The sequence below is a fragment of the Microcaecilia unicolor genome, chromosome 8 (genome assembly GCF_901765095.1).
Source record: "Microcaecilia unicolor chromosome 8, aMicUni1.1, whole genome shotgun sequence".
In the NCBI taxonomy this organism is placed as follows: domain Eukaryota; kingdom Metazoa; phylum Chordata; class Amphibia; order Gymnophiona; family Siphonopidae; genus Microcaecilia; species Microcaecilia unicolor.
The window spans coordinates 161,752,550-161,876,379 of NC_044038.1; the positions used below are offsets into that span (position 1 = coordinate 161,752,550).

At 44.0% G+C, this 123,830-nt stretch overlaps 1 protein-coding gene across 1 annotated transcript; it reads right to left on the reverse strand.

Moving 5' to 3' along the window:
- Positions 1 to 2,775: 2,775 nt before the first annotated feature.
- Positions 2,776 to 115,665, reverse strand: ADAM19 (ADAM metallopeptidase domain 19). The gene is made up of 23 exons (XM_030213099.1): positions 115,507 to 115,665; positions 111,972 to 112,066; positions 105,338 to 105,408; positions 74,555 to 74,633; positions 73,759 to 73,835; positions 60,075 to 60,267; positions 54,115 to 54,180; positions 50,472 to 50,543; positions 48,248 to 48,414; positions 45,223 to 45,307; positions 32,545 to 32,684; positions 30,421 to 30,598; positions 24,868 to 24,957; positions 20,826 to 21,021; positions 18,088 to 18,196; positions 17,224 to 17,428; positions 15,014 to 15,091; positions 13,893 to 14,001; positions 13,711 to 13,801; positions 11,493 to 11,577; positions 9,534 to 9,695; positions 5,215 to 5,394; positions 2,776 to 4,724 (listed from the first exon to the last, which is right to left on the reverse strand). Exons 1-23 carry the CDS (start codon positions 115,640 to 115,642, stop codon positions 4,686 to 4,688), a joined length of 2,703 nt encoding a protein of 900 aa, XP_030068959.1. The 5' UTR covers positions 115,643 to 115,665; the 3' UTR covers positions 2,776 to 4,685.
- Positions 115,666 to 123,830: the final 8,165 nt, after the last annotated feature.

The window sequence follows — 123,830 nt, forward strand, 5'->3', positions numbered from 1 at the left end:
GCTGATTTTGGTCGGCCTCAACTGCAGTCCGTCGCGGAGCCGGCCAGACTTCAAGGTGGTGTGTCAGCAGGGTACAGAAGGTGGGACGGGGGCCCGATAATGGAAAAAAGAAAGCCGGCCCTGACGAGCATTTGGCCGACTTTACTTGGTCCCTTTTTTTCAGGTCCAAGTCCCATAAAAGTGCCCGAACTGACCCGATGACCACCGGAGGGAATCGGGGTGACCTCCCCTGACTCCCCCAGTGGTCACTAACCCCCTCCCACCCTCAAAAAAACTTTAAAAACTTTTTTTTGCCAGCCTCTATGCTAGCCTCAAATGTCATACCCAGCTCCATAACAGCAGTAAGCAGGACCCTGGAGCAGTTTTTAGTGGGTGCAGTGCACTTCAGGCAGGTGGACCCAGGCCCATCCCCCCCACCTGTTATGTTTGTGGAGGTAAATGGGAGCCCTCCAACCCCCCCCCCCAACCCACTGTACCCACATGTAGGTGTCCCCCTTCACCCATAAGGGCTATGGTAATGGTGTAGAATTGTGGGGAGTGGGTTTGGGGGGGGGGGATTTGGGGGGCTCAGCACCCAAGGTAAGGGAGCTATGCCCTTGGGAGCTATTTTAATTTTTTTTTTTTTTTTTTTTTTTTTTTAGAAGTGCCCCCTAGGGTGCCCAGTTGGTGTCCTGGCATGTCAGGGGCACCAGTGCACTACAAATGCTGGCTCCTCCCATGACCAAATGCCTTGGATTTGGCCGGGTTTGAGATGGCCGGCCTCGGTTTCCATTATCGGCAAAAACCGAGGCTGGCCATCGCAAACCTGGCCATCTCTGACATTTGGCCGGCCCCAACCGTATTATCGAAACGAAAGATGGCCGGCCATCTCGTTCGAAAATATGGTTGGCCCTGCCCCTTCGTGGCGCCCTTAGAGATAGCCAGCCCCGTTCGAAAATGCCCCTCCATATGTGCATTCTTTTTATAGAGGGAGCACTATTTGCACATAGTGTACACACTTTCCTGATGGTGCCTATATGTGCACACACGTGCAATGGTTCACACAGATACACACTATTCCCCGGATTCTATAAAGGTTACCCAAATTTTGGGCGCAGATCCCAGATGTGTGCAGGAGCTAATTAGTCAATTAGGAGCCAACAATCAATTATTGGAGTTAAATGGTACTAATTATGAGTTACGCACCGCATCTGCCCTATTCTACAACCTGAGCACCTAAATTTCATAGCGTGCAACTCCAAAGGGGGGCATGGCCATGGGTGGGTCAGGGGCAGTGGCATACCTAGATTGCTTGCCACCCGGGGTGGGTTGCTGATGTGTCATACCTCCACTCCACCCCACCCAGAGGTGCATCATACCCCCTCCCCCAAAGTGCATCACCCCAACCATCCTTTCTCCTAGCAAAGTGGTGCATGGAGGAGTTGCATAGCTGTCGGCTCTGCCGGTCCCCTGCCCCCTCTGATGTTACTTACTGTTTCAGGGCAGAGGACCGGCAGAGCCGACAGCTATGCAACACCTCCATGCACCCCTTTGCTGCCTGCACCCTGGGTGGACCGCCCCTACCACCCCACCTTGGTACACTACTAGTCAGGGGTGTTCCCAGAAATTAGGCGCAATGTTACAGAACATTTGAATTTGTGTGCTTAACTACCATCAACTGGGTGTGAGGATTTACACCAGATTTCAGCAGGTGTGCGTCCTCTTGCCCACAGTTGGGTGTGGGAATCCACTCTAAGCGTTATTATATGAAGGCTGCTTAGCGCTAAGTGACATTTATAGAATGAATGTTTAATGCAGATCTTGATGGCCATCTAACCTTGGGCCCAAACAACAGGATGATGCAATGTCCTCACCCAAATCCTGAACATCTGCTAAGTCTTTTCTAGGTCTCAATAACTCTCAGTAATCAGATAGTAATGCACCCTATGCAGCTTCATAGTCTAGTGGTCATGGAGGAAAATGACCTCAGTAGCGGTCTAAGCCCTGACTAGCAGTAACACACCTTACAAGGTTACAATCATTGGTAAAAATAAATAAATAAACCCCTCCTCTTAGCCACTATTCCTTTATTCAATTTACTAGTTTTTATTTCTTTTCTTTTTACTTCTAATATATTAATCCAAAATAAGTGTCCGTGAAATATTTAAACAGAACGGGGCAGAAATTGAAACTGGGAAATTATCTTTTCATAGGCTCTTCAGAGCCTCCCGTTTCACTCATTTGAGCTTCCTCAGGAGCAGGTAGGTTCCTTTCCTCAGCAAATGCTGCACACTTTTCTCGAGTGTTCAAGTAATGAAAACATCTTGCCCTCTAACTTGAGGCACCATTTCTGAATCCAGCCCTATGTGAAAACAGTGTGCACTCTTTAAGGAGACATGTGCACTCTTAATATTTGTTTTAAAACAAAGAAACACACATATAAAGACCACTGCCCATCCCTATTGTAAGACCACTAAACAAGACATTAACCATGTGGAGGGAACATGCATCAACATTTTTGCACTCACCAATCTAGCGGTCATTTGGTGAACTTTGCAGAATGTAAACAGAACTCCTAGGCTCACTTTTGGGTTGGTACCTGTCCTGTAAACTGGAGTTCACTGGGGGCACATTTAGGTAAGGCTGCAGGTGTACGACCCAAACTTGTTGAGTTTTCCACCAGCTTTTGAACTGGGAGGGATAGTCAAAGTACCCAGTTAGTACCAGTTCATGAAGGGCAGATGCACTGATGCTAGTGTCTCAGCTCCTGTTTCATAATTTAATTAGTTTTTTTTTATTGCAATATCTTCAGAATCATGCACAGAGGCCACAGTAGAAAATCCAGGATTGATGCACCTCTCCTTTCTGATCTGAAGCCAGTAACCTCCCTGTAAGCCTGGTCCTAGGGGCTGCAGAAGATCTGAAGGGTCTGTTTCAGTGCCTTCCAGTCATACTTTCAACTCCTGCATTGCCTTGGCTTGGCTGTTCACTTACAGAAATAGGATTATTCAAGTTGTCACATGCGAGATGCATAAGTTCAGGTATTGCTGATGATCAATTCAGATTGTAAACAATTACGGAAGATCTAATGAACCATCAAACACTTTCCACAGATGATGAGCTGCTTGATCAAGGAGCTTCTGTGGGCCGATTGCCCTTCACCATTTGGTCTGAACAGTCTGTTTTTGGTGGGGAGGTATCAAACAATCATTAGGCTTCCCAGCCTTCATTCACTGAAGGAGAGGACACGTCTCTGTACCATCCACTAACCCGCACAGATTACCCCACAGATTATTCACCTTGTGTGGATGCTTCTGACCTCTTTCCTTCCATTCAACCTAGAGCATATGAGGCTATCATCAAAAGGTCACTATTTCTAAGAAAGAAACATGCTACAAAGTAACACAGCAGGACTTCCCACACTTGTCCTGGTGACCCCACAATGAGTCTAATTTTCAGGATCTTCCCAGTTAGGAGTCTGTACAGTTTCTCTCTCATTTTAGAAGGGTTTTTTGTTTCTTTTGTTTTGGTTTATTGCATGCTATTACCAAAAACAAAATAATAATGAATTGTCTAGGGTGTTTTTCATCTTGATATGAAATGAAGCAAGCCTGTTTTTTTATGCATCTTACATTTCACTTCCGAACTAATACTCATCCCTATCCCCACCTACATTATGCATGAGACCTGCAAATATAAACTTTTCACTGTGGCTGACTGCATCTGGCTGTAGGTTCCTGCCAAGTTTTGGAAGCCCTGAGCTAACATCTCTTAAATTAAATAACAAAAAATATGGAACTCTAGCTAGAACATCAACTTCTCCTGAACTAGTTAGTCACCGTCTCTACCTTACAGTGTGATAGATGAGCACCACTGATCAGAAAGGTTTTCAACCGCATGCTACATCCCAAATGTTACAAATGTACAAGAATCTCCATTTGCTAAGAACACCGTGATAAATTCAGACAGTTGCCCTCTGTGATGTCATCCAAATGAACCAGGTAATCCTGCAGCCTATCACTCTACCTGATTGCACTATTTAATCTTGGAATGGTCTGGTGGCCCAATGACATGGACTGAAACCCAAAGTGTTTGCTTTATGTCAACTATGCTGGTGCCACTGTCTTCTCCAGCTGAAAGACCATACCCTTCACTTGGTCTTCCTATCCTCAAGACCCTAGTACTGGTTTGGTTTACCCTTCCTGAAGACCCTTGCACTGGATTATTTTTTTGCCCCACTCTGAAGATCTTCGCTGTGGAGTGGGGTTTTTCTTCTGTTGACACGGTAGTCATCTTGATTTTCCAAATCTAAAGATGTTTATTTTTGTGTGTCTGTCTGCTTCATGCAGTCTCTTTCACACTCATTCTTTCTCCAGCATTATAGATATTGCACATTTTAATGGCTTTTAAAACAAGAAACTCACTTGTCCAAGGAAGAAGAGAACCTTAGGAGTAATTCAGAAATATCTGTGGTGGGTGTGGTAAGGAAGAAATTTAAGACAGCAGTGGCTCAGTGCAAGTTGAAGGATCCAAATTGTAACTTCATAAAAGCAAAGTCTGATAAAAACAATAACAACAACAAAAAACCCACCTTCTAATCTGAAATCCATAATTCATATGAAAAAACATTCACATCCTGGTGAAATAAATCCTTCACAAGTTATCAAGGGCTTAATACAAAAGATCTTCACAAGTGTTCAGAGGTTTCACTTTATCAACTGTGCAGACTCTGCCATTCTGATTTTCTTTCAGTGAAAAAGAAAAGAAAAAAAAAAGAAAAAAAAAAGAAAAAAAGAAAAGAAACATTATTTGTCTGGAAAATTTATTTGTGTTCAAATACAAGTTTCAGTTTTAGTAGCTGCCCTCTGGACCAACTTCATCCTCTTTATATATCGATTTGATGGTGCGTTCTCCAGAATTGCACAAAATATTCTAAATGAGGTCTCACCAGAGTCTTATACAGGGGGCATTATCACCCCCTTTTTCCTACTGGTCTTGTTCCTATAAGACATCATCACTGTTTGCTTTCCTCCTATAAGCTTTAGTGGCTGTTTAGGGGTGGGGTTATGTGAACTATTGCCACTCCCTCCCTTTCCCCAGTACATACCGATTGAGTACATGATTTAATTGTACAGAGTAGGAAAATTTTATGTAGTGTATCTTAAGTGTACTTTCTGTCTTTTGGGATATTGTATCAAGTGTTACATCTTTGTGTACTATGATGTATATGAATACCTTCCTGTTATCTGCTGAGGTTTCCACCTCTTCAAGTATCCTTGCACTTGGCTGCAGCAGTGTTAGGTCTCTTTCACCAGCAGGTGGGAGCAGAGCTCTTCTGAGTGTTCTTGTACCATCAGGACCAGCACCAGGGACCGCTGGTAAAGCTTTCTGAGGAGGTTGAGGTCTGTGCAAATCCTAATAGAAAATAATATATTAATTTTCTTAACTGAATTGTTAGGTTCTATTCCTGTCCCTGCCACTCATGTTCTGTTGTACTGCAGTTTCCTCCTAGTCCTTTACACTTCCAGCTCAACTGGAATAAGGACTTGACCCTTCATTCCCAACTACTAAGGGATTTTTCTCCTGCTTTATTTCCCTGCCCCCCCCCCCAACTTACTTTAGTCCAGTTATTATAGTGACTGCATCTTCTGGACTCCTGCAATTAAGGGCTTTGTGTGATGAACAGATTCCCCCTCCCCTCCAAGGAGTCACCAATCCCCTGATGCAGCCACCATGAGATCCGTGTGGGGAGTTTCCATAATTTAATTTATTTGCAATTTCTTTGTGATTCTATTTCTGAGAACTGAGAATTGGAACCATAGTGTACACATTGTTGAGAATTTGGGGGGGGGGGGGGGGAATCAGTGCCTGTTATTAGATTTGCACTGTCGATAGAACAGTTGTGAAAACAACAAAACCTCTCTTATATGAACCGCAAAGTACTTAATACAATACTACATTCCTGTGAAGTGCAAAAAAAATGATAATGAGAAAGGGAAAAAGCCTCTGTACCCCAACCTCCACCCAATATATGTTTCTTATAGGGTATGGAGGAAATAACATGGGTCAACGTTCTTCATCGTCACAAAAAAACCTTCTCTCTTTCTTCTTCTTGCTAAAAACTTCACAGGAATAACATAAATCTCAGGGATCCAAAATAATTTAAAGTGAAAAAAAAATGTAGCTTTAAGCTTCAAAGTTAGTAGACACGGACGTGCAGGGGAAGTCAGTCACACCGACTGTGGCCAGAGTATCCTCCCCGGAAATGATGTGTGCTTGACCCGGAACTACTGCCAGTAGCTGTGTTGGCCGATGGTAGTCCCACAATAGCGAGCGGTAAGCCCGCATTCGGCTTACCGCCGCTCTGTAAAAGGGCCCCTAGCTAATTATTGTGCAGATCTGCAATTGGCGCCCAAATTTGTGTGACCTAGGGGCGTAGCCAGAAAACAGATTTTGGGTGGGCCTAGGCAAGAACTAGGTGGGCACCAAGTGTTCTCCCCCACCCCCACCACCCAAATAAAATCTCAGCTGGCAGGAAAATGCTTCTTTCCACTATGTGCAGGTACCAGTATTGTGGAGAGTAGCGTTTTTGTTACCATCAGGGGGAAGCCTTTAGCTGGCGGAGCTTGGGATCCCCACCAGCTACCACTAAATATGTGCTACCGTTGGGTGAGCCTGAGCCCTAAGTGGGTGGGCCCTGACCCACCCAGGCCCACTTGTGGCTATGCTACTGGTGTGACCTATATAGAATCGGGGGGGGGGGGGGGGTTAGTGTACATAGCGGGTGATATGACCTGCTACCTCTATTTTTATAGTGTGTGAACTTCCCCCTCCCCCACTCCCAGAAGCTGTAAACACAGCCACTCCAGCATCCACAGACCCAGTTCCACATGTCTGCACACATTGCTTCCACCAGTGTTGCCAGGTGGGCGGTTTTACCGCCCAATTGGGCGGTTTTCCGCGACCCGCCGCGGGAAAATTTTGCCCGCGGCGGGTCGCGGTTTTTTGGGCTTCTTTTTTTTCTTTTCCGCTGTTTTCAGGCGGTTTTTTCGGCCGCGGGGGGCGGGGTTAGTGACGTTTTGGGTGGGGTTAGTGACGTTCTGGGCGGGGCCGATGACGGGGGAGGCGGGGCCGGTGACGGGGAGGTGGGGCCGGTGACGGCGGGGGCGGGGGTGATGACGCGGGGGTGGGGGTGTCAGGGGCGGGGTTTGAGTTTGGGCGGGTTTTGGGCTGTTTTTAGGCTGGATTGGGTGGGAAAAAAATTTTCCACCTGGCAACCCTGGCTTCCACCAAACCTGCCCCTTTACCCTTTATTTATACATTTTCTAGCTACAGATGCAGATTTTCCATCTCAAACAGGTCCAGCAGCTGAGAGTGAGCTAACATTCAAAAAGCCATCAATATCACTTTGACTGTCTTTGTAGCTTATACGTTTGGATAATAAATGTGACGTCAACCTCTCAGTCCAGAAGCAGCTGATTATTGTCTGCCAGTGTGTTTGTCATGGAAGGAGGGAAGTGCCTGGGTGTTCCCGCCTCAAGCAGGCCTCAAGCAGACCGCAAGGTCTGCATATAGCCTGATACTTTGAGGACTGAAGCTGCTGTCCTGCAGGATGTGGTCCCCCCTGTCCCCAACTCAGAAGGAACTGGTGACTCAATTCTGGTTTCCCTATTCCCCATTCATGGCTCTCTGGAAATTTGTTATACTGAAAATCATTTGAGAGGTTGAAAAGCCTAGGACTAGCTAACATGCTCCTTGAGACCTGCAGTCAGGTAGCCTCTACGTAAGTACATAAGTATACTGGGACAGACTGAAGGTCCATCAAACCCAGCCTCCTGTTTCCAACAGTGGCTAGACTAGGTCACAAGTACCTGGCAAGATCCCCAAATAGTACATTTTATGCTGCTTATTCTAGAAATAAGCAGTGGATTTTCCCCAAGTCCATTTTAATAATGGTCTATGGACTTTTCCTTTAGGAAGTCATCCAGATCTTTTTAAAATCCTGCTAAGCTAACCGCTTTTACTACATTCTCTGGCAGCAAATTCCAGAGTTTAATTACACGTTGAGTGAAGAAATATTTTCTCTGATTTGTTTTAAATGTACTACTTTGTAGCTTCATTGCATGCCCCCTAGTCCTAGTATTTTTGGAAAGAATAAACAAGTGATTCACGTCTACCCGTTCCACTCCACTCATTATTTTATAGACCTCTATCATATCTCCCCTCAGCAATCCCATGCCATCCCATTGATCATTTTCATAGTCCTTCTTCGTACCTTTTCTAATTCCACTATATCTTTCCCTGAGCCCACTAGAGGGTGGGGGTGGGAGAGGCCTAAATATTTGCAAGCCTGGACAAATATTCCAACAGAAAGTTTGTCTCTTATTTTCCTCCCCATAGATTAATGTTATGGGCAATCTTGAGTCTTTCCTCAAACTTAAGGACAGACAAAGTCAGCAGAGCACATGTCCAGTGTCAGCAGTTCATTTCTTGTCAACTGACACACTGCAGGTGCTCCTGATACAATAAACTGAGCTAATGTATGCTGGATACATCCCAAATATCCATCCAGTTGGAACATTGATATCCTGGAGTTTTCAGCTGTGGAAGTATAAGGTTTATCCCATGATGATGACCTGTCAGAGAAGATGAATGATTGAGGAGTGGGTGTTGGAAGGCCCCCTAATAAAACAGATGCTGCCTCTGGGGAGAGTGGGTTGCTGTGTGTTTCCAATGTGAAGTTCAAAATAGAGACACCCCCCACCCCACACACACACACACACACACTGTATCCAGACAGCTCTGCGAGTCTAGCAGCCTATAAAAGTTACCACTGCATAGTTAATCCTCAACCTTTAGGTCAGGACACCAAAGACAGACTTTTGACACCTCTTCCAGAAAGAAAGCGGGGACCGTCCCGACACCTTTCTCACTGAGAAATGAATCAACTTCGGTGTATTTCTGAGGGGGAGAGAATAAACTTCTCTTGCAAACTGATCTCACTGTACAACGTCTGGACCAAATCTCAGCAAGGAGACCATTACCATTGAGGAATAAAAGGAAAGAAAAAAATAAAAATGCATACCGGCCACATGTGGACCAGAATAAAACGAAGCCCACCCCTGAGCCTCTGCACTTGGATAGTAATAATAGTGCAAATCCTTCAGGTGAAGATAACACTCCTGGTGCAGTCATAGGTCATAGTGAACCTGGTAATAGACCCACTTCAACAGAAGATATTAAAAAAATTAACTGGACCCCTGAGGATAAAAAGCAGACAGTGTGCTGCTACAAACATTTAAAGCCATAACATGCAAGAATTGGGAAGAATGGGGCATGTAGCCTGTACTTATTTACACCTGTGACTGCCAGAAGAAAGCTCTCTATGGCTTCTAATGAGTATATTTCAGATGCTGAGGTCATACCCAACATACCCAGCTTAAGAGTGGGGTTCATTACAACATAACCTGCAAGAGAAACCCCACATCTTTCCCACTGAAAAATGAGGTGCAGTCCTCACGCCCTTACCCCAGAGACGAGAAGGACACCCCTACCTTGGCTGGATATGCTGGAAGAAGTGGTGCAGGTCTGTTTGGTGGAGGCTGCCTCACGGGGCCTGCCTGATGGTTGGCTCTGCAGGTCAGGGGACCGTGGGCAGCTTGAGGGGTAGACGGGTGTTGTCTATTTATTGCCGTTGGCTCTGAGATTTTCCTGGGCTGAGGTTTAGGCATACAGGGTTGTAGGTTAGTTGTAGATAATGTACAGGACTAAAATCATTCCGTTAACAAATAAAATGAACAGTTTTTATAGGCAATGTTTTTCAGTGTCTTTCCTTATACATTTACCTAAAATGAAAGCATATCCCCCAGGGTTACCAAGCAGTGTGCTTTTATCATATGGTCTGTACATGTTCCTAGCACATGTACCTATTGGTATACTCATACCCAAAGCTCCCACTTGCACCCTGTCATAAACCCATACAAATAGCTAGCGGCTGTGGGTTGTGTCGGCATTAGCACACGCCAGCCACTAGCATGGCTTAGTAAACAGGGGGAGTAAGTGTTTCTCCCTTACATCACACATAAAGGGCAAATCTATGAACTAGACCCTAACATGTGCATGTCTATTTTCACACAGAATGCCAGCATACGTGAGGCCTTAACATGCATGTATGCCAGTATGCCGCCTAAATGCTCTTCTGCAAATACCTGTTTAACTTACATAACGTGTATTTCAAGGGGGTGTACAGCAGGGGTGGGGCATAGGAGGGGCTTCCACTTATACGCATAATTACAGAACACTAAGTTACGCAGATCCCTGCCACACTGAGGTGCCCGCAATTACATCAGTTCTATAGCAGGTGCCTAAATGCTAGGGGTGCTGATACCAGGTTATGCTTATATTCTATAATGGAGCCTAGGCATCAAGGTTCTATTGTAGAACAGGGTCCTATAGCACAGCCTCAGGGCACCCAAATGGAGGCATTGCAGTCATAGAACCACCCATACAGGGCTTAACTGTAGAACATTTTTGCCATAGGTACAGCACAGATCGGTGATAAACACGGAAGATTCCTATATAGTGAAAGGATGGAATCCAATGAAAGTCAGCTTTGACGGCAGCTTCAGAGGTTGGGAAGGAAGACCCATGCTGGGCAGATTTCTACAATCTGGATCTCGTAAATGGCAAAAATAAAAACCCAAACAAACCAGAACAGTATAAAGGCTGGAGAGGGCTTCAATAGCAATTCCAGTAGTTAGGACCACTGCCAGGCAGCAGTGGCATAGCTAGGAGGGGCCACGGGGTCCCCAACCCCCGCCAGCAAAAGCCTTCTTCAGTGCCGGTCTCCGGCACTGCCGTGTTCTCTGCCCTGTGCTCTTTCTTCCTCCTGATGTCCTGCATGCGCCTTTAAGTGCACAGCACGTCAAGAGGAAGAAAGAGCAGGGCAGCGAACGTCGCAGCGCCGGAGACTGCTGCTGAAGAAGGCTTGAGCTAGCGGGGGTTGGGGACCCCTGCCCCCAAAGATATTTGGTGCTGTGGGGTACGAAAAGGCAGCAGGGAGAGTGGCGAGGCAGTGGGGGAAGGGAGGCGAGGCAGCAGACTAAAATGTGCCACCCCATCCTTGGGCTCTGGCCCCTTCCCGCTGCGAGGTCTGGCTACGCCCCTGCAGACAGACTTCTACAGTCTGTGCCCCAATACCAGTGTTTAACCATGAAGACATGGAACCTGTTCAGAGTGCTAGATTTAACTGGGCAGACTGGATGGAACATGCAGGTCTTTATCTGCTGACATTTACTATGCTACTATAGGGAAAAGTTCTTCCTGAATAATCTTTTTTTAATTTCCTGTCATTGCTTCTGTACTACTCATAGCACTTTTCATATTCAGCCCAAACCTCTAAATTCTATCCTTCACCTGGAAATAACACTTCAGTTCGGAATAGCTGACCGACAGAAAAAGAGTATGTGGGTTTCGACTGCCCAGAGTACAAATATAATAAACACAAATCTCACCGTCTTTCCTTTCAGCTGAGTTATGAGTTTGAAGATGATATTGGTTTGACCACCGATGCCATTTGTATCTGGTGTGGAGCGATACCTGTGGAAGAAAAGAAATTGCTGTCTCTGAATTAGCTGCTGTTCTCAGGACATGTCGACATTAGGATTTAGTCTCAGTGTCTCACCTGCTGTCTAAGCAGAAAGTAAAGCATTACTGATGATCCCCTGGCTTAAATGAGTTTCCAGTACTGTAATTCCCAGTGCTCTAATTTAGCAAGCACATTCTTGAAACTGCTAGGGCTGTGAGGCCAGAAAAAGTTCAGTTTGTGCTTGTTTGAAACAAATTTTTCTTGTTTTTCAGACAGTTTTCCATGCATGTGTGCAGTCAATTGTATATATGTAAATTCATGCATATAAGCAATCCGTGTGCACTTTCAATTTTTAGGCACCCATAGAAACCAAGTCTATGCACCCTACAAACTACCTTGTTCTTCTCCTCCCAAGATCAGTGGTGTAGCTACAGGGGACCATAGGGGCCTGGACCCCCCAAATTGGCTCTGTGCCCCTGGTTTGGCTGTCGGGGGTCCCCAAACCCCGCTAGCTGAAGCGTTTGTCCAGCGATGGTCTCCAGCACAGCCGCATTTCCTGCCCTGCTCTCTCTTCCCCTCACATCCAGCACGCTCGTCTTAGTGAAACTGAGCATGCTTGCACACTCAATTTCATTAAAACAAGCATGCTGGACATGAGGGGAAGAGAGGGCAGAGCAGGCAATGTGGCAGCACCAGAGACCAGTGCTGGACAAATGCTTCAGCTGGTGGAGGTTGGGGACCCCCGCCAACCAAGGTATGTGTAGCAGCGGTGGTGGGTGGGGAGTGGCAGGGTGGTGGTGCGGGGGGGGGGGAGGTGTATCAAAATGTCCTCCCCCCCACACTCTGGCCTCTGGCCCCCTCCCACCTCGAGGTCTGGCTACGTGCCTGCTCATGAGTAACATATCCATTGCTTCTCTGCCTGTTTTGCTACGATCTAAGTGTAGGGTCTGAGTTATGAGCCATTCTGCTGACACTGGGTTCTCTTTACAATACCCTGGTACTTGACCTTCTCGGGAACACAATATTACAACCATTACCATAGAAAGAGGATTAAAGCATCTTTATGTCACAAACTCGTCACTGACATCCAAAAGTTTCAGTGCAATGACTTTCTTGAGCACCTGCGCCCCCGCATCTGATACATAGGGGCATATTTTCAGAAGCTTCATCAGGACTCATATATGGAAAGTGAAAATATGGAATGTGGTTGTGTGTACATAAGTGAATTTCCAGCCACCCAAAAATATGTGCATAAGTTCAAAACATGCATAAAAGTTATCCTCATACAGCAGGTATTCCAGGACTGAGGACATTTTGGGAGAAGGGATGTTATGGTTTAACACAAATAACTATGAAGTTACACCCATATATTTAGCTGCATAATAATCTGATAACCAAACCAGTTTATGTATATCTTGTGCTTAAATGTCAGATTTTAGTAATGAGTGAAATTCTGTGCATAACTACTTTGCAAGCAAAGACACTGAAAAATTTTCACCCCTGTGTCCTTCAGATTGACAAATTACAAATTCACCCAAGTTAGACAGTAGAACATGTGATACAGGAATCCCTTGGTTTCAGGTTACTGATACATTCAGTTATCAAAATTTCTGTTATGTGGACTCCAGGTGGCACTGTTGTGTTGTAGGGATTGAATTACTGTGTGTTAGGTTTTGTTAAGTTTCTGTTCTTACCGATCTTTCTTGGAAGAAATTCTGCTCACTCTATCTCAAGATGTAATAAGATGAAAAACTTTAAATACTGAAGACCTATTTCAGATTTCTGCTGTACCTTATTTTCAAGGATGTTATTTATTTATTATTTATGTTAGTGCAAAGCAGCTCGTATTACTAACCACACTGGAGAAATCTGTTTGGTGCCAATAGGATGCATAGCTTTACAGGCAAGGGCCTAATTCACTGAACTTCCCCCCTCCTCCCACCCATAGACACAAAACGGGAGAAAACCTTTAGTGAGTCAGGCCCAGAAAAAGGTAATCAGATATGCTGTTTCTCTTTCATGAACACTACTCTCTCAATCTTGTAAAATGTAAAACAAGTGGAAAATGGGTAAAGGCCTGAAAAATGTCTGAATGCCATGTCCTCATTTGGGAAACCTTGGGGCCTCTCTAGGCCCTATCTTACCTTTTTCTGTAGAAGCAGTAACAAATAACGATTCCAATCCCAAACAAAACCAAAAGGAGAACTGGAATAACTATTCTCACTAGTTTACTGCCTGAAAGGAAGGAATTAGGAACAGTCAGAACTACAGCAAAAGATAAATTGCATTTTTGTCCTCTTTTTAATTCAGCATAAATAACACTCACTTTCTGTAGGCAGTGGTCCACTGTCTATGCTGCCTCCATTTCCTGATGTGTTACAAAACGGCGGATCCCAGCCTTGGAAACAGTGACAGTTATTGTTGTTGTTGCAGATCTGTGGCAGGAAGACATCAAGAGATAGAGGTCGAGGGAGTGAAGGAAAAGGTGGAGGACAAATGTAAATAGAACAGGAAAACTAGAAGTGAACTATTTAATGGTCTTCATAGGACTGGGAAAGTTCTGGAAAGATGCATGTATGATGTACGATATATACATTTAAATTTAGAATATTAGGTATTATTTCTTTATTTGGATTTTGTTTGCATCATGGCATTGATTGCTTGTTTAGTTTCTCTGTTAAAGGGTGGCAGCTATAATTTTGTAAACATATTCAGGGCAATTCTACAAGCTGGTGCCTAGAGGTACGTGCCACTTATGCATGTCAAAGGTGCTATCAATTGACAGGTGCTTATGCGCACTAGGCATTATTCTATAAGGTAGCACCTAACTGCAAGGGGGTGTACATGGGCGTGTCTCCCAGAATACTATAAATTACGCACATCACTTGGCACACCTAGATGTGCCAACTTACTCTTGCCAATGGATGGTATAGGAGGGTGTGCCTAAACACTGATGCACCAATGCCAATTTGCTCTAGATTCTATAATAGAATCTTGACACCAAGAAGCTGTTCTAGAATTAACGCTAAGCACATGGCATTGGGGCATCTAAACTTGGCGTCAATTTATAGAATTGCTCCAATTGTGTTAACTGCTTGTTATTTCCCTTTTATTGCTGCGAGCTGGGTCCAGTCGGTGCCTGCTGAAAAGCCAGGTTATAAGGGCTTTTGAAAATTCAGTTAATTGAGTGTGAAAGATCCAGTTACACAAATGACCCTCTCACACATTATAAAACCAGCTCTGGCAGGCAACTTTAGCATGGCCTGCAGACCAGGTCCTGCTCAAACATCTCAACAGATTCCACAGATCTGTGGACCATCAGGTTTTTGAACGCCTATGCTTCGTCTTATGGCAGCCCCTCGGACAATGTGAAGTGGCGCTGACTCATGAAGAGATGGGAGGGGAAAGGAAACACAGTAAAAGCTGGAAAATGAAACCAACACCTACCCCATGACCGTTACACTTCTTGGTGCATTCTTCAGCCTTGAAAAAGGAGGCGTTTGTGCAGCGCCCCTCAAAACATATCTGTGAGGCCAACAAGAATGAGAATGTTTAAAAGAACAGGACCAGCCAGACCCGTCACAGCAACTGCCTGCTACTTGGCTCCTTGTTCTCTCTGTTCATCCTCGTCATAATTCTTATTTCTTTCTATGCACTGCTGTTTGTCATATCCTGCAGTTTTACATTTTTATGCATATTTTTGAATAGCCACACCCCCTGTCTGGAAGATTCTCTTTCCCCAGGTTCCTTTGAAAGTCTTAGTTCTACGTCTATTAATTACACTTGTGCCTGTGAGGCCTGCCTGGGGCAGTCAAAAAGAAGCAAGGTAGGTGGTCCGCCAAATCCAATATGGAAGATAAAACAACAGCACAATTGTTATTAAAAGATTAAAAAGCGCCCAGAAATTTAACATAAAATGCCAGACATGGCCATGTTTCGCCAGTATAAAATGGCTGCGTCAGGGGAACAGCTTGTCTGGTGTAACTATTAAAACGTATGCAAGCTAGATTCTGGGATCAGTCTCTCATAACAACGCTGCGATTGTAGTGAAAAAAAAAAAGCACAGCGTTGTTATGAGAGACTGATCCCAGAATCTAGCTTGCATATGTTTTAATAGTTACACCAGCCAAGCTCTTTTTGGTGCTGGTGGGGTAGCAGGGGCATTGGGGCTGGACCTCACAAAACGAAAAGGAGCCTCCATTTGAACAAAAGTGTTACTTGCTTAATATATTTTTTAACTGAACATGAAATTAATTTGGCTACTGGAATTTTCTTTAATTATAAACAAGTTTGTACATATTTACGTTTAAAAGTCTGCCTCATCTGTTTCTATATCTGTTATTTTTTAAATTATGAGTTCCAGGATTACTAAAGAGAAACAGACCGATTTAACAGGATTCTGGCATGTGAGGGGGTCAGCTGAGCTCCAGACAGGACAACAGCCCTCTTGATGTTTGCTGTGTACAGTGTTGTACAAGATTTCCTGTGATACTTTTACAATCTCCAGCACTGTTCTCCCATTCTTTGTGCTTTAAATTGTCTCTGTATTTTCCTAAACTTCTTTCTCTGGCTGCCTAAATATATCCCCCTTGACCTGTCAACCCACTATGGGAAGATAGGAACATAGCACCTTTGGGTTTGCTCTCGTGGAGGCTCCTGCTTTTGAAAGCTTAAATAATTTCAGTAATCGCCAAAGAACTCTCCCCAACACCAGTACAGAGTTGCATCAGGGCTGGCCTAACCATCACGCAAGACTAGGCAGCCACCTATGGCAGTAGCTTCTGGGGAGCAGCAGTAGGCAAAGAAAAAACAAACCAACTCAAAGAACCATCAATGCATTCTTTTACCCGCAGGAAGGATGGGTTATTTTCAAATAGCCCCATTTCAGAAGCGTAGCCAGGTTGAAGGCACAGGGGGAGCGGAGAGCGGACCGCTGATGGTGCCGGCACGTGTTTGGAGGAGCGGCTGCTTCCCTGGTGCTCACCCTAGCTACGCCTCTGCCCCATTTACATGGGTAAATGACTTCTGGAAAGTGCCCTCATTTTTTGTGCCTGTGTGATATACACATATGACAGTTTCATATTTAAAAGAATGATATATTGGAGATGGGGGGAAGATTAGAGGCCTGAAAGTTAATGGGGGAAGCAGGGACGTAGCCAGACCTGACGGTGGGAAGGGGCCAGAGCCCAAGGTTGGGGGCACATTTTGAGTGCCACCCCCCACCGCCACGCCTCACCTCGCCCCCCCTACCACCCCGCCCCCACCACCTCGCCCCATCACAAATACATTTGCTGGCGGGGGTCCCCAACCCCTGCCAGCCGAAGCCTTCTTCAGCACGGTCTTTTGCTGATGCTCAGCGTCAGCGTGCACAGGAGGAGCAAGAAGAAAGAAGAGCATGGGGCAGGCAGCGAACAGCTGCGCGGGAGACCACGCTGAAGAAGGCTTCGGCTGGCAGCGGGTTGGGGACCCCTGCCAGCAAAGGTATTTGTGAGGGGGCAAGGCGAGGCAGTGGGGGGCAAAATTTGCGGGGGGCTCAGGCCCCCGTGGCCCCCCAGCAGCTACACCCCTGGGGGGAAGGGGTGTAAGGCTCATTTAAGGCATCCAATACTCTTGCACAACCGCTGGGGCATACAAAGTCCATGACACCCATCACTCACATGATGTGCCTCACATTTGGTTCCGGTCAGCACTAGCCCTGGATCCAGCATGTCCCCTTCTTCCTCGGCCGTTCTGTACACGTGCATTCCACGGCATTTGATTTGTTTCCCTTTCACGGTGATGGTGGTGTCTATGGGAACCGCATTGGACTCCAGCGGTTTGGAAGCAGGGCTCTGACACTGAATCTTCCCACACTTTGAATCTCTAGTTCAAGGCAGAACATGAAGATTTCAATGAGGTTACGTTACAGAGGATTTTTTTTGGCATGGCTGTTTGTTTTATTCCTTTTGGACTTCCAGTTCTATAAGCCTTTATTTACAACTGCTGCTATGTTATTATCCCCTGGCCAACTCCTCCAAACTATCGCAGCAACAGTCATAGGCCACATACTAACGTTCCCCCCCCCCAGAACTCAGCTAGCATGAACCTTAAATCTGGCCACCAAGTGAGTGATGGCTGGGGCTCCCTCCCTTCAAGGCCTGCGAGTGCTACTTTCGCAGCAGACTTAGACTTCAAGGTGCAGAAACCAGAGACCAGGAATTGAACCCACTTTTCCACATGGCAGCTGACAATATTTGCAACTGAGCTACCAGGCTACCTCTGCTTTCCCTTCTCATGAGATGAACATTATTTACACCTTAACTGGATTAACCATTCAAAGCAGTTTGCAGAAAAATTTTAAAACACATAACATAAAAACAAGAAAATGAGTTAACATTAAAAATAGAGCTAGAAAATAAAAACAAAACAAGCAAAAGAAAAGAAAAAAAACAAATATAAAACAATCTAAAAATACCCAGTGTACAAAATATGAAATATGGTTCTTTTGAGTGTTTCCTTCTCTTGCAACCTGTGTGCACTACCTGATGTCACATGCTCTGTATTTGCCATTCAGATCCTTCCCACAGTTGCCATATTTATCCCCAGCAGCATTCACCTTCTCATAACAGAGGGCGGGTGCCGGCTTGGCTCCTGAGGGATGAAAGCAAGAAAAAAGTCAAATGAATGGAAATGCTGACAGATAATCACACAGATATAAAACTACCTTTTATTTGCATTTTCTTTATTGGATAGCAGATCACAGTTCAAGCCAAACCTAGCCTGAGGCTAAACAATGATTTAGCAACACCCAGTCGTTCATACATACATATATACACACGGAGGGAATTCTATAAAATATGTGCTCATAGTTACACACGTGTTTACATGTGTACATGTTTAGAATACTAGCACATACGTGGGTATATACCAGTATTCCGTCTAAGCTCTATTCTGTAAATATGCACATATCTTGCTGTGCGTCTTTGCAAGGTAGGTGTACAAAGAGGTGGAGCCTGGGTGGGGTCACACTTTTTTGCATACATTATACGATATTATAGGTTATGGACTAAATTATGTAAATGGCGCCCAAATAAAGTGTGCGCTAAGTGCTATTCTATAAATGGTGCTCCAAGTTGGACACCATTACAGGCATGGATTCCCCGAATTCTATAACACAGTGCACAAATCCTAGAAATGCCCCTGTCCCTCCCATGCCCCTCCCATGGCCATGCCCCCTTTTTGGATCCACACCGAAAAATTTATGCACGCATCCTCATAGAATAGCGACTATGAAGATGTGCACATAAATTCCAATTATTGCCAATTAGCACCAATAATTGATTGGTGTAAGTGATTGTGCCTAATGAGCATTGTGTGCAAATATTTAAGCGACAATTGAAAACACATCTGTTATGCTTAGTGCACAATGGGATTCTTTTACTAAGCCACAGTAGGGCTAATGCACAGGTAGCAGGTGCCAAATCGACACTACCGCCGGGATAGTGTGGGCACCCTGTGGTACTTTCAAAGTTAATATGTCCTGTTTCCCACGTTAAAAAATAATTTTCAATTTTCTACCACAGGGGCGTTCCTGGTGGTAATCGGAAGCACGCATGCACTGCCTGATTACCACACGAGTAGCATATGAGCCCTTTCCACCAAATTAATAGGTGGCATTAAGGGGCAAGGGGGGAAAGGGAATGGGACTTAATATACCGCCTTTCTGTGGGTTTTCCAACTACGTTCAAAGTGGTTTACATTATATACAGGTACTTATTTGTACCAGTGGCGTAGCCACAGGTGGGCATGGATGGGCCGGGACCCACCCACTTAGGGCTCAGGCCCATCCAACAGTACCACACACTTAGTGGTAGCTGGTGGGGATCCCAAGCTCAGCCAGCTGAAGACTTCCCCCTAATGGTAATGAAAACACTACTTTCCACGATACCAGCGCATGCGGACTGTAGACTGCCATGGTGGAAAGAAGCATTTCCCCGCCAGCTGAGATATCTTTGGTGGTGGTGGTTGGGGGGAGGGGGGTGAAGAGCACTTGGAGCCCACCCACTTCTTGCCTAGGCCCACCCAAAATCTGTAGTCTGGCTACGCCCCTGATTTGTACCTGGGACAATGGAGAATTAAGTGACTTGCCCAGAGTCACAAGGAGCTGCAGTGGGAATTGAACCCAGTTCCCCAGAATCAAAGTCTGCTGCACTAACCACTAGGCTACTCCTCCACTCTCACGCAGTAAATAGCCACACGCTACTTTTCATAATAGCACACAGCCATTTCCTGCCCCATTCAAAAAAGGCCTTTTTCCCAGTTGCAGTAAAATATGGCCAGGCACGTCCCAATTTCATGCATCCAAACTAGCGCAGGCCACTTTTTACCGCAGCTTAGTAAAAGGGCCCCTATGTACCCCACTGGTCTTGATTCTTTGTCCATTTACAGGACTTGGACATTGGTTTTTTTTTTACTCTTTTTAGTTTTCTTTTTTGACTGTGTATTATGAAGAATTTATTGTGATTGTTTTTATGTGATTTTATATATGTATTGTTCGCTGCCCTGGATAAGGACGGGTTATAAGTAATAAATCCAATCCAATATATAGTAGGAATGGGCAACGTGAAAAGTTTTGTTTCGTATCTTTCCCGTACTGTTTCCTGGAATGTTCATTTATTCATTTTCGTTTGCCCATTTTTTCATCACAGGAGCAAAGTCATTGAGTGTGCACACTTTTTAAAGACTGTGCACTATGGGCCCGATTTTATATATGGTGCCTAAAATTAATGCGCTATAGGTAATTACACCTAAGCATATTCTAAATACTGCACATAAAGTGCTTAGGTGTAGTTCATGAAACTAAATCTACATGCGTCCGTTTATGCCAGCGAAAAGCTGCTGTAAATCCCTGCATGAAGATTTACGTGCACTGTCCCATATTTTATAACAACGCACATAGATTTTGGAATGCCCACGAAACGCCCATTTCCACGCCCCCTAAGCATCCCCCTTTTTGCTTGCGGATGTTAGAATTCAGGTGCAGTACATTACAGAATATGCTTAGCAATATACGTGCATAAATTCTAATTTTTGCCAATTGGTGCTCATTATTGCTTGTCAAAACAATTAATCTATGTGCGTAGTTATAGAATATGCCTAGATTTACTTGCAGAACTGTGTGTAACTCTAGGCACACTATATAGAATCCGGGGTAAGCATGCATGCCTGGCAGTTTGCACATGTGCAGTAGGCGTCCTCTTGGCCTCTTGAAAATTCTTACCAGCTCCCCACAGCTGGAAACACTGCTGTTCATAAGTGAGACACATCCCGCTGTAGCAGTACGCCTCCCCATCCTGGCAGGCAGTGCCATCCAGCTTGTAATAGTTGGAGGGGCAGAACGGTGATTTGCCTGTGCAGAACTCTGGGAGGTCACATGGCCTGGACTGCTTCCTGCACAAGACGCCAGGGGGTTTCAGCTGATCGACAGGGAAACAACAAGGTTACATATTTCTGCTCAGTATAAGTAGTCAGGTTTTCAGTGGCAGCATGGTGCATACCCACTGTGATCTTGTAGCCAGATTTTGATGTCAGGGGGAGCAGACCTTTTGTAAAATAGGTGTCAGTGAGAAGCTGAAGGGCTGATCTGCATAGGCGCCATTTTATTTCAAATCAGTTTGGGGGAGTGGCCGCTCCCTTTGCATCCCATCTAGCTACACCTCTGCTGGTAACCCCTCTCCTCTCCTGAGCACACTGGGGAACTGGCGCTGTAACTCTATTGTCCAAACTCTTCACCCTGCCTGCAAGCCCCTCTTGGTATATAAGTTCTCTGCCTCAAATGCAAATGTCCCCTAATTCTATAAACTTGCATGCCCAAATTTATGCTTGGTGTACAAATTTGCACATTTATAGAATAGTGTCAGTTGCATGTATACTATATTGGCTATAATTGATCTTAATTGGCAGTAATTAGCAGTTACAAATATAGCTGCCATTGGTTGCTATTCTATAACTCGCACATTCAAAATCCATCGTGTGGACCTGGGAGAGGTGTGGCCATGGGCAGGTCAGGGGCATGCCCAACACTTAAGCGTGCAGGTTATAGAACACTAGCATTTACGTGCCTAACTGCCTACAGTTAGATGTGCAGCAGACAGAAAAAGAGGTAATGATCCGCAGTCAGGCGTAACTTTCAAGCAGACCAACAGTTCTGAAGTGCTGTATTGTTTATTAAAACAGTAACCTGACATGGCCACGTTTTACCCTTAGGCTGCATCAGGGGGAAGAGCTAATAATACAAACATCTCAATTAAAACCATAGAAATAAAAATAAGAATATAAATATCAAATTATAATAAATAATAATTAAAACAATTTTGTGACACACATGTTAAAACATCAATAGTGTGACATTTAGTACATAACATACTGAGATTTAAAACTGAACAAATACATATATAAAGGTGCCTTTCACTTGCATATTAGAATGGATAAAAGCAAACCATGGATTTACAATAATATGTAAATGCATGGTTTGCTTTTAGAGTTCGCTATGAATGTTTTGTCCTTTTAAGCTTGCACTGTGATTCTTGGATGCATGTTAGAAGTACATTATGGGCCCTGTTTACTAAGCTGTGTTAGCATTTATAGTGCGCTAAATACTAGAGACACCCATATATTCCTATGGGCGTCTCCAGCGTTAACGTGCACTAAAAATGCTAGCGTGCGTATAACATGGCTTAGTAAACAGCACCGTTTGAAATGATACACACACTGTTTTATATCAGCCATTCTAATATGCATGTGAAAGGCACTTTATACATGTATTATTATTTACATGGTTTTAATTGAGATGTTTGCTTTTATTAGTTCTTACCCCTGATGCAGCCTGAGGGCAAAACATCGGGTTGCTGATTTAATAAACAATACAGCACTTCAGAACTGTTTGTTTGACATCTACAGTTAGATGTGGCCATTTACACCAGCCATCGAAACAGAATAAGTGCTGGTACCAAAAGTTAGCTGTGCAAATGAGGACTTTCCCTAGTATTCTATAACGGCGATTGTGCGAACAACTGCCATTATAGAATTCGCAACATCCTGGCACCTAACCTTAAGTGGTCTTTATAGAATTAAACCCATGGTTCTTACCCAATGTAACCTTGTAACCTCCTTCTTCCCCCAAAACCTATTTCCTGAGCATACTGGAGAAATGGCACTGTAACCTCCCTCATATGCATATGGTACATACCCAATGTGATCTCATAACCTCTCTCTTTGCCAAGAAACTATTTTATAAGCACATTGGGAAAATGGTGCTATAACCCTGGTGTCCACCCTGCTCACCATTGCCCTCCTGTACATGAAATCTCTGCCTCAAATGCAACCCAGGAAACTAATTCTCTTCTCTCTTCAAATATGGTTGTATTGCTCCAGATAGGAACTAGCAAAAACTTATACTAACAATAAGTAAATTATCAGTCAGGGTCCTAAGCTGGTATCATCAAAACATAAGGTGTCTTCAATGAACAGCAGATGGTTTTTTGGCACTGGGTAACTGTGTAATCACACTAAGGAATCGGAGTAAGTTGAGCCAGATGGTTCACTGTAACCCCAATGGAAAGAGAAAGATATTGTCTCTTGTTATGAAAACTGTATTAACAACAAGAGAAAATATTCATGTTACAGACACCGAAGTCTCATGGCTTCATTAGACTCTATAGAGTTGGATTCATGAAAGTGGTACTGGTAGTTTTAATCAGTACTGGGTAGAGTGGACCTCTCTGTCAATACCCCTCACTCTGGGCAGAGGACTGACCACTAGTAGAGCTGTGCCAAGCTTTTTACTGAAATAAAGGACAGCTACATTCAATTTTTTGGGAGGGGGCCAGGGGTGGACAGGGGGGCAAGAATTTCCTCTCAGTTCCTCTCCTCCCCCCTCCCAAAGAATCATACTTTTGCCAGCGGGGATATTGAAGCCCCGCCAGTCAAAGAGATGCTTTGCCAGAGCCCCCACTCTGTGCTGCCTGAGCATGCAAGAACTGAGCATGTGCAGAAGTGCCAGAATTGGCAGCCAGAGCACCCCACCAACTTCCTGCTCCTCAAGCAGCTCAGGCAGGGGCTCAGGTGGTGAATCTCTTTGGTTGGCGGGGCTTGAGCAACCCTGCCAGCCATGTATCCAGTGCTGCAGTTTTGGAGGGGGCCTAAATCCAAAAATGGGGGACCCCCTGTGGCTACACCCCTGGGAAGAACTGTTTGGGCAGTTGACAGTGGAGTAGCAGAGGGTGTTTGGACTTGTCTAGACCTGAACCGAGATGCACTGGCAGTGTTTCTTGGGAATCAATACCGGAATAGCTCCTACCTAGACCTGAACTGAGATTCGTGGCAGGGCTGTGTGGTCAGCCAGTACTGGAACAGCAGGGTCCACTACAGACATAGACTGTAAACAGCACAACATGTCAGAGTACATTGACAAAACTGTACTAGGATATATCTGGGGTAAAACACATCAGGGTTGTGGTTCACTGATGGAATTCCAACTACAATACGACACTGCAAGTCACAATTGAGGTTTGTTGGCTGGATCTGTGATACTAATAGTATCATTAAGTGTTCCAGGTTATATAGGACAATGGTGCAGTGGTTCAGATTCCAGTATTCCAATATCAGAGGGAATTACAGGTAAATATCAGCACGGGTTGATGCAGTTATATGCAAAAAAACTGAGCAGTACCTGCCTTCATGGTGTGCCTTGCTCATTATGACACCCAGTCCAGTCTGTTTAGCCCTAATACTATGACTGTGACCAGGACAAGAATGATTGTCATACTTGTCAGTTATATTGGAAATGTTCTCAGTCTCCTGGATTCACTGTTAATTACATTATCACCACTTTATCTGCAGGGTTCTGCTTAATTGTAGTCAAGGGTTGTGCAAACTTTCAGCCTTCTGCACTTCCCTATTCCAATCAACTTTCAGGTCCCTTGGACCCCACCCCCCAACATCATACTCACCCCCAAACCACTCCTCTCATAATAATCTGGTAGATGGGCAGCCCCTGCTGGTAAAAAGTATCCCTTGTTATCTCTTTGAGTGGGTGTCAATACCTATGGTTTACTTTGGCGCCCCCTACCGCCTAGAACCTGCTACTCCAGGTGACTGTTGAGACTTGCCTAACGGTTCAGCCCCTGATTGTAGTCAATCCTCCTAATTTTTTTCATGAACTCCTGTGGTTCATCAGGGCCTCTATCTGCTGCGGACATGTTACCTTCTTCTTTAGTTTTTAGCCAAAGGATAAGATACAGAATAATCAAGGCCAAACCAACCTTGCACTGATGGCAACAGATTCCATGAGCGCAGTCGGCCCCAGGCTTAAGGATACAATTCCTGGCATTACAGCATGGGTTATTACATTCCTGAAGGAAGCACAAGACCCCAGAACATTTAGTTAGGAAAAGAAACAACTCTACAAAAAAAAAAGACACACACATACAGCATTATCATGAGGTTTGTGCCACAAAGTCCACTTGTGATCTGGATTGGCCACTGTTGGAAACAGCTTACTGGGCTATATGGACCATTGGTCTGACCCTGTATGGCTATTCCTTTATTCTTAAGTACATTTATACCTAGTTATGCTAGTACAGTACAGTCTCGATTATCCGACGTAAATGGGACCGACCTGTTGTTCGATAAGAGAAAAGTCAGATAATAAAGAAAACACTGCATAAACACCTCAAACAATGCATAAACAAAGCCATAGCATTCCCAATTTTCAAAAATTGTTCTAAAACAAAGATATTTAATAGAAATAAATGCAATAATATCACCAGGGGGGGTCTGTTGGATATGCTGGATTAGTGAAGGTCGGATAATTGAGACTATACTGTATTCTATAAAGTAAAGTAGGCACCTATCAGGCACCCTCTGGACACCTATATATAGAAGTATACCTTTACAATGTTAAAGCCAAACTTTTACTAATATATTTTTCTGTTGCAGTTTAGATAGACGCAGACCTAATGACCCTGAGGCAGGTAACGAAACGCTGGCCATCGTAGGTCATGGTCGTGTTTGGCGTCATATCAAGAAACAGAAAATCTATACCTCCGGACTACTTTGAAAAAGCTAAGTAAAAAGCTAAGTAGCTTAATAGCTCTCTATGGTCTAAACACAAAGAAATTACTTAATACTCGGGGTGTTTGCCAGTGATGAAATAGCCCAGCCCCCGTGAGCTTGTTTGACACAAAGCCGGGGGTTTTTGAGGCAACACCCTTAGGTCAAAAAAACGCTAGTTGTGTTTTCATATCTTTTCCATGTTTTCATGTTTGTTATATAAACAGTTTCAACAGGAGGAGATCACCTTCTTAATATACTAAAAAAATCACCTATATATAGTCACATGGTTATAGAATTACCCCTAAAGGGTCCTTAGTTGCCGGTGAAGGGGCCATCTGGCAGGCTGCTGGCACAGTAATAATTTGGGGCCAATATTCAAAAGCACGTGTCCAATCCTGCTTACAGCACTATACAGACAGTACTACACTTTTGAGATATCATCCCTTATAATCAAACACGGGTACTGAGGTCATTACAACTCAACCTTCTGTCCATTCCATTGCATAGAGAACTTTATCATGAACATAATATACATACCATGTTCTCATTTCAAGGCCCAAGGCTATGGAACTCCTTACTACCCCTCTACCCCTCTTTAAAGAAGAGCTCAAGACTTTCCTCTTTCAAGATGCTTATACTTAGATTTTTTTCCAGATGGGGTCACTCTTACCTGACTGACAGATTCCCTTACCATATTGTTTTTTCCCTACTCCCCCCTCTTTCCTGATTATATTGTAGTTGTACCCTAGTTCCTTTTGTTTCATGTTAGTAATATATGTCCATTTCTCTTCTATTCTTTAGATTGTACACCGCCCAGATGGTTGTTCTGTTGGGCGGGATAGAATGTCTTTAATAAACTTGAAACTTGACTGGTCTATAGGTAGAGCCTGGGCAGAGCAAGTGGTTATCCGGTTTAATGGCTATATTCAGACTGATAAACAGATAACAAACTGGATAAACTGAGGACAGCAAAAAGGCTCTCCTAGCTTGTTTGCTATCTGATTAGCCACCTGCATGTATCTGCCAACCAGGTAGCATTTCTGGGTTGGCACTGAACATGGATATTCAGTGTTAGCCAGTATCCAGGTACTGATGCTGAATACCCAGTTTCATTTTAGCTACAGCAACTGGTGTTTTACTAAATGGTGGCTGCCATGATTAAATATTGGGCTGTAGAAGGCATACCACAAAGATCAACCAATGTGATTATACACAACTCCTTCACATAAATTCTGAACTGTCTTACAATATCTGCTTGTTATACTACTATTATGTTTCATCATTATCATGTTGCCCAAGATCCTTCTGTAACACTAAATGTCTTACAGTATCTGCTTGTTATTCTACTATTATGTTTCATCATTATCATGTTGCCCAAGATCCTTCTGTAACACTAAATGTCTTACAGTATCTGCTTGTTATTCTACTATTATGTTTCATCATTATTATGTTGCCCAAGATCCTTCTGTAACACTAAATGTCTATTTTCTAATATATTTCCACTATTCATGATGTACTGTAAGCCACATTGAGCCTGCAAAGAGGTGGGAAAATGTGGGATACAAATGCATTAAATAAACAAATAGAAGTCTTGGCGGAACTACAAACGCTCATGTATAGTGATGCCTGGAGATCCTCGTGGAAGCACACGCACTCATGTAGCCAGGTCTGTCTGACAGAATACATGCTCACTGGATTAACTGAATTAGTGTGATGGGCTGCTTGTGGGGGGAAACTATCTAGAAAGACCATCAGGCTTATTTTCGAAAGAGAAGGACGCCCATCTTTCGACACAAATCGGGAGATGGGCGTCCTTCTCTCAGGGTCGCCCAAATTGGCATAATTGAAAGCCGATTTTGGGCATCCCCAACTGCTTCCCATCACAGGAATGACCAAAGTTCCTGGGGGCGTGTTGGAGGTGTAGCGAAGGCAGGACTGGGGTGTGCCTAACAGATGTGCGTCCTCGAGTGATAATGGAAAAAAAGAAGGGCATCCCTGACGAGCACTTGGCCAACTTTACTTGGTCCATTGTTTCTTACGACCAAGCCTAAAAAAGGTGCCTGAACTGACCAGATGACCACCGGAGGGAATCGGAGATGACCTCCCCTGACTTCCCCAGTGGTGACTAACCACCTCCTACCCTGAAAAAACAACCTTAAAAACTTTTTTTGCCAGCCTCAAATATCATACTCAGGTCCATCGCAGCAGTATGCAGGTCCCAGGGGAGGGAGGTGTGTGTGTGTCAGCGGAAGCATAGCGAAGGCATGGACGCCCTTCTTTCAAATATTTTGGACGTCCTGAACTGCCCCTCCCCCCTCCCCCCCCCCCCACACCGAGACAACCAAATATCAAGGGAGTGGAGTGGATTGGAGTGCAGAAGTTGCCTAGTTAACTACTGGTCTTGCAAGCACTGGTCTTGCAATCCAGAGGTGGCCAGTTCAAATCCCACTGCTGCTACTTGTGATCCAAAATCTAAATAAATAAAGAGGGTGTCAGAGGCATAGCAAAGGCCTGGACGTCCTTCTCACAGAAACATCCACATTTTGGACGTCCTCAACTGCCCGTCACAGGAGGCACCTAACACTTGGACATCCTTCATCCATACTCAAAAAAGACGCCTAACACTTGGACATCCTTCACCCATACTCAAAAAAGACATCCCTGATGACTGCTTAGATGTTTTCACCTGGACTTGTGTTTTTTTAAGGTTGTAGACGGCTATTATACACGCAGCTTATCTGCATGTATGAAGCAGTCTTTGGCATGCGCTGAGCAGCCACACATAATGCATGGCTGCTCTGCACTGGCTTCCCCTCCTTAGGAAGGAAATCGTGTGCAAATGAGCTAACAGCGAGCAGCTCATTTGCATGCTATTTCCTTCATGCATGCCTGTTCCTTTCCGAATCGCTAAGGGATCGGTAAGGGAAGGGCCTTTTCCGTTCAGTTAGTGCATCAGTTAGTCCACTGCAGTGCCCCCTAGGGTGCCCGGTTGGTGTCCTGACATGTCAGGGGGACCAGTGCACTATGAATGCTGGCTCCTCCCACAATCAAATTAGTTGGATTTGGTCGTTTTTGGGATGGGCGTCCTTGGTTTCCATTATCGCCAAAAACCAGGGACGACCATCTCTAAGGTCGACCATCTCAACATTTACGTTGACTATCTCTAAAGTCGACCTAAATGTTGAGATTTGGGCGTCCCCAAATGTATTATCGAAAAGAAAGATGGACGCCCATCTTGTTGTGATAATACGGGTTTCCCCGCCCCTTCTCAGGGACGTCCTGTGAGGATGCCCTCAGGAAAATTTGGGCGCCCCGCTCGATTATGCCCCTCCATGAGACCCAAGGAGGCTGAATGTTTGGTTAACACCCATGAATGGGACTCTGTGGCTAGAAACAAGAGAGGAGGGGTTCTGGATGTAAACTGAAAATGGAACTTGCCCAGTTGCCCGGGCTGTTGGCATATGATGAAGAAACACAATGAAAACTGTCCTATATAATGTCAGACTTGTGAATTCTTGTACCAAGTAGAGCGCTGCTGAGCCCGGTACTCAGACCAGGTTCTACTTGGCGGCTGGACAACTCCGGGATTCACCTGTGCTGACCGCCGTTCCACAGAGGTTGAGCCCCTAGGTGCGGGCGGCCTGCTGGATTTATGGGACGGAGCTAGAAATGGGGTGATGAATGTATCAGCCAGGCAGGCAGCAGGTCAAGAGAGTAATCCAGGTACAAGTGGCAGTCAGTAGGCAGGCGGCAGGCAAGAGAGTAATCCAGGTACAGGCAAGTCAGTAGGCAGGCGGCAGGCAAGAGAGTAATCCAGGTACAGGCGAAAGTCAGCAGGCAGGCGGCAGGCAAGAGAGTAATCCAGATGCAGGTGAAAGTCAGTAGGCAGGCGGCAGGCAGAAGGGTAATCCAGGTACAGGCAAAAGTCAGGCGGCAGGCAAGAGAGTAATCAAGATGCAGGTGAAAGTCAGTAGGCAGGCGGCAGACAGAAGGGTAATCCAGGTACAGGCAAAGTCAGCAATGAGGGACCAGTAGATAAGAAGCAAACTACAGAGTTAGAAACACCTACCAAAGTAGAAGCCGAAGCATGGAGTCCAGGGAGAACTCAGCTGATAAAGTGCTGGTGTCTGAGATCAGCAGGGAGAAGGGGCACAGCTATAGGACAAGAGCAGGGGAAGGAGGAACTGGAATACCAATAGGAGAGAAGCAAGGGAAGCCAGGCAGAGGAAGAGCAGACCCAGGTGGGTGGAAGCAAAGCAATCAAGGAGCCTGGAAGCCAGGCAGAGAGAGAGAAGAAACAGGTCATGGAAGCAAAGCAATTAAGGAGCCTGGAACCATCGCTCTCTGAACAAACCCAAAGAGGACTACAAACACATGGCTCAGGCAGTGCTAGTCAAGTGTGCGTGTTGACGGGACCCCGTGCAGCCCGAGGACGCCGCTTGCATTGAGGTAGGGGACATGACATAAGGAATGAGGTTGTTGGCTCCTTGGCAGTGGGAAGAGGAATGATTGGACCAGTTGATCTTTTCTCTAGAGTTGCTAAGTTACCCATTTCCAGGAGAGAGAATTTTTTTGGCCAGTCCTGAATTTAAACTTAATCCCAAAGTAGCCTTTGATTCTACCCATTAAAATCAGTGCTGCAGAGCCCATAATGCAGATTGGGGTGTCAGAAATCCAAGACTAGACCTAAATCTCTCTTCTAGATCTGTATCTGTCATCATCCACTATTGCTACTGTGAATTAACAGAGCTGAGTGTTACCTCCACCTCTCCACAGTCACACTCTTCACCTTCCTCCAGGTACCCGTTGCCACATCTGTGCCCTCCGTACAGGGTCTTGGTATCAGGCATGTTAGATAAGCACATTCCGCCTCCAGTCTGCAAGAAGCGATCCAGTTCCTTCATGTTGCAGGTGTTAAACACTTTGGGGAATGGGTGCCTGCATGAAACAGACTGCCGTCCAATTAGAATCAAGATGTGTCCCCAAATAATACCAGGCTGAGGCTGGAGCACAGAAAATGAGCTCAGCATTTACCCAAAAGCTTGTTCATAGGCAGGACCTGATACCATCTTTTTAATATACATCTCTTTTTACAACAGGAGAACAAAACTGTTGTGTTTCATATGAGGAAAGGCTTGGTTTGGGATTATAAATTATAGCAGCAGTGATGTCCGGTCTCCATATTTGTTTAGGGGCTTTTTAAATCACAGCAGTTTTGACCTGCTCCTTTTTGTACATCTGGCTCAATAACATAGCAATACAATTTCTATTCTGCAGTCAAACTTGCGGTTCCACATGGATAACAAAAACCAAGAGACTGGACAATCACCAGGAAGTACAATTTAACCCCTCCCCCCCCCAAACTAACAGCAACCTTAGCTGGGATGTGGCATTATGGGGGGCAGTTCAATAATTGGGTACCCCCTGCTGGTGATCCAGTGCTACACAAGTACTGCCTATTCTGTAAAGACATCTGGAAACTCAGATTTTGTAATAGAGTACTAGCGTCAACCCACATTGGCATATGTAAATGTAGGCACTCCCATTTCTTCAGGTCAATGGCAACGGGAAGTAGGCGTGTCTAAGTGCAGCTTGCAACGTGTGTAACATACACTGTTTTGTAAGTTTGTGTGTAAGCGGCAGCCCCCCCCCCCATGCCCTTCCCATGGCTCCACTGATGAGGACACCCCTTTGCAGTTATGCACTATCCCCCAAATTCTATAAAAGTCACTACAGATTGCGTACACAATTTGGGTATGTGCCCAATTTGCATGCACAATTTAATTGAATAATAAGCCAATTATCGCTGATAATTGAGATCTTAACAAGCAATTATTGGCTTTAATTGGATTTAATTAAAATTTATGCGCATAAATTTTATACACCTTTTTAAAATTATTCACAGTATTTTGTAACTCCTCTTACTCTTTTACCTATCTTCATCTCTCTGACCTCATGTGCACCTTTCTTTAAATCAGTTACCTTATTCTCTAACTCCTCTTACTCTGTTACCTATCTATATATTTCATCTTTGCTTATACCCTACACCATCAATTAAAATGTTCTATTACATATTGTTATTTGAATATTTTTATTGCTCATTTGATTTATTCTTACTGTACACCACCCTGTTTGAATTCCTTCAAAAAGGTGGTAAATAAATCCTAATAAATAAAATAAATTTTACACACAGGTCCAAAAAGGGGCACAGTCATGAGAGAAGCATGGGTGGATTGGGGGGCATGCCCACAATTTATGCATGTCGTTATAGAATAACAGGAATCCGTGCTTAATTTAGGAGTGCGTATTTACACCAAGGTTTCATTGGTGTAAATGTAGTCATGGTTCCCAGCACTAAGAGCTATTCTATAAAAAGTGTCTAACTTTAAGGTTTTTGCTCAGTTCTGATCTGAAGAAGGGTTACCTCTGAAAGCTAATCACAAAATGTATTAAGTTAATCCAATAAAAAAGGTATCATCTTACTTTCTTGTCTATGTTTTGCTTTATTTGTATTTATTACCTTTAAAAGTGGTCTAACACGGCTACCAAACCACATTTCTTGAATTCCAATTTACTTTTATTGATTTTTCAGATGAGAACAAAGTAAAAAATGAAGGACAAACAATGGCAGAGCAAAACTGTTTATATTTAAAAATGTACCACCTCTCAATGGTGTAATCAAAGTGGTTTTCAAATAATAAACTTAAAAGGAAGAAAAGAATTGCCATTAATAATAATAGTTCAGGATGGGTGGTGAAACTGTCCCATAATCAAATACTTTTGGGATCAGATCCGGAAAGAAATGATGATTTCTGTTCCTATTTATTGGAGAAAACTTCGTTAGACCCTGATCCTGTAGGCGGAAATAATTAGCAGTTTCTCACCCAGTCGCTGCTGCCATGATGCAGCCTCCGTCCTCTGGGCTGGCAGTACAGCACCCCGCTGAGTCATGGCTCATACCAAAGTTATGGCCCATTTCATGAGCCATGGTAGCTGCAATGCCGATAGCATTATTCGAATGATCCTGTTGGGGAAACAGAAAGTTTGGCATTGCACTGGATTGAAGTGTTGTCATTTGTATATCTTTGATGACATTATAAGTCTATTGTTGGTTGTAATTAGTGTTCATGTTCACAAAATTTGCATGTACAGAGGCAGGTATCCACTAGCTGTGCTGTCTCTAAAGAACCAGATCCCTTTTCTTCTAATAGGCATCTAAACAAGGAACCTTTTCCCCTTATTTTCCAGTAGTTCTGCAGCAGGGAAATATGAGCCTAAGCTAGAAAAAAAGAAGAGCTGAGTTAACTGGCCATCTTTGTGTAATAAATCTGCCTTGAGAGAAACTTAATGCTAAGTCTCCTCGGACATTGCTACACTCAGCAGGTTTTTTAGGTTTCAACCTATCAAAGGGTGTTTTGAGCAATAGATGAAGTCAGCGCAGTAGAAAGATCTCGCTTTATATGAATTAGCCTTTCTGTCCACTGAAGGGACAAAGACATTCAGAGGGATAAGGAAAGCAGGGACCCCAGCAGCACCTGTTCTGCATTTTAAACTCTGACTCCTATTGCAGAGACTAGATACACTGTATGTTTTTAAATGCCTAAAAGATGTTTCAGCCCAGCTGTAGACAGCAGACAATCCAATGCAAGAAAGAATTTTAATCCAGCGCAGACGAGTCTCGGAGAAAGGGGTGTATCTTCTCCAACTCCCTAATATAACTGCCATCGGGCTCCCGATTTTCAGGGTCTTGAACTTTCAGAGCAGAGAAAGGTGCTATTAATGAAGTAATAGCATTTCGGCAGTGGCATTCCTTGGTCGGCTGCCTCCCGGGGAGGATCGATGCTGCACCCCCCCTCCCAGGTACAGCATCTGTCCCCCCCTGGGTGCAATGTCCCCCCCCCCCCCACACATATCATTTCCAAGCCCCCCCCCCCCCCCCGGTGCATTCTTCTTACCTGCTGGGGTGCTGGGAGCAGCCGCTCGACTGTCAGCTCCGCTGGTTCCCTGCTTCCTCTGCCCTGGAACAGGAAATAACAGCAGAGGAAGCAGGGAACCAGTGGAGCCGACAGCCGTGTGGATGCTCCATGCACCCCTCCTGCAGCGTGCACCTGGGGCAGACCGCCCCCACAGCCCCACCCTTGGTACGCCACTGCGTTTCAGAAAGCCTGATATAATGACGGTTTTTTTTTCCATTTTGAGCAAATTTCTCTAAAGGGGTGTCTATCTGAAGCCCACTACAAAGGAAAGTAGGTGCCTGCTGTCCCTTACAGCAGGGGTTCTCAACGCAGCCCTTGGGACACACCTAGCCAGTCAGAGGTTTTTGGGATAACCACGATGAATATGCATGAAAGAGATTTGCATACAGTGGAGGTAGTGCATGCAAATTTATCTCCTGCATATTCATTTTAGATATCCTGAAAATCTGACTGTGACCCAAGGACTGGGTTGAGAACCCCTGCTTTATAGAATACTAGTCTAACCAGGTCTATATGCATGTATGTGCTTAGATGCGAGCACTTATGCCAGCCATAGAACTGGTGTAAATGCTCGCACCTACAGTGGGGGAAATAAGTATTTGATCCCTTGCTGATTTTGTAAGTTTGCCCACTGACAAAGACATGAGCAGCCCATAATTGAAGGGTAGGTTATTGGTAACAGTGAGAGATAGCACATCACAAATTAAATCCGGAAAATCACATTGTGGAAAGTATATGAATTTATTTGCATTCTGCAGAGGGAAATAAGTATTTGATCCCTCTGGCAAACAAGACCTAATACTTGGTGGCAAAACCCTTGTTGGCAAGCACAGCGGTCAGACGTCTTCTGTAGTTGATGATGAGGTTTGCACACATGTCAGGAGGAATTTTGGTCCACTCCTCTTTGCAGATCATCTCTAAATCATTAAGAGTTCTGGGCTGTCGCTTGGCAACTCGCAGCTTCAGCTCCCTCCATAAGTTTTCAATGGGATTAAGGTCTGGTGACTGGCTAGGCCACTCCATGACCCTAATGTGCTTCTTCCTGAGCCACTCCTTTGTTGCCTTGGCTGTATGTTTTGGGTCATTGTCGTGCTGGAAGACCCAGCCACGACCCATTTTTAAGGCCCTGGCGGAGGGAAGGAGGTTGTCACTCAGAATTGTACGGTACATGGCCCCATCCATGCTCCCATTGATGCGGTGAAGTAGTCCTGTGCCCTTAGCAGAGAAACACCCCCAAAACATAACATTTCCGCCTCCATGCTTGACAGTGGGGACGGTGTTCTTTGGGTCATAGGCAGCATTTTTCTTCCTCCAAACACGGCGAGTTGAGTTCATGCCAAAGAGCTCAATTTTTGTCTCATCTGACCACAGCACCTTCTCCCAATCACTCTCGGCATCATCCAGGTGTTCACTGGCAAACTTCAGACGGGCCGTCACATGTGCCTTCCGGAGCAGGGGGACCTTGCGGGCACTGCAGGATTGCAATCCGTTATGTCGTAATGTGTTACCAATGGTTTTCGTGGTGACAGTGGTCCCAGCTGCCTTGAGATCATTGACAAGTTCCCCCCTTGTAGTTGTAGGCTGATTTCTAACCTTCCTCATGATCAAGGATACCCCACGAGGTGAGATTTTGCGTGGAGCCCCAGATCTTTGTCGATTGACAGTCATTTTGTACTTCTTCCATTTTCTTACTATGGCACCAACAGTTGTCTCCTTCTCGCCCAGCGTCTTACTGATGGTTTTGTAGCCCATTCCAGCCTTGTGCAGGTGTATGATCTTGTCCCTGACATCCTTAGACAGCTCCTTGCTCTTGGCCATTTTGTAGAGGTTAGAGTCTGACTGATTCACTGAGTCTGTGGACAGGTGTCTTTCATACAGGTGACCATTGCCGACAGCTGTCTGTCATGCAGGTAACGAGTTGATTTGGAGCATCTACCTGGTCTGTAGGGGCCAGATCTCTTACTGGTTGGTGGGGGATCAAATACTTATTTCCCTCTGCAGAATGCAAATAAATTCATATACTTTCCACAATGTGATTTTCCGGATTTAATTTGTGATGTGCTATCTCTCACTGTTACCAATAACCTACCCTTCAATTATGGGCTGCTCATGTCTTTGTCAGTGGGCAAACTTACAAAATCAGCAAGGGATCAAATACTTATTTCCCCCACTGTAGATCTGGGTCATATGTGCAAACTTACAGTATTCTATAATTTACACGCTTAAGTGTGTGCCCTGCTCACATGTTCATCCACCTGAAAGGTGCACTTGATCAAAGATATGTGCATAAAGAATAGTGAGTAGCTGGATTATTGTCACTTGTGGGCATATGTACATATATGCATGTATGAGACAAGAATACTGCCTAACTTAGGTGACTCCTTGTACCATTGCCTATGAGGAAATTGCTTGGCTTAGCACATCAGAGCTGCTGGAAGAAGATTTGGTCTCACAACGGAAGATCCAGATGAAGAAGGGCCTGTTCAATCATCTGTGTGTGTGTGAAGTCTGAAAGGAGGAGGGGATATTTGATAAAATTGAATGAAACAATAAAAGAGTGATTGAGAATAATTTAGTTGGAAAGTTTGAGATATAAGAGGTTTGTACTATATGTTAGGGGTGGTTCTGAGTTACTTTTTGAGAGTGGAAAGCTGAGTTCCCCAGTAATTTGCTCCTTCTGATAGGGTTTAGGGAAAAAAAACCAATTTAATCTTTATCTAAGAAATATTTTATTATAAAAAGGGGCTGGAAAGTATTAAACTTTGTTTTTCCTTCTTTCTCTTGCCTGTTACCTGATTTATTATCCCGCCTTTGGCAATGTATTCTAGGGGGCCGCTTGCGAAGTTTCTTTGAATTAAGCTGGCCGGCATCTGATTCTGATCTTGGTCCCTTCTGAGCTGGTACCAATTGCTTTGATTTTTTTTGTGGGACACGGCTCATGTCTGGATCACGAAACTCAGTTGTTTTTTTCCTCTTCACGGTCCTTTCCATCTTTCTACACCTACCTCCCAACGCTCTTTTCCTTCTGAACCCAATTCCTCCTATGTTTAACTTACTTTCTGTTAACCCCATTAGTTTTGTGTTTACCACAAACTGTATATTCTTCTTACGACTTTGTAATTATTTATACTGTTACTATGTAAGCCGCATTGAGCCTGCCATGTGTGGGAAAGCGCGGGGTACAAATGTAATAAATAAATAATAGTAATAATAATAAACCTCCGAACAAAGAATCCAGTTGCATTTTAAGTCCAGATAGTCCCCTTTCTCCTGGAACATGGTATGAACCGTCCTCTGCAGCATTAACAGAACTCAGCTCTTGCCAGACATTAGAGAATACTGCATTTTTATCTGCATCTGAAGAAATATGACTTCCTTCTGCTAAAGGGGGTTGTGGAAAGTGTTCTCTACTAGGATGACAAAGCACAGAAACTGGTAACTTTTGCAATGAAGGTTGATGTAGTAAGAGCTCTCTGCCTCTAATCTTATCTATGCCTTAAGGTTTATGGTTTATTTACTATACTGCTTCTCCTATTAATATAACAAAGTGTTTTGGTAGCTGCAACGCCCCGAACAGCTGGTGTAGTTTGAAGATTCTTGAAAAGCTGATAAGGAGTAGAGCTGCCAAACTGGCTTCAGAATTTCAGGGCAGGTTGATCCCCCAATTTCATGCAGGGACTTGCAGGTCTAAGAAAAGCGAGACTCTGAGTTTAGCACTGGATCAATCTGCCCTGAAATTCTGGAGCCAGTTGGCAACTTTACTCCCTATCAGCTTTTCAAGAATCTTCAAATTACACCAGCTGTTCGGGAGTGGGAGCTACCAAGATTAGAGGCAGAGAGATCTTACTACATCAACAGTGATTGCTTAAGAGTTCCCAGGTTCCGTGCTTTTCCACCTTAGTACGTGTTGATAACCCTTGCACAACACGTGTACAGGAAATAAGTCATTTTTCATCAGATGCAGATAAAAAGACAGTGTCCTTAACTACTACTACTACTACTACTACACATTTCTAGAGCGCTACTAGGGTTATGCAGCGCTGTACAAATTAACAAAGAAGGACAGTCCCTGCTCAAAGGAGCTTACAATCTAAATAACGAAATGTCAAGTTGGGGCAGTCTAGATTTCCTGAGTAGAGGTTTAGTGGTTAGGTGCCGAAGGCGACATTGAAGAGGTGGGCTTTAAGCAGTGATTTGAAGATGGGCAGGGAGAGGGCCTGGCGTATGGGCTCGGGGAGTTTGTTCCAAGCATGGGGTGAGGCGAGGCAAAAAGGGCGGAGCCTGGAGTTGGCGGTGGTGGAGAAGGGTACTGAAAGGAGGGATTTGTCTTGAGAGCAGAGGTTACGGGTAGGAACGTAAGGGGAGATGAGGGTTGAGAGGTAAGGAAGGGCTGCAGATCGAGTGCATTTGTAGGTTAGTAGCAGAAGCTTGAACTGAATGCGGTACCTGATCGGAAGCCAATGAAGTGACTTGAGGAGAGGGGTGATATGAGTGTATCAGTTCAGGCGGAAGATAAGACGTGCAGCAGAGTTCTGAATGGACTGAAGGGGGGATAGGTGGCTAAGTGGGAGACCAGTGAGGAGTAGGTTGCAGTAGTCAAGGCAAGAGGTAATGAGAGAGTGGATGAGAGTTCGGGTGGTGTGCTCAGAGAGGAAAGGGCGAATTTTGCTAATGTTATAGAGGAAGAAGCGACAGGTCTTGGTTATCTGCTGGATATGCACAGAGAAGGAGAGGGAGGAGTCGAAGATGACACCGAGGTTGCGGGCAGATGAGACGGGGACGATGAGGGTGTTATCAACCGAGATAGAGAGTGGAGGTAGAGGAGAAGTGGGTTTGGGTGGGAAGACAAGAAGTTCAGTCTTGGCCATGTTCAGTTTCAGGTGGCGGTTGGACATCCAGGCAGCAATGTCGGATAAGTAGGCCGATACTTTGGCCTGGGTTTCCGCAGTGATGTCTGGTGTGGAGAGATAAAGCTGGGTGTCGTCAGCATAAAGATGATAGTGGAAGCCATGAGACGAGATCAGGGAGCCCAGTGAAGAGGTGTAGATTGAGAAAAGAAGGGGTCTAAGGACAGAACCCTGAGGGACTCCAACAGAGAGCAGGATAGGGGTGGAGGAAGAACCATGAGAGTGTACTCTGAAGGTACGATGGGAGAGATAAGAGGAGAACCAGGAGAAGACAGAGCCCTGGAACCCAAAAGAGGACAGTGTGTCAAGAAGTAAGTTGTGATTGACAGTGTCAAAAGCGGCGGATAGGTCGAGGAGAATGAGGATGGAGTAATGACCTTTGGATTTGGCGAGGAACAGGTCATTGCAGACTTTGGATAATGCCATTTCTGTCGAGTGTAGTGGGCGAAAGCCAGATTGAAGCGGATCGAGGATGGCATGAGAGGCGAGAAAATCAAGGCAACGGCTATGAACGGCGTGTTCAAGTATTTTGGAGAGGAAGGGTAGGAGGGAAATGGGGCGGTAGTTGGAGGGACAGGTAGGGTCAAGTGAAGGTTTTTTGAGGAGAGGTGTGACTACAGCATGCTTGAAGGTGTCAAGGACAGTTGCAGTGGAGAGAGAGAGGTTGAGGATATGACAGATGGGGGGATGATAGTAGGAGAGATGGTGTTAAGTAAGTTGGTGGGGATGGGGTCTGAGGAACAGGTGGTGCATTTCGAGGAGGAGAGAAGATGGGTGGTTTCCTCTTCGGTGATATCAGGAAAAGAGGAGAAGGAGGCCTGGGTTGGTTGGTTGAGGGAGTGGGTGATAGGATGAAGAGGAGGAGAAGGTTTAGTGGTGAATTCGAGGTTGATCTTCTGGACCTTGTCGCGGAAGTAGTCAGCTAGTGATTGAGGAGAGAGTGAGGGGGGGGTGGGGGGTGGGAGCAGAGGGCACTTTGAGGAGGGAGTTGAGGGTGGCGAAGAGACGACGAGGGTTAGAGCTGAGGGAATTAGTCAATTGGGTGTAATAGTCCTGTTTGGCAAGGAATAGAGGGGACTGGAAGGAGGATAGCATGAATTTGTAGTGAATGAAGTCAGTATGGGTGCGAGATTTCCTCCATAGGCGTTCAGCTGATCGGGTGCAGGAGCGAAGGTAACGGGTGCAAGGGTTAAGCCAGGGCTGGGGATTAGTGCGCCTTGTGGGATGGGAAATGGACGGTGCAAGGGTGTCTAGGGCAGAGGAGAGAGTGGCATTGTAAGTGGAAACAGCCTTGTTGACAGACTCGGAGGACATGATGGACGGGAGGAGATCAGAGATACTAGAGGATAAGGTGGGGGGGGGGGGGTCAACAGCCTGGAGATTCCTGGAGGTAGTGGTTAGTGCTGGGCGGGACTGAGGGGGAGGGTGATGAAGTGTGAATGTGATCAGGTGATGGTCAGAAATGGGAAGAGCAGAGGCGCAGAAATTGGAGGGCAAGCAGATAGAAGAGAGGACGAGATCAAGACAGTGACCAGATTTGTGAGTAGGGGTGGTGGAGCTCAGTTGGAGGTTGAAGGAGGAGGTTAGAGTGAGGAATTGAGAAGCGTATGAGTCGGATGGGTTATCAGTGTGTATGTTGAAGTCACCAAGAATGAGGGATGGGGATGAGGGCTCAAGAAAAACGGAGAGCCAGGCATCAAAATCGGTAAGGAAGGAAGGGAGGGACTTATCAGGGGGGCGGTACATGACTGCAACTCGGAGTGGCAGCGGGTAGAATAGACGGATGAAATGGACTTCAAAGGATGAGAAGCAGTGAGACTGTGGTAGGAGGAGGGGTTGAAAACTGCAGGAGGGCGAAAGTAGTAGGCCAACGCCGCCACCGCGGCTAACTGGGCAGGGCGAATGGGAGAAAAGATAGCCTCCATGGCATAGGGCCGCGACTGAGGCAGAGTCGTTGGGGGTGAGCCAGGTTTCGGTTAGGGCGAGCAGTTGAAGGGAATGGGAGATGAAGAGATCATGGTTGAAGGTAAGTTTGTTGCAGATTGAGCGGGCATTCCACAGGGCACACAAGAAGGGGAGGGAGGAAGGGGGGAGGAGGGGAATGGAGACGAGATTGGAGATATCGCGAGAACGTTTGCATAGATGAGATGAGGACGAGGACATGTGTGGTGGACCTGGATTGGGATTGATGTCTCCCGCGAATAGCAGGAGAAGGAGCAAGAGAGAGCGGAGAAGGGTGGGGGAGGTAGGGCGACGAAGGCGACAAAGACGGGATGCGCTTAGGAGGAATGGGGAAGGGTTCATGGCAGGAAGGAGGTGTTGGAGGTTGAGAGCTAGGAAGGAGGAAGAGGACAGTAGGGATGGTGAGGTGGTGGGGGATAGGGGTAGGTAGGGTATTGCAGTAGTGAGCAGGATGGGGGAGGATGGGTAGTGAGTTCGTGTGGTATACAGCGGTGGGAGGGGGAAAAGATTAGGGAGGGATAAGGCGAGGAATAGAATGTGAATGGGGGCCATAAGTAGTGAGTGAGGTGCCTATGGGGGCAGTGAGGTGTTTATGGGGGCAGGTAGCTGGGTTGGGAGACAGGCAGGTTGAGATGAGCAGCCGTGTAGGAGAGTGATGGGCTGGCAGGACGATGGACTTGGAGGCAGGCAGGTTTCAAGGTGAGTAGCCAGTCAGGAGGGTGAAGGGCTGGGAAGTGGCAGGTTGTTGATGGGCAGACAAGCAGGCAAGTTGAAGGGCTGACAAGTGGCAGGCAGATTGATTGGCCAGCAGGCAGGCTGAATGATTGGTTAGCAGGCAGGCGGGCAGGAACATGTGGTTGGCTAGTAGGCAGGTTGATTGGTTAGCAGGCAGGCGGGCAGGAACAGGTGGTTGGCTAGTAGGCAGGTTGATTGGTTAGCAGGCTGGAGCAGAAGGACTGGAGCAAGCAGGGAGAAGCTGAACAGGCGGGCTGGAACAAGCTGGAGTGAGCAGGGAGAAGCTGAACAGGCGGGCTGGAACAAGCTGGAGCAGAAGGCTGGAACAAGCAGGGACAAGCTGGATCAGGCGGGCTGGAGCAAGCTGATGCAGATGGACTGGAAGCTGGATCAGGCGGGCTGGAGCAAGCTGGTGCAGATGGACTGGAACGAGCAGGGGGAAGCTGGAGAAGCTGGATCAGGCTGACTGGAACAAGCTGGATCAGGCGGGTTGGAACAGCTGGAGCAGAAGGACTGGAGCAAGCAGGGAGAAGCTGCTCAGGTGGGCTGGGACAAGCTGGAGCAGATGGCTGTAATAAGCAGGGAGAAGCTGGATCAGGCGGGCTTGAACAAGCTGGTGCAGATGGACAGGAACAAGCAGGAAGAAGCTGGATCAGGCGGGCTGGGACAAGCTGGATCAAACGGGCTGGAACAGCTGGAGCAGGAGGATTGGAGCAGGCAGGAAGAAGCTGATCAGGCGGGCTGGAACAAGCTGGTGCAGATGGACTGGAACGAGCAGGGAGAAGCTGGATCAGGCGGACTGGAACAAGCTGGTGCAGGTGGACTGGATCGAGCAGGGAGAGCAGAATCAGATGGACTGGAACAAGCTGGACGAGTTGGATCAGGCAGGCTGGAATAAGCTGGAGCAGATGGACTGGAACGAGCAGGGAGAAGCTGGAGAAGCTGGATCAGGCTGACTGGAACAAGCTGGATCAGGCGGGTTGGAACAGCTGGAGCAGAAGGACTGGAGCAAGCAGGGAGAAGCTGCTCAGGTGGGCTGGAACAAGCTTGTGCAGATGGACTGGAACGAGCAGGGAGAAGCTGGATCAGGCGGACTGGAGCAAGCTGGTGCAGGTGGACTGGATCGAGCAGGGAGAGCAGAATCAGAAGGACTGGAACAAGCTGGACGAGCTGGATCAGGCGGGCTGGAATAAGCTGGAGCAGATGGACTGGAACGAGCAAGGAGAAGCTGGATCAGGCGGACTGGAGCAAGCTGGATTAGGCGGGCTGGAACAAGAGCTGGATCAGATGGAATGGAACAAGCTGGACAAGCTGGATTAGGAGGACTGGACCAAGCTGGAGCAGATGGCTGTAACAAGCAGGGAGAGGCTGGAACAGGCGGACTGGAACAGGCAGGAAGAAGCTGGATCATGCGGACTGGATGGAACAGAAGGGAGAAACTGGGTCAAGAATTGGGTCAGGTGGCCTGGAACACGCTGAACAGATGGACCGGATCAGGCAGATGGGCTGGAACAGGTAGATGGATCAGAGCAGGCAGGGAAGAGCTGGGTTTGCAGAGTGGAGCGAGTTGGAGCAGGCAGATGGATCGGAGCAGGCAGGCAGGGAAAAGCTGGGTCTGCAGACTGGGACAAGGTGGGGCCGATATACTCTGCCTCCCCACGGTCTCTGTCACTGCCCCGGTCGGCCCGACGCACAGGACGCTGGATCGGCGGGCTGGAACAAGCCGGGGCTGGTAGACTCTGCCTCCCTCGGTTTCCGTCCCTCCCTGTCGGCCCGGTCGCGCCCCGAAACCACCGCAGGCGTCTCGGTCCCGTGGTCCGCAACTGCAACTCGCGCCCAGGCCGTTCCGGCCGGGGAGTGCGGCGGCAGTGCACAGGACCACGGGGTGCGACCAGTGCAGCAAACTACTGAATACACGAAGGCTTATAGCAAACTGTGGCTCGGGAGCAAAAGGGAAATGATGGAACTGCGGAATTCGCCTGGATCATTTAATAAACTTAAAATTTCACTTGTTCAAAAATCATTGAGATGCGGACTTTTTACATATTTTTCCCTCTTAAAGACGAAGCCTGCGCCCTTCCTCCAGGCAGCTCGCGCACAATTCCAACAAGATGGAAGCCAGCGGTATCACGGTCTCCAAACGCTAAGCTATAAAACGCTGCAAGCAGACGCTTAACAACCCACAGTACGGTTCCTCGTAGTAAACAGCAAGTACTCAGCTCCATTAATGCTGGAACTGCTGTCAGAGCTGCCAAATTACCCAGGTCCAGAAGGACGACTGTAGGCCAGTCCTGCATTTTTGACAGCCCTTTCATGGTGCATTATGGGATCTGCAATACTGATCTTGATGGGTAGAATAAGGGACTACAAATTCCATGCTGCTTTGAGATAGAAGTTCAAAACCAGGATTGGCCAAAACGTTTCCCTCTTGGAACTGGGGAATTGGCAGCTCTGTAAAGTTCCATAACTGATTGGAGAAAAGGTGCCATTTACCCTTAAAATGCAACTGAGTTCCTTGTTTACACGTTTATAGTGACTTATTATTATTTAATTTCTTATATACTGCCTGCAAGCCTGATGTCTAATTCCCTTCCGACAACCCTGACAAAAAGGGACAAATTCTCAAAAAGTCACCAAAATTTAGGTGCTGGGATGATTTTATTTTATTTAACAAATATATGCCCTACCTATCACTAGGCGATTTACATAGGACTATATACATTAAAAAGATACAAAACCACAAACTAACCAAACCCTAAACAACACAGATTACTGCACACAATCGAGCACCATAATATCCAACTCAAACTCCAAAATTGGGGAATGCTTCCAAAGCCTGCGGAATAACAACCATTACTACTTTTACATGCTTTAACTGCCTTTAGGTCTGTTAGATGACTCTCCTCTATTGCTCTTAGTGACCTATAAGATTGCATTCGATCTATGTTCCACCTAAGATGTAAACCGCACTGAACCCGGAAAAGGGGATTTTAGCGGTATACAAGATGTATTTTGATTTGATTTGAAATAAATGTGTCTTAAGCACTTTCTTAAAATGCTATAAAGATGGACAAAAGCGAACATGGCCTGGCAACTCAATAAGCATGAATTTTATAATGGCAGTTGTTGAACATTTACTATTACAGAATACTATTATAAGTCTTCAGTCACATGCCTAACTTTAAGCATCAATATATATGCCAGCATGCATTTCTTTCTATTTCTCAGGTGTTGCATAACATGCAAAGTCAGTATCTCTGCTTTCAGTTTTTGCCTGCATGCTTTTTGCAATTTCCTATTTTGTATCAGGTAAAAGTCATGTTCTGCATCTGCAACTGAGGTGAAGGATTCTGCTGGAATGTGGTGTCTGTGTAGGAATCTGTAACAGTCCATCTTGATCCAATTTCCCAGTAGCAAGTACATTGGTGCTCTAATGCATTTCATAATTAAATGAAATAACTACTTCTAAAGGTTACAGGTATGGGTGGTGATGGAGGAGATTACTTGCGGGGATGGGTGAGGATGGAATGGATCTTAGAGGGGCCGGGTGGGTATTTATTTATTTGTAGCATTTGTATCCCACATTTTCCCACCAATTTGCAGGCTCAATGTGGCTTACATTATGCCATGATGGCGATCGCCATTTACGGGTATAGAATTACAAATGGTATTGCAATAAGGTGCATACATACATGGTAAAGAAGAATACATTATGGTATTGCATAGAGGTTTCTAAGTGATAGAGTGAGTTGTAATGGTGTGCCTTGACAATTTTTGTGCCTTGTAAGTGTGCCATGAGATGAAAAAGGTTGAAAATCACTGTGTTAGGCAATTGGAAGAAGTTTGGATTTGATGGTCCTTTTATCATTTTTCAACCTGCATTAATGCAGGATCCTATCTCTGAAGGCTGAAACAATTTTTTAATAGGACCAAAATGGACCAATTTAGGTCCAAACAAAAGGGCTCACTAGAAGCTACTTACCATGTTAACACCCCCAGACTGGTACACAGAGCACATTGCCATGAGAGGAGCTAATCCAATCGTTGTGCCAAGGAAGGTCTTTCCTCTGAAACAATCAACAAGGAAAGTTTTTACAAGAAGAAACAAAGATTTCTTCTCATCATAATGCTCTGAAAGCCTGTTTATGGGAGGGGAGAGACTCACAGGCATGAGAGAGCCCTACCATAGTAAGAGACCCAGGTAGAAAATGAAGAGGATTATTTTCCGGTAGCAAATATCTGGATATTGATGGAGATACTGAGGACAGAGCATTGTGGAAAGACTCTCTCTTTATCATGACATAGGTAATGGATTTAAAATTTCAGAAGCAAAGCGTTCATGGTTCTACATTTCAGCAGAGTGGTTAATGGAGCCAAATATGCTCCTCCCCCCCCCCCCCAGTCACTCCCATATCAGAAACCACTAATATTTCTTTAATTTAAAAAAAACCCTGCAAAATCTTCTGCTAGTTCTATCAAAAGATTCATAAAAGGAAAGACCCCTAGCTTTACACATCAGTTATCCCCATTTATTACTAAATATGTTGAGCTTGGGCATAGGAGGAATGGAGAAATAGTCTAATGGTTAAAGCAGCAGGCTCAGGCTGATGCTGAGAACCAGCGAAGCCAAGGTTCAGATCCCACTGCTGCTCCCTGTGATCTTGGACCAGTCTCTTAACTCTTGATTGCCTCAGATACAAACAGGAGAAATTCTATAAGCAGGCACCTTCTTTTTGGTGCACCATCAGCATGTCTAAAAGTTACACACCTGAAGTTACGCCAGCTGGACCTCACTCCTGCCACAACCAAGTGCTTCCTCATAATAAACATGACAGTTTTGTTCCCCTCTTTTAAAAGGAATGCATGTAAAAAGATGGCATCAGTTCCTACCTATGAACACACAGCCTTAGCGTAAATGCTGAGCTCAGTTACTGTGCTCTAGCCTCAACCTGGTATAATTTGGGGGCACATCTTGATTCTAATTGGACAACATAATTGTGGGTGCATAAATTGGCCAGGGTATGCATAACTTACAGTAGTCTGTATGTTACGCACCTAAGTGGAAGGCACGCTCGTCCCGCCCATGCTCCACCCACATGTACGCTCCCTTGCAGTTATGCATGCTTATACAGAGGAATGGACAGTGAAATTTATAGATTGGAAAGCTAAGTTCCTGCCCTTTTCTTAAAATGTTTCTGGTGCTTCACAACTAGTATTGACAGTATGAATGGTCTTGAAAGAAAGCAAGACTAAACTGTGGATTTCTGGGAGCAAATTTCTCCTGGTCTTCTCCTTCTAGCTAGAGGGTCTAATAGTGTACTGGCTGGTTTGGAACATCTACATATTTAGAATATTCATACATATAGGAACAATTTTAGGTGAGAAATCACACTACTTATTTAGTTCTTATTTAGACACAAGATTAGGGTGGTTTGAAATAAAGAGAGTATCGAATGATGTATAGAGCTGAAAAGTGAGCCGTTTTTAGCGGCAAGTCTCACTGAAAATATGCTCGGCTGTATATACAGCCTTTACTGAACACTCTTCAAGCAACACATATAATATACAAATAAACATTATACATTTATAATTTATTGATTCATGGTATATTTTTCAGTCAGTTAGTTTTTGGTGGATATATAAGTTCCAACTCATACAATTTTTATGCTTAAAAAGGATTGACTATTTTTGACTTTGCTCTTACAGAATGACACTTGGAGGGGCATTTTCGAATGGGGCCGGCCATCTCTAAGGACACCCATCTCCGAGGACGGCGCCGTGAAGGGGCGGGGCCAACCGTATTTTCGAACAAGATGACCGGCCATCTTTCATTTCAATAATACGATTGGGGCCGGCCAAATTTCAGAGATGGCCGGCCTCGGTTTTTGCCAATAATGGAAACCGAGGCCGGCCATCTCAAACCTGGCCAAATCCAAGGCATTTGGTCATGGGAGGAGCCAGCATTTGTAGTGCACTGGTCCCCCTGACATGCCAGGACACCAACCGGGCACCCTAGGGGGCACTTCTAAAAATAAAAAAAAAAACATTAAAATAGCTCCCAGGTGCATAGCTCCCTTACCTTGGGTGCTGAGCCCCCCAAATCCCCCCCCCCCAAACCAACTCCCCACAACTCTACACCATTACCATAGCCCTTATAGGTGAAGGGGTGCACCTACATGTGGGTACAGTGGGTTTTGGGGGAGTTTGGAGGGCTCACATTTACAAGTGTAACAGGTGTGGGGGGGGGGGGGGATAGGCATGGGTCCACTGGCCTGAAGTGCACTGCACCCACTAAAAACTGCTCCAGGGACCTGCATACTGCTGTCAGGGAGCTGGGTATGTCATTTGAGGCTGGCATAGAGGCTGGCAAAAAAAGTTTTTAAAGTTGTTTTTTTTGAGGGTGGGAGGGGGTTAGTGACCACTGGGGGAGTCAGGGGAGGTGATCCCCGATTCCCTCCGGTGGGCATCTGGTCAGTTCGGGCACTTTTTTGGGACTTGGACCTGAAAAAAAAGGGACCAAGTAAAGTCGGCCAAATGCTCGTCAGGGCCAGCTTTCGTTTTTCCATTATTGGGCGAAGCCGGCCATCTCGTACCACGCCCCCGTCCCGCCTTCTGTACCTGCCGACACGCCCCCTTGAAGTTTGGCCAGCTCCGCGATGGACTGCAGTTCAGGCCGGCCAAAATCGGCTTTTGATTATGCCAATTTCACCAGCCTTGAGAGATGGCCGGCCATCTCCCGATTTGTGTCGGAAGATAGCTGGTCTTCTCTTTCGAAAATAAGCTGGTTGGGGTCTTTGTGTACTTAACAGTCACTTTTCACTGCATTTATGTGTGCAAGTGACACATAAATGCAAGCACGTACTTATAGAATTGCACTTCATGTCTGTAAGCTCTCCATTGACGGGAGAAATAGCTACTGTAGCTGAAAAAGGCGTGACTTAAATTCAAATCCCTTTACTCTTTTTACCCTTATAAAAGAACAAGTGGTGTACACATAAGAGACTTACGTGATCAGTTGAGCATTGTCGTGCTTTCTGTGTGTGAAGAGCTTGCGCTTCCAGGCTAGAAAGGACCAGAGTGTAGAGTAGGGATTTTCAGACACTTCACACTGATCCCCATTGGTCCAGACTTCCAGGCCAACCAAGGCAATGCGGATATTCAGAGATCTGTAGAACTGAAGATTGAAAGGTGGCATGAAAGAAACAATGTAGCCTTTAAACAGTTACAGTTGTCATTTGTATTTATTGTCTTTGATCATTTTCTTGAGTTTCTTGTCATAGTAATTTTTTAAAAAGCAAATAAATTAAAATAAACTACAGTTTTCTTGCTTCTTGCCTTAGCTTGGCCCTTAAATAGAAGGGAATGACTGACTTCATTCCATGATACACTCACTAACTCTGCCACATTCAACCATCCTCAGGGGCTTCCAAAGTCTGCTCACCAGCCAAAGTTCTTCCCTAATATATCATGAGAAATGTTTTAGGATTGAAATAAAGCCCTTATGTGGTTCATGCATGACCTTAGTTCATGGGGAAGAGCTCCAGTTCAAACATGTGGAACGTACAAAGTGACAACTTTTCACCTACTCAAGCTGTTCCATCAAATGACCTCAACTATATGGTCATGTATCAGCCATAAATGAAGTACACGATATCAGGGGCATTTGCGAAAGAGAAGGGCGCCCATCTTCCAACACAAATCGGGAGAGGGTCACCCAAATTGGCATAATCGAAAGCCAATTTTGGGCGTCCTCAACTGCTTTCCGTCGTGGGGATGACCAAAGTTCATGGGGGCGTGTTGGCAGCGTACCGAAGGCAGAACTGGGGCGTGCTTAAGAGATGGGCATCCTCGGCCGATAATGGAAAAACGAAGGGCACCCCTGATGAGCATTTGGCCGACTTTACTTGGTCCATTTTTTTCATGACCAAGTGTCAAAAAGGTGCCCGAACTGACCAGATGACCAGCAGAGGGAATCGGGAATGACCTCCCCTTACTCCCCCAGTGGTGAATAACCCCCTCCCACCCAAAAAAAATTTTAAAAACATTTTTTGCCAGCCTCTATGCCAGCCTCAAATGTCATACCCAGCTCCATCACAGCAGTATGCAGGTCCATGGAGCAGTTTTTAGTGGGTGCAGTGCACTTCAGGCAGGTGGACCAAGGCCCATCCTCCCCTTCCTGTTACACTTGTGGTGGTAAATGTGACCCCTCCAAAACCCACCACAAATCCACTGTACCCACATCTAGGTGCCCCCCTTCATCCCTAAGGGCTATGGTAGTGTTGTACAGTTGTGGGGAGTGGGTTTTGGTGGGGGATTGGGGGGCTCAGCACCCAAGGTAAGGGAGCTATGCACCTGGGAGCAATTTGTGAAGTCCACTGCAGTGCCCCCTAGGGTGCCCGGTTGGTGTCCTGGCATGTCAGGGGGACCAGTGCACTATGAATGCTTGCTCCTCTCATGACCAAATGCCTTGTATTTGGTCGTTTTTGAGATGGGCATCCTCGGTTTCCATTATCGGCGAAAACCGAGGTCGCCCATCTCTAAGGTCGACCACCTCAACATTTAGGTCGACCTGTTCTATTTTCCTTTTTTATTTAGTTCTATAATTCCCACTAATTTCTCCTATTTTTGAATGCCTTGCCTCTCTGTATTATGGACTTTTAAAAATAAGGCTGATGTTTAATGTAATTCACTCTTTTACTATGTGTGAATTAACAGTAGTTAATTTTTTTCAAATAAGTGTTTATTTTCTTGTTCAGCCTTATTATTTCAATCAAGTGTTTCGACTTGTATATTATATTGAAATTTCATAAAAGTAAAATAAAAAAAAAAATAAAAAAATGATGCAAATAAATAAGTATATAATTTACCCAGGATTGAGTATTGGGCATACCTTTTGCTCAGCAGTCCCAAGAGCATATTCAGGTCATAGCAGTTAAATAATATGGATAGATTATGTTCAAACCTATGTGCATTAAGTTCAAGGGAAAAGAGTACTCACGGAAAATGCGGAAGCAGAATCTCTGTGGGTACACTGTCTGAAGGCAATGTTCAAAGGCAAAATGCACGACTACCTTCCTTTTCGGAACTGGTGCAATGTCCATGCATCAAAGGACCCGTGCACTTTGCACTGATTGCTGAAAACTGCCCCGGAACGTTTTCACTTCTGACACATACAATAACAGTGAATCAGCCCCAACAAGATCTTATCCAAAGCCTGCACCCAGCTCTCACCTTGTCAATATAATTGGCCACCTCCACCATTTTATGCTTCATTCTTTCATAGTCATAGTTATGTTTCTGAAACTAAACACAGGGAGAAGACCAATTATTTCAACAGCACACAAAGAGCTCAGGTCCCTTGTTTGATGGTAAAGTGCTGCTTCTCCTTTCAAACAGTAAGATGGGAAGGAGTCACAGGTTCCTCTGAATTTGAACACACTTATGCCCAGATGATCAAAAGCCCTGCGCTGTTCCAAACAGCGCCCTAAAAATAGCGCCGGGACAGCGCAGGGCTTTTCTGCATTGATGATCAAAGATAATGCATGCGAATCTAAGCAGCGCTATTATCTTTGATTATCACGTTTAAAGTGCAGGAGAATTGTGCCGAGCATGCGCTCAGCACAATCCTCCCACACTTGTTTGACAGGTCTGGGCTGTCAAACGCCCAAACCTGTCAAACAGCATGCCGAACGAGGCCGCCACCGCGCAAACCGTCTCCCACGCTCCCGCCCAGCGACAGGGGGGGGGGGGGGCTGGAGGTCCGGTGGGTCTCCAGCATCCCCACCCCCCCCTCCACAATGCAATGGTATGTAGGTTTAAAAACCAAGAATACCCCACAGTTTCCAGGAGAAAGGGAGGGCTCCCCTAACCAGCGAGGTAACAGTAGGAAGAGACCCCTTAAAGAAGGAAACTGGAATTGGTATAATACCCCAGCCCTTTCAGGATTCTGATATCCCAGACTCAACACAAGGTTCTTTCAGGGAATCAAAGACTTCAGCTAGCCCAGCCATTGTTCCATAAGGAGGAATGAAGTAGTAAAAAGTGCCAGACTTCTGCACTTGCTCAGAGGTATGTTCTGGAATGGGGAACGACCACAACCCCTGCTTCGGAAAGAGAAGTTGGAGAAACAGGAGAACAACAGGGGAAACTGGTCTCGAGGAGAAGCAAGAGAGGAGCACAAGAGAAGACAAACTACAGCAGTGACCACATCTGGGTTTAGACTGGCTCTGAAGTACAGGAGGAGTCCATTCTGCATAGCTTTTGAGACAGCAGGGTTTTGATTTTAGGATAAATGCGGATGATGTCTAAGTAGTTGTGCCTCTGTGTAATTCAACTGGGACTGTGCAAAGATCTAATGAGTGTCCTCAGCTTACAGTTCCCAGGTCGTGTACTGTCTTCAGGAATATACAGTCCCCACTAGAAAAATACTATTTATAAGCCAACATTCACAGGTCCATGAGATTGCAGAATTCTGGTAGGAATTATAGTACATGGTCCCTGGCCCAAGACTGTCCCTGCAATGACCACACTAGGTACATCCAAGTGGGGAGGGAGAAGGAAGGATTACAAAAGATGTTAAATATTCCTAGGTAGAAGATACTTTTGGGTTCCTTAAATTATGTTTGTCATCAATAGACTAGTGGATGAAAGGCAGGGCTTTCTTTGAGGGAGTACTGAGTACCGGCACCTTTTCCATTGTCTGCTAAAATTGACCCATAATCCCCAAGTTTTAATGAAAGAGCTCAGGCTCTACCCACCAATTCTGCCTTGTCATAGATTCTGTAACTGATTGCAGGGGGCCAGGCTATTGTGGGGTGGGTCCCTCAGTGATCATCCCATCCCTGAATGGTGGCCCGGCATTTGAGTACCTGCACCTTTTTTTGCTAGAAAAAATGCACTGATGAAAGCTGAATGTTGCTAAGAAACAGATTCTATTGTTTTCTGGATATCTTTATGATGACATTCCTGCTTGTTTTACATTTGGAAGTGATTAAATTATCATCCTATATAATAATTCTCACCTCTAACGTTCTATGCTTGGGACCGTGGCTCCCTGGTTGCAAGTGGTCTGCGAGGCAGACATGCACGGACGTCACTGACGTCAACACAGCTGATTCCAAGGCAAGGGGAGGAGTAGGGAAACACGAGCAGCGTGTTTCCCTACTCCTCCTACTGCCTCGGAATCAGCTGTCACCCCCCCCGCGCTACGGCCCCCTCGAAACCCACCCCCTCCCGCGAACCTGTCAATCCCCCCCCGGAACGCCGAAAACCGCACCCCTTCTCCCGCCGCTGTTGTGCACTACCTTCGGGTGGGTTCCTCAATCATCTTCTCAGAAAGTTTAACTCCTTGCGTCTGACATCAGACGCATGCGTGCGTCTGACGTCAGACGCACGCAGAGGAACTTCCAGACAAGATGATTGAAGAACCTACGGGAAGGGAAGAACAACACGGCGGTGGTGGCGGCAGTTTTCGCTCGCACGGGGGGGAACGACAGGTTCGCAGAAGGGGGGGTTCGAGGGGGCCGTAGCACGGGGGGGGGGGGGGGGGGGGGGGGCGGGAATTGCCTGCCTAAGGCCCGTTTCCTTGCCTACAGAAACGGGCCTTTTTTACTAGTAGTTACTAAAGCCCATAATTTAGGAATCATTTTGGATTCTTCTCTCGCTCTAAAATTTCACGTGCAGAAAATTATTAAGGATGTTTTTCTTTAAACTGCGATTGTTGAGACGCTTAAAAGAGCTACTGAATTACAGTATCAATATCCCTTGTTTTGACTGCTGTAATGGTCTTTTGGCAGGATTATCCAAGAATTTACTAGGAGTGTTACAAGCAGCCAGAGCTTTGGTAGGATGGTCTCAGTACACACATATTTCACCTGTGATGAAACAACTTCACTGGCTTTCTATTGAGCAAAGGAGTAAGTACAAGATAATATCTAGAGGGGGGTCTTTTACTAAGGCACGCTGGTGTTTTTAGCACGCGTTAAAAATAGGTGTGTGCTAAATGCTAAAGATGCCCATAGGGATACATTAGCATCTTTAGCGTTTAGCATGCGCTAAAAACGCCAGTGCACCTTAGTGAAAGACCCTCTTAGTATTTAAAGTATTAAATAATAAAGTGTCTGTGATCATTGGAACAGGGTTACATTTATATCACCCAGTAAGAAGTTTGAGTTCAATGAACAAGACCTTTTGGAGGTTCCATTCTTTTGTTCAGTGCGATTAGAGGAACATCATTCAGTCATATTCACAATAATGGTCCCCAAGTGATACTGGATCCAACCTGGACCCACCATCAAACTTAATATATATTTTTATTAAAACATAAACCTGGTAGGATTAATCTGGGCTGACAGTGTTACATGTGAAATGGCCTCCCAGTGGAGGAGGTGGAGACAAGGACCATACCTGAATTCAATAAAGTATGAAACAAGCTCAAAGGATTTCTAAGGGAGAGGAAGGAATTGTAGTGCTTAGTATATGGCATAGATGGGCCAACCTGATAGGGCATTTGCCACCATTTTTTCTATTTGTGACAGAGTCCAGTTGTTTAATAACAAGGGCATGGGTTACATGAACCATACAACACCATGGCAGTCCTGCTCATCCACACAGCCATAGCTGGGCATCTCACTCACACCAGGGTCTGATTAAGACATAGATAGGCAGAAAACTGAAGCACATCTAACAGGCCCCCCGTAAGCATTTGTGCCCTAGGCATGTGCCTAGTTTGCCCATGCTTTAATCCAGCCGTGTTCCCTTCCCTGCTAATCCACACACATCTCAGATTGACCAGAACTCATAAATTAACAGGCCCATGGCCACATGAAACTCATAAGCAAATAAATAAAAGAAAATTTGTCACTTTTCCATTTACCTCTGTATAATCTGCCACCAAGAAAAGTTCCACATACTTCATACTCTGAAAATCTTCCCTCTTAACCTGCAAGGAAATCAAAGGTTCAAAGGTACATTTATTTGATTAACCGCCTAAGGACATACCATCAAAGAGGTAGATATAAAATCAATATAATCAGATGGTGTGGAACAGCATTTTAGAGAAAAGGATGTTCAAACCAGAATTTAGAAGTTTACGTTGGGACATCTGAAGTTCCGCTAAAATAGAATCTGCTGATGTAGAGCTTGTTCTAAAACATATGGAGAAATGGATGTTTATGTGCTGGAACATAAACGGTTATGTCAACCATTTTAGAAACACGGACGTCTATATCTCCCGCAGCTGTCATGAACCTCGTATCCCTTGCCAGTTTTGCTTTTGTGGTGGGGGACACCAACCACTGGGGGATGAAGGAGATGACCTCCATAGTCCCTCCCATTGAGCACTGCTCAGCAGGATCAATTTTCTGAAACTTGGACATCCCAGGGAGCAGGTCTAACTCCTGACGCACATCTTTTTGGACACAGATGTTCATTTTACTTCTGAAATTTGGAATAAACCTCTATTTTTTCCCGACTACCTCGTTCCACCCATAACATGCACCCTTGCCATCTGGACATTCTTCAGTTTTAGACACCCGTATCCTGGCTTTATATAATTGGAACTTAGACATTTATTCATGATAGACACCTAAGTGCTGGTTTATGGATGTTCGAAAAGCGAATAGTACTTCTAAAATAGCCACCTTAATGGTCTAATGCAGGGGTGAAAAACTGCAATCCTGGAGTGCCACAAACCAGTCAAGTTTTCAGGATATCCATAATGAATGTGTATAGTTTCCACTATCTGAGCTCTCCTTATTTTTAGGGGTTACCCTTATATTCTCATATCTACCATCTACGTAACCACTATAAAAAGATTTTTACATAAACTTCTCTTTATTTACTTTTATATATCCGATAAATTCATATAAATTTGTAGCATATCCTACTTTCCACATCATACCTCATTCATACATACCACACATACCATACTCCTACTTCTACATTACCATAAAACTTCAAGACCGTAGTTCTCACAATCGGATATAATTATATCTGATACAAATCCTTATTATCTCTTTATACGTTGATTATACACTTAGTGTCTGAATTCTTCAGTGCACACTCTTAACCCAGTCTTCCAGTTCCTTCGTTAATGATGTTTAAATCTGGATATCATGTTATAATCCTTTCACTGTATCCAACAATGTCAATTCCTTGTACTCCACACTGATGTTCTATTCCCAGCTCCAGTCTTGAAATATATAAATGTTCTCGTGAGCTATATCCTTATAGACTCACTATGCTACTATTGTAGCTTGATATATATCTAACTTGTTTCCAAGTTACTCCTTTCCAAATCGCTGCTGTTGCACCCTACGCAATCGATGCGTTTCACCTCTCTGGCATCATCAGGGGTTCAACTTTTGGAGTTCAACTCTGAAGAAAACAGAATAGCTATTCTAAAAACTCTATTAACATATCATCTCTTTTATCATATAATCCTATCATCATATATACCTAAACATACCTTCAAATTTATCAGCACATCTCACAGGTTTAGTACTCCACAGGAGTCTGCACAAAAATGGCGCCGTTCATCCAAAGACACCAGCACATGCGCTGTCTATTTATATTCACACTGACCGATAACTCCTCCCCTCACTCATAAGCCTACCCAATCCACTTCTTTGTTAAGTCCCTTAGGGTATACTGTGCACCATTCATAAATAAATCGTTGTTCCGTGCACATCATTCTCTGCATTAAATTCCCTCCATCTTCTACTCTAAACTGCACTAACACCATGAATCTAAATTGTTCTACCGTGTGTGATGCATTCAACCAATGTTCAACCAAAGGCATATCTCGTTTTTGCAGACGAATATTGCTAAGATGTTGCGCCATTCTTAGCTTAACTTTTTTTATTGTTTGCCCTATGTACCACAATTTACATGGGCACTTCACTGCATACACTACCATCTCTGACTCAGTCAGTGTTATCTCGCAGATAATATTTCCTAGATTTTAATTGATTTGGAATCAGGATCCACTCAATCTCTAATGCATATGGACAATACACACATCCTTTACATTTGGAGTGCCTTCCCCTTATATTTCTTCCGTCTCTACCCTTTTTCAATAATTCTCCCATATTTCTATCTCTAGTATAGGCATACCTGGGTTTCTCCTCAAAACCTTCCACTATACCCAACATGGACCAATGTTTATTAATAATATCTCTTACTTTAAAAATTCCCGGTCCATTTGGTAACACGCAAGTGATGCGCTGATCCACCCTCTTATTAGATGTCCCTTCTGAAAATAACCACGTAGATTAATACGTCTTAGGAAGCATTTTGGATGGGAGGGACCAGAAGATAATAGTTTTCCAAAAAATATCATATTCCCTCTACGTGGGTTCCTCTGGGCCCTATAGACCCAATTATTAGCAGTTTTCAGCAATGGGTATTACAAGATGTAAAAGCATTTGAAAATCGTATACAAAAAGAACGTGGGAACATGTCCATAGGAATGTGGAAGGCGTTGAAAGAACTACAAAATGATAGAACAATAGTAATTTCCCATGCAGATAAGGGGGGTGCAGTTGTAGTTCAAGATATTGAACTTTACAATAAGGAAGCAGAACGTCAATTGAACGATAGGGAATTTTATCAGAAATTGGAGGTAGATCCCACGAAAGAATATCAACAAAAAGTACAATATTTGCTGAGGGAAGCTAATAAATCGGGCATTGTTTCAAGTAAGGAGTACAGGTATTTATTTAGACAATATCCCACAGTTCCTAGTATCTACTTTACACCAAAGATTCATAAAAAGGTCATAGAGCCGCCTGGTCGGCCGATAGTAAATGGTAGAGGGTCACTGTGGGAGCCATTGTCGCAATACCTAGATTTTTACTTGAATTCTGAAGTGCAAAAAATTCCATCTTATGTTAAAGATTCTACTGACATAATAAAACAATTAGAAAATTTAGAAATTTTAGAGGGTAGCAATATAACAATGGTTACGTTGGATGTTAATGCTCTTTATACCAATATTCCTCAATGTAGTGCCTTACAAATAATTGACCACACGTTGAATTGTTTGGATGTGTCCATGGAGCGCATTACTCTATTGAACCAACTAGCATCTTTAATTATTCTCAACAATTATTTCTCCTATCAAAAACAATTTTATTTGCAGATAAAGGGTGTTGCCATGGGTGCTACTGTAGCACCCATGGTAGCATGCCTTTATATGGCTAAGTTTGAGGAGTTATATGTCGAGAATAGTATATATAAACCCCACATCATAGCGTGGCGTAGGTATATAGATGATATTCTGTTAATATGGAAAGGAGATTCAACTTTATTACAAGATTTTATCATGTACCTAAATCGAGTAGATGATAATATAACTTTTGCCAGTAATGTGGGAGGAATAGAGGTGTGTTTTTTGGATTTACAAATTAATTATTACCAAGGAAGGTTTGTAACTAAAATTCATCGTAAACCTACAGACCGTAACTCATTACTACATTATGAGAGTTTCCATCCGCGAATATTAAAAAACAGTATCCTGGTGGGTCAGTTTTTGAGAGTTCGGAGGGGGTGCACTGAGCGTGCAGATTTTGAACAACAAGCGCTTGAAATGCAAAATAGGTTCTCCCAAAGAGGCTACCCTAAGAAAGTAATCCGACAAGCGGTTAAAAGGGCTTATAATGTACAACGTGAGTGGTTATTTTCAAAAGGGACATCTAATAAGAGGGTGGATCAGCGCATCACTTGCGTGTTACCAAATGGACCGGGAATTTTTAAAGTAAGAGATATTATTAATAAACATTGGTCCATGTTGGGTATATTGGAAGGTTTTGAGGAGAAACCCAAGTATGCCTATACTAGAGGTAGAAATATGGGAGAATTATTGAAAAAGGGTAGAGACGGAAGAAATATAAGGGGAAGGCACTCCAAATGTAAAGGATGTGTGTATTGTCCATATGCATTAGAGATTGAGTGGATCCTGATTCCAAATCAATTAAAATCTAGGAAATATTATCTGCGAGATAACACTGACTGTGAGTCAGAGATGGTAGTGTATGCAGTGAAGTGCCCGTGTAAATTGTGGTACATAGGGCAAACAATAAAAAAAGTTAAGCTAAGAATGGCGCAACATCTTAGCAATATTCGTCTGCAAAAACGAGATATGCCTTTGGTTGAACATTGGTTGAATGCATCACACACGGTAGAACAATTTAGATTCATGGTGTTAGTGCAGTTTAGAGTAGAAGATGGAGGGAATTTAATGCAGAGAATGATGTGCACGGAACAACGATTTATTTATGAATGGTGCACAGTATACCCTAAGGGACTTAACAAAGAAGTGGATTGGGTAGGCTTATGAGTGAGGGGAGGAGTTATCGGTCAGTGTGAATATAAATAGACAGCGCATGTGCTGGTGTCTTTGGATGAACGGCGCCATTTTTGTGCAGACTCCTGTGGAGTACTAAACCTGTGAGATGTGCTGATAAATTTGAAGGTATGTTTAGGTATATATGATGATAGGATTATATGATAAAAGAGATGATATGTTAATAGAGTTTTTAGAATAGCTATTCTGTTTTCTTCAGAGTTGAACTCCAAAAGTTGAACCCCTGATGATGCCAGAGAGGTGAAACGCATCGATTGCGTAGGGTGCAACAGCAGCGATTTGGAAAGGAGTAACTTGGAAACAAGTTAGATATATATCAAGCTACAATAGTAGCATAGTGAGTCTATAAGGATATAGCTCACGAGAACATTTATATATTTCAAGACTGGAGCTGGGAATGGAACATCAGTGTGGAGTAGAAGGAATTGACATTGTTGGATACAGTGAAAGGATTATAACATGATATCCAGATTTAAACATCATTAACGAAGGAACTGGAAGACTGGGTTAAGAGTGTGCACTGAAGAATTCAGACACTAAGTGTATAATCAACGTATAAAGAGATAATAAGGATTTGTATCAGATATAACTGTATCTGATTGTGAGAACTACGGTCTTGAAGTTTTATGGTAATGTAGAAGTAGGAGTATGGTATGTGTGGTATGTATGAATGAGGTATGATGTGGAAAGTAGGATATGCTACAAATTTATATGAATTTATTGGATATATAAAAGTAAATAAAGAGAAGTTTATGTAAAAATCTTTTTATAGTGGTTACGTAGATGGTAGATAATGAATGTGTATGAGATATACTGAAAAGCAGTTTAAAAAATATATCATAAATTGGTATTCTATTCCTAACTGAGTAAAAAGATAATATGAAAAACCAATAAGATGTACATATTAAACAAAATAATAGCAAAATACAAGAAATCTGAGCTTTAGGTCATGTAGAAGCATAAAACAATTACACACCTGAAAGGACAGACACAAAGCACCGGGGTCCTCTTTCTCAGCCCTTATGCCTAGTGTAGAGTTTCAGGGAAGGTTATTGATTTCCTGTGCTTACAAGGCTCTGGGTCAAGTTGAGAGACATTAACTCCAGGTGACTAAGACTACAGAAGGAATTTGAACCTGAATCCCAAACTCACTGCTATAGCTCTTCACCTACATGACACATTAAAAACCAATTTCTTGGCAGGTAGGGAAGGGAGAGATGACAATTAAAAAAATATACAAATAAAAAATAGTGCTCACAATGTTCCCCTCCCTCTTTTCCCCAAAATAAGACTTCCAAATGATTATTGGAGTGAATCACTCGGGCTGCTAGAAGGCCTCTTGATGTCAATTCATTCAAATTTCTACTGACTTTCTGTCTGCTCCTTCTGGACCATGCTGTCCAAGTTCTCTACATGTTTTCCTGCCTGTCGCTTTTCTCTAGAACTGCATGGACCCCTGTGCTACTCACTCGGTGATGCCCCGAATCCATAGAGGATACAAATGAAGTAGCCCAGTCCGGTGAAGGAGCTTCAGCATGTTCATGCCCACAAGTGCCACCTTGAAGCTTTAGGTGTTTAGTTCTGTAGATCCGGTGCTCCGTTTGGCTCCCAGGAACTGGCTCTATGATGTAGCTAAGGTTCTTGGTCAACAATATCATCCCTCTGACAGCGTATACAAAAGAACAAAGCAGCAGAGGTAGATCAGTAGACAGTGAAGGTTTGTTGTATTTATTTGTTTTATCCAAGCTTGATATACCACTTTTAGGGGCCCTTTTACTAAAGGGGAAAGGGAAATGGGACTTGATATACTGCCTTTCTGAGGTTTTTGCAACTACATTCAAAGCGGTTTACATATATTCAGCTACTTATTTTGTACCAGGGGCAATGGAGGGTTAAGTGACTTGCCCAGAGTCACAAGGAGCTGCATTGGGAATCAAACTTAGTTCCCCAGGATCAAAGTCCACTGCACTAACCACTAGGCTACTCCTCCACTTCACAAGGGCATTAAGGGCCAGATTCTATATAAGGTGCCTAACAAATCTACACGGTAAACATTTCCGCCTAAGTATATTCTATAAGCGGCACCTAGATTTAGGTGTGGTATATAGAATACGCTTAGTTGATATCCCAGCACCTAAAACTATGCACCTCCAATTTATACCAACGAAAATGTGGTGTAAAACCCTACACGTACATTTACATGCACTGGGCCATATTCTATAACTGTGCATGTAAATTTTGGAATGCCTGTGAAACGCCCATTTCCCCACCCACAGCCGTGCCCCTTTTGAACTACATGCATTAGAATTTAGGCACTGTTCATTACAGAATACACTTAGCGAGTTGTGCGTATCAATTCTAATTATTACTAATTAGTGCTTATTATTGCTTAAGTGTTATTAATGCTGATTAGCTTGTTAAGCCAATTAAGTTATGCGTGCTGTTATAGAATGTGCCTGGATTTTCGCACAGATTTCCAGGCGCACTATATAGAATTCGGAGGTAAGCCCTTAATTCGCAATTAATGCACGCAAACAGGCTACCGCAGAAATACATTAAAGCATTTTGCAGTATTCTGCCTGTTTTAGCAAATTAACCCATGCATCACTGATTTTTAAAAACTATTTTTGGGAGGGGATGTGGCATACTACTACCACTAATCATTTCTATAGCTCTACTAGACATACGCAGCACTGTACACATTATATGCAGGTACTTTCTCTGTCCCTAGAGGGTTCACAATCTAAGTTTTTGTACCTGGAGCAATGGAGGGTTAGGTGACTTGCCCAAGGTCACAAGGAGCTGCAGTGGGAATTGAACCCAGGTTGCCAGGATCACAGCCTGTTGCACTGGTGGTGTAGCTACAGGGGGCCACGGGGGCTTGGGCCCCCTCAGACTGACTCCAGGGACCCCAGTTTGGCTGGCAGGGGTCCCCAACCCCCGCCAGCTAAGGCGTCTGTCCCGCTTGTCTTACATTGCTGGTGCCCTGTCCTGCTTTCAGCACCATGCACACTCGTTTTAAATGAAACTGAGCCCAGTTTCATTAAAACGAGCGTGCATGGCGTGCAGGGACTATGACAAAAGCTTTCTGAAAATCTACATATACTACATCGACCAGCTTGCCTTTATCCACATATTTATTAATGACTCCACAAAAATGTAGCAGATTGGTGAGGTAGAGACCGACTGAATTTCAGGTTCAGTTTTGGTTTTGGCACCAAAAGTGACCTGAAATCCAAGTTTGGGTTTCTGCCAAAAATGCAAGTGTATTTTTGACTGAAATGGAAATTTCCCCTCCCCCCCCCCCCCACCAGATCAAGTCCTCCAGTCCCCGGCCCCGCTGCCACTGCCACTATCCACTGCTTCCTCCCTCCCCCCCCCTGCCACAGAGACCTGGCCCCAGTGCTTTTTTTGTAGAAAAAAAGGTGCCGGTACTCATTGTGGCCGGGGTCACCACACATGGCACCGCCCCTATTATAGCCACACCCACATTAGCCACATCCCTTATACCAGCCATAGCGCATATAAACAGACATCATTGAAAATATTATACTAGTATAGGAGAAAAAATAATGTGATTTTTTTTTCATTATAAATAATTTCTGTAAGCTGTTACAGCTCCAGTATACCCAGTGCAAAATAAGACAAATTCCAAATACTAAAATGAAAATAAAATGATTTTTTTCTACCTTTGTTGTCTGGTGACTTTGTTTTTCTATCCATATTGGTCCCAGTCTCTGATTCTGCTGCTCTCTATCTGTTCTCTTAACTCCGTTTCCAGGGCTTCCTTTCCATTTATTTCTTTACTTTCCTCCTTTCTTCTTCTTTTGTTGCCCTGCATCCATAAGTAAAAGCTGGGTCCTCCTCCATGGAATTGACTGGAGGAGGTATAACATGGATCCAGCTTTTGCCTATTTTCTCCATCCATGTGCAGTTTTTCTCCTCTCTTCCCTTTCCCTCATCTCCATCCATGCGCATCTTCTTTTTTCTTTCTCCCCTCCATTCATGTCCAGCACTTCTCCTCTCTCTTTCCCTCCATCCATGTCCAGCATTTCTCATCTCTCTTCCCTCATCTGTATCCATATAAAGCAATAATTCTCTCTCCCCTCTCCTCCATCCAAGTCAGCATTTCTCCTCTCTCCTAGCCAACTCCTCCATCCATCCATGTCCAGCAATTCTCCTCTATCTCCTGCTCTCCTCTCCATCCATTTCTAGCATTTCTCCTCTCTCCCCTCTCATCCATGTCCAGCAATTCTTTCTTCCCTGTCCTCCCCTCCCTGTCCAGCGATTCTCCTCTCTCCCCTCCATGTCCAGCAATTCTCTCTTCCCTGTCCTCCCCTCCCCGTCCAGCGATTCTCCTCTCTCCCCTCCATGTCCAGAAATTCTATCTTCCCTGCCCTCCCCTCCATGTCCAGCAATTATCTCATCCCTGCCCTCCCATCAATGTCCAGCAATTCTCTCTCCCCTGCCCTTCCCTCCCATCCCATGTCCAGCAATTCTCTCCCCTGCCCTTCCCTCCCGTCCCATGTCCAGCAATTCTCTCTCCCCTGCCCTTCCCTCCCATCCCATGTCCAGCAATTCTCTCTCCCTGCCCTTCCCTCCCATCCCATTGATTTCCTGCAATTCTCTTTCCCCTGCCCTTCCCTCCCATCCCGTCCAGCAATTCTCTCTCCCCTGCCCTTCCCATGTCCAGCAATTCTCTCTCCCTTGCCCTTCCCTCCCAGCCCATCCCATGTCCACCAATTCTCTCTCCCCTGCCCTTCCCATGTCCAGCAATTCTCTCTCCTCTGCCCTTCCCTCCCATCCCATGTCCAGCAATTCTCTCTCCCCTGCCCTTCCCTCCCATTCCATTGATTTCCAGCAATTCTCTCTCTCCTGCCCTTCCCTCCCATCCCATTGATTTCCAGCAATTCTCTCTCCCCTGCCCTTCCCTCCCATCCCATTGATTTCCAGCAATTCTCTCTCTCCTGCCCTTCCCTCCCATCCCATTGATTTCCAGCAATTCTCTCTCCCCTGCCCTTCCCTCCCATTCCATGTCCAGCAATTCTCTCTTCCCTGCCCTTCCCATGTCCAGCAATTCTCTCTCCCCTGCCCTTCCCTCCCATCCCATGTCCAGCAATTCTCTCTCCCCTGCCCTTCCCTCCCATCCCATTGATTTCCAGCAATTCTCTCTCCCCTGCCCTTCCCTCCCATCCCATTGATTTCCAGCAATTCTCTCTCTCCTGCCCTTCCCTCCCATCCCATTGATTTCCAGCAATTCTCTCTCCCCTGCCCTTCCCTCCCATTCCATGTCCAGCAATTCTCTCCCCTGCCCTTCCCATGTCCAGCAATTCTCTCTCCCCTGCCCTTCCCTCCCATCCCATGTCCAGCAATTCTCTCTCCCCTGCCCTTCCCTCCCATTCCATGTCCAGCAATTCTCTCTTCCCTGCCCTTCCCATGTCCAGCAATTCTCTCTCCCCTGCCCTTCCCTCCCATCCCATGTCCAGCAATTCTCTCTCCCCTGCCCTTCCCTCCCATCCCATTGATTTCCAGCAATTCTCTCTCCCCTGCCCTCCCCTCCCATTACTTCCAGCGATTCTCTGCCTCTTTCCTGCCCTCCCATCGACGTGCAGTGATTTTTCCGTCCCTCCCCTGCCCTCACCTCTCTCATATCCAGCGATTCTTCGTCCCTCAGCGTCCTCCTTCACTGCCTGCCAGCCAGTCGGACTCAGAAGCGAACGGTGCAGGCAGCGATTGGCTGGCAGCGTCGTAGCTTCCCTCTGCATGTCCCGCCTACAACTTCCTGTTTACGCATAGGCGGGACTTGCAGAGGGAAGCTACGACGCTGCCAGCCAATCGCTGCCTGCACCGTTCGCTTCTGAGTCCGACTGGCTGGCAGGCAGTGAAGGAGGACGCTGAGGGACGAAGAATCGCTGGATATGAGAGAGGTGAGGGCAGGGGAGGGACGGAAAAATCGCTGCACGTCGATGGGAGGGCATGAGAGAGGCGGAGAATCGCTGGAAGTAATGGGAGGTGAGGGGAGGAGGAGAAAAAGGTGCCGGTACGCCGTACCGTTGCGTACCGGCACAAAAAAAGCACTGCCTGGCCCAGACAGTCTGGCCACCCCCCACCCCAAGAGGACAGCGGGTGCTGCCAAGCCAGCCAACCCTGGCCTACCCCCATCAGTCCTCTATCAAAATAGCTGCCAAGAGTTCCCTCAGCAGTCTCACAACACTTCCACAGATCTTGCAAGGTTGCTGTGGGAACTCTCAGCAGCCATCTTGATGGAGGAATCGGAGGGGGCAGGAGAATTGGGATAGCTCCTGTTCTGAAGAGGCCACTAGGCCACCAAAGAAGTTAAAGTAGGCCTGGGGTGGGCAAGGGGCTGGCTTGGCAGCACCCGCTCTCCTCCAGCAGAGAGGGGCAGGTAGCAGGCCCAGCCCAGCCTGTCCAGGACGTCTCTATGGAGGTGGGGCAGTACCAGTAGTACCGGCACCAACCCCTCATGCAGCGGCAGCACCCAGTCTCTGTGGGGGGGTAGTGCTGGTAACCCGGAAAGACCTGCTGTTTGCTGGGGGGGGGGGGGGGGATGAGGTGTCATTTTTGTTTTCGGGTTCGGTTTCAACTGAAACTGACCAGCAAATTTTGGCTGCTGATTTGGTTTCAGTTGAACTGAGAAGCCCGGTTTTGGTTGGCCTCTATGGTGAGGCAAGGTTTCTCTTGACTAAATCCATATTGATTTAGTCCCTTTAAACCACCATTGTCCCATTAAACCATGTCTAAATATGTCCCTGATTCAGCACCCTGCGTCACAAAATACTAACCTTTCATGTGAAATTGGTCAAAAGCAGTCTTAAGACTTTACGAGCTTTTTCTCTAATTTATTTTGCATCTGTTACAACAGCTCACTGAGGCCAGGTATTACTGTAGATTAGAGTGGTTATAGGATAGCCCTCAGTTTAGCCTTCAAGGCACCTGGTGAACAGTACAAATTCAGATACAATAGAAGCTGAAAGTCTACTTCCATATATCAGGCAGGCATGAGAAAGTGCTGACGGGTGGAAAATGGAGCTAAAGGTCTTAAAGGCTCCTGATACTGCTGAAAAAAATAGATCTTAGCCTATCTTGGGTCTTCTAATCATTTGTGATTGGCTTATTGATTAAGTATCATTTTACCTTACTGGGAAACTGGATTATGAAACCCAAACTAAGGTTTATCTGCTCATGGTGTAATTGAACTGGAAATCTTCCAACTGTTTCAGGTACAAGGTGATCAATGAATGCCCACCAGTGCAAAAAATATAAATTTAAAAACTCCAGGAGCCAGACATCTGATTCAACACAAACTGAAGAAATACTGTCATAATACTTTGTGGTTTTATATCATATTGGTGTAAACATTGTTAATAATATCACCCAGCTTTCTCCATTAAGCTGAGGAGTCCAGCAGATGAGCATTGAATGAATAAAGAGCAACCAAGAGGGTGAATATTAAACGAGTAAGCAAATATAACCTGCAGGTTAAAAGTCAGAGGTCACAGAGTCTGTCCATATGTAGGCCACCCAGAGATTTCATTTTACAGAGAATTTTGGCAAGGTTCAAAGACTGAGGTTTTCCTGCATTGAAGCCTGAAAGCATTTCCTACAGGCTTCCTGCAAAGATGTCCCATATGCTCCCGTCTTTACCCCCTCTCCCAGCTGTTAGAGTAAAACTTGGATCTCCCCAGGGTTTTATTCATTTTCATCTATTACTGATTCATCTTAATGATGTTACAGCAAAGCTTTACACAATAAGTTAATACCCGGATTCTATAAAGCACGCATATCCAGTCGTATTCTGGATTTGCGCACAACTTAATTAGTTAACAAGCCAGTCTACACTGATAATATATACCGTGCCTAAATCTTATATAATATGCTTAGGCAAAAATGATTTCCACACAGATTTTCCAGGCGTCATATACAGAATCTCTCCCATAGCGTCTAACTCTACTAGCGAGTAAGTCAAAACGGGTCATGGCCATGGGTGTGTCAGGGGTACACTGAAAGGTTGCGTGCGTATAGAATACTGCCTTAGCACGTCTATCTTGGGTACTGGTTTCAGCAGGTGTAAGTCTGGTGCCTAAAGTTAGATGTGAGAATCGGAATTACGTGCTATTCTATAAAGGAATCACACCCTTTATCGAATAATGCTTAGCGCCTAAACGTTTGGCGCCCATTTTTCAGTACCATTTATGGAAATCTCCCCTTAGTGCACGGTAACAGTTAACATTGTGAGCTCAGTGTTATGTGACTTCCATACTCAATGAAGTTACAAGGAAATACTTTTAAAACAAATAGGAGGAAATATTTTTTCATTCAACGAATAGTGAAGCTCTAGAACTCATTGCCAGAGGATGTGGCAACAGCAGTTAGTGTATCTGGGTTTAAGAAAGGTTTGGCAAGTTCCTGGAGGAAAAGTCCATAGTCCGCTATAGAGACAGACATGAGGAAGCTGCTGTTGCCCTGGGATTGGTAGCATGGAATGTTGCTACTTTTTGGGATTCTGGAATCTTGCTACTCTTTGGGTTTCTATTAGGTACTTGTGATCTGGATTGGTCACTGTAGGAAGCAGGATACTGGGCTAGATGGAGCAGAAATAAGGAAGGGGAGAAGACGATGGGGGGTGGGTGTAGCTGGCAGGATAAAGGACCGACAAGGACATTCTCAGGCAGGAGAGAGGAAGGGAAAAATACAAAGGAAGAAAAAGATAAATGAGGGACAGGGTATATAGAATGAGAAATCTACTGAGAGACTGGAAAAGAACAGAAAAAAGAGAGATTGTTCATGGAAAACTGGGCAGGACATCTAAAGTGAGGAGAAAGAGGGTGAGTCAAGATAAGAAGGAAAGTAACAAACAAACAAACAAACAGATTTTAGGATGAGGAGGAGGCAAAACAAAATAAGAGAAGAGAAAGGGTAGGTGAAATTTCAGTAAATGATGTGTCTGCAATGCATGGAGAAGTGTCTTACTGTCAACTCATCCTTTACAGGAAAAAAACACCATCCTTATCTGACCACCACCAATCTGCATCAGCAACAGAAACAAATCAAGGTGGAAAAGGGAAGCTTTACAATTCATAGCACATTTAGCAGATTTTTGTACAACCTCTGTATACATTTACTGGAATTTGGACAAGTGAAAGAGCTTTGCAAAACTTCTGACACTTATTATCCTGTAATTATTTTGTGGGCAGCTCCATTTGAAAAAAGGACGTAGAAGTCGGAATTGAGATGACCAGGTCAGGGCGTTTCAAGTTTCACAAGTATTTTAGAACAGAATCTGCTGACATAGAGGTTGTTCTAAAATACAGAGGAAATGGACTTTTATGCACCATGTGCATATGGTATAAACATCCATAAGCTTAGCAGAGATTGGGTGGCAGCACTGGTGGTTAGGAGGCGGGGCTAGTGGTTAGGAGGCGGGACTAGGGCAGACACCTACGGTCTGTGCCCTGAAAATGGCAGAAACAGATATACATATAAAGTAGCACATATGAGTTTATCTTGTTGGGCAGACTGGATGGACCATACAGGTCTTTCTCTGCCATCAGCTACTATGTAGAAAAAAAACAACTTAGAAACTCTCAAAGGATTGACAACCAGCATGTAGGTGCCAGCATAAAATGACCACCATACTGTATTAAGAGACAGTCACAGTAACAAAACTACATTCAAATTGCCTGGGAGGGACTCCATTCATCAGGAAAGTCATCAGTGGAGAGATTAAGGGACCTCTTAACTCATAGAAAGAGCTGTGAAAATAGCAGCAGCTAAGTGTGTCTTTGCTCTGTTATGTCTGATTGCCAGGCCTCTGTTTCTTCTCCTATTGACTTTCCTTGTGATCTTGGACAATATTCACTCAGAGAATGCCAGTTTGAAAGCTGAAACTCTGCAGGACAGTTTCTCTACTGCTTCAGCTTATGGCCCCTTCATGGTACATGAAACCTACATGTCTAAGACATTGCTTCTCAACCCTGTGCATGAGAGTTGCATATAATGGATCTAAGCTATATGCAAATTTATCTCATACATATTCATGTGGTAATCCTGAAACCCCAAGGGCTAGGTGTTCCACCAGCAGAGGGTTAAAAAGTGCCATTTTAGGGAGCTAGGGGACTCAATTAGCCTCTATCACTGGCTATAATTGTTGATGCCAGCTGCTCAGAGTTCTATGCCACCATGGATCACAAATGTAAAATTCTTGAGAAAACGCTGACAGTTCCAAAGAGGACACTGAAACGAGAACCACAATTTAGAAAGACATTTTTGGCCCTTACACAAATGTACAGTGCTAAAGTTACAACCAGCGCATTTTTTCTAGCAAAACAGGTGCCGGTAATAGGCCACCCTTCAGGGGTGAGGTGATCACTGAGGGACCCACCCCACAATGGCCAGGCCCCCTGCAACCAGTCACAGAATCTGTGACAAGTACCCCCTCAAAAAAAGCCCTGGTTACAACCTTAAACAGCAGACTGCATCAGGACTTCAAAAGCATACGGAAGCAACACCTTGGTGAACTGTGCTCATGCTTGGGACAGATGTGAAAAGAGGCCTGAGAGGTTGCACAAAAGACATGGGCAAAGGAGGAGCTGATGGGGGTGCATTTAGAAATGTTATATGTACATCTACTAAGAAGACAAAATCTGTACTGGGCAGACTGGAAGGGCCACTTTGATGTTTCTCTGTTGTCATTTACTATGTTGGATGCCTACAGCTATAGCTAAGTGAAGAGAATGAACATCTCACCCCTGATCCATGCACCATGCTGCTCTATGTCTCTGAGGAAGGGGTCTTCCAATGACATCACCACTGGGCACAGCAACAGGCTTTGTGCATACCAGCAGCGGATGCACTTCCTGGAAATCAAATCACTTCTTTATACCAGTCTTTCAATAAACATATTTCATGAAGTCACATAGCTGGACAAAGTTTCTAACTGAAGCATGTGCGTAGGTTAATAGAGAACTCTCCCCTCCCCCACCCAATGTCCAATGCACACAACCATCTAATAGCCCAAGAAACACAACTGTCAAGATTCGCTACCTTCTGTCTCATTTGTATCTCATTTGAATGGAATATTTCAGTGTTTTGAAGTGTAAAATGTTTGCTTTTCTGGTCTGCTGTATTGAAACTGGGGTGCTGATCATTGCTAGAAGCCTGTGTCAACACTGTGTGAACTAATTTTATTTATTTTTATTTATTTGTAGCATTTGTATCCCACATTTTCCCACCAATTTGCAGGCTCAATGTGGCTTACATTTGCCGTAGTGGCAATTGCCATTTCCGGTTAACAAAATTACAAATGGTATTGCATTAAGGTGCATGCATACATGGTAAAGAAGAATACATTATGATATTGCATATAGGTTTGTGTGTGATAGCTTGGACTATTTGACATAATTATTGAAGGGTATTGCATTAAGGTGCGTTCATACATTTTAAATAAGAATACGTTATGGTAATAGGTTGGTTTGTAACATATACAGAGAGCAGTCCACAACAACTAAAGACGGACCTCAGGGGAGGAGAGTTTTACAAGAAAAGGGTGCATCCTGAATGGAAGGTGCCCACATCGTATGAGGGATAAACATCCTTAGACCAACAAAAAGAGGAAGAGGGGAAGAGGGGAGATCTAAGGCACTGCCAGAGAATGTGGTGAAGGTGATTAACTTAGCAGGGTTTAAAAAAGTTTTGAACGGCTTCCTAAAGGAAAAGTCTGCAGACCATTATTAAATTGACTTGGGGAAAATCCATTGCTTATTTCTGGGATAAGCAGCATAAAATGTATTGAGCTTTTTCGGGATCTTGCCAGGCATTTGTGACCTGGATTGGCCACTGTTGGAAACAGGATTCTTGGCTTGATGGACCTTTGGTCTGTCCCAGTGTGGCAATACTTATGGTAGGAGAGCATCAGCAAAGGAAGGCATGGAGCTACAAAGCAGGTGCATTCATATTCTGAGAAATGCAGCAATACTAGAGATTCAAATCAAGAGCTGAGGGAATTTCTTGTGGTGTGATATAGTGGTTACATCATTCAATTGGATCTGAACGGAAGTAGTAAGGTGGAGGAAGGGCCTTAAATCGGCCCTGGGTGAACTTACAGCATAGATGATATTTCGACATCATGAGATATGTTCATTTAAAGCTGTATTGGTTTAACATTGCTCTCTGCTCAGGATGAGTACTGGAATATTACTATAATGCAGGGCTTGCTGAGAATTTTTCATCAAGTTTATTAAAATATTTGATATACCACCTTAGAGAACACTGTCAAAGCAGTTTACAATCAATCAGTAAAACAATGATTAAAAGAAAAGGACCTACAATAATAAATAGGAAAGTGAAAGGACCAAGAAAGTTAAAAATCAGGACAAAAGAGGAAGATGAAGAGGAAAAAGAGGGAGGGGAATGGGAAGAGGCCAACACTGGTGCCCACATCCAACAAATGCCCCGAACATGAGGCAAACGGTGAAATCAAGGAGGACAGGCCTGATGAAACAAGTTGGCATTTGCACGTTTCAAGTTTATTAAACTGAGCCTCCACTTAACAAAGGTATTTTCAGCAGGTACAGAATGGGAGGAGACCCTGATTAAATCAGACAACAGGCTCTCATCCTGGGAAGCGAGCACAGAAGGATTACTACTAAAATACCCCATGGAATATTACTAAGTTTATGTGTGTTAGACCTTTCCAGAGTCCCTTGTGGGAGAGAGATCCTTGCCAGTGGATTGGAAAGTAGGATCCCTGGGTGGGAGGTAGCCCACCCAAGAGGGGCTGCTGTTGAAACAAGTTGCAGAAAGAAATTGTATCCCTGTAGAGAGTTACAGTAGGGGTGGGGTTTGGGTTTAATAAAAGGAGCTGTGGTGAAGTACAAGAGGTCTTTGGTTGCCTGTACCCCCACCGGACCCTTGGGAGCACTGGGAAATCCTTAATAAATACAAGTTGGCTAAAAGAGTATTGCTACCCCTATAAGTGGCAACTGGAGAAAGTGTGAGAGCTTCAGGTGAGCAAGGGGAGTCCAGCTTGGGAGCGGGACCAGGTCAGGGAAAGCCTGTTCAAGGCACACTGATGGAAGGAGGACAGCCTGAAGGGTCTGTGCTTGCAAGTAGCGGATTGGAGTCAGGAGTAATAGAGCAGCTTTGGATTTATTGCCGACACAAAAGGATGAGTAAAAGGACAGGCGGTGGTGTAAATATGTACAGCTAAAACTATATTGGAAGAGTGGAGAAAAGAGCAAGAAGAGCTGACATGTCTATTTGCCAGTTGCAGCAATTAAAGTTCAGTTGCATTCTATAAAAACTCTCGGGGTCCAGCGTTGTCATTGGCAAGTGAGTGCAAGTGGGTGTTCTGGACTGAGTGAAGTGGCACCCAAAGACTCTAAGTACTCCCGACACCCCAGATCTCTGTTCCATACCATTTACCCAGGCGATATGGGATTTGAGAAGTACTATACTAAAGGGTGCTGTTTTAGGGAGCTAGGGAACTCAATGAGCCTCTATCACTGGCCACAATAGTTGATGTGATGTGAGAGCAATTGGAGCAGTAAAAATATTTGAACAACAATACAAAGCATGGCATGGTATACCATGCTTATACTTGGTATACCTAAATGCATAACTTAATAGTTAAATTAGCTGCTACTTGGCTTTAAGAACCAATGATTGGCTTTAATTTTCACTAAGGGGGAAAGGGGACTTGATAAACCACCTTTCTATGGTTTTTGCAACTACATTCAAAGTGGTTTACATAGTATATACACGTACTTATTTGTACCTGGGACAATGGAGGGTTAAGTGACTTGCCCAGAGTCACAAAGAACTGCAGTGGGAATTAAACCCAGTTGCCCAGGATCAACGTCCACTGCACTAACCACTAGGCTACTCCTCCACTTCACTAATTGGCATTAATTTTCAGTTACACCTGTAACTGCCCTTGGTTGGTATTCTACAAATTGAGTGGGCAAAATCCATAATGTGTAACTGCAAAGGGGGCATGACACCATGACCGGAGAGAGAAAATAAATTGTGACCAGGGTTGGGGTTTTTGCGGCCCTGAGCTTGTAAAAGGCAAGACCCGGGTTACTCTAGCAAGAAGCCCTCTGGCTAGCCTAGTGCTACTGTTGCTTGTTGCCAGTCAGCAGACCTGAGCTTGGTTCCCCAGACAGACAGTTCCCTGAGCTGGCTGGGGATACTATGAAGGCTGTACTCACAGTGCCTGGAGTGGGGGGTGGGGGGGAGTATTATGTTTATTTTGATTTGATATATTGCTCAATTTCTAAATGTGCCTGGGAACATGCATAAAATTATTAGTCATCACGGAATGGTGACACCTAGTGGTTGGATTTGGGGCCTGTGATTGGTGGGTTCTGGAAAGGGCCCAGTGTTTGGCTTGGACCGACACTGTAATAGCTGGGTCCAGCATACTGGGAGGGAAGATATCAGGGTAAAAGAAATCCCCCTTGAGAATGAAGACTCATCTGTGTCCCAGACCTGGTTCTGATTGAGCTGGAAGCTGAAAAGGTGCAGGAAGAAATTGCCAAGACTACCACCACCACCACCCACCAAACAGAATTTTACTTACAGCATTTAGAAATAAAGAGCATAAAACAGGATAAAATCAGCCATTGCACTGTCTTCTTTCTCGGGGCCAGATGATTCTATTTTATACATCACAGGTGGCTGTGATCTCTCCCATTTATACTATAAGTTATTTCTTCCTCATTAAGATCAGCTGGGCCCTTTTTGGCAGCCTTATTTCCTGACTGGACTTTATCCAAGCAGCTTTGTCTGTAAGGCTACAACTTTCAAGCAGAGATTAAGGCAAGCATATGGAAAAGCTCTTTGCCAACAGATGCAGCACATCTAAACTGCATGTCGGAACCCTGTCTGAAAGTTATTATTCCTCCTTTGGCAACGGAGTTACAAATAACCGGCATCTCCTCTCGCAATCCCAATCCCAATGGAAACAGAGATCTTTCTTAGGGTAATAAACAAGGCGTGCGCCATCCCCACCTGCAGGAGTGTGGGTGGCATGTGACTGACTCTGGAAGGGAGGAGGCTCCACAAACAGAGCAACTTGAAATGGTGGGAAGATGTCATTCTGTGTTTGTGCCGCACTGGGCTTTTTCTTACCTTATTCCTCGGCACGTACTGAGTACCACACTGGAATGCTGCAGCCCTCTCACGGAGCCGTGATAATAGCAATGGTCCTGGAGCAAACAAAGAAATGGATTGGTGAAAACTGATGGGAGATACTATAACAGTAGCTGCACTGTAGAACTCTCTGCCCTTCTTTCTCCCTTCCCTCTGTTCCCTCTTCATTCCTGGTATGCCTTCCTTCCACCAATCCCTTTTTTTCTTTTCTTTAGGGTTTTTAAAATTGCTTTTTCTTTTTGTAGTTGTTTTTTGCAAACTGCATTGAAGCCTATGTTAGGCCGCATGCGGTATATCAAGCATGTGAAATAAATAAATAATAAATTTTACGTGCCTAAGTTTAGGCGCAAGCACTTATACCAGATCAATGGCTGGCGTAAATGGCCACATCTAATTGTAGGCAGTTAGGCGCATAAATGCAAGCATTCTACAACCTTTGCGCTTAAGTGCTGGGCATGCTCCTGACCAGTCCATACCCTTTGTAGTTTCACATGATTGATTTTGCACATATAACTTATAGGGTACTGACTAATAGCAATTATGCGCAACTGCTAATTAGTCCAATTAGCACAAATTATAGCCAATGCTTGATTGCTAATATCAACTAGCATCTAATTATTCTATTAAATTACATTCTATAAGCCGCAAGTGCAAATTTGAGCTCTAAGCGTAAATTTGTCACACAAGTTTATAGAATTAGGGAGCATGGGTCCTTCCAAAGAACTATTATTTTGTCCCTCAATCACTTTTTCCCTCTTCTGTCTATGATACTTACGGTGTGGTTTAAAGTGACAACATTTGGGATTCCTGTATGAGTATAATAGGTTTCAGTGTAATCTGGAGACTGGAGTTGCCTGTGGAAGGTAAAGAAACAAATCATTTAAGACTTTTCGGACATTCTGGCCACCAGTCATTTTCCAAGCCTGCACACAGGCTTCGGTGAAGTCTTTGCATATAGTGATGTCTCTTACCAGAATCTTCCTACTCTTTGGGGTTCTGGAATCTTCCTACTCTTTGGGATTCCAGAATCTTGCTATGCTTTGGGGTTCCGGAATCTTGCTACTCTTTGGGGGTTAGGCACAGTAGCACAGGCAACTGCCTAGAGCACCAAACACGGAAAACATCAAGTACCCAAGCCAGAAGAGCCATCTTCCACTGACTTTAGGGCTGTCTACTGGTGCCACTTCAAGGACACATCACCATGGCACGCTGCTCCAACACCCCCACCCTTGCTTTCCAGTCTCAAGGAGGCCCTCTGAGCTCAGAGGAAGGATCCCTGCCCTATGGGTGCCAAAATCTTAAATCCAGTCCTGGTCAGACTAGCATCATAAGTACCTAAATAAGGATTTATACCTGATTTCCAGAACACACAGATCCCTTCTTCCAATGTTTATAATATTCAATGCATACAGTACATTTAATAGAATTAATGTAGACTAAAGTCATTCATATCTCACATGGTACAGCTGGCCAGTACAAGAAACTGAAATAACTGACATAGCATCTGAACATATCTTTAAGATACCATACAATTTACAGGATTGTGTCATTGTTTTCTGTTATATGTATTAATTAGAACTCTGATTAGCAGAGAGAAAAAAACCCCAGAATCATTCCAACCTCATGCTCCAAATGTGACAAGAGACAGACTTCTGTGAAACCCACAATTCTGTACCGCAAGATACACAATCCAACAGTAACAACAATACATAAAATGCAAAAGAACTGTTGTATGACCTTTTCTTACAGACCCACGACCCACTGAAGAAAAGGACAGAGAGAAAGAGAGCCAATGCCTTACAGACAAAGAGAAGCATATTCGTGTCTCCACAGATAAATGAGATATGAATCCCAATGGTGAAAGGTTAATGGGTAGAGGTCACAAGCTCCCTTTTTAATGGAACTCTACCATTGCATAGCTAGAAATTTAATCTCAGAGCATACATTACTGCTGATGTAGTGTGGTTAAACCCATTCTGCCATGATTCAACCTTTAGTCACGTATCATACCAAATTGCAAAGCACATGGATTTCCCCTGACTCCTTGTGTCGCATTGCAACCCTAATGGAGTAACGTGAACAGGACAGCCATGCACATTCCTGAAGACATTGTTTCACACTGCATATAAATAATGTACTGGATACGCATAATTCACAGCTGTATCATACAACAGTACAAGCAATACCAGTTTATATGTGATACTGCTGTTATCTACATTATGGTATGGGCTTTATTTGTTGTTTCCCTCAGTCACTGACTCCCCCAAATTAAATAAGCTTGCGTGACAATTTGACACTTTGCACACAAAGTTACATGCCCAATGTATAGGATACTGTCACTTAAATTTATTTATTAGGATTTATTTACCGCCTTTTTGAAGGAATTCACTCAAGGCGGTGTGCAGTAAGAATAGATCAAACATGAGCAGTAGGCAATTGGAGCAGTAAAAATATTTGAACAACAATACAAAGCATGGCATGGTATACCATGCTTATACTTGGTATACTTAAATGCATAACTTAATAGTTAAATTAGCTGCTACTTGGCTTTAAGAACCAATGATTGGCTTTAATTTTCACTAAGGGGGAAAGGGGACTTGATAAACCACCTTTCTATGGTTATTGCAACTACATTCAAAGCGGTTTACATAGTATATACAGGTACTTATTTGTACCTGGGGACAATGGAGGGTTAAGTGACTTGCCCAGAGTCACAAGGAGCTGCAGTGGGAATTAAACCCAGTTGCCCAGGATCAAAGTCCGCTGCACTAACCACTAGGCTACTCCTCCACTCCACTAACTGGCATTAATTTGCAGTTACACCTGTAACTACATAAGTACATAAGTAATGCCGTACTGGGAAAAGACCAAGGGTCCATCGAGCCCAGCATCCTGTCCACGACAGCGGCCAATCCAGGCCAAGGGCACCTGGCAAGCTTCCCAAATGTACAAACATTCTATACATGTTATTCCTGGATTTGTGGATTTTTCCCAAGTCCATTTAGTAGCGGTTTATGGACTTGCCCTTAGGAAACCTTCCAACCCCTTTTTAAACTCTGCTAAGCTAACCGCCTTCACCACTTTCTCCGGCAACGAATTCCAGAGTTTAATTATATGTTGGGTGAAGAAAAATTTTCTCAGATTTGTTTTAAATTTACTACACTGTAGTTTCATCGCATGCCCCCTAGTCCTAGTATTTTTGGAAAGCATGAACAGACGCTTCACATCCACCTGTTCCACTCCACTCATTATTTTATATACCTCTATCATGTCTCCCCTCAATACCAACTGCCCTTAGTTGGTATTCTACAAATTGAGTGGGCAAAATCCATAATGTGTAACTGCAAGGGGGGCATGGGTGGGTCAGGAACATGTCTACCACTTATGTGCACAGGTTACAGAATACTGTCAGTTACACACCTAACTAGCAGTACTTAGGTGCGAGTATCTCTACCAGCCATGGAGGTAGCGTAAATTATAGAATAGTATAATCTGGGCACATGTTGCCTATCCACTTGCTAGCATTTCCACCAACTCTATGGCTGGTATAAATGGGGTTACGCAGCGCTGTACAATTTAACATGGAAGGACAGTCCCTGCTCAAGGGGCTTACAATCTCTCTAGTTATGAACTCTGCCTCATGTGTTATCAGCACTGGCATTGGAAATGCCATTACTCTTAAAGGGAATGTGTGCAGGAAAATCTCCCTATATGGAAGGATGGCTCCTAGCGGTAGTACCACAAGACTATCACTAGGGGTCACACCAGCCGTCTGCATCTCAGCTCAGTCCCAGGTGTGAGAAGAGGAGTACTTTTCCCGCCTGAGCCCACTGCACTATCAATGAACATCCCTAGGTAGGTACTGGAGGGGGTTGGGTAGTAGGGGGAGGGGCCGTTACAGAATACCACTTGGTGAATTTGCTGCCACATACACAAGTGTCAATTTCCTCTACATTTACATGTGCAAGTTGCATTTAACTGTGAGCACTCTGATATGCATGACCCACAATTGCCCATCATGCCATTACATTTCAGGGCAAACACTGACTTCCTTTATCCCCTATTCTGGGACTGAACTTAGAAAACTAGAACTGTATCAGCATTTCTTTCCGGCTGCCAATAGATGAGTAGAGAGGTGTGGTAGCCGTGTTAGTCCACTTATCAATAGAAATAAAACAAAATAAAACATGGAAAAGAAAATAAGATGATACCAGTTATGTCCAATAAAAAAGGTATCATCTTATTTTCTTTTCCATGTTTTATTTTGTTTTATTTCTATTGATAGCCAATAGATGAAAACCTTGGATCTGTGTTCATACAGATTCTTTTCAAGTCAAAAGAGAAGAGGAGAATCTCAATACCATTTCATTCCAAGCAGCATCTGGAGCCTAAATAACTTTTATCTTCACTTGCACAGGAACGATCCCTGCTCTGCTTTGATGTGTGAGACATTATCAAAGGATTCTTGTGTTCCTGGTCAGGATTCAATAATGCAGCTATCAGCTATTTTGCCCAGTATTTGTGACCATCAGATGCTAACACCACATCATTACAAAATGCAATTCTAGCTTTAATCTTCCTTCTCCTTACATCAGCATAAAATTGAGAGCATTTCACCATCAACGGGCATAGCAACTACAAAGAAAGGTACAGGAATGATTTTGAGCTCTGAAAGTAGATTTTATTTTCTTCCATATGAAACTGGTATCTTACTGGCAGTGATACCTCTTACTGAACAAACAGAAAAAAGGTTGCAGAAAAATCCTTTTGGGACCAGCTAGGTCACACCTTACCTGAAAGTTCAGGTACTGCAATCTCTTTTCTGTGGCACAAATGAAAGGTATGAAAAACAAAAAGGGAAAAATCCATATCCTGGAATATAATAGGAAATCCAGCAAGGTGGGTGGGATTTAATTACTAATAATAGTGGATGGTGAAATAAACACTTTTTGAAGCAAATGATTTTTAAAAATGTTTTAAATGGAAGGTTTAGGAAAAACAATTAAAGACATTTCTATGTTTTCTTCAAAAACTTATTTTAATTTTTTTTCAAAGTTGCCTTTTTTTTAAACACTTTTTGTTGAAAGTTCTTTTAGCATCCATTCTTATTAGTGATTGGAGCCAACCTTCCTTTATTGACTTACTTACCAGTATCTTGAACTGAATCCTATAACACATAGGGGCAATTCTTTAACTGTGCACCTCTAGTTAGGCGTGCCAATGCTGCAAACTGTACACCAGTTCTACAACAGCATCTGCGTGCCATGATGCCACTACAGAATGCTAGCTCAAACCTGAATTGGCATGCCTAAATGTAGACATGACCATTTATGCCAGGTCAATGGCAGGTGTAAATGAGTGCCTAGCAGGCTTATTTTCGAAAGAAAAGGGCACCCATCTTTCAAAACAAATCGAGAGATGGGCGTCCTTCTCACAGGGTAGCCCAAATCAACATAATCGAACGCCGATTTTGGGCATCCTCAACTGCTTTCCGTCGCGGGGACAACCAAAGTTCCCGGGGGCGTGTCAGAAGCATACTGAAGGCGGGACTGGGGCGTGCTTAACACATGGGCGTCCTCGGCCGATAATGGAAAAAAGAAGGGCGCCCCTGACAAAAACTTGGATGACTTTACTTGGTCCATTTTTTTCTTGTGACCAAGCCTCAAATAGGTGCCCGAACTGACCAGATGACCACCGGAGGGAATCGGGGATGACCTCCCCTTACTCCCCCAGTGGTCACTAACCCCCTCCCACCCTCAAAAACAAACTTTAAAAATATTTTTTGCCAACCTCTATGCCACCCTCAAATGTCATACCAGCTCCCTGACAGCAGTATGCAGGTCCCTGGAGCAGTTTTAATGAGTACTGCAGTGCACTTCAGACAGGCGACCCAGACCCATACCCCCCTACCTGTTACGTTTGTGGAGGAGACGGGGGCATCTCTATCCTAGACGAGCGAGAAAGATGTAGCATATTGGGCACGTGGGACAGAAAGACGCACTGGGCCCCACATAGCCCTGGGCCCTCGGGCACTGCCCGATCAGTCCGCCCCTGATAGCAACCAATGATGTTGTGCAAGCAAGGATGCGATAGGGTCAAATTTTTCAGCCCTGCAGAGAATCCTGATTGCAGTATTTCTGACTCTCTGAAGACATTACAGTTCTACAGCAGTAATGGCTGTATACTGTACAACACAGTATTCTAAGCAATAAGTCTAGGGTGACACAAATAGAGCTAAGACCAGGAGATGCCTTGTGAAACTAACAGATAGCACATTTAAAACAAATTGGAGAACATATATTCTCCCTCAGTGCACAATCAAGCTACAGTTTGTTGCTGGAGGGTGTGGTCAAGGCAGTTGATACTGGACATCAACAGGGGGTACTGGTGAGCTCTCATCATGCAGGCAGTAGTGCTAGGTTGAAAGAGTTTAGACCAGTTCCTGGAGACCAAGTCCATAAACTGTGATTAGGCCACTGATTATAACTTCCATGGGTGTAAGCAACAAGGGATAGATCTACCCTTTGAGATCCAGACAGATACTTGTCACCTGGAACAGTCACTGTCAAAGAGTAGACTCTGAGCTCTATGGACCTTTGTTTTGACCCAATATGATTCATCCTATGTTTTTACAATGCCTTTCTTTAGGGTGGAGCTGCCTGTGTTGATTATCTACTACTACTACTACTTAACATTTCTAAAGCGCTACTAGGGTTACGCAGCGCTGTACAGTTTAACATGGAAGGACGGTCCCTGCTCGAAGAGCTTACAATCTAAAAAGACAAATGTACAGTTAATCATATAGGTCAGACAGATTGGGGCAACCTATATGTTCGAAAGGTTAGGTTCCGAATGTCTATATGTTCCCCCTCCACTTACCCTCTATGTTGTCTATTAAGATGTTTTATTGCGTATTGTGTTGACAGTGTAAGTAGCATAATGTCAACAGTTGTTTAAATAATTTTACTGCTGTTTTATTGCCTATCTTTGGCTTGTTCTTGCTACACACCAACTTGGGTGAATTTCTTTAAAAAAAAGTGGTAAATAAATGCTAATCAATAAAGATGCTCTAATGTATATTGAATTTACATTTTTAAGGAGTATACTATGTCATAATGTGTATTGTTTGAATATTTTTACTGCTGCAATTGCCTATTGCCCTTTAGGGTGTCAGCAGCATTGACTTGGCATGCATTTCCATTCAAAATTAGATCTCAGGAGGAGTAGCCTAGTGGTTAGTGCAGTGGACTCTGATCCTGGGGAACTGGGTTCAATTCCCACTGCAGCTCCTTGTGACTCTGGGCAAGTCACTTAACCCTCCATTGTCCCAAATACAAATAAGCACCTGAATATAATATGTAAACTGCTTTGAATGTAGTTGGAAAAACCACAGAAAGGTGGTATATAAGTCCCATTTCCATTATGACTTTTCAAAAGAAGTTAAGTAGAGGAGTGTGGTAGCCGTGTTAGTCCACTCTTAAGGTTATCAATAGAAATCAAACAAAATAAAACATGGAAAAGAAAATAAGATGATACCTTTTTTATTGGACATAACTTAATACATTTCTTGATTAGCTTTCGAAGGTTGCCCTTCTTCCTCAGATCGGAAATAAGCAAATGTGCTGACAGTGTATATAAGTGAAAACATTCAAGCGTTACTATGACAGTCTGACAGGGTGGGAGGATGGGGGTGGGTAGGAGGTATGCATGGGGACATCAAAGCATATCATTGATATTCTAACAGGATGGGTGTGGATAGGTGAGGGGTGGGGTGATCAACAGAGAAATACAGCTTTATGGTTTATAATGGGCTAGGAACCCCAGGTCCTTGTTAAGTCCTTTCTGTTGGGTGTTAAAATATTCAATCATTCTGACTTCAAAGGTCTTACGTTCTTGTATGGTTTAAAGTTACCTTTCAGGATTCTCACTGTGAAGTCACTGGTACAGTGTCCTGGTCCTGTAAAATGCTGACCAACAGGCGTGGGAGCCCTACTGGCACCAGAATTGTTCATGTGATGTCTATGTAAATTGAATCTTGTCTTAAGCATCTGGCCTGTTTCTCCAATATAGCATCCTTCATTACATTTTTTACACTGAATGATATATACCACATTGGAAGATGAGCAAGTGAAAGATCCCTTTATGTTGAATATCTTTCCTTTGTGGATGACTTTGGGGTCCTGTGAAATATTTTGGCATAGTTTGCAACTGGATAAAGAAGTTAAAAACTTATCTCCTTAAGAAACATCTAGTTAAGTGCTTGTCAATCTTTTGTGGCCATGACTCCATGATCACAGCGAAATAAAATTGTGTGACCCCCTGGAGATACAGAATAATGATATACTTAAGTTGCAATCCCAAATCTGGGTTTGGTGACCCCATTGGGGGTCCTGACCCACAGTTTGGGAAGCTCTGGTTTCTCTTTTTTGTGATCTACACAATGCCATATTTGGAAATTTGTGGAATGTAAGTTTCATATGTATTGTATTGTTCTTGCTATACACAACCTTATGTGATGCTCTTCAAAAGGCAGTAAATAAACCCTAATAAATAAATAAATGTTAATGTTTATTGGAAGTAGCATACTATAATATGTGCTACTGTTGTAGCTGTCTATGTCTAGCTTATTCTTGCTATACACCATCTTGGGTGAATGTCTTTAAAAAAGCAGTAAATAGCAGTGGCCTAGTGGTTAGGGTGGTGGACTTTGGTCCTGAGGAACTGAGTTCAAATCCCACTTCAGGCACAGGCAGCTCCTTGTGACTCTGGGCAAGTCACTTAACCCTCCATTGCCCCAGGTACCTGTATACAATATGTAAGCTGCATTGAGCCTGCCATGAGTGGGAAAGCGTGGGGTACAAATGTAACAAAAGAAATGCATTTTCAGGACTAGAAAATCTTTTAGATTAAAACCTGTGATTACTGTTTCCTACAGCCTGAATGCCAGAATGAGGAAAGTCCCTTTTCCTCTCCATTTTTCATTAATCTGAAAGTATTGGGAGGAAAAGAGACGGGTAAGGGCAATGGGGGCTTCTAAGTGAGTAATGAGAGAAGCCCTGGACAGCAGCCACAATGTTGAAACCAGGCTTCTCGCTAAGAAAGATAGAAGCAATGTTGGACAGTCTCCAGAAAATCAATGATATCATTGTTCAGGGCTGTGCTCCGGGTGAATGCCAGTTACACACTGCATGATGAGGACATTGCCTCTCGCTGTGTGTTGTGCACCAGGCAAAACACAAAAACTCCAGCTTAGGGCAAATATTTAACGAATGAGGTTTTTGAAAATGTATCTGAATGAGTTTCAAGAGGCACACAGCTGAGGAATTAATACAGCTGAGCACAGAATGAGTCAAGAAAGCTTACAAATGATACAGCATAGAATGAATGAAAAAGTCACTAACTCGATACAAGTTAAAAAGAGTAGGTGGAACAAACAGTGAATTACCAGCATTCTTAGTACTGATGAGTCCTAGTGAAGGTAGGTGCTCCTGCAGCCTGACCTGATCCCTGCACAGTTATTAGTGCCTGGGGTAGTGTATGCATGAGATACAGTAAACTAGGAATGGAAACTAAATGGTAGAGGAAGGTCCTTTTCATTCCCTCCTCCCCCCCCCCCCCCCCATCATCTTTCAATTCTAATTTTCCTTTTCATTCCCTCCTCCCCCCCCCCCCCCCCCCATCATCTTTCAATTCTAATTTTTGGGGACAGAGAACATACATTTCCAGTTAATGCACTGCAAGCTAACTTCATGGCCCAAATATTTTTTAACTCCATATTTTCTTTTGAGTTGGTGGAGTTTTACATAACCCCAAATTTTTCTCTTTGATAGTTTCCAGTTAACCATTTGCAGGATGGTATATGTTTCCTGTTCATGCATGTCGGGGAAGGGGGTAAGATATCACTTCAAGAAAAAATAAAATTTGTCGGTGTCAGGCACTGCAGTCACAGAAACATACAGCTCAATATTTAGCCTACAGTGGTCAGGTTTTTTTTTTTTTTTTAATGTGAACGCTGACTGCTACAGGCCAAATTGAGCACCATGGCAGTCTCTTGCCCAGTTAACTCATTTTGAATATTGACTCCATAGTACATAATGGCTGGTGAGGACCCTACAGTCCATAGAATCTACTCAAATTACTTCCTGTTGCTGTAGACCTCAATTGATCTCCAGCTTTCTGCCATTTCTTAGCGGCTAGCGACCTTTTATGCTTCTCCATCCTTTCATTTGGCTACTCTTCGTGCGTTCACTGTGTCCTCTGAAAGACTGCTCCACCCCCTTTTCTCTGAAGTACTAAATTCTGATGTTACACCCTTGGGGCTTCATATCATGATGTCTTGTTTCATTTGTATTTAATTTAGTGTGGCAGTTCTATACCACTTTAACCAATTACTTGGCATAAGGTGGTTTACGATAACAATAAATAACAAGTTTATATTATATATGCCTTGTAAGAGTGTAGTTACTTATAAAAAAGCTGGATATTTTTTTTGTTGAGTCTTCCCAGTTGACTATGTCCATTTCTACTAGAACAATAGTATCTGCCATCATGGCTTGGCCTAATGCAAATCCTCCAGTTCCTTGAGATAACGTTGTGTGATTGATATTGGCTACTCTCTGGCTATATTTTACCTAAATGTAAATTGTTTTTTTCCCCTCCAGTCACATGCCAGTCCCCCATAAATTGTGGGCTGATTCAAGGTGCTGTTTTAAGGATTGCTTTCTTGCGTGGTAAGTTTTTATACTTACTGTGCTTTAACAGCAAAATTCACATACAACGAGGGGGGGATTCTATATATAGCACCAAAACTTAGGTGCCAAAAAGATCTGTGCTGAGTCCCTATTCTATAAAGGAAGCTTGACCTTTACAGAACACTGGCATAGCGCGTAGGTCATGACTAACTTTGGGCGTTGGACTTACGCCTGATAGAAACAAGTGTAAGAGAATTGACACTATTCTATAACTTGTTGCCCAACTTTTGGGAACACACATGACCAGTCTATGCCCCTCCCATGGCCACGTCCCCTTTTGAGTTGGGCGCAGGAAAAGTTAGGCACCAAGATATAGAACAGCACACAAAGGAGATCTACATACAACTTCAATCAGGCACCAATTAGTGCCAATTAAGCGGCCCATTAGTGCTCATTTCCTCAGTAAGTAGTGCATAGATCTCAGATACACACACAAATTCCAGCGCCTAATTTTCAGCATTATATATATAGAATCCAAAGGCTGTGCGGTAACTGCTGGGGGGGGGGGGGGGGGGAGGAGGGATGGCCAGCATGTCCTGTGCAGTTACCACACACAGACACGTTATATATTACACATGTATTATGTACTACAGGACAGGGGCGTAGCCAGACTTCGGCGGGAGGGGAGTCCAGAGCCCGAGGTGAGGGGGCACATTTTAGCCCTCCTGGCGCCGCTGATCCCCCCCCCCCCCCCACTGTCACCACCACCATCAACTTTGATCCCCCCCTGCCGACGACCCTCTCAACCCCCCTCCCGCTGCCGTTGCCTACCTTTGCTGGCGGGTACCCCAATCCCCACCAGCCAAAGTCCTCTTCTACCCGCGCAAGGCTTCGTTCTGTTTCTGACGTCCTGCATGTTGTATGTGCAGGACATCAGACTCACAGAAACAGAACAAAGCCTTGCAGATCAGCCAGCATTGCTGGCTGATCTGCAAGGCTTCGTTCTGTTTCTGTGAGTCTGACATCCTGCACGTTGTACGCACAGGACATCAGAAACAGAACGAAGCCTTGCACAGGAAGAAGAGGACCTTTGCTGGCGGGGGACCCCAATCCCCGCCAGCCGAGGTCCTCTTCTTCCCGCGCAAGGCTTCGTTCTGTTTCTGACGCCTTGCATGTTGTATGTTTAGGACGTCAGACTCACAGAAACAGAACGAAGCCTTGCAGATCAGCCAGCAACGCTGGCTGATCTGCAAGGCTTCATTCTGTTTCTGTGAGTCTGACATCCTGCACGTCAGGACGTCGTTCTGTTTCTGTGAGTCTGACATCCTGCACGTCAGGACGTCAGAAACAGAACGAAGCCTTGCGCGGGAAGAGGGCCTCGGCTGGCGGGGGTTGGGGTCCCCCGCCAGCAAAGGTAGCCCATGGCGGTGGGGGAGGGTTGGCGGCAGGAGGGGGGTCAAGAGGGTCGTCGGCAGGGGGTCCAGGGCCCCACGTAGCTAAGCCACTGATACAGGATGCAGTTAATACCTCCTGTCCAAGCTTTTACTACCTCTGATCATCTTAGCAGCCATATTAAAGTCAACTTGGATAGGCCAAGGTAATCACATATACATTGCATTACAGTATCTAACAGAGACACAACCACTGCCTTCATTACTTGGCACAAATGAGATAGCAATAAATAAGCCTTAATTTGACTTAGACAGCAAAGATTTTAAAAGTCTCTTTTTATAATTGAATTGGCCTGCTCATCCAGAGTATTTATGCCACGAAGATATTTAAATGTCTTTATTATCTCTCCCCCCCCCCCCCCCCTGCCTTTCCTCCAAAGTATGCACATTGAGATCTCTAAGTCTGTCATCATGGGTTTTTTTTATGACAATGACCACTGACCATTTGAGTAGCCACCCTCTGGACTGACTCTATCCCATTTATCTTTTTGAAGGTGAGGTTTCTAGAATTGTACACAGTACTCTAAATGAGGTCTCACCAGAGAGACACATTATCACCTCCTTTTTCCTGATGGTCATTCCTGTTCCTATGCACCCGACATCCTTCTGACTTTTTGCTGTTGCCTCTTCTACCTGTTCGGCCACCTTAAGATCATCAGATATGATCATCTCCAAGTCCCACTCCTCCTTCATGCACAGAAGTACTTCACTTCCTAAACTGTACCACTCACTCTGGTTTTTGTAGCCCAAATGCATGACCCTGCATGCTCTGCCCAAACACTACCCTGTACATTTCTATTGGCAAAGTATGCATCATCATGTCATGGCACATAATTTTACACCAGTCAGTATTCTGTACGAAGCCATTTATGCGTGCATATGGTCATCAAAATATCAACAAAATGCCATTATTTTTCCATTGTCTTCTTTCTAAAATGACCTTTTCATGAACTGCCACAAGAAATTTCAAACACTCCCTCTTTCTTTCACCAAACCTACCTCCTGAGAGCTTCCAGACATTAGCACATATGAATTTTATTAAAGCTGCAGAGGCAGCGGCAGCATCCTGTGTGTTTCCATTCATCCTGGCAGAGTGCTGGAAACCATGACCTAGCAGACTGCTAATAAAAACAAACACTACCCTAACCGAGACCCTCCCCCCCCTAAAAAAAAAGACATTTCCAAGGACACAGCATCTCTGTCATTGTTAAATACAGCTAGATAAGCCAGGAAATGATCCAGAGTAAAAAGAGCCTCATCTGGCAGTCAAAAAAAAGCTCAAGATGCTTGCCTAGGGACGAGGTGAGGAGTTCACACGTTTGACCCCAGAAGCAGTATACGATATGCCTGCTAGTTCTGTGTTTCTCCTTGTAAAATATACTAAAATTAGATGTCTACATGCTACCCAGAGTGCTAGAATAAATGAGTTCACACTAAAAGACATTAGAAATTTAGAGCTATGATTATTTTTTTTGAGTCTTGTATTATCAGGATTATGGAGAACTGAGAGTTTGGAGGTAGGGCTGGGCACCAGTTTGGGAAGTCTGAGAGAGATTGCAGAGTTTTTATGTTTGTTGGCTTTATTACGTTTTGTTCATTTTATTGTGTATGCGGTCATTGTAATCTGCTGAGAATTGTAAAGATTATGCACAATATAAGTATTTTAAATAAATAAATAAAACCTAGTACAACAAACATGCCAGCTACTACTATCATGCCAGAAGAAAGCATGGGAGCTGACTGGTTGAACTGGATGGCTATGTTATGCTATATATATAGCGATAAACACATACGCTTGGTAAAATATAAATGATAAATAGATCTGCTTAGAAAAATAATAGATGTACCCAATATATATATTGCAATATCACTATATAGTACTACTACTACTACTTAACATTTCTAAAGCGCTACTAGAGTTATGCAGCGCTGTACAATTTAACATAGAAGGACAGTCCCTGCTCAAAGAGCTTACAATCTAAAGGACAAATGTACAGTCAGTCAAGTAGGGGCAGTCAAATTGGGGCAGTCTAGATTTCCTGAAAGGTATAAAGGTTAGGTGCCGAAAGCAACATTGAAGAGGTGGGCTTTGAGCAAGGATTTGAAGATGGGTAGGGAGGGGGCTTGGCGTAAGGGCTCAGGAAGTTTATTCTAAGCATAGGGTGAGGCGAGGCAGAATGGGCAGAGCCTGGAGTTAGCAGTGGTGGAGAAGGGTACTGAGAGGAGGGATTTGTCCTGTGAGCGGAGGTTTCGGGCAGGAACGTAAGGGGAGAAGAGGGTAGAGAGGTAATGAGGGGCTGCAGACTGAGTGCATTTGTAGGTGAGAAGGAGAAGCTTGAATTAGTAAGTCCATTAGTAGATGGACTTACTAATTCTTCAATCATTGTGCATCAAGAGGACATCAATATAACCAACAAACGATAATCCAGAGACAATACTTATCTCCGTGTGATGTCAGTTTCTTCTCTACCTCTTGACGCAAATTCATTCATGCATACATATTCCTCATCCCATCCATAATAAATATATCTTCAACTTCCCTATGAGGAAAGGCTAAAGCGGCTAGGGCTCTTCAGCGTGGAGAAAAGGCGGCTGAGGGGAGATATGATAGAGGTCTATAAAATAATGAGTGGAGTTGAACGGGTAGATGTGAAGCATCTGTTCACGCTTTCCAAAAATACTAGGACTAGGGGGCATGCGATGAAGCTACAATGTAGTAAATTTAAAACGAATCAGAGAAACTTTTTCTTCACTCAACATGTAATTAAACTCTGGAATTCGTTGCCAGAGAATGTGGTACAGGCGGTTAGCTTAGCGGAGTTTTAAAAAGGTTTGGCCGACTTCCTAAAGGAAAAGTCCATAGACCGTTATTAAATGGACTTGGGGAAAATACACTATTTCTGGGATAAGTAGTATAATATGCTTTGTACATTTTTGGGATCTTGCCGGGTATCTGTGACCTGGATTGGCTACTGTTGGAAACAGGATGCTGGGCTCAATGGACCTTTGGTCTTTCCCAGTATGGCAATACTTATGTACTTCTGTAATACAAAAGCATTCTAGTCCTGATGTACATCTATGTTTCCCATGGTGTCCCTTTCCTGCTAACAAAAATGTCCACAGCATACATTAGCACACATTCCTGCATCTAAATATAAGCGACCAAGCTGAAGAAAATGTAAAAACACATATTTAAGACACCAATGTGTGCTTCATGTTCAGGTTTTACCAGGCGCATGCGCACAGGTGCTAAGCTTACTGCAAAACTCTTCTGCACATGTTCCAAGCACAATTCTGCCGCAGAAATTCCCTAATGCTCAGTGCTATGAGCGCACCTATATTTGCATCTCATCAGCATTGAGCATTAGAGCGTTGTTTTTCTGCACTGTTACAGCGGTATTTCTACAGCGCTATTGGGAACAGCGCCAGAGTTTTGAGCATCAGGGCCTTTTATAGCAGGGGTGCTCAATGGCTGAAACCCAGTCAGGTTTTCAGGATTTCCACAATAGATATGCATGAGATTTCTTTGTGCATGCCAGGGGCATAGCTAGATCTCGATGGGGGGGGCACATTCTGGCCCGCCTCCCCACCACTGCCGCATAACGGTACCTTGGCTAACCCCCTGCCAGCTGAAGCGTTTGTCCCGCACTGGTCTTGCATTATCTGCCCTGCTCTGTTCTCAGTTGTACCATGCACGCTCGTTTCATGGGCATTCCGAATTTGCGTGCATAGTTATAGAATATGGCCCTCTGTGCCTAAATCTACGTGCCAGGATTTACACCACTTTTTCACTGGTGTAAATGGAGGTGCATACTTTTAGGCGCTGGGATATCAACTAAGCGTATTCCATATACCGTGCCTAAATCTAGGCGCCGCTTAGTCGAAAATGTTTTCAGCACGGATTTTTTTTTAGGCACCATATATAGAACCTCCCCCTATGTGTGAAACTGCAAATTGGGTCTAATTTGTGCCAATAATCACCAATTGGTTGTTAGCGTCAGTTCGCACCAAATTAGGTAATTAACTTACACATGTAACTGGCACTCTAACCCCAGGATTCTATATATCATGCCTTCATTTACACATGGAAATCGAAGCGTATTCTATAACAGTGCACGTAACTTAATTGGTTAACTAGCTAATCAGCGATGTCAAGTGGATATTAACAAGCAATTATCAGCACTAACTGGCATTAAGATTTACACGCAGAACTCACTAAGGGCCCTGTTTACTAAGGCGCATTAGCGTTTTTAACACACCTACAATTAGTGCGTGTGTTAACTGTGTAGGCATCTATAGGGATTGTAGGCATGTACACAGTTAACGCGCATACATGGTTAACACGAGTTGAAGATGCTAACACACCTATAATGCTGCTTAGTAAACAGGGCCTTAAGTCTATTCTGTAACATGGTGCGCTTAGATTCTAAGTCACATAGTTGAAAAGGGGACGTGACCATGGGCGGGGCATGGGCGTTTCTAAAAATTATGCACTTTGTTATAGAATACACCCGCCAAGTAAAACATGGCTGTGACTAAATTTGGTTACTTGGACAGGCACTCAGCGTATTCTATATACCGCGTGGAAAGCCTATACTATAAAATATAGGCATGCTTTAGAAAATATGCCTAGGTGTATTTTTTTTCTGCGCAGAATTTTCAGGCGCCATATACAGAATCTAGCCCTCAGAGTGAAAATGTACATGCAAAATTACCGAATGAGGGGATAATAGGGTAATTTTGCTACAAGTATTTAAGGCAACTCTTAAAAATGAATGTGTGAAATGAAACGAAAAAAAAAAAAACTCTGAAAATTGGGAGCAAAGTCTAAAAGTGACTTGAAAACAAACAAAACATTTTTTTTCCTGTGCTTATCTCTATAAAAATGCCCAAAAGATAGTAGAGAAAAACAAAATTGCAGAGGATAAACAGGAAACTATGTGAACATACAGGAGCAAACCACAGGTTAGAGACTTCCAAGTCACACAACAAGCTATTTACAGTAAGAGGAAATAGTCCTTCATCACAACTCACAAACAGCCCATGAGAAATTGTAAGAATTGACTCCGCAGTCCGTGCCTCATTTTTGTCTATGCACCCCTTTCTCATCACTTTGCTCCTTTGAGCACTCTTTTTAGTATTAGCCTGGAATAGAGTTCCCAAGCTTGTACGCCTAGACCCGTCTTTGGCCGTTTTCAAATCCAGGCTAAAAGCCCACCTCTTTAACATTGCTTTTGACTCCTAACCACTACTCACTTGCCCTGTACCCTTTTATCCCCACCTCTTTAATTCCCTTACCTCTTAGTTGTTCTGTCTGTTTGTCTGTCCTATTTAGATTGTGAGCTCTTTGAGCAGGGACTGTCTTTTCATGTATGGTGTAGAGCGCTGTGTATGCCTTGTAGCACTATAGAAGTGATAAGTAGTAGTAGCAGTAGTAGCTATGTCTCATGTCAATGACTTTAATTCCCTCTATGCTAGTCTATCTCTATACTCTGTCAAACGTCTTCAAAACATTCAATCCACCCTCGTTAAACTCCTTCATAACTCTTGCTGCTTTGACGAAGTCACACCACTTTTCCGTTCAGAACACTGGCTTCTGGTCACCGCTCGAGTCAAATACAAACTTCTCACAATGGTTTTCAAAGGTTATTCTCACTGCAACTCCCTTCTAGGTCTACAACCTACTTATTCCCTACACTCCCCTCTGCTGCCCTTTCCAGCAGACAGTAACCTCCTTTCACTTCCATCCCTGTCCACCGTACACTTAAATCTCACATGAAACTGCATTTAGGTACCTCGGCCCAAAACTCTGGAGCAATCTCCCCCCTTACATCAGGAACCAGCCCTCCTTTTCTGCGTTTAAGAAACAGCTCCAAATTCACCTGTTCACCGAGACCTTTGGCCTCCCTAACAGTTAAATTATCCCTTTCTTCTTTCTTTCAACCTTCCTTCCACCCAGTAGTTATACTGGGTCAGCCCAGTATCCTGTTTCCAACAGTGACCAATCCAGGTCACCAGTATCTGGCAAAACCCCAAATAATGGTCAGTCTAATATGGATGTATCTGCTATCTTGGACTCTGCTCAGGAATATGTCTCAGATTGTGCTACTTGTGTTTGAACAGGATTTGAATATGATCATGAGTTCTTATTTCTTATTTGGATATTTCCGGATTTGGCAAGAGTGACAAAGGAGAGACACAATGCCTCTCTTGCCATAAGACAAGAGGTTTTATCCATGGGAGAAAACTTTGTCTTACGATACCCTTGCAAACGTGTAATTAAATATGTGGACACTAAATATATTTTTCTTTGTCCCGGAACAACTACGTTCTTCTTGGATTTGAAGAAGCTCTCTCCAAGACTTCCTTCTTAGTCCGTTAGCTGCTCTGTTTTGTGCTAAATAATTGTACTCTGGATAGTCATCATGCAAATGCTGTATTTCCATGTTCTGTTTTCCTTTAGTTAGTAAGTTCCACCCTTTTTCTTTTCCTCCCCTAGCTCCCACTCTGCTTGTGGTCTAATGGATCAACTTTGGGAATGTTGATATTCTGGATTTTATTTAATTTTATTGTATATTTTCTTTTCCTTCAGTTGATCGTATTTCTGAATCAAGTGGATGCTTGTAAGAATTTGTTTATAACTGAATAACAATAAAGTAATAAAAAAAAACCTCCAGCCACACTAAAAGTGGCCTGAGTGTGCGGGAAATCCAAGTGCTAAAAAAAAGCGCAGGCCACTTTTTAGCGTGGCTTAGTAAAAGAGCCCAAAGTTTGTACTTAAGAAAATGGAGGGTTAAGTGACTTACCCAAAACCACAAAGAACAGCAGTGGGATTTGAACCAGGCTCTAACCACTAGGCTAGTCCTTCACATAATTATTACAAGAAGGATGGGACAGGAGAGATGCTGAACCATAAGGGGTGGGGAGGGGGGGGGGGGAGGAGATGGAAAGAGAGATAATGCACCATAGGAGGGAGTGAAAGGTGAGTTGCAAGACTGTTACCCTCTATGCCAGGAATCCCAGAACTATTGCCCTACAGCCTCAGAAGCATTTAGAAAGCAAAACAACATGCAGATCTTACACAGCTAAAAAATCTTACTCATTATGGTAGCGAATTTCACTTTTGGATGGGCCACTCTTGACATCTCTGTTCTAGGGAAGTCTATATATGGCACTTAGCAATATACACTATTTCTAAGCTGATGTTTTGGCACAGAAAAGTGTTATAATGGAAACAATGTGCCAAAATGGCCCAAACCCGGCAGATCGACACGGAACAATGCTTAAGTGCCCTGTTATAGAAAAGCACCTAAATATTTTCGGTGGATCTGAAAAGTGGGTGTAACGATGGGAAGGACATGGGTAGAACATCCTCTTTTGCTTGTGTTGCATTTCTTATGATTTATAGAGGGTGGGTGAGTATTGTGTATCTTTTTCTGAATTAAAATTGATTGAAACAACAACAACAACAACAAAAAGCTGAGCGCAGTGTTATAGAATTTGGGGTTTCTGTGCCTAACTTGCACTCCAAGATTTACACCTGGTTTCAGTTGGTATAAATGCTCGCACCCAAAGTTGGGAGCAGATTCTGGTGCCATGCACTGTTCTATAAAGGACATCCATCCCAGAGCTTTATAGAATACTGTTCAACGCTGATTTTTCAGTGCCATAGACTAAATCCAGCCCATTATGCCTTCATGCTGTCTTTTTGAAGCAGTGTGAACATTTTTCCTCTCTGCACCACTTTTGTTTTATTATTAAAATAAAAAATAGCAAATAGAAAGAATGAAAAAGAGGAAATTGGAGTAATTGCTAGGAGTCATTATTGCATGGCGACAAGCACCCACCCCACTAGAACGTAACAATTTGCATAAAGAACATCTTCCATTGTCTACATGTAACAGTAATGTCTACTAGAACCTATCAGTAGCTATAACCAGGAGCATCCAGCCAATCAAAACTTCCAGCTCTCTGATTCCTCTTCCATAATCTATTGTTTATAAACCTGCATCTGGAAATGGATTTTGAAAAAATTTTGTTCCTTTTATTTCACAAAATGATTTGCTAATTATGCCTCCATGTAATAATATTCTGGCTGATATTCAAAATGATTTAACCACTACCTGGTCATTTTCAGCAAATTTAACCAGTTATTTCTGCTGAAAACGACTGGTTAGTGTCGAATTCAAAAGCGGCTATCTTGTGGGTGATCCAGGGGCAAAGTAAGGTTAAGTGCCAATATTCAGCCTCTCACCACATAAGTAAACCGCTTAAATCAATTCACATAAATTGCAATCCTATCTTTAAGCAGTTTGGCTTATGTGATGAGGAGCTGAATATTGAATATGTTAGCTGGCTCAAAAAAACATGGATATTCAGTGTTGAAGCACGGACAGGGCCTGGTATTAATTATCTGGGAATAACGCTGGTGGTGGTAAACAAAACGCTCAATGCTACCAGATGTATATCGGCTGGACTGTATTTATAATACAACACTATCACACTCGGGGCTGATTTACCACAGTGCATTTACATTCAGTCATTAATGCACATAAGTGTAATATTTATCATATGAATTAATGACTGATGTACATTTATGAACCTTCATTGCTCTAATATACCTGAAACATTTTGTGCATTTTAACATGCTCACTTTTTCACTGCACTGATAGGTAATGAGATGTTTTGCATACCTGTCTTTACCTCATTAGCATTCATTTTATTTTAACACAATCATAAGATTGTTTACAAGCATTAACAGTACTGTCAATGTGTATTAACCACTTGAAATAGTGTTAATGCCCCTTTAGTACATTGAACCCTTGGTACAAATAGGATTGGACAGTAAACATGTCTTTCAAACATGTACAGCGATTGTAGATGCATGCACACAGAAAAACACCACCTCAGCCTCTTTTTGTGTAAGATGAAATGGATGGTCTGAATTATGAGCTGACAGTCTCCTCTTGACTTTTTTTTAGCCAGGAATGGGGGGGGGGGGGGGGGTGTGAGTGCCCCTCTATTCCCACTGCCGTGACACAAATCATTTGGATTTTAGCCAAAACAGAAGCATTAAATCTCCCTTGAAAAAAACAGCTAACAAGAGGATTTGGATTTAGCTTACACTTTTTTCAATCATAGATCAAAATGATTTAATTATGTTTTAAATCCACTAAGCCAGACAACAGCCCTCTCAAATTCTGCCATGAGCTTCTAGTGACTGAGGAGCTCCAGTCAGGCGATAAACGCTGGCAGAAAACCCTGTAATTCTAACATTACACCATAGAGGATAAAAGCGGCACTTCTCTGCCAGGCAAGGTACCACTCCCAGCAGGCACTGGGGCATGATGTCATCCTCCAGGACATTAATCTGCTGCTTATATTACTGTCAATGCTCATTATCTCTGCCGTCTCCCAGGACATATCATCTCCATGCCATGGAGCAGTTCATTTATTCCATAGAGAGGCTCTGGCTTAACATTACTTTCTAGAGCAATGTTATTTTAAACTGTACTGTACAATTCAAGCATCAGACACACTGTGTTCAACCTAAGAAAAATCTGCCTTTAATCAGGCCTAGATTTATGCATAGGGAACACAGACAACTTCCTGGGGTGCTGGCGAAAACCCAAGCTAAAGAGAAGCTTGCTTCCAGCTGCTTAAAAACATGTGCTGGTGCTTCCAGCCTCTGAAGACCCCTCTGCCCTGGCCACACTTCATTCCTTCAATCCAACTGCCTCATCTCCAGTCCTGCCTATAGGTGCCAAAATCTTAAGTCCTGCCCTACCGTTAATAGAAAAGCCATTCAGCATATAGGAACTGAATGATAATAAGGAGCCACCAACTTTGAGCTGCGAGAAGGGCCCCATTCATGGCAGTATTCTAGTCATCTATAACAATCAACAAATGGGTGTGGATTAACAAAATAATACAGCAAAATCACACACTAGAAATCCACTCGGTGAAAAATAACCAATGTACATAAAAAAGGAAGGAAAAGGTTCAAAGAGCTCAAAATCTAAAGATTTATGGCCCCCTTTTACTAAGCCATGTAGGCGCCTATGTGCACCCAACACGCACCAAAATGGACTTATCGTCCGACTACCGCATGGCTCTTGTGGTAATTTCATTTTTGGCGTGCATCCAATACGCGCATCTGAAAAATATTTTCTGGCGAGCGCAGCAGACGCACATCAAGTGGCATCTGACACGCGTAGGTCATTACCGCACAAATTCTTTACCACTAGGTCTATGGCTGGCAGTAAGGTCAGAGACCCAAAATGGACGCGCGGCAATTTTGATTTTGCCGCACGTCCATTTTCGACAAAAAAAAAAAAAAAGAATACTGCAAAATCACACACTAGAAATCCACTCGGTGAAAAATACCTATGTGCAATAACCAATGTGTGATCACAACATGAATATGGTGAAGTATCATATTAAGTGCTTTTGGAAGGTTTTTGCCAATGACGAAAGAGTAAGAGATCGCTTAGATCCTTTCAGCTCTTTAAATCTTTTTTAGATTTTGAGCTCTTTGAGGCTTTTCCTTCCATTTTATGCACATTGGTTATTTTTCACCGAGTGGATTTCTAGTCTGTGATTTTGCAGTATTCTAGTCATCTTCATATGTAAGTGGGTATTTATACTGAGTAGTAGAAAGGTATGTGCCATGCTTTGACGGTGCGTACTTTGGAAGTGAGCCTTTGCACATGTTTGCAAAGTTTAGGTGGCACACACATGTGGAGTGAGAAGGGGCGAGGGGAAGAAACAGAGAAAAAAGAGGGATGAAACCAGAAAAATTGGGCAAAAGAGAAGGGTTACACAGGAGGGTCAAATGCAATTCTGAAAAGGTAAGATTTTAGTGCCAGTTTTAAAGATGCAATGGTGGGTTGATTCCGAATCTGACGTGGAAGCTCATTCCAGAGTTTAGGACCTAAATAGACCTAAAGCAGAATCTCGAGTACTGGTGACACAGATAGAAGAGGGCAGTGGTATGAAAAAAAGATTGTTATCGGCCGATCTAAGGCAACATAAAGGAGAGTAGGGACAGGGCCGTGCCTAGGGTCTCTGGCGCCCCCCTGCAGACTATCAATTGGCGCCCCCCCCCCCCCCCCCCCCCCCGTGAAAATGATCACCCCCCCCCATGAAAATGATCGCTCACCACTTGCCACACTGAAAGGAATTGTCAGCAATATTCTTAGAAACAAATTGGTATACATTGCAAAATAAGATAGCAGATGTAAATTCTCAAAGTGGACATATTCCAAATGCTAAAATGAAAATAAAATGATTTTTTTTCTACCTTTGTTGTCTGGTGACTTTCTTTTTTCAATCATGCTGGTCCAGTATCTGATTCTGCTGCTATCTGTCCTCTTAACTCCATTTCCAGGGCTTCCTTTCCATTTATTTCTTTACTTTTCTCCTTTTTTCTTCATTTCTTGCTCTATATCCATTTCCAGCAATTTCTCCTCTCTCCCTGGGTCCTGCCCTCCCATCCATGTCCATTCTTGTCCCTCTCTGCCCTTCCCTCCTCCATCCATAGCCAGCAATCCTCCTCTCTCCCCTCCCCTCCATTTCCAGCAATTTGTCCTCTCCCTGGGCCCCCATGTCCATCCTTGTCCCTCTCTGCCCTTCCCTCCTCCATCCATAGCCAGCAATCCTCTCTCCCCTCCCCTTCCAGCAATTTGTCCTCTCCCTGGGCCCTGCCCTCCCATCGATGCCTCTCTGCCCTCCCATCCATGCCTCTCTGCCCTTCCCTCCGCGCCCTGGGGCCTTTAAATCTTTTACTTCTGGTCGCAGCAGCGTCAGTGAAAGCGGAGCGCTGCCGACATCTCCCTTCCCTTTGCGCTCTTGGTTCCCTCAGTGTCCGCCTTCTTCTGACGTCAGAAGAAGGCGGGACACTGAGGGAACCAACGAGTGCAAGGGAAGGGAGACGTCGGCAGCAGTGGCGTAGCTAGGGTAGTTGACACCCGGGGCCGGTCATTTTTTTAACACCCCCCCCCCCCCCCCCCCCCCAAATCCAGTACTAGGCATACCGAGAATACAAAACACGACCTATAGAGCAATTTTACCATACCATAAGCAGTCGTTTCTATGAGTCACACAAGGAAAAGGAAAGCATCTTAAGCACTACAGTGAGCACTAGAACATCAATTCACCTATTGTAAAACGAAACCAGACAGAATAGTACAGATCGTCGATCCTGCACAGTCAATGCCAACTGAAAGCCATGTCTTTTTCACAAACAGATACACCCTAATCCACTATAGAATAAGTAATCATAAACTTTCTATTTAGACAAAAATTAAACTGAACCCCCAATGCCAGACTCTGCATACAATGCAACGCCACAGAAACAGAAAATGTCTCCTAGTACTGTGCAAAATATAAAGACAGCAGATGTAAATTTGAAAAAACTAACAAATACCAATCACCACTTTACAAATTAACAAATAGAAATAAAACAAATACAGAAAATAAAATAATACCATTTTATTGGACTAATACATTTAACTTCCAGAGGCCAAAATCTCCTTCCTCAGGTCAATACAGTATAGTGCTGTTACAGTATCCTATCCTGATCTGAGGAAGGGGGTTTTGTTCTCTGAAAGTTAAGTCAAAATGTATTAAAATTAGTCCAATAAAAAGATTACCTTATTTACATGTTCTATTTATAAACATTTATTAACACAGCTAAAATACTATATCCTAAAGCAAAATAATAAAAATATATATTTACAGTTTGTTGTCTTTGGTTTCTGCTTTCCTCATCTTCTTTTCACCGTCTTCCTTCCATCCAGCATCTGTCTTCGCTCTCTCTCTGCCATCCAGTGTCTGCCCTCTCTAATGTGCCTTCCATCCACCATCTGCCCCAGTCTGCCATCTCTCTCTCCCCCTTCCATCCACCATCTGCCCTCTCTCTCTCCTTTCCCTCCAGCATTTGCCCTCTATCTCTGCCCCTTCCATCCACTGTCTGCTCTTTCACTCCCTTCTATCCACTGTCTGCCCTTTCTCTCTGCTCCTTCGATTCACCATTTGCCCTCTCTCTTTCCCCCTCCCATCCATTCAGGGTCTGCCCTCCCTCTCACTCCCCATTCCATCCAGGATCTATCCCCCCTCTCTCAATGCCCCCTCTTTTCGGCTCCCAGTTCCCACCTGCGGCTGCCCCTAGTTCCAGATCCATTGATTCTCCCATCCACCCCTGCCCCAGGCATGACCCCATTCTCCCTCCTGCTCACTTTTCAGACCCCAGTTCCAGATCCATGCCCCTTCTCCCATCTGTCTCCCACCCAGTCCCTTCTGCCCATCCAAGTCCCCCTCACCCCATCTGTCTCCCACCCAGTCCCTTCTGCTATCCAAGTGCCCCCACCCTCACCCCATCTGTCTCCCACCCAGTCCCTTCTGCCCATCTGAGTCCCCCTCACCCCATCTGTCTCCCACCCAGTCCCTTCTGCTATCCAAGTGCCCCCACCCTCACCCTGTCTCCCACCCAGTCCCTTCTGCCCATCCGAGTCCCCCTCACCCCATCTGGCTCCCACCCAGTCCCTTCTGCTATCCAAGTGCCCCCCACCCTCACCCCATCTGTCTCCCACCCAGTCCCTTCTGCCCATCCGAGTCCCCTTCACCCCATCTGTCTCCCACCCAGTCCCTTCTGCTATCCGAGTCCCCCCCACCCTCACCCCATCTGTCCCCCACCCTCACCCTGCCTCGTCTTCTCCCTGCCACCCGGTCTTTAAAAATAAATTGCCGACGCGATAGGGAGCGCAGCACCTCGTGTGCAAGTAAAAGAAGCGGATCCGATCATCTCATTGGGCCTTCCTTCACTGTCCCGCCCTAGAGGAAATAGGAAGTTGCGTCAGAGGAGGGCGGGACAGTGAGGGAAGGCCCAATGAGATAATCGGATCCGCTTCTTTTACTTGCACACGAGGTGCTGCGCTCGCTATTCGCGTCGGCAATTTATTTTTAAAGGGCTGGTGCGGGGGAGGGGCTGCCAGGAAGAAGAGCAGCGGGAGCGGCGGCACCCCCCTTTCTGATGACACTCGGGGCGGACCGCCCCGCCCCGCCCCGCCCTTGCTGGTCGGCAGCGCTTTCACTGACGCTGCTGCGACCCAGGTAAAATATTTAAAGGCCTTTGCGGCGCGGGGCGAGGGTAAGCACCGCGGCGGCGCCCTCCAGAGGTGGGCGCCCCCCTGCGGCGCTTACCTCGCTTACCGCATCGGCACGGCCCTGAGTAGGGAATAAGATACCTGGTCAGACCGAGAGGGGCAGAAGGGGACCTAGATTTATATACCAACAGTAGAATCTTGAATTGTATTCGGGAGGAAATAGGAAGCCAGTGTTCAGAAATCAGAAGAGGAGTGACATGATCAAAACATTGTGCGTTATGAAGTAATTTGACTGCTGTTGATTGGATAAATTGTAAACGTTTTATACTCTGTAAAGGCAGGCCTGCAAGAAGGGAGTTACAATAGTCCAAATGAGAAATAACCCCGTGAAGAGCATTTCTATAAAGGGTGCCTAAATTTAAGAACCAACTGCGCCACTACTTTATAGAATAGGCATAGTTATGCACGTGAATGACATCACAAATTGACATTTATGTGTGTATGCGCTAGGCGCTAGTCTATAAAATTGGCATACGAGTCACATGGGGCTGAATTCTATATATGGCACCAAAACATTTGGCACTGAAAAAAGCACTATTCTATAAACCGCACTTAAAGTTAGGCGAAGTTTATAGATTAGCGCTTACACCCAGGAATCGCAGCTAACTTTAGGTGTGGCCATTTGCACCAACTAAAATGTGGTACAAATGTACGCACCTAAATTAGACATTTCCATCTTATTCTATAGCACACCTTAATTTTAGGAATGCCTCTGTTCTGCCCATGACCCTCTCATTTCTGCACCCCCTTTTTGAACTTGTGCCTAAATTTACATGCATATATTTCAATTAAATCTAATTAGTGCCAAAAATTGGTTATTAAGCCAATTATTGGTGCTAATTAGCTCATTGTTCAAATAAATTGCATATGCAAACTGGGCATGCGCCCAAATTTACGCACTCAATTTTTAGCAACTTTTATAGAATTTGGGGGATGGTGTGTACCAAGATATGCCCCAGATTCTATAAAGGTCATCCAATCTTACACATCATAATTTGGGTGCAATCCTGAGATGCACGTGCAACTTACTTGGTTAATGAACCAATTAATGGCAATAATTGGGTGCCAACAATTATTGGTGTTAATTGGCACCAATAAAATTGCACGTGAATCTGGCTGCGCGTTATTCTATAAGGCAGTGTGCCTAGCTCCCATAGTGCATATCTAAACCCATTTATTTATGCCGACGACATCACAATCTCTATTCCTTTTTCAACTGACCTTAGCGAGATCCATGCGGAAATACGTCTCGGACTACAAACTATGCTTAACTGGGCCAACTCCTTTCAGCTAAGGCTCAATACTGAGAAAACCCATTGCCTCATTCTCTCCTCCCCTTATAGCAAATACGCCCCACAAGCTTTAATTACTCCAGAGCTTACCCTCCCCATCTCTGAATCCCTGAAAATCTTAAGAGTGATAGTTGATCTAAACCTTACGCTAGAGCAGCATACGACTTCTACCGTCAGAAGCATGTTCTTCACTCTTTGGAAACTTAAACGTATAAAACCATACTTTCCTAGAGGTGTCTTTCGCACTTTAGTGCAATCACTGGTCCTTAGCCGCCTTGACTATTGCAATGGCATCTATTCAGGGTGCAGAGATGTGCTCCTGAAAAAACTACAGATGGCTCAGAATACTGCTGCCAGGCTAATTTATGGTGCAACTAGATTTGAAAGTGCAAGACCATTGCGAGAGAAACTGCACTGGCTTCCCGTCAAGGACCGTATCACTTTTAAAATTTGCGCCCTAGTACATAAAATCATCTACGGCGAAGCCCCAGCATACATGGACACCTTGATCAACTTGCCACCAAGGAACACACACAAGTCTGCGTGATTGTACTTAAACCTCCATTACCCAGTATATTCTGGACTTAAATACAAAAGAACCTACGCATCAACTTTCTCCTGCACTAGTGCCCATCTCTGGAATGATCTACCTAAGCTAGTGAAATTCACCACTGATCATCCTACCTTCAAAAAGCGCCTCAAGACCTTTCTATTCGGCAAAGCGTATACACCACTACCGTCTGGCATCTCTAACTTCTGAACTGTCTTCCCCGCTGTCATATTACCACCTCTGCTTTTTCTCTTTCTCTTCACCTCACTTCTGCCCTTTCCCATTATACTTCTAGAACATTAATTGTTTTGACCTTGCCTGCTGTATGTTTATGTAGATTGTTGTAATCAACATTGGGTCTACCCTTGGGTGGGAAATTGTGGGATATAAGTGCTGTAAATAAATAAATAAAATTACAGAACACTGGGTCAGTGAACCAGCATTTACACCAGGTTTCAGCAGGCATAGGTCTTGCACCCATACTTAGGCACGAGATCCGCACTTAAGCACTAGTTTATTAAGGGTGCGTACCCTTAAGGAGTGGATGAGTAGCCTAGTGGTTAGTGCAGTGGACCTTGATCCTGTGGAACTGAGTTCAATTCCCACTGCAGCTCCTTGTGACTCTGGGCAAGTCACCTAACCCTCCATTGCCCCTGGTACAAAATAAGTACCTGAATATATGTAAACTGCTTTGAATATAGTTGCAAAAACTTCAGAAATGTGTCAAGTCCTATTTCCCCTTTCCCTATTTGAGATTCTACATGGAATGTTGCTATTCCACTAGCAACATTCCATGTAGAAACCTGCCCTTGCAGATCAGCAACGCAGCTGCACAGGCTTCTGTTTCTGTGCAGGACGTCAGACTCACAGAAACAGAAGCCTGTGCGGCCGCATTGCTGATCTGCAAGGGCAGGCTTCTACATGGAATGTTGCTAGTGGAGGAGTAGCCTAGTGGTTACTGCAGTGGACTTTGATCCTGGGGAACTGAGTCTGATTCCCACTGCAGCTCCTTGTGACTCTGGGCAAGTCACTTAACCCTCCAATGCCCCTGATACAAAATAAGTACCTGAATATATGTAAACCGCTTTGAATGTAGTTGCAAAAATCTCAGAAAGGCGGTATATCAAGTCCCATTTCCCTTTCCCTTTACAGAATAGCACTAAGTGCTGATTTTTTTTCTAGCACCTAATTTGGAGTGCCATTTATAAAATCCAGCTCATGGGGATGTCATGGGCATTCTGCCTAGCAATGCACACATCTTATAGAATAGTATCAGATGCATGCATTGCAAGGCATAAGCTGTCGTGACTGTGTCACGCACCAACACAGCTTTGCGTACTGTTCTATAATGAGTTGGGCATGCCTTAACACCATTATTGAACTGATGCTCAGCATGCTTCTTAATCACATCTATACTTAGGAAGCACTGTATAGAATTGCCCCTTGCATGCCCAGAAGCTATACTTAAGTTGGCAGGATTCATGTAAGTTATTGCTCTGCTGCTCTTTAATTTGATTTCACACCATTGTCCCCTGAGTTGTGGCACCTTGAAAGACCACCTGACAGAAACCTTTTAAGTCAATATAAAACAAAGGTATATTTTTTAAACCAACACTTATGTTGTTTTTCATTCAGCAACTAAAACTAATAGGACAGCAAGTTAGTTAAAAAAATATAAAGTAACAGAATCTGGCCACTATTACAAATCCAGATGGTACCATCAACCAAATAGAGAACCGTTACACAGCCCAACGAGTTCTTTCACAGTCAAAATACCTTACTAACAAACTATGACATCACAATCTGAGCAAGATCTCTTTGTTCCACACATAAGCATTAGATGAACAGAAAGGTTTCTTTCTTTACAACATCCGTAAAATCCGCCCCTTTCTTTCCGAGCACTCTACCAAAACCCTCATCCACACCCTTGTCACCTCTCGTTTAGACTACTGCAATCTGCTTCTTGCTGGCCTCCCACTTAATCACCTCTCCCCCCTCCAGTCAGTTCAAAACTCTGCTGCCCGTCTCGTCTTCCGCCAGGGTCGCTTTACTCATACTCAGTGCATTTTTTCTTGCGAAAAAGGTGCTGGTACTCAAATGCCAGGCCACCCTTCAGGGGTGGAGTGATCACTGAGGGACCCACCCCACAATATTCAAACCCCCTGCAAACGTTCACAGAATCTATGACAAGGCAGAATTGATGTGTAGAGCCTGAGCTCTTTCATTAAAACGTGGGGTCCATGGGTCAATTTTAGCAGACAATGGAAAAGGTGCCGGTACTCAGTACCCCCAAGTACCCCCTCAAAAAAAGCCCTGCTCATACTACCCCTCTCCTCAAGACCCTTCACTGGCTCCCTATCCGTTTTCGCATCCTGTTCAAACTTCTTCTACTAACCTATAAATGTACTCACTCTGCTGCTCCCCAGTATCTCTCCACACTCGTCCTTCCCTACACCCCTTCCCGTGCACTCCGCTCCATGGATAAATCCTTCTTATCTGTTCCCTTCTCCACTACTGCCAACTCCAGACTTCGCGCCTTCTGTCTCGCTGCACCCTACGCCTGAAATAAACTTCCTGAGCCCCTACGTCTTGCCCCATCCTTGGCCACCTTTAAATCTAGACTGAAAGCCCACCTCTTTAACATTGCTTTTGACTCGTAATCACTCGCCTCCACCTACCCTCCTTTCTTCCTTCCCGTTCACATTAATTGTTTTGTCTATTAGATTGTAAGCTCTTTGAGCAGGGACTGTCTTTCTTCTATGTTTGTGCAGCGCTGCGTATGCCTTGTAGCGCTATAGAAATGCTAAATAGAATAGAAATAGAAGATCTCGTTCCAGCTCTCTCAACAAATGCTACTGATACACTCGCTATTATCACAGGACATGTTTATCCACTCCTACCCTAGGTAAGATTATATTCAAGCATCTTTCTGACCTCAATGCAATTCTCTTTAACTAGTCCCTTATTTTCTTACTCCATCTTATCTATCTATATGTTCCATGTTTGCTTACACCCTATGCTGACTATTAAAATGTTTTATTGTGACATTATAATGTAACATACTATACCATACTTTGTATTGTTGTTTGAATATTGTTACTGCTGTAACTGTCTATGGCTTATGTTTGATTTATATTTGCTGTACACCGCCTTGAGTGAATTCCTTCAAAAAGGTGGTAAACAAATCCTAATAAATAAATAAAATCACGACCACAAGAACTGCTCTCGGTTTTAATTCTGAGTCTTCCACTAGCAGTGCACACAATCCTGGTCCTAAGCAGATTGCTGACACAGCTGGTGATCTATACTGTGGATGTTACAGAGTTCAGCCTGTATAGTACTCATGTGTATGCAGTACTTATTGTCTCAGTCCATTTTTTTTTAATATACAAGATTATTGGATACTTACTCATTCTTCTCAAGATCAAGGATGATGTCTCTCCCTTCTGCTGTTACCTGGACTTGAGCCCGGAGTGGATGCTAAATGAATGCAAGATACCATGTGCTACTTACAAACAGCAGAAACTCCAGATTTATAGCAATTAATACATGAGACTAAAGACCTACAGCCTGAGAGCTGAGTTATAACCAGAGTTTCATGCAGGCTGGGAAAGGCTGAAATGATTGGCCACTTGAGATTCTGCTGCACACTAAGCTGGCAATTCTGTAAAGTGATGCTTAATGTTTGGTGTCACAAAGAGGCACGCTTGGTACCAATTCAATAATGGTTTCAGGGTGCACCTAAATCATTATAGAATAATGGCATACATCCACTTTAACATACATAATGGTAGACGCAGTAACTTATGACCAGTGGCGTAGCTACGTGGGGCCACGGGGGCCTGGGCCCCCCGTAGATTTGGCCCTAGACCCCCTGCTGACCACTCTCTCGACCCCCCTCCCACCGCCAATGCCCCGCGCCGTCGGCTACCTTTGCTGGCAGGGAACCCTAACCCCTACCAGCCGAGGTCCTTTTCTTCCGGCGCAAGGCTTTGCTCTGTTTCTGTGAGTCTGACGTCCTGCACGTAACAGAAACAGAACGAAGTCTTTCGCCAGAAGAAGAGGACCTCGGCTGGTGGGGGTTGGGGTCCTCCGCCAGCAAAGGTAGGCGGCGGCGGGGGAGGGTTGGCGGCAGGAGGGGGGGTCGAGAAGGTCGTCGGCAGGAGGGGAGTCAAAGTTGGTGGTGGTGGCGGCGGCAGCGGCGGGGGGTGTCAAAAATGGGGGGTGGCAGCGCCAGGGGGGGCTAAAATGTGCCCCCTCACCTCGGGCTCTGGACCCCCCTCCCGCCGGTCTGGCTACACCCCTGCTTATGACATGACAATGGCAGGTGTGCCTTGTAGTACGCGCAAATGACAGCATTCTATAAATTGTGCGCATCACTAGGTGACATGCCCAGGACACACCCATGCTCCTCCAATGTTAACGCTCCCGTTGCAGTTCTGCACTACCCCCCAAATTCTATATACGGTGCTCAAAATTGCGTGAGCAGACTTGGGCACATGCCCAATTTTTATGCACAATTTAACTGGATAATGAGCCAATGAGCGCCACTAATTTGGCGCTAACAATAATTGGCACTAATTGGCATCAATTTGAATTTATGCACGCACCTTTCTAATCAGTATTCTATAAAGATACACACTGTGAGCACTCTGGAGGGCTGGTACGAGGGAGAGGGGATAGTGGTTCTTTCAGCCGGCATCATCCCCGGTCATTCAGCCCAGCTAGGAGAGCAGGGCGCCCTCTAGGGATCAAACTGCCAGGGAAAGCTGTAATGCAGGAGAAAAACTACACTCCCCAGAAGCCAGTGCAGAGTCAGCTGAACTCTCAGGAGGGGGAGGGTGGAATGACTGATTGGGAGATGAGGTCTGATCCTGGAGATGGGGAACAGCTGGTGGAGCTTGGGGAGGAGGAGGAGATGGAGTGGAATAAAGTAGAGGTAGAAGGAGAAGGTAAAGGGGAATGTATGGAGGTGGGTGGTTTGGCTCTAACCCGTGCAGACAGGGTGAGAGCTTTTGTGGCCTCAGCATTGCCCCGGTTGTGGAGTTGGGGGAAGCTGGGAGCAAAGCAGTGGGGGAGCAACTGGAAAGCACAACTTGCTACCATATTGGCTGTTCCCAAGAGGTAGTGCTGTGAAAGGGGGGGGGAAGGGTTTTAAGACAGAAAGGCATGTGCATTTTGGGGGAACTTAAAACTGTAGGAGGTGAGAGAGGAGGTGGTTCCAGCTAAATCTCCAAAACTATCTGCGGTGAAGATAGTGTGGCTGGAGGTTTGGGGAGGGAGAATTTAAAACAAAAGCCTGTAATTGAAAATGGATTAAAGTTTGCTGATAGTTGGAGGTGTTTAGACAAGGCTGACATCTGTAACAATAAAGAACTTGGATTGCTCTTTCTGCTGGAGTGGGACTGATTTTCTCAGCAGCTGGCAAGGTGGAGAGGGAGAGCAAATGAAAGTGCGGTGGCTGGCTAGGAAAGCAGACGGAAGCCAGTGAAAGCTAAGCAGGGTCAACCCCGGCTCCCACCTGGAAGGGAGACCTGGTTACAACACATACATTTTTAAGCACGCATCCAAAAGGATGGCCGTGGGAGAGGCATTGGTAGGTCAGTGGAACTCCTAGAATTTGTGCACAGTGTTATAGAATAAGGTGTGAGGATTTACACCAGGTTTCAGTTGGTATAAATCATTGTGCTTTTCTATAAACAGCACCCAACTCGGAGCACCATTTGTAAATTAGCGCTTAGCACTCATTTTTTTTTTTTTGGTATCCATATTTGAGCATCCTTTACTGAATTTAGCCCTATGCAACTTAGGTACACCATTTATAGAGTAACACCTAGCATCTATGAGTATAAATGCCAATTGGTGATGTTATTTACGCACATAGGTATGCCTATTCTATAAACTACACACCTCCAAGGACAGTAAGGTCTTCCCAAGGGGTATCCCTAACCACACCCTCTCCAAAAGATATTACATGACGTGATACCCCCAAGCGAGCCTTCTCCAGAGTAGACCCCACCCTGAAGGGCTCCGCTTAACATAAGACTATCTCTACTTCAGGAAGCAGATGAAAGCTTGGCTCTTCATCCAGGCCTTTAATAGAAGAATAACTAAGGAGCCCTTTTACAAAGGCGCAGTAGGCTCTACGTGAATGCAGCATGTGCCAAAATGAGGCTACCACCAGCCTAGTGTGCCCCCTGGTGGTAATTTCGGATATGGCGTTCACCCATACCGCCAGGACAAATTATTTTTTTATTTCATACCACATGTGGTGTTTCTGGCATTAATCAACAGTTGGCTTACACTGACCAGTCATCGCATGTGTAGTGCATGAGCTCTTACCGCTAGATGAATGGGTGGCGTTAAGGGCTCAGGCCGTAAATAGGTGCGTGCTGATTTCAATTTTACCGCAGGCCCTTTTCCTGACCCATTGAAACTTTCCCACCTCAGGCCACATTTTGCCACAGCTTAGTAAAAGGACCCTTAACTTCTTAGTCTCACACATACACAAGGAGTGACACAGGTTGCACATACTGCAGCAGGACAACTTTATCCACTCCTACCCTAGCTGCGATAACATTTAACCATCTCTCTGACCTCATGTGCACCTTTCTTTAAATTAGTCCTCTTACTCTCTATGTGTTCCATCTTTGCTTATACCCTACACTCTCTATTAAAATGTTCTATTACGTATTGTGTTGACACTGTAAGTAGTATATACTATGCCATACTTTGTATTGTTATATGAATAACTTTATTGCTGTAATTGTCTATTTCTTATGTTTGATTTATTCTTACTGTAAACCACCTTGAGTGAATTATTTCTAAAAGGCGTTAAATAAATCCTAATAAATAAAAATTAATTAATTAATTGTGTGCAAATGATGCCTAAATGTAGGTGCCCTTTATAGAATTGCCCTTTTTAATCTTTCCCATATGGATTTCTCCCATATAGAGGATAAAACTATTTAGCTGGGTATATGGTCTGCCTCTGCCTGTCTAAAAAACTGAGAACACAGCTGAACGGCTGATTTACAATGCTGCTAAATTTGAACGGGCATCTCCACTATTAATAAGATTACACTGACTTCCAATAAAAGCCATATCTGTTTTTTAAATTTGTATTCAAAATATTATGGGGACCTTTTACAAAGGCGCAACAGCATTTTTAGTGCATGCTAAAAATAAGTGTGTGCTAAACGCTAGAGATAATCATGCGATAATCATTAGAGCACACTACAAATGCTACTGCACCTTTGTAAAAAGACCCCTCTATGGGATGGCACCGAGCCACATGCTTAATTTGAGAGACCTTCCTACAAGAAATGCCATACCAGGCACTAGATACTTTCTTATTCTCCATTTCCCCAATTGGAAGTATATCAGATTCAAATCAACTCTCACTAGCGGCTTCCCTTACCTAGCCACAAAACGGTGGAATACACTCCCAAAGGGAATGAGACATACAAATAATTACCTACTATTCTGGAAATCTTTAAAAGCCTTTTTATTCAAAAAGTTCCTATCACAGGATGCCAATTAACTGTCTAAAAATTAAATATAGTTCTTAAAATAAAGTATCTGTTACAAACTGCTCTAAAAGCATTAAAACAACTGTTCACTTTTTCTTGATTCTATGTGTATTTGTAAAGCCACATTGAACTGATATTACTTTTCAGCAAATGTGGGATAGACATACCAATGAATAAATAAACGTTATGTGGGTTTTCATAGTGCACATTCTATTAGCTGGGTTTGAAGACACATTCCTGGAAGCAGGCTTGGGTTGGGAGTGGGAAACCCAACATGAACACATGAAAGTTTTGAAAGTAGGATGTGATAGTTATGCAGTAACTTTTATCATTAAAAGCAACCACAACCTCTGCAACTATCCAAGCTATCTGAAAATTGTCCCCTCTTGTCTTTATCAGAAAAATATTTAGCAAAGTTATACTCAGACATTATTGCCTGGCTTAACCCAGTTGCAGTGAGATTTTCAATGGCAGACATTTTTAAATTAAGAGACAATCTTGAACATATGATTACAGTTAGGGGTATGGTTAATTACTTATAGTCCATCTTTATCCAAGGCAGATTACAAAATCACATAAATAATAATACAGACAAATAACATGAATCCAGACATTAATGGTCCTTACTGCAGTAATTCTGTGACAGTGCAGCCTACTGATGCAGGAGATTAGGTTTTGCAGTAAAATGTCCCTCCGGTCATTCAGACAGTCTCACTTCAGCATGACAAAATTTTTATTCCTTTATTTGCAGAAATGTGATATACTCCCAGTCGTATTTAGGAGCCAAAAACTATGTGTAAATTCCACCCGGATCTTTGTTATAGTGATTTTTTTTATTAAAATCTTGAAATTCCAATTTAAAAAAATGTCACCCAGAAAGAATGACTATGCATCTTTAGAGACTGTGCTTCTCTGTATAATTACCTTTTCATTGTAGCCCCAGTTCAGATATTACTGAAATTTTAGAAGTTTGGGGGTTATTAGGCCCCCTCGTAGACAGAGGTCGGCCAATATCTAGCGCTATTTAACCAGCCAGGAATGGTTCCTGGCTAGTTTAACACTTAGGTGTCCTTTTACAAAGGTGTGCTGAATAATGGCTTGCGTTAGTGTGGGCATGGGTTTTGGGCGTGTGCCGAACCATTTTTCAGCCCGCCTGTAAAAAAGGCCTTTTTAAAATTTTTGCCAAAAAATGGACGTGCGACAAAATCAAAATTGCCCTATGTCCATTTTGGGTTTGCGACCTTACTGCCACCCATTGACCTAGTGGTAAACACTGATGTGGTAATTGGGCGGTAATGACCTACGCATGTCAAATGCCACTTGGCACACACCTGATACGCGGTCCAAAAATAAAAATTATTTTTCAAATGCGCATATCAGATGCAAGCCAAAAATGAAATTACCGCAAGAGCCACGCGGTAGCCGGGCGGTAACTCGACACATTTTGGGTGTGAATAGACGCTTACGTGACTTAGTAAAAAGGCCACTTAACCAGCTAAGCCGTAATATTCTGCGTGAGATAGCCAGTTATATCTGCTGAATATTGCTGCTTAGTGCATAGCGGCTAACCGGGTATATTGCGTAATATAACTGGTTAGCCACAAATATTCAGCATATTGCCAGCTAAGTTTAATGACAAAATAGAATCATCTAAATAACAGTCCTATCTTTGCTGCTATAAACTTAACTGGCCAGCGCTGAATATTAACTTGGCAGGTTAAGTTTAAACCACCTGAAACTACCACCCCCCTCTGCCCCCCCGGATATTCAATGTCGGTCACTGGAAACAGCCCAGCATTGAATTTCTAGGCTCAGTGCCGATCGCAGGACTTAGCCAGCCTGCCTTCTGAAAGCTGAATATCAGCCGGAGTGTAGATAATACTCTATGAACCTGATCACATTCATTGCTGTAGAGAGATGACTTGTCATTGCAGGGATGCTAAGATATCTTTGAATGATGTCACATGGAATTAAAGCAGGTGAAGAATTAATTCCAATTTTTAGTCAGCCCAGTGATTCAGCACGAATGTCCTGTCAGACAGTGTCATCTGGGCTCATGCATGGGAGGAAGTGACATGCTCAGGTCCAGGTTGGGAGAGATCACTGCTACAACTGCAGTGACTCCTGCTGAATGAAGAATGGTACTGTGAGGGTAAATCACAGAGGAAATTTCCCTCAGCCCTCATAGTCAACAAGGAACTTTGCGACACCTGGCTGGGAAAGGAAGATAATATATAAACTGGGAAAATGAGAATGAGAAAAACAGAAGCCTCCCCATTTCTCAGGACTCAACAATAGCTAGTGAAATTTAAATCACAAAAACTTGTGTTTGTATTCTTCTAAAACATTGCTTTCCTTCAACTTTCCAAAACAAAAACTAAACTAAAATAAATAAATATAGGAGCGTTAACCTGCAATATGTAAGAGGAAACAGATTTGATGATAGTTAAAGACGAAACACACAGAGAAGGAGGTTTTCCACACCTCTGTGTGGTCTATACTAAGCTTCACCTTGTAGTGAGCACTGTTCCTTGAGGTCCCTGTTCCCAGCCAGCGAGGGATTGTCACCTCATATTCTGAAACATGATCAGCATCACTGGGACCTCCTAATGAACACAAAACAGCTTTAAAAATCACAGCAATAAAAAAAAGAGAAAGAATGAGTGTCTTAAATTCTATATGGATCAGCCTCTAGGTGCTAAATTCAAATATTTCAATATTATTATTTAAAACAAAAATGCATAAATAGATTAATTGCACAGGCTGTACATAACATTCCCAAATGTCAAGCCCAGATCATTTAAGTGCCTTTGGACTGCCCACACAATAGCCAATTTCAACTTTAGTGGTGGAGTGTGGTAGCCGTTTTAGTCCACTCTTAAGGTTATCAATAGAAATCAAACAAAATAAAACATGGAAAAGAAAATAAGATGATACCTTTTTTATTGGACATAACTTAATACATTTCTTGATTAGCTTTCGAAGGTTGCCCTTCTTCGTCAGATCGGAAATAAGCAAATGTGCTAGCTGACAGTGTATATAAGTGAAAACATTCAAGCATTACTATGACAGTCTGACAGGGTGGGAGGATGGGGGTGGGTAGGAGGTATGCATGGGGACATCAAAGCATATCATTGATATTCTAACAGGATGGGTGTGGATAGGTGAGGGGTGGGGTGATCAACAGAGACATACAGCTTTATGGTTTATAATGGGCTAGGAACCCCAGATCCTTGTTAAGTCCTTTCTGTTGGGTGTTAAAATATTCAATCATTCTGACTTCAAAGGTCTTACGTTCTTGTATGGTTTTAAAGTTACCTTTCAGTATTCTCACTGTGAAATCACTGGTACAGTGTCCTGGTTCTGTGAAGTGCTGTCCCACCGGGGTGGGGGCCCTACTGGCTGTATTGTTCATGTGATGTCTATGTAAATTGAATCTTGTCTTAAGCATCTGGCCTGTTTCTCCAATATAGCATCCTTCATTACATTTTTTACACTGAATGATATATACCACATTGGAAGATGAGCAAGTGAAAGATCCCTTTATGTTGAATATCTTTCCTTTGTGGATGACTTTGGGGTCCTGTGAAATATTTTGGCATAGTTTGCAACTGGATAAATTACAGGGAAGTGTGCCCTTCTGTTCCTTTTCAGTCTGTGATGGAAGTTTACTTCTGATTAGCAAGGATCTGGGGTTCCTAGCCCATTATAAACCATAAAGCTGTATGTCTCTGTTGATCACCCCACCCCTCACCTATCCACACCCATCCTGTTAGAATATCAATGATATGCTTTGATGTCCCCATGCATACCTCCTACCCACCCCCATCCTCCCACCCTGTCAGACTGTCATAGTAATGCTTGAATGTTTTCACTTATATACACTGTCAGCTAGCACATTTGCTTATTTCCGATCTGACGAAGAAGGGCAACCTTCGAAAGCTAATCAAGAAATGTATTAAGTTATGTCCAATAAAAAAGGTATCATCTTATTTTCTTTTCCATGTTTTATTTTGTTTGATTTCTATTGATAAACTTTAGTGGTTAGAGAGGACATGCCAGATCAGAGTAGCTGAAAATTCCCTCAGGGCTCTCAACTGGTTAATTGGCTTTGAGTATATTCATTCTCTCATTCTCTCTCTCTCTCTCTCTCTCTCTCTCTCTCTCTCTCTCTCTCTCTCTCTCTCTCTCTCTATATATATATATATATATATATATATATATATATATATATAGGTGATTGTGATATAAGCACATTTTCTGCCATTTGCACTAATATTCTGTAATTACCTTTACAGAATATTAGTGCAAATGGCAGAAAATGTGCTTATATCACAATCACTTACACCAGCCCTATGCCTGGTATAAATACTCACACCTAGAAGTTAGCCAGAGCACATGTAAACAATAGAATGCTATCATTTATGTATGTATTTACATGCTCCACCCATATTCCACCCAGTCTTCACCCATGTGCATGCCTTTATGGTGCATACTTTTCTGCTAGTTGGTATTATATAAGGGGGAAGAGAAAGAGAAATGGGACTTGATATACCACCTTTCTATGGTTTTTGCAACTACATTCAAAATGGTTTACATAGTATATACAGATACTTATTTGTACCTGGGGCAATGGAGGATTAAGTAACTTGCCCAGAGTCAGGGGGAGCTGCAGTGGGAATCAAACCCAGTTCCCAGGATCAAAGTCTGCTGCACTAACCACTAGGCTACTCCTCCACCTGTGTCCAGGTCATTTGCATAGCACCTGGACACTTACTGTTACTCATTCTGCCTAGCTAATAAATATTAATAGACTTGGCCTTCAGAAACTTGTCCATACTTTTTTTTCTAGATCCTGCTTACATTTAATCACCTCCTTACATAAATGATGATTACTGAGTTTTACAGATAGACAAATTGGTTATATAACCTTAATTCATAAGTAAGCATTTAGCTGAGCAGAAATGTCTAGGAATTTTTAAATAAAGGGATTTCTTAAATTAATGTTATATGTGGAAGTGTTCCAAATGAGAAAGCAGCGCCTATGATGTCACAGAGCTGCTTCTACTTGATTGATGATGATGACATAACAAAAGCCCTCTGACAGCTGCACAGATACAGCTGGAAACAACTGCACCAGGCGTTAGTTTGACTACTTTTGAAAAAGTAGCATTCAGCAAACACGGAATTTGAAAATGTACATGTTATGTAATCTTATATCATTTGCTATATTTATGTACTCCCTACTTCACACCAAAATAAGACAACAGGTAAAACCAGAACATTAAACACAGGAAATTGTGTGCAAATTGCAAAATTAGCCCCATCTGGAGAAATTGCACTTGAGTGAAACCAATGAAGTGGTAAACCTCAGAGTGAGGGGGAAAAATTCTTCTTTCAATTAACATTTAATTGCTAATATTTGCTCAGACAAAAGAAGAATTTTCATGCCTATTGTTTTTAATGAATAATCATTATTTATCCATCAATTTTTTATATACTGCTTTCCCAGTTTAATGGCTACAAAACAGAGATGCCGTCTCCACCTACATTTACATGCATTCTTAGTTTAATAGCTTAAAAATGTCTTGAGACATCTGAGATCTCTGGTTCAAAAATTCAGTTGTTGCAGAGACAGTCCAACCGTGGTCAATTTTTTTTAAAAAAATTATGTACAGCATGATGTCATAGCTAAGAAAGATTTCTTTCTTCTTTCTCGTCTTAGAAAAAGCATGTACTAACCTTTCCGAAAAGAAATTAAAAGCCATTCTCCATGACATCTGAACAGCGAGGGATTCAGTAACGAAAATGAAATGAAATAAAGTGGATTACAATCTGCTAGCACTGACTGAGACACTCATAATCAAGTGCTTTGGGCTGGGTCAAAGCAAGAAGGACAAATCAGTGTGTGATGCACCTAGCAGTTGAAGACAGTCAAATAAATGGCATCCTATTTCTGCAATGCTTGACTACACCGGCAACGCGTGAAATAAGATGAAGCCGATAGATTCTGGCCCCACCTGCAGGTCTTCTGCTTGCACCTTACCTGCCTGCGTGTAACCCGGCTGATCCAGCAACAGCATCTTTCCGAGCAGCAGCAGCAGCGGCCACCAGAGGTCGATTTGCAGAGCCCAGAGCAGGGGACGCCCTGCTCCCGCGGACGCCTCAGCCGCACACCTCATGCCTGCTCCGCTGCCTCCTTCCACTTCTCATCGGCTCATGTTTCTCCTGGCCAGCGATCGCCGATCGCTGCTTCCACGTTAAGAAGTTCACTGACATTTCTCTCCTCCCCCAGCAGCGCTTCCCCTTCCCTCCCCTCCCCCTCCTCTGCAGAGAAAACCCGCGGCAGTGCGCTTTGAAAACTTTCGCTCTGGGGGTGGATGGGAAAGGGGGTGACAAGGCGCCGAGAAAGGGCAATGGAGGCGGGGAGAGGGGTGCAGGCCCTGCAGGGTAGAACAATTGGATTTAACACTCCGTTTTTCCAATACAACAAACTGCTTAAGGCAGCTTACACCAGTGAAACGAATATTTATTTATTTAATAAACGCTTATAGTGTGATATATTGGTGTTTTCCTTCTTTTCTCTGTGAGGTGGGGAGGGCGTGTCTCAAGGGGGCAACTGTGAGTAGAGAGAGTTGTAATACCGTGTGAGGGGGTGTGTGTAAGAAGCTAGGGGTCCCTCTTACTAAGCCATGTAGGCGCCTACGCACGCCCAACGCCCGTCAATTTAGAGTTACCACCCGGCTACCATGTGGCCCTTGCGGTAATTTAATTTTTGACACATGTCCGCTACGTGTGCCGGAAAATAATTTTTATTTTCTGGTGGTTGGCAGAAACCGGGCGGTAATCGTCATTGTACGCGCGTGGTCGATTGGTTAACGCATGAGACCTTACCACTAAGTCAATGGCTAGCGGTGAGGTCTCCAAAATGGACGTGTGCCAATTGTTATTTTGCTGCACGTCCATTTTCTGCAAAATTTTTTTTTAAAGGCCTTTTTTACAGGTGCACTAAAAAAATGGATCTGCACGTGCCCAAAACACACACCTACGCCAGCGCTGCACATTTTTCAGCGCACCTTAGTAAAAGGACCCCTATATGAATATGGTGGAGGGATGTGTATATGTTGTTGGGGGGGGGGTGAAGATTATCTGTATATTTGTGCTTGGAGTGGGGGTGGGTGTTTGTGTATGTGCTGGGAGGAGGGTGTTGGCAGTGGGGACTGGGGATGGATGCACAGGATGGTGTTCAGTAAGTGGGATTTTCTGGATGTGTGAGGGTGCAGGAAGCTGTATGAGGTGCAGGAAGTTTCAATTAGAAGTGTTTCAATTAGAAGTGTGATGGGGGAGTGACTTGAGGAGTATCTTTACATGTGTGTGTGCATGGAATGGGGATGGCTGTGCTCAGCCTGGAGGGGAGAGAGTTAGGTATCTGTATGCATATGTTTATATGCAGGGTGATGAGTACAGGCAACAGAGGCCATTCACCTTATCTTTCTCTTCCTTTCCCCTCCCCCTTACTCTGGTTGGGTGGGTGGGATGAGTGTAGGATTCTATGAATAGTAACTGTGTGAGGAAGGGAGAGAGGAGAGGGGCAGTGCAGTTCAGCCCCATCCTCTGCCCTCCCTTTTCTTTTCCTTCCATCTTCACTCTTTTCCTTTCTCCCTTTTTCCTCTTCTCTCTTGTCTTCTTACCTCTCCTTTCTGGCTGGCACTTACATTCAGGCTGCACAATGGAAGTGGAAACCCTACCAGTGCTTTATCCCATAGTAACATAGTAAATGGCGGAAGATAAAAGATCAGCATGATCCATCTGGAGTTGTACCTGCCGCTCTGTGCAGGTGGTTACCCCTTCTATGCTTTTGTTTAAGGTTGTAGCTGTGGGCAGACACTTGGTGGATGCATGGAATGCCCTCCCGCGGGAGATGGTGGAGAGGAAAACGGTAACGGAATTAAAAAATGCATGGGATAAACATAAAGGAATCCTGTTCAGAAGGAATGGCTCCTCAGAAACTTAGCAGAGATTGGGTGGCAGAGCTGGTGGTGGGAGGCGGGGCTAGTGGTTGGGAGGCAGGGCTAGTGCTGGGCAGACTTCTACAGTCTGTGCCCTGAAAATGGCAGATACAAATCAAGGTCAGGTATACACATAAAGTAGCACATATGAGTTTATCTTTTTGGGCAGACTGGATGGACCATACAGGTCTTTCTCTGCCGTCATCTACTATGTTACTATATAGTAACCAGATGGGAAGAGGGGTGGGGGGAAGAGGGGTTGGTGGTTCGGAGGCGAGAATAGGGGAGGGCAGACTTGTATGGTCTGTGCCAGAGCCAGTGATGGGAGGCGGGACAGGTGGTTGGGAGGCGGGAAAAACTGCTGGGCAGACTTGTACAGTCTGGGCCCTGGGAGAGACAGGTGCAAATCAAGGTAAGGTATACACATGAGTTTGTCTTGGGCAGACTGGATGGAACATGCAGGTCTTTTTCTGCCGTCATCTACTATGTTACTATGTTACTATGTATCTATGCGCAAGGAGTTCTGTGTTGGGCAGCATACTAAGCACCATCACTTACTGTGCTATATTTACATCTTTTTAAGAAGTATAAGAATTAAGAACCAGCTATTGATTCATTCCACTATCATCTTTAAGCGAGATCTTGTTTGGACCCCGGCCGCAGGCATATGTTTATGCTGAAACACAGCTGTGTCAGGTTCTTTCAATGTTATAGCTGCAGACAATAAAGAATCATCTGGTTCCTATATTCACTTATTACCTCCACTTTTTGTTCTATCTGTGGTTTGTTCCATCCGTGGAGGATTTTTTCTTTCTTTGTTTTGTACTGATGGACAATATTCATCACACTCCTAAACTGTCTGTTCTTGGTACGAATAATGCTGCTTTTATTTGTCTATCCTGTCTAAATAATGGAGTTCTTGTCTGTGTTAAGGAATTGTTTCAAATTGTGAATCACTATGCAGAATCTTTCAGAATAGTGGCATATCAAATGAAATTTAAACCATTAGGGAAATTTCAGTCCAAGATATTAACTTGTGTTATATGCAGTATGGTCGACTACTGTGGCAGACCTCTCAAGCAGAGAGTCTACTACTACTACTTATCATTTCTATAGTGCTACTAGACGTACGCAGTGCTGTACACTTGAACATGAAGAGACAGTCCCTGCTCGACAAAGCTTACAAAATGGCAAGACTCCCAAACACAACTCATGGATTTCATCTCAAACTCCTGCGTATCTGCCTCAAACATCCTTATACTAGGAGACATCAACCTACACATAGAAGATGACACCTTACCAAACACACGAGAATTCAAAGAATTCCTAAAACTCTGGGAACTACAAGCACCCAACATGCTACCAACCCTCGAAAAAGGACACACACTAGATATCATAACAAACAAATAACAAACAAATTCGAATCGGACTCAACTATCATACTCACTGACACAAGATGGACACCCACATTATGGTCAGACCACCATAAAGCAAATGTCACTCTTTGCTGGCGAAAAACACATTTAAACACGACCAATAACCGTGAGCGAACAACATACACAACGAGAGGAAAAATAGACCCCACAACATTCTGGCAACAGATCTATCAGAACGAATGGACAACAAACGCTGACACCATCCAATTCCTCCAAGAATGGGACGACCTATGTACAACAACATTAGACAAAATCGCCCCAATCCAAACCAGAACATCACACAGGAAAAAAGCAAACCCATGGTTCACCGAAGAGCTGAAAACACTTAAGACGCAAGTTAGAAAACTAGAACGAGCTTGGAACAAAAAGAAAGACGAACAAACACTAAACGATTGGAAACTACTTCGGAGAAAATACAAATACACCATAAAACAGACAAAAAGACTACATTACAAAACAATAATAGGACCCAACTACAAAGACACACACAAACTCTTTAACCTCGTGAACAAATTGCTAGATACCACACCAGTTACAAACAATGGCAAAGATATGCCAGACGTCGACAACCTTGCGAAGTACTTCAAGGAGAAAATTATACTACTACGACACAAAATACCCGCTAGTCCTATAGAATACGCCACTCTTCTAGATTGTCTAGATCCAGAAGAAGGAACACACCCAGCAGACAGAACCTGGACTGAATTCGAACTACTATCAGAAGACCTCATCTCTAAGACTCTCAAAAGATATGCCAAATCCAATTGCAAACTAGACACATGCCCAAATAGCCTCATGAAATCTTCTCCTCAACAATTCATAATAGACCTAACGAACCATATAAACTACATGCTACAAAACGGACTCTTCCCAAAAGAAAAAGGAAAAATCTTACTCACCCCAATTCCTAAAGATTCAAAGAAAAACACAAGCGAAATAACCAACTACAGGCCAGTAGCATCCATACCACTAATAACCAAGATAACCGAAGGAATGGTAACCAAACAACTCACAAACTATCTAAACAAACATTCAATACTGCACGATGCCCAATCAGGATTCCGGTCGAACCATAGCACTGAAACAGTATTAGTCACCCTTATGACTAAATTTAAACAAATAATAGCAACTGGCAACAATATACTCCTCCTACAATTTGACATGTCAAGCACATTTGACATGGTCGACCACGGAATCCTACTACACATACTGGAATACTTTGGCATTGGAGGAAATGTCCTGAACTGGTTCAAGGGGTTCCTAACCTTGCGTTCGTATCAAGTCACATCAAATTCAACCACGTCCAAGGCATGGACACCTGAATGTGGAGTTCCACAAGGATCACCTCTCTCACCAACTATCTTCAACCTAATGATTATCCCTCTAGCAAAACTCCTATCAAACCATAACCTTAACTCATATATATACGCCGATGATGTGACGATATACATCCCTTTCAAACAAGACATCATGAACACGTGGGCAGATGCATTTTGTCTGAAACTAAATGCAGAAAAAACTAAATGCCTGATACTCACCTCCCAATACAATACAAATGAATTCAACGCGATAAACACACCAAACCAAAACCTTCCAATCTCAGAAACGCTAAAAATTCTTGGAGTCACTATCGACCGCCACCTAACACTCGAAAATCACGCAAATAACACAACTAAGAAGATGTTCCACTGCATGTGGAAATTGAAAAGGATAAAACCATTCTTCCCAAGATTCATCTTCCGCAACCTTGTGCAATCCCTCGTACTAAGCCATCTGGATTATTGTAACTCACTATACACAGGCTGCAAAGAGCAAATACTGAGGAAACTTCAAACAGCCCAGAACACAGCAGCCAGACTCATCTTCGGAAAACCAAAATATGAAAGGGCAACACCACTACTAGAGAAACTACACTGGCTTCCACTTAAGGAACGCGTCACTTTTAAGGTGTGCACACTAGTCCACAAGATCATTCATGGTGAAGCCCCTGCCTGTATGTCCGAGTTGATAGACCTACCAACCAGAAATGCTAAAAGATCATCCAGAACATACCTCAACCTCCACTTCCCTAATTGCAAGGGCGTGAAATACAAGACGCTACACGCGTCAACCTTTTCTCACACGAGCACGCAGCTTTGGAATACACTGCCGCGCAACTTAAGAATGATTTACGAACAACCCTCCTTCCGCAAATTACTGAAGACTCATCTGTTTGAAACAATTTATGGCAAGAGCCAAAACACATAGAGTCCACACTCACTGATCATCAATGCATCATACACCCACTTCTAACCCTCATCCCCCGTAATTCCACATCACTCATACATTTACTCACAGGAATATGTACACCATATGTCTCTGTGTCTTAATACTACCCTTTAAGCTTCCCATTGTCTCTTTCCAGCGTTTCAATGTTGATGTCCCATTGTTATATTCTTAATGATACTTCGATGGTTTCACAAAACTTGTACAATGTAACCCATAACCAAGTTGTAACAAATGTATTTCCATTAGTCATATCATATTGTAAGCCACACTGAGCCTGCAAAGAGGTGGGAAAATGTGGGATACAAATGCAATAAATAAATAAATAAATAATAAATAAATAAATAATTAGGACAGATAAACAGGACAAACAAGAGATAAGGGAATATTAAAGTGAGGATGATAAAATAAGGGTTCTGAACAAGTGAATAAGGTTAGGAGTTAAAAGCAGCATCAAAAATGTGGGCTTTTAGCTTAGATTTGAAGACGGCCAGAGATGGAGCTTGACGTACCGACTCAGGAAGTCTATTCCAGGAATATGGTGCAGCAAGGTAAAAGGAACTGAGTCTGGAGTTAGGGGTGGAGGAGAAGGGTGCAGATAAGAGAGATTTACCCAGTGAACGGAGTTCCCGGGGAGGAATGTAGGGAGAGATGAGAGTGGAGAAGTACTGAGGAGCTGCAGAGTAATGCACTTATAGGTCAATAAGAGGAGTTTGAACTGTATGCAGAAACGGATAGGAAGCCAGTGAAGTGACTTGAGGAGAGAGCTAATATGAGCATAACGACACTATATTAGTCGCCCAGCAGAATTTTGAACAGATTGAAGAGGAGAGAGATGGCTAAGTGGGAGACCTGTGAGAAGCAAGTTGCAATAGTCTAAGCGAGAGATGATAAGAGTGTGGATGAGGGTTCTGGTAGTGTGCTCAGAAAGGAAAGGGCAAATTTTGGTGATATTATAGAGAAAGAAATGACAGGTTTTAGCAGTCTGCTGAATATGTGCAGAGAAGGAGAGGGAGGAGTCGAAGATGACCCCAAGGTTACGAGCTGATGAGACAGGAAGGATGCGAGTGTTATCCACAGTAATAGAGAATGAGCCCGGAATTCCTTTGATGAAACTGATCTTTTGGTTGGGTGCTTATTTCTGGCAGAGAAAGCCAGAAAAAGCTTCCATTCATCACACTGTCTAACCACAAGCATTTGTTGGAGCTATTTTCTGTTAGAAGCAGGAACCAGTATTAGTCTGCAGTAACAGCTGCCTGTGGCAAGCTCAGGCAATGCGAAAGTATATATCATTGCACAGGGGCTGGGTACAAGGCTTTTTTTTTATTTTTAAATCAGAAATGAACAACATGCTCAGTCTGTTTTAGCAAATTCTTGCTATTCTAAGCCACATGATTGATTTGAGAGGCTGGAAACAAGGCAACGTCAACTATGTCCAAAGATTCTGTATTTGCTGAATATTTAAGTTCTTACCGGCAATGAAAGCAATGCTTGAAAAGTATAATTTCTATGGGTGTGGCTTAAAAGGAGGTATGGAAATGATTTCTGGTCTTTATATCTTCCTTGGAATTCATCCTGAGCAATAATATACATAGTTTTGCAATTTCAAAACTATGGAGTCATTTTACAAAGCTGTGGTAAGCACTAATATATGTTTACTGCAACAAACCATTGACTTACTGGGGGGGGGGGGGGCTTGCTGAGGCAGCTGAGGCATCCTGTAATAATTTTGGGATGTGCGTGCACTACCCATACACTGAAAATTAACCTTTATTTTTTTGCATTGGGGGTGGGTCTGTGGGCAGAGAATGGGCACCTTCTATGAGTGGAGGAGTGGCCTTGTGGTTAGAGCAGCTGTCTTGACATCCAGAGGTGGTCAGTTCAAACCCCACTGCCGCACCTTGTGATTGTGGGCAAGTCACTTAATCCTCTATTGCGTCATGTACAAACTTAGATTATGAGCCCAACAGGAAAATATCCACTATACCTGAATGTAACTCACCTTGTGCTACTACCTAAATGGTGTAAGCAAAATCCAAATAAATAAAATAATTAGTTAGCTCAGCCAGATGCTAACCAATTAGTGTGTGCCTTTACTACCTATGTAATGGGTGGCAGTGGTGCCTCATGTGCTACTGGGCCATTTTACAGCAGGGGCATAGCCAGACCTCGGTGGGAGGGGGGTCCAGAGCCCGAGGTGGGGGGGCACAGTTTAGCCAGTCTCCACCAGCCACTGACCCCCCCTGCTGGCGCTGACCCCACTGCCACTTTTGACCCCCCTCCTGCCACCGACCCTCCCCTGCCACCTTTGATCCCCCTCCCACTGCCGCTGTCTGGTACCTTTGCTAGCGGGGGTCCCCAAATCCTGCCAGTTGAAGTCTTCTTCAGTGCCGGAGACTGGCACTGAAGAAGACTTCAGCTGGTGGGGGTTGGTGACCCCCGCCAGCAAAGGTACCAGGCAGTGGCAGCGACAGGGGAGGATTGGCGGCAGTGGGAGGGGGTATCAAAAGTGACTGGAAGGGTCAGCGGCAGAGGGTGTCGAAAATAGAGGGGGCCAGGGCTAAATCTGTGGGGCCCATGCCCCCATCTAGCTACACCCTTGTTTTACAGCAGCAGTAAAAATGGCCTTAGCACAAGGGTACACTAAAGGCCACTTCTTA

Excerpts from the sequence above, each read along its gene's own strand:
- ADAM19 (XM_030213099.1), bottom strand. The coding sequence starts at position 115,642 with ATGAGGTGTGCGGCTGAGGCGTCCGCGGGAGCAGGGCGTCCCCTGCTC. Across the intron at positions 45,308-48,247 it reads GACAATGCTCAACTGATCAC|AGGAAAGACCTTCCTTGGCA; the intron begins GTAAGTCTCTTA and ends TGATTGTTTCAG. Across the intron at positions 30,599-32,544 it reads ATCATGGCAGCAGCGACTGG|GCACCCATTCCCCAAAGTGT; the intron begins GTGAGAAACTGC and ends TGTTTCATGCAG.